Below are 111,645 nucleotides of genomic sequence, written 5' to 3'. Positions count from 1 at the left end.
ATCTTTTTTTTATTCAGGATTAAATAAAAGGTTTACAGACAGAGATGGATATCAGAAAATTAACATCTGCAGTGTTTCTCTTTTATAGCAATGTGCCACAAATCCGCCTAGAGATACAGCAGTTTAACTGACTTTTATTTAACAAAAATCAGAGCAGAACATCAAACATGTTTGCCCGAGAATGATGCTGCTCTTGTATCCACATTTGGCTAAGCCTGTTGCTGCATAGCTTCCTTTTCAAAATGATGACTTCAAATTTTTAATGCATGTACAGTACAGGATCAAGGGAAGCAAAGAGGTTGTCTCTGAATTATTTTTTTGAGCTTGTTCCCTGATTTTACCATTTAAGTCACAGCAGCAGGCCTTATTGTTTCCCTTGCAGAAGTCTTGGCAGTGGCCATGAGAGTAATGGAAAACCTCCTGTGCCTGAGGGGTTCTGAAATTATTCCAAAATTCTCATTCGCAGAGGAAAGATTTGTTTCTTTGCTGAGCATGCTGTATCTCCACTGCATTCCCAGCTCCTTTACTTGTAAGAAGATAATTTCTTTCCACACCCTGTGCAGAGTAGTAGTTGTTCTTCCAACTGTTGGTTATTCCTGATAGTTTCATTGGCTATTGGACCACTGAGTGTGTTGTGAGCTTCCAGTCACTTGGGGTGTGTGACTTGCCAAGTTGTACACCTGGAGTGGCTTTTTCTCCAGAGCTGAAACCTTTCCCTGTGCAGGACAGCAAGAAGCACTGTTGTTATTCCAGACACAACTGGTTGGTGGTGGTTAAAGACAACTCCTCCCTGAAGCCATGGGTTAGAGAAAATGGAAAAAAATTCAGAGCACATCAGCCTTGGGGAAGAGAAAACTATCCCTTATTCACCCCATAAACTCTATTTGATTCTATCCTTCTCAGGGGTGTCTCTCACTACCCTCTTTCCCATGTGAAGTGGCATGTATTATATGTACCAGAAAGCTTTTGCTTCCAGCTCTGCATTTAGATGTTCTCTTGGATGCTCTGGTCACAAGGAACCAATAAAGAAGTTTGTTCCTTCAATAATTCTGTTTTGCTGTAAATTTATTAAATAAGACATGTCTGTGACATAACTGGAACCTGGGGGAAGGCTCATCAGTTGTGTTGCATAATGCCTGTGTAACTTTAGGCAAGGCAGCTTTCTGGGTTTTACAGGTGACTGTATGTGGAGTTGAAGGTTCATTTAAGAAGCATAACCTCAAGACCTTGGTATTGAGTTAGTGTCTGTGTGTGCATGCTTGTGAGTGCCATCCTTATGTTTTCCAGGGAGCTTTTCTTTTTAATGAGTAACTAGGCATGATCATCTGATGGGCTGAGAGACATGACCAAGGACTGGCCTATTGGACGGACTCAGCATTCACAATACAAATATTAATGAATGTAACTGAACATGTAAAAGAGACTTGCAGGGCTAGGAATTCTCTTGATGTCCTAAGGGTTTCTGTGCCATGAAGAACACTCTGGTGAAGGCTTTTGCCTGAGGGAAGCTATGCCTTTATGCACATAGAACCGAAAGCATTGTGTTTCTGTCTGTTCAAGAGCTGTTTTGAGCACATTTCCTTTTCTGATGTTTCCTTAATCCAAACCTTTGTGTTTTAAAGACCAGCATGAGGTATACAGTGTTAACAGTTGTGGCAGCCATGTTATTTTCATCATCCTTACCTGAAGAGCAACACACATCCTGGAGCATGTGTCATTGCTGTTAACTTTGGTTCCTCTGCTCTCTTTCTGGACAACTATTTTTAATTACCTTTGGAATGTTCTTTCTGTTACCAACCTAGTGTCAGAAGACCACAGGAACTTGAGTTGGAGTAGGCTTTTACGTAATGTTGTCTCTTTCTTTGGGGCCGTTATATAATTCCTGACTGTAATGAGTGTTAGAGAGCAGATTGTCCAAGGCTGAGCTGCAAGATTTGGTGTCTGTGCATTTGCAAATTTCCTTCTCTTTGCTTTGTCAGTCTGGTAACACAACTGCTGAACCCATTTAGCTTGACAGCGAGGTGACCAGCAGGTGGCAGTTTCAACCAACTAATACAAATCTGCTAAAATGCAAAAAAATTTGTGTGTCAATACTAACAGCAAAAGTGGATTTCTTTTGCTTTTACCTAACTTTTAGCTTTTGCTTGTGCTTCATTGCCCCTTTGGATGCTATTGATGACAGAGTTTCAGGACAATGACAACTGCCAGTAAGTGATGGACATGGTTCTTGCTGGAGTCATTGGTGCAGTACTGGACTAAATCAGTACTGGTTTTTGCATTCAGGAAAGAATTGCTTTGAGTGTATAGGGACTGTTTATCTTAGACAAGCGAGTTAGATCATTCAAATGTTGATATACACCTCTGCATCCGAAGGCTGGCACATGTTTAAGTATCTTTTTGAATGTGGCTGCTGAAATCTTTCCACTGACTTGCAGAAACTGCAGATCACATCTTACTAAATCATGAAAGAGAGCTGTAACATTCTTCTCAAAGTAGTAACTTTTTTCAAACACAAAAATCCAGTTTTGTTTCATGACATGAAGCCCTTGTGTCACTAACTATACAAGGGCAAAGAAATTTGGCCCCCACACTTGCTGATGTGGCCCTTTTTTAGTGCCAACAGTTTGCTTTTCTTGGTCAAAATACAGTTTTCGTACTATCACAATAACTCCAAAAATGAAAGGGTATATACATGGAGAATAGTGAGTGTAGTATAAAGCATTGCAAGGAGAATACATGAGTGACAACGAGTGAGTCTTTGGGACATCATCATCATCATCACATTCCTCTTTGAGGCTTCCATTGTGATTTGCCTGCACAGTGACGTGCATAATAACATCCTGGACACTGAGATCCAAATTTCTGGAGTGAGTCATTAATAAATTTCAGCTCTCTCAGCTGACAGACAAATGTGCCTTCTCACCCCTATGAATACTTCCATCTTCAGAATTTCTCCACTTCCACATATGATGCATTTAAACTAATTAATTTAATCTCTTTGCTAGTGGGGAAATAAAATATTAGTGAAACAAGAGCAGACTTGAGGCAAATTCCCTCCAGCATCCTTTTCTCAGTGTGACTGGAAGCACTGTGTTTCAGAAGAAGCTTAAGAAACCTTGCAGAGGCAGCCTGCCTGTACCAGAGGCTTGAGCTATTGGTTAGACAACCTATGATAAGTTTCTGCAGACAAATTCAGCATGAAGATGCAGAAAGAATTCCAGCAATCACTCCTAGACTTTTATTTGACTTTAGAACAGACCCAGGTGGTTGTTGCTCCCATGGCAGTGACCAGAAATTGGCATTTTGTCTTCTGTTCCTGCTAACCACAGCCAACATTCATAATTTCCCTTCCAGTGTAGAGCTTTCGGCTATGCACACTTCTCTAGAGTGGGTAGTAATGCTTCCACTTCACCAAGCTTTTAATTCGGTGTTTTAGTCTAGATGGGTTTTTTCCATTCTTTCTAATCAGTTGTTAAATAGGTAAGGACCCTGGTGAAAGCTCTTCCTGGAAGCCCCCTGCTGCAAGTTTGCAGATGGAAAGTCAGGTTTTCTGAATGTAGCCTGGCCAGGAACCAGAGCTGATAAGGTAAAGGGGATGTTTTTAGTTCCTTTTTCTTCATCTGGACGTGAAATCAGTTTGAAAATCTTGTGCTCTCTCTTAAGCATGAGGGCCAAATGAAGATGTAACAGATCTTGTTTTCTAAATCGGGGTCAATGCCTTTAGGAGGGGGAATTGTCATTTCCACTGTCCTAAGGCTCTGTACATAGGGTCCACAAACCTGTATCCTTGCTGTTGGTGATGAAAAGGGAGGTCCTTCACAGGAAAATTCCCCCAAACTTTTCCTTTTCCCTGCCTCCCCCAACTTCCTAATGGAGTCCTGTTCCCTAGACTAGACAGAGAATTAATCTTCTGAATGGAGAGATGAGCTAAGATCTGCAGGTGGTCCTGCAGGCAGTACAGAGAACTGCCTAACCTCCCATGCTGCTTGTGTCCTGGGAAAAGCAAACGTCCTGAGTTTTCAGAAACAACTGCACCCTCAAGGGGGTTTCCCCGATATTTGAAGGAGACCACGGAAGAGCAAATGCTGAATGAAGCAATGGGAACTTTTGTGTAGATTCACAGATCAGTACAGTGCTATTGTTCTCTGTAGCTTTCTCCCACTCCTCTGCAGCTGTACATCACGGGTTTCAGGGTAAGGCAGGCATGAGGATGCTGCCAAAGCTGCTGAGTCCTGTTTCTCTATGAAACTCCGGGGGCAAATGTGCTCAGAGAGTGCTCTCAACATGAATATTTTCCAGAAGGGACCAGGCACTGGTAACTTGACTTTGCTTGTGACACAGTCAGGGCTCAAGCTTTTGCCTTGGCAACAGTGGCAAGGTTCATGTTCTAAATGAGCTAGCTAGAAACAGCCTTACAGTGTGGTTTCTGGCAGAAGGTCTGATCTGATAGTAGAATATCTAGCACCTGCTTAAAGCTCTTAGCTTGAAGAAATGCTGGTTGCTTAGGTTTTGGCAAGCCTGAGCCAACACCTGAATGTGAAAGGAGGTGTTGAAGTCCCTGGTTTACTCTGCTGAGTTGGGCATGTTGGTTGGCTGAATGTGGCTTTTTCAACCATTAATACTTCTGTTTGAGAAGGGTTACTTCCATTGTATGAATTGAGCACAGAGAGTACGAGCTCTAACTAAAATGCCTTTCTAGGACTTTCTTTAGTGTGCATCCAGTCAAAAGAGATATTCTCAGAAAGTGGTTTTAATCTGAAATTCATGTCAGCAGTAACATGAATTTTGAATCAAACCCACTTCTACAAATGGTGAATGCAGGTCGTGAGAAGTATCACTGAATTCATGTTACACAAAGTCTTCCTTGTTCTTTAGTTTTGCTTCTGTGAAGAAAAAGAGAGGCTATTAAAAATGTGATGGTAAGAACTCCTTTAAGTCTGCCTGCTTTGCTTTGGCAAACTCAACAAAGGGGGACTAAAATCTTTAGTGCAGCACGTTACTGTCTTCTATGCAGGACCACTGCAAAAGGAAGCCTGTTTGAGACTCCAGTGGGAACATGGAACAAACCTTTATGCTGCATCGCTTTCATAACTGATGAAACCCCAAGCTTTCTTGCTGTCTCATATTGCCAACTTCCAGAGCTAGTCACGCGATTTATGTGCATAACATTCAATGATATTCTTAATCCTCTTTTCTCTTCATGAATCATTTGAGATCTGCTTTTGATTTCTGCCAATTTCAGGTTTATTTTGGGGGTGGTTCTGTGTGTAGTTTCTCAACAGATATCTTGGACAGGTGGTTTTCACTGTGTTGGTGCGCACAAACTCTGGAAGCCAGCAATTCACCAGACTGGTGTTACTGTAGGCGGGGAAGTTACAAAGATGCCCTGCTCCTTTCACCCCTTAACACCATCTGCTTTAGCAGCCACTCTGTGACATGTGAAAGGGGAGAAGCTGTGCAGCTGCTCCCAGCGCTAGCTCACCCAAGATCATCTATCAGCATTGCAGTCAGAGGCAAGCTTGCAAGGTGCACAGGCATACACAAACTAGTTTGAACACCTAACTGCAGAGAGAAGCTGCAGTGACAAGCTTCAGTGTGCTACCACATGGTAGCATGCCTGTGGTCCCAGGCTGGCTTTGCAAGCAAGCACAGAAGCCTAGGCTTGTGGGATCATCGCTGTTCTTGGTCTTCTTTCTGGCTCGGTCAAGGTTAGTTCACATCTCACTTCCAGCTGCAGTATGGACACAGACTGTATTATGTGCTATTGTTTCTTTGCCTGACTCAGTACCGGAAACTTAAACTAAACGTGACTGCTACTCATTCACAGACAAACACCTGAGTGTTTGAGGAGAATGGGTAGGCTGCAAGCAGACAGTGCTGAACATGGCACGTGCGTGAGCAGCAGGAAGGGAGAAGCAAGGACAGGTAGATCTGAGAGTATGTGTGTGGGACCACTACAAACAGCTTGCCTATTTGGCTTTAAGAAGTGGTGGGGTGGTTTGGTTTGGGTTTTTATGGAGGGGGGTAAACCAATCACATCTTGGAGCTCAGGAACAGACCAGATGATCTCCTAAAGAGTATAAAGTACAAAGAAAACCTGCAAAGGTCTGTTCTAGAACTTATCGTGTGTTGGAAAACACAAGGGCTTGTTCATGGGAAACTCTCATCTCTCTAAGTGCAGACACAGTCTCAGTGTGAGAAATATGGTTGGCTTGGGTTTTTTTACTTTCATTTTACTCTAGAACTCAGAACTTTCTTGAGGATACCGGGAAATTACTTCACTTAGGCATCTGTGTGCAGGAGTTCTGAAGGATTTCATGCTCTCCTTTGTGCCTGATGTTACACCTGATCCGTATGGGACATTTATTTGTGTGAAAAAATATGTGCAGTAACCCTGGAGTGGATATGGAATGTCCCAGGTTCAGATCCTCTCTGTCTGAGAGGTCATGAGGGCTATGGTGATTTACACTGCCCAAGGACTTCATCTCTAGCGATGAGCATATATGACGGCTGCATCATTTGTTCCTTATCAAAGCTGAGGTATGAATCAGAACTTGTTTCAGAAGGTGAAGTGGGAGGTGTGAGGCTCACATAAAAATTAAAAAGAAAGAAAGAAAAAAAATAATCACTGAGTTTATTGTACCATGCTTGCTTCAATGTTACAGTATTAAAAAAAAAAAGAAAAAAGTTATACACTCCTGAGAAAATACATGATTAGTGAGCAGTCTTGTACACAAGGCTATCCCCAAAAGTTTGGCCTCTGTTCCCAGCCCCTACTACAGATTTCTTATATGGCCTTGAGCAAAGCACTGAAGCTCCTATCAGCTTCCTCAGTCTGTGTTGCGTGATGAGATGTGTATACCTCTTACTTTAGCTCTGTTCCTGGCCCTGCCTTGCAGTGTATGCCCTTCAGAGGGGTGGTATTCCCAAGAAAGAACAAAAACCAAAGAACCCCCAAACCCACAAAAAACCCACAGGACTATTTATTGATGAGGGGTTGCTGCAGAATTGGCACGTCTTTGCTTCTCTGAGTCTGTAACATACAAAGCTGATGGAACAGGCTGTCCCAGCAGGAGATGCCATCTTCTCTACCTGTATCAGACCCTTTCCTGAGCCCATGTGAAATCAGAAATGTGTCCTGCAATTTTTTAGAGCATGTTTAGTGGGGCATGTAGTAAATTCTGGCATTATCCAGAGAGTCTTTGAGATTTTTTACAGCTCTCATTAAAAGTCTCTTTTGCTCTGCCTAGTAAATCTATCTGATCACATTGTTATGACCTCCCTCCTACTCATGGAAGGACTGGTAACCTTCACACCAGCCACAGCTTCTGCTGAAAATGGGAAATTTTCTTCCTTTTTTATTTTTTTTATTTTATCCCCCCCCCCCCCCGACTGTTTGCTTCAAACATGCTTTAGAAGTGTTTGAGGACTTGTTTCTGGTAAATGATCTGTAGATAGAGCATGAAAATTCACTCCACATTGTGACACACTATGCAGCTCACTGCCATTGTCCTCTGCCCTTGTTCATAGTAGTTGTCATGTCCCTCATGCTTCTCAAGGAATCAGCTACCTTCTTGCTGTTTGTGGCAAGCCATGGCGCATCTCTGCATCCAGCAGAGACTTTGACTTTGGGGAAGGGCTTTGGCTTTGAGGTTTTTTAGGCCTTCATTCATTTTGATGCCCAATCAAGCTACCAGAATTAGAAGCCTCATTGTACTAGTCCTGCTCTGCAGTCTACTAAAAGAGATAAGCACCTCCAGAAGGGTATTTGGACTTGGGTGAGTCATACCTCTGGAGATGCCTTTTGTTCTTTTGGTTCTGTCAAGGGAGTTCAACAGGGTGTAGTGTGATGCTCCTAAGTTATGTGATGTGATTTACATAACCTTGCTGGAACAAATCCTGGCCTTGTACTCTGTGAGCTTTGGTTCTGGATTGTTTCTTGCTATGTTTTCACATATAATGTCATGCTACAAAATAAAGATATGGGTTATAGAATTTGCAATCTGAAACAGCAAAAATTTTCAGTCAGTTGTCAGATCTTGTTGCCTCAAATGAGGTTCAACTTTTCATTTCCTCTATTCTCTCTCTTGATTGATTAGGAAAGAAATATGAGAACCTTTCCTAAGCATGGTTGTCTTTTAAACACTCATTCAAACCTATGACATGGAGGTCCATTTATTAATTTAGTTATTGCATTTTCAAAGGTAAATGTTTGTGTTTGCAGACCACAAAGCTTTCTGAAATATCAAACTACTACTTATATATTCATACTTCTTACATTGTATGCCAGGATTAAAGTGCTAATATTGACATATTTAAGAAAAAAAACAAACCAAAAAAATCCCACACCCCACAACAACAGCAAAAACCAACACCAAGGACATCTGGCGTTAATCCACTTTTGGAAGAAAATTACTTATGAGCTCAACTCCTGTCCTGGGAATAAGACAACATCAAAGAGATGAGGGAGTGAGATAAAGCTCAGGTTCAGATTGTCAAATATAATATATCCCTATGATTTTGTATAATTTGTATACTCAAAATTCTTGCAGGGCCATGTTGCTACCAGCACTGAGTAGGCATAGTTGCTACCAGACAGAGTAGGCACAATTCTTGGTTTTAGTTCCCCCTTAACAGGAGTGTCAAGCTTATAGCATATATCTCTTGGTGTTTGCAGTGAGCTTAGCTGTAAGATTACCGAACAACTGCCTTCTCTCACTCACTTTATCCTGCTCGTTTGCATTTCTGTATTGAGGGGAACCAGTGACAAGAGGTTTCTTTAGAGGCTGTGTGGGCCTTTGCCACTTGCAGTGGATTTTGGTGAATCCACTGCTGCCCACACTTAAGATAGGAGAAGGAGGCAGACTTTGTCCTGTAAAAGAGGAAAGGATGGATTTGTCTGCAACTTCGTTGAGCGTTCAGATGAAAGTCTTGCCCACTGCTTGGTGGCGGGTGGTTTACTAGCAAGGGAGGTGCTGATTTCCGGATGCTGTGGCTGATGTATTGATTTTCCAGCTGGCATTGTCTGATGAGGTACATATCCTACATACCTTAATGAAGGAAAGACTGATGCTGGGCATCTCTCTTTCACACTTGGATCATCTTGGCTGGAAGAGGAGATAAAGCACATGCAGGCTGAGTCATGCTTGCACTCTGCTCTTACCGTCCTTGCTGAGATCAGCTGCGGGGATCCACTGGGATCTGCTGCAACCCTTGACTGGTTCTTGTGTGTGCAGAGCTACCAACCCTGCTTAGGAGAAATGCATCTCACTGTAGGTCTAAAGAGAAGGGGTTCTGTACTGTATAAAGTGCATGGGTGCTCTAATGTGCGTTGCAGCTAATTTCAGTTTATCCTTTGAACAGCTGTGTGTGGTGGTCAGACCAAATTATAACGCTGCCTGTGAATCTTTTTTCCTCTGGATATGGCTCAAAGTGTAGCCAGCAGGAAGATGAGAAATTGTACCCTGACTCAGGGCAGAGATATTCCTTGCCAAACCAAGGTTTGATTGACTCTAATATGTAGCCTGACATAGAGCTTGTTGCTTTGGCCTTTATGGTGAACAGGTCAAGGCATAGCTGGAGGCAGCTAGATTTGCATCTAGTCATCTAGTGGTAAAGGCTGCAGTTAGTTTTCTGAGTGTCTCTTAAAGGTACAGCTATCCACAAGCATCCTTCCTGCTGTCGGTGCTGTTTGATCATCTAACAATAGCCTGGGCTCTAGCCATATTTATAGACTATAAACGTGAATCATGATTTGCAAACAGTTGTCGGGGGAAGAGGCAAATATGATACTTGCTAAGTGATGTTTTTCATCTTTCCCTCTGCTTTTGTCTGTTCCTTTGGACCTCATTAGTAAAATGGTCCTTAACCAAATTGCGTTTTTCTGTAAGTGCATGAAATGAGAAGAGCCTCATATTTAACAGAGATTTTATTTTGCTTGGTATGTTGTGGGGTCACCAAGCTACACACACGCCCCTTTATATTTTACAGTATAACTGTGAAGTCACTTTTTGGAGAGTGATTCTTTGTTAATACATCAAAAGTTTATCTGGTAACTGTGTGTAAAATATGGAAATGGATGATTATCAGCCACCAAAATAGTGCTGGCTGTTTTATCTGTGGAAAACATGCCCTTTTTTGCAACTTCCTCATTTGAGATGTTTATTACAAGACTTTATCTGCCTGGTTTCATATTTTTAAAGTATTGATATAGAGACCTTAAAAACAGTTTAATCCTGAGTGATTTAGTGTTATCCACAGCTTTTCTAAGCACAATTAAAGTATAGTTAAAGGTGAGAGGATATGCATATATAGATTCTTTTAATATGAGACTGTATATTTACTTTTGTGTATTATGCAGTCTGCCTTCACATATACATAAGACCTGGTGTGTACAAATCTTACGCAGTACTTCTACTAGGCAGAGCACAAATGTACGGAGAGCATGTTCTCATACTTAAAAATAAGGTCTTCCTCCTAGCAGAAACCTGCCTAAATCTTGATTTACCATGCTGCCTTCCAGTATCTCTGTGATGTCAGAATCCAGGATTTTCCAGAAGAAAACTGCAACAGGGTACAGTTCTAAACACTCTCTGACATTGTCTTATGCACTGACTCAAGCCAAACTCCAGGAATTTCTCCCAGTATTTCCTGAGATTGCCTTTTGCTGTAAGCTTTTAAGTAAATCTAAATATATGATTGGGCTCTGGCTTTTAAAGAACATAATTTGTCAGGAAGAGATTTCCTGTTGCATTACAAACATTTATCTTAATTCTACATATTTAAGAGGTTTCTAAAATGAAGTTCCATTAGTTTAGGGAGAAATATGATACTGCTTTCATATCAGAGATATGAGAGTCCACAAATTCTTCCTGCTTTGGTGTAACTGAAATGCCACTGAAGCCTGTTTCAATATTCTTCCTCGCTTCATCTGGCTAAATTGGGCTATGAGTTAGACTCTAGCTTACCTGTCCATTTATGAAGTATTAGTTAACAGATTGCCTGCTATTACTAAGCTCTTCAACAGCAGAGAGGATACTATACTGTGTGGCTGGTAGTAAGCATTAATGCAGATATGCAAAGTGTGGCTAAACAATGCCCTCGTGCCTGAGAACTGAGGAGGTGGGTGCTATTTTGGAGGGCAGCAATGTGAAGGTACACATTCCTTATTTCTTTCCCCTCTGCTTGCTTTGGGGTTTACTGCTTTGTGTTTTTTAGACAAATCTTTCAAGTAGAGGGAATACAATTAAGAATTTATCTTCATTTGATTAATCTAGGTTTTTCTATTAAATGCAACACTAATGGTATGTTGCATAGTGGCTCACAAAATGGACTTACTCCCAAGAGGTGTTTGGCATCCCCAAAAGGATGAAATTCTTTTAACAGACTCCTGGCTAAAGAACTGAACAGATCCTGCCGCCTTCTTTTTATGGGAAGAGAAATTTGTGAGAGCAAACTTTGAGGCCATGACAATTCAGTGATCAAAAGCTGAACAAGAAGATAAGAATGCCAGAATCCTAAACTCACTGTGCAGTCTCCAACAAATATTTCTCTGGCAATGAAGCTCCTAAGTCAGTGTTACTTGTGAAAATTCATTACGATGGTCTGGTTTTTTTAGAGGCAAGAATGTTAAGAGGTTTAAAAAGTTATGTTCATGCAATGGTCTGAATAGGTAAAATATAATGTTGCTGTTATTAATGCTAATAACTTATTTGAACTCCTGTGGCAAGTCTCTCTCAGCCTTCCTTTGGCTTTGCAAGATATTTTGGAAGGGCCATCTTTTCTTTAGTAGGAAGTGTTTTATTTTGATAAAAACAAAACAGAAAAAGGGTTTCTTTTTTAAATGAAGGACGTCCTCATTTAATGAGGCTTGAAGTGTTTACAGGTGTTTCCTCATAAGTTCAAATTTAGTGGCCCCAGGGAGTTGAGATTCTCATAAGGCAGGAGCAAACATTCAAGTTTTGTATTTTAAAAGTGTTGCACATTTAAAGGGCCAGGCAGACATGGCTTGTGGGCTGGTTCAGTCTAGCTGAAGTGTATGAAGCCAATAGTTATGCCATCTGAAGCAGCAGAATGCTGTCTTAAGTGAAACAAGACCATCCTTAGTCCCAAAGAAGGTCAAAATCTTACACACTACTTGTGTTTTTTCTGATGTACAACCTTTTGACCTAATTTTGCAAATCTATGGTAAAAGTCCCATGAGCGGCATGTTCCAGGTTTGATTGTTTGTTCAAATACATTTCAGTGATATTGAGTGCCTTTTTGTGCATAATATCTTCCAGAGTTCACTGGTCTTGGAGGAACTGTTTAGCATCATGAAGAACAACATAGAGAAAGGGAAAATATAGAAGTGGTTGTGGTTGGAGGATGTGATGACATCACAGGGTTCAGCGGGAACATGGGTCTTTTAAAAAGCTGAAAGAAACATCCTGACAGTCAGTTGTCACATCCCCGTAAAGGAGTCAAACACACGTTAGCTATTAAAAAGCCAAATTATCTTCATCAAAGAGAAAAAAAGACTCCATCCTGACACAGAATATGCACTGGCAAAAATGTAAGTGAGCTCTGATTTGTTTTTCATAACTGCGATAAAAGCTGAAAATTGTAATGAATAAGTAAGCATTAGCATAGCATGGGAGACAGTACTCGCGAAGAGATGTATGGCTCAAGAGAGGTAAATGATAAGGCATGATGCTAATTTTCCAGGAGGGATATTAACACAGGGCGGCATTGCTGCTTTGTTGGCATTCACCACTATGAATCAAGTGGAAGACTATGATTCATAAAAACAATAACAGGATGCAGGTATTATATCAAAGGTTACAGTGGTTACATACCAGAAAATTTTCCTTTTTAAAAGTGAAACCTGTGAGAAATCTTATTTCTTTGCCTTTTTTGATATGTATTTTTTTCAACTAATAAAAAAGATAAGGAACAAAGCAGTTGAGGGCAATACAGTTATGACTTTACAGGAAATCAGTTTTCTCGTTTTCAAGATAATTTCACTCCTCTTGGCCCACCTTTGCTTGAATAGTTTACTGATCATAATACAGGTAGGTGTTTGCTTCTTACAAGTTTTTCATTCTCATTCTGGATCTGTAGATGCTGCTCATTTTTCAACTGTGCCACCATCCTTTGCATTTCACCATGCTGTTCTGTTCAGCTGGAATAATACGACACACCTGAATGGAAGAAGCTAATTTCTTAAACATCTGCCAGTCACTTATCTGATATGGAACTAACATTAATCTTCTGATTATATAATAGCTTTTAGGTTAGGTTGTTCAGAGGTTAGTTTACTATGCATATGCCTTTCTGAGCTTATTAGCAGTAAGTCTGTTTTCTCTGCTACACATTTCTCCTTTTTTTCAGTTGAACACTTTGGAAGCTCAAATATGTATTTGTGAAATTATATTGTAGACTGTAACATCCTGTAGCAAGAAGCTCTGACTGCTTATTCAATCATGTTTCAATTTGTCTGACAAGTATTAAGCAGCAAGCAGGAGCACTATGGCAACACACCTTGTTTCCCCTTTATTTTGTGCTGTTTTCAGAATCAGTAGGTATATGATGTGGAGCATACTGCAAGATGATTAGATTCACATCTTGAATCTAATCTTCCATCTCAGAAGCCCATTAATGGTTTGTTTGGGGGCGGGGGGGTCTGCAATGACAAAGCAATACTAACAACCTGGTGTTTTGGGTAGAACAAAATTGGTAACTGAATTGGTAATTTTTCTTTGACACGTGCAGTGCTTTTAAAGGTAAGCAGGAATTACAAGCCTGCATGAGAAGAGATCAAAACCTGTATCTTGATGTCAGCCATTCCCTGTTGATCATTTCTAGGCAAGATACTTCTGGCCAATACCTGCCTGTCCCTCCATGCCCCCTGAGCTTCTCAAGCCTTGAGTCTCCTGTTATAGCAATGTTTCCTGGCAGTTTTGAAAGCCTGCATGAGACATAGTAACTGCCGTAATTTGGCTTCTGTTGCTTTTCACAGCGGTCAGATGAAACAGCCAGTGGAGTGGCCAGACTCCTCTCTGACTCCTGGGCTGGTTGCTAGAGCAGCCTGGTGTTATGTTTACTAAGACACAGAAGGGGCTGAGGGGAAATTTCTGTAGGTGGCTGCTTGGCTGAGTCTGTGCTCACTGTTGGCACTTGCTGTCTTTGTCTGCTGTGTCATTTCATGGTAAGGGTTCCTTTTTCCAACACGGAACTGTTATCTTATTAACCCTGCTTCTTTTCTATACCATTACAGTAATGAAATATGTGCTTTGGCTTTGAAGGTAGACAAGAAGAGTATTCTGATGACTGAGATGCAGGCAGCTTGGGTGCAATTGCCTGCTCTAGTGGAGACCTCTGTGTGACTGTAGGTAGATTGCTCAGGTCAGTACAGGTATTCAGGTGCCAGGTCCCAAAGTCTTCAGCGGAAGTTAGACTTCTCAGTATCTCTGTGAGTCTCAATTTGGTGTCTCTGGTGCACCCGTATTTCCTGTTAGTGTGACCAGCTGTGGCCTGAAGTTTGCTGCACCATCTGGTTCAAACCACCTGTGACCATGTGGATGACCCAGTGTCCACATGCGAGCCATTGGCTTGCTCTAAAGTATAAATTGATGCAGAGGCAGTATGGGTGACCAGAAAACTTGGTGTGTGCTTGCATGAGCCTTAGGCTAATGTGAGAGCATAAAAGCCCTGCTCTGCTCCCTACCTAGGAAATGGGAGGAGCTTTCCTCTGCCATGCAGAGAGTTTCAGTACAATTAAAACCAAAATGAGTTACTCAGGTATTCTGGCAAAAAGGCATCCTGGATAGATGGGCAATAAGTCTGTGGGGAGCTTCTGAGGAGTGGGTGAAGCTTTTCCCCAAGTATGGGACAAATCATCCCATATTCGGTGTAGAAACAGATGGCTCTAATCCTGGCAAGAGCAACCGTTTTGTTTTGCACACCTGTTGTACTGCGCTGCCAGACACCCAGGTGAATGAGACCTAGGCTGACATCTAGCCATGCACTCCCAGGAATGGATGTCAGGGTTTGACATTTCTCACCCTGCAGGTAAACTACTTCCCTGTGGCTTAACCTGCTGTATTATGGAGTAACCAGACTAGTGAGGCATACAACCATGTACTGGGGCATATGTAAAAAAGAGTTTTATATGGCTTGGGATCTGTCAGAGAAAGCAGGGATGCTGCAATAACTGAGCCAGAAGGAAGACAAATGGAGGCACAAACTGAAGTACCAGTGAAAGTCAACTGGAGTCAGGCGTTTAATTTCCTAAGGCTTCTTTGCAAATTTTGTAGTATGGACCTGGTTTCTGGAGGAGACTGGATTGAAAAACAAGACAATTATTAAGTCCAACTTTACATGCTTAAGCAGCAGGATGACTAGGGTATATGGGGCTATGAGTAGGTTATGTATCATTGTGTTGCTAGAGGAAATGAAGGGCATGCTGGGTGCCAAGGCATTCCTGCCTGACTGGTACAGAGTTAGTTCCCCAGCCAGAGCTGCATTTGCAATTCCAGTCAAGCGCAGTGCCAGCTTGAAAGCAAAGGCAGAGGCAGAAATTTTTGTTCTATCTGTACCTGTGTGAAAGGAGACTACATAGAAGTCCTGGCAACCTCTTCCATCAGGATACGTTGACTTGGATTAAAATTGGTTTTTAGCTAAATAGGAGGTTTCAAAAGGAATGGTATCATTTCCATATGTTTTTCCCACCTATAAAAATAAAACACAACAACAACAACAAAACTCCACCAAAGAACAAAAAACTCTCCCAAACCCAAGCCCAAGAGTGACACAAGAACTCATTTAAATAGGTGTGACTTCATCAGAGGGCATGTCTCATGGGCACCTTCTAAAGGGCAATTTCCCGCTTCTTCAGGGGACCCTTCTGTAGAAAGGCCTGCAGGAACAGAAGGAAAACTAACAGACCTTGCCCTCAGCTGCTATGGTCAGAGACTCTTGTCCTCCAGGGAGTCTCGCATGGCTGGTCCTGCACACTGGAAATGGTTCCCTCAGGGTCACGGCCCAGTGCACTTCTTTGCAGGAGTGGGGCCCAGAGCTTCCGCTCAGCAAAACCCCAGAGAGTGTCTCAGCCTGAAAGCATCCCCTCCCACGGCAGAAGCGAAGTGACTGGTTGGGGCTTCCCAGCTTTTGGCAGGATTCTGCTGAATGGAAGCAGGCCTGCTCTGCAGCCCGGTAACCCTTCAGGGATGGGAAATTTCTAATGGGCAGCACCAGCTACTTTCCTTTTACATGTCTTTATGCAGATAGTTACCTCATGTTGTATTTTGAAAACAAAATTAACATACCTTTCATGCAAATGGTTTCTGCTATGAGAGGGTATGCAAGCAGGTTGAAATTCTGCAGGAGTTTCACATTTAGGTGATGCTTTTGGCTAGGTCAAAATGCTTTGGACACTCAACTCCTGTTGCAGTCCAATGGGACTTCTGCACATAAGGCAGACAATCAGCTATTTAGCTGTTCCACTGACTGCTTGGATTCCCATGCAACTAAGATATGTGTATCTGCACCCTTGAAAACCTCTTCCCAAATGCTTTTTAAGTGCGTAAAGCCTTTTCTGCCCACAACAGATGTGGGGCTCTATACAGCCTTTCTGAAAGTATCAGATAATGAGACTGAGAGGTGAAACTGCAATATGCTGCACCTTGTGAGTTTTAATTTTGATAAAACCCCACTGGGAAAGATGGATAATATGAAAGTTGAGCCCATCCATGCTTTACAAAGCAGGTGTCAGGCTCTATGAATGACCACATAAGCAATTAAATGGAAAGCTTGTATTACTAAAATGGAAAGAGTATTATGGGCTGGGAGGAATTAGGACATGCGGGTGAGACTTATGGTTAAGACACTTTCTGTCTATCTCAGCTTCCCCTTTGTAATAGGGTTCTCTTGTTCTGAAACAGATAAATTTTAGTAGCCCTCACTGCTACATGGCCAATGTATCCAACTCTTATTTGGCACTTGGAAGCTCCTTTTTTTGTTTTGTTTTGGTTTTTTGTTAGAATAATCAAAGCAGCAGGGGTTACTAACCAGCCTTTCCTGTTGTTCACTGAGTGTCTTCAGATCTCCCCTTGATTTTGTTTCTATCCTGGTGGAAAAATATGAAGTTAACATTTTGTTTGCCAATCTGTAATATCTTCCTTGTGTTGGAACAGAACGTAGGTTCTGTGCGGTTCTCTCCTGGCTTCCACTCATTTAGATCATCTGGAGGTGTGAAGGGGACCTTTTCTAAAAGGACAGTAGTCAAAAGCATACTGTGCTCCCAAGAATGGCACAGGCAGGGTACAAGGGCACATGGATCTGCTAGAATCCAAGCCTAATTTGATTCTTGACAATCTTCCAACTGTAGATAAACACATGAAAATAAAGATACTGGGCATAATTCTGAAATACACTACTGTCAAACTAACATGTTTCATTGACTTCGGTAGTTGAAGTGCTATGTAAGAGAGCCAAAAGAGACATAGTCAAATGCTGTACTGAGTTGTTGGTAAGCAAGTGAAATATTTAGTCTATTGATTTAATTATGCTCAGAACCCTCCTGAGTTCATTTCCTTATGCTGAGCAATGAACCATCACTCGGCTCTTTTGCTCATGCTCTGAGTTCTTCTGTTTATTGTAGAGCAGATTCTCTGCTCAGATGTTTGCTTAGCGCTTTGTGTTTAACTAAATCTTTATTGAAATACCCACCTGTAGTGTGATACACAGTATAGACAATAATCCACTCCAGTTTTCCTCATCAGGGTTGTATACAAAAAATAATGGTAACACCTGGAAGGAGATTTGGGACGTGTCAGATGCACAAAAAGAGCTGCAAGTTCAGTCCTTCAAATGGGCCTTGACGTGCAAACCTGGGGCCTCAAGACATACCATTTCAGATGGGAAGGCTATTGACATGATAATGCAGCAAGCAATAGCCAAATGGAATACCTATCAGATAAACATTTTCTGAGCTGTTTCGTTATTTATTTGGCAATGCTGTACACATGATTTTGTGTCTGAGCACAGTATGGCAGGTTATTCACTCTCAGAGCCAGCCAGAGAATGTATTAGTCAGGTCTGTATTAGTCAATTTAGGCAGGGACCTGGTATTTACTAGCCACCCAAGCCCGTTACCACCAACACAACTTGCTAAGATGGATCTTCGTAGAAATAATTGATTTTTGTTTCCAAGGGCATGAGTTGCTGATGGGTCACTTCAGAGTGTTTCACTTTTGACTGATCAGTCGGAGAGTTTAAAAAAGGGACACACTCTGCAGGGTGCTGAGGGCTAGGGATGAAGTTGAAATGAGGAATCTTTCTCCTGAGTGACTCCCTGTCATGTTACTATCTGGGATCTTGGACAGTTAAATGAATTTCAGTACTTTGTTTCCATGCCCTGGACTTACCACAAAGCAGAGACATAGAAAGATCACTCTGGTTTTTTCACTCTTAGTAACATATTGAGGGAAACAGTGTAACTACCCAGCAAATAAGGACAGGCTCATCATCTCTGGTCATGGCTAGGGAATCCTCATTCTGCAATCCACTTTAAGCCTCCTGGCTCAATGGCTTTGCTTGAGGGAGCACAGAGACCTGAACAAGCATTACACTATTTACTGCCTTGCATAAACGGGTAGTGGTGGTGTGATTAGAATCAAAGCATCCAAGCTCTGGCTGCGGCCATGAGAATGGCTGCAGTTGGATTACCTTTCCAGCACCACCTCAATACCCTTGTGGGATCTGGCAGGTTGTTGTCCTAGGAGCAGTATAAGCACAAGAAAACCAAAAGGAATAAGGACTGTTTTTCTCCTGGTTGTATAGATTTGTAAAGTTCCGAGTTTTCAAGGGGAATCTAACTTGCCTGAGGACTGCAGATCCTCCTTTGCAGGGGTTTCTAAAACTACTGAAAACTGCTTTTGTCAGTTCTATTAAAGCACGTATCCTTGGGCAGCTGAATAGCTTTGGAGATCTACCAGTTGGGTGATGCTTCCCTTAACTTTGTACAGGGATCCTGGCAGAGCTAAGAATTGGACTTATATTTCCTTCTCTTTCCTTGCTGATCCACTACTATGAATAGCTAGCGAGGCTGGATGTAAATACAAGGGAAACTGATTAAGTACTTCTCATACGAAGAATTGCCTGCCTAGGTGTTAAGAGCTACATTTTATCAAAGTGCTTTTTGCAGTGATCCATGAGGTACTGTGGAACATTATCAATATCACAAAAGCAGCTGTTTCAGTTCTGATGTCAGCTCTGATCACATGATTCATTTCCAAAGCAGCAACAGACCCAAAATAATATTACTGGCTTTAATACTTTTAAAAAAAATATCTTTGAAGGCTTCTGTATCTGAAGTTAATATAAAATGCAGACAGCTATGGTGAAATATTTAGTCCCTTGCTAAATGGGCATTGATATCTTACTGAAAAAAGGTTCTGATTAGAGTCTAAGCATCCAAGTAGTGTATACAAAGCTAAGCCACTTTTTCTTTTTATTAGCCAAAGTTCACTGTGTGTGATAAAAATGTCAGCAGCTGCCTATGTAATTTAGTCTTCAATATTCAAGCCAGAAACTCACTAGTTTGTTAATTGAAATCTAAATTTTTCTTGTTATTCAAGTTACTGTTTGCTTTTTGGTGTTACTGCAAATAAGAAAAAGTTTTCTGTTGTGTTTCTTTTAATTTTTTTATTATACTGGGGGTGAAAGAAGAAAAGAGAAAAATATTTACACTGTTAACACTGATCAATTGATAAGCTTATCACATGTCAGTGTGTGAGCAAAGAAACAGTAAATCTTCTGAAACAGTGACGAGTGTGTCATTTGCTGTTGCAGGCAGGTAGTCATGCAAACTCTTAAAGATTAGCAGTGTATTTCAAACAGAAAAGTGGCCTGATGGGAAATCATTCTGACTTGTTTGGAAGGATGAAGGTTTAAACTGATCTGTAGTTCATGTGTGTGTGAAGGCCAGTGGTGCTAATACGAAGTTTAGTGATCTGAAACTTGTCATGCTTCAATACTTGCAGTCTTCCAACAGCTGTTTTGCCATTATCTTCCCTCCAATTTCAGCAATGGTTAAATAAAAATTTAGAGGAAGATGATTTTGAAGTTGCTTGGTTTAATTGTTTGGCAATGTCTTGGTATGCTTTCCCTGTCTGATCTTTTACTCAGACACATTGGCTATGGCTGGTATGTTCAGCACAACTTGGACTCACACTCAACAGGTACAAACCAATTGGCAGAGGGATAACCAATGTAGAGAGATGAGTGTGTTGACCTTAACAACAACACTAATGGAGTTGTCAAATCTTCATCCAGAGTCCACTGAAACTGGCAACCTTCAACCTTATCTGTGCAGTCTGAACACTTTCAGGCTGAGTTGCAGAGTGGCCTGGAATCAAACATCATTATGGGCTTTCTTCTGTTGTCACTTGATAGAGCTAGTGGGACTGCTGCATTTGGTAGCTTTTCATTAGCTGTTGTGTTATCCAGCCACTTTGAAAGATTACTCAAAAGTCTTCAAGGTTTGTGCTAGGCTTTTGTTGACATTCAAACAATACAATAATTGATAACATTGATGAAAGGAGTCTGAGCGTATACACACACCATGGATTTGTAAGACAGCCTGACAAAAGCATTGCAATGAGCTAAATTATATTTACACATAGGAACTATTGCAAAGCTCCTACTGGTTGGATTAAATTCCTTCTCTTCTTTCTTGACTTCTGATACTTCATACTGCTCCAACTTCAGAGAGCAGTTGCAAATTAAGATCCAGTGCCTATTAAGGAACAGCATAAGGCTGTTCTGTGGTCCTTGAATAGTATGAGACAAGCTAGAACACAGTGGGCACTTGAACACTGGAGCACATGTGCTGCTATTCCTTTTTTTTTTTTTTTTTAATGGAATTTAGGCATGCAGACCTCAGTGCATTTGCAGCTTATGACTTAAATAAAAATATAATTGAAACTAGGTCCAAGGCAGCCTTTACAGTTTATTAAGACAACCCTGGTATAAGAAGTTGGAGACTACTAAATCCAAGTACTTTGTTTACAAGGATATTTTAGTTGTCATTGTTTCTCAAAATGCTTATATTTTTAAAAGATCATATTTCTTTTGTTTTATGGGGAATTGTACACTGAAGCCAAAAGTCATTTTGCTGTGGTTCATCTGTAATTCTCAGACTTGGTAAACACTTGAACAGTGGAAAAGCAGCTGTGCTACCATTATTTTTATTTCTGGAGGTCAGCTTGGGGGAACTGAAATATGTTCTGCAGACTTTGGTGTTGGGTTTTTTTTGGGTTTGGCTTTTTTTTTTTTTTTTTTTTTTTGGTTACTCTGCTTACACCGGAAACTCTGAATAGGTATATTTGTCAGCTTTTACAGTAAATTTCTTCTTTCCCATCCCCCAAACCTGGAGCCAGAAACTGCCATCCTTCCCCACCCTAATTCTGCAAGGACGCTCTTTGAAATTGGTGTGATGACTCAGGGATAAGATACTACCTAAGAGGTACAGTTCTGCCTCTCATGCAATCTATAGCAGAGCTCTTATCTGCTTTGGCGGAGTTGATGTTTTCATGCAGCATAAAGAACAGCAGCAATGTCTGACTCTGACGAGCTTTTCGGTAAAGTACAAATAAATAATTTCCAAATGTAAATAAATCACTTATAAGACTAAGAAAGCACCTTTGTGATGGTCTTTATTTCAGACCTCCTGCCTAGTATTCAGCTCCTTTTCAGAGTCCTCAGTACAGTTCATACTACAGCACTTTTTAGCACTGTCTATTGTTTGCACTCAGATAAATTAATTAAATTTAAAAAGCAAAATGTGAACTGTATTAAAAGCCCTTGTGGATGCTTGTATGCAGAATTAAAGCGACCTTAATTTCCTTCATTAACTGCATTTCCAAAGCCACAGGATTCATGAGAATGCAAGTAACCCACTTCAAAGTCCCACAAAGAATGTCCACAGAAAGCAAAGGTAGATCAGGCAAAGGCTGAAAAATCATCTTTTCTTCAGCTACTATTTTAAAGCAGAGCATTTTCCCAATATCCATAAAGGTAACAAAGACAACAGTTCAATGCATAAATGTAGTGCTGTCTGGTACTAGAAGTATTTATAATGGTCAATCAAGATTTCATGATTAAATGGTATGTAGTGATGCAGAAAGAGTTAATGGTAGAGCAAAGTTGAAGGGAAAGAAGTACTTCATTTTTTTAAAGAAGAAATTAAAGCAGAAATGTTTTATTCTGTTAAATATTTTTTGAGTTTGATTTGCAATGTCTGTATTTAGACTCAGTTTTTCTCCCCCCAGAAAGGTGTAACAGAAACATTTGAGGGCGCATGCATATAATTGCATGTAACTGGGAGAGAAGATCAGGAGTAAGATGATTCATCTTGTTCTGTGATGTGAAGCACAGAATGTAAATCAGAAAAAATGCTTCCTGGGTGGAATAATATTTTAAGTTTAAGATCTGAGCTGGATATCCACCTGTACTTCATAAAGCCAAAGGCCATATGTGATCTTTAGAAATGGAAACTTATCAATTAGCATATTTACAAATCAAAGTGCAGTAAAAAGGGGCAGGTAGCCACTACTGCTATCAGTGGGTTTACAAATATCAGGCCTCCCTGAGCTTTGATATCCTATGATTTCCTTCTGCTATCAATTGCCTTCAAATACTTAATGTGAAATATGGGTTGATAATATTGCCTTATGAAGAACTGTGCTTCCTCTACTTTCACTTGTCACAAGGCTTTGCGATAGGCTTTTTTAGCTGGCCGTAAGCTTTACTTTTCAAAATGGTTCAGAGTTTATGGGTATAAGCTCTGAGATGTGTTGTCAATATAATGCCCCAGCTCGCTAAGTTATAAACCTCCTGGCCAGGCTATGAGCAAAGCTCTGTTTGGAACAGAAACATGACTCTGGTCCAGGATGGCACTTAAGTATACCTGCTTGTTCTCAAAAGCTATGAGGTATGCATGTCAAACTAGTGGTGAGTTAAATGGCTTTCCAGATGAGGATGCTTTTCTAATTTGGATTGCATTTATAGCTTGCATCTAAGTCAGAATATAATGTATTTCTTTTGAATATCTAATCTCTACTTTTTAATGTATCTACTTGGCCAGCAATTATGTTATGTCATAGGCTAGATATCTACTAACCAATCTGTATTATATGCCTGTTGAATATATTCAGTCTGATTTGTCCTTCAGGTGGGTGTAAATAGCTGCACTGCAGATGAGTGGCACTGAAGCAACATAAAGCAGATATACACAAGTGAAGTCAGGAGGAATAAAATAAACATGCTATTTTTGTCAGAAGTCTAAACAAAACAGAATTTCAGGCTCAGGGATTAAGGAGGAAAAAAAAAGTAGAGCACCACAATTAACAGATTTAAACCTCATTGGAGGCAGTAGAATGAAAGGTTTAGTCTAGAGACAGTTTGAGGAAAACCAACTTTTGTATGTTGCCTCTCTATTTTTGTTTTTTGCCTACCTAGCTGGTAAGTTTTGAAGAAGGACACCCTTTTTCACCTCCCTTCAGAGTGTGTGGCTCACCGCTACTACTCTGATTTCACACATGTATAAAATATATCCCCATAGGGAGATGGAGATCTGTTGATAGCCATTGCTTTTAAGAATGGAGTATTATCCTCTGCGTAACAGCAGCAACCCCTTTTCCATGTACTACATCCTCCCTGGCTTTCATAGATGTCTACAGCAATATGCCTATTTATTCAGCAGAACATGTTTATTACACCCTGTGCCTGATAGGACTATAAAAACACCTGCCAGTGTGGCAGGGAAACTGCCAGCTCTGGCTTCCAGACCATCCTGCCTGTGAGACCTGCACAAGCTCTCGGGCTGTGAATTATGTATGAATGCTCTTTTGCAAATAAAGGGGGCTGAGTTTCTCAGTATTGCTGCAGCTATTTAACAGCTGGAGGGAGTTGCAAGTGTACACATTTCAGGTTAGGTTGTCCTCGTGATCCATCTGTGTGATCACAGCATCCAAGCAGCAAAGGTAGAGAGAAGACCTGTGCCGTCTGATGTCACGTATGGGCCAAAAGACATCATTAGCTAAGGAAGAAAATGTTTATGAGTCCAGATTCCAGCCACATTGACTAGCACAACCCACAGACAAGCAGGCTGCCATAGGGATTTTGGCTCTGTGCTAACGATGGGAAAGGAAATTAAATGTCGTGCACTTTTTTTTTTTCTCAGCTTCTGCTCCAGAACAGCAGCCGCAGCCTCGCCCCTATCAAGGTGTCCGTGTCAAAGAGCCAGTGAAGGAGCTATTGAAAAGGAAACGGGGAAATGTTCATAATGCCAGTGCAATGGCAGCTACAACGGTAGGAGAAAAAACAAACACAGGCAAAAAATTCTTCCTCCGTAGCTAAATGATTGACCAGCCCTGGCACCAGCTGTCAACACTTTGGCAATGAAAGAAATGTTTGCATCTCTAAAGCATTTTGAATGCAGTGCAGCCTCATGTTACCTGGAGATACCATTAAATATATCTTTTCTTTAGGTGGAGTGCCTTTAGGATGCTGTGACCACCTTCAGTCACCATTGACTTAATTGAAGGGTAAAAGTGCTTTGCACTTGGCACAGTCTAACTCCTAGGAAGAGAAAGTGGCTTGGAAATTAAGCAGCTTGTTCAAGAGCACAAAAAGAGATCAACCAGAGCCATCCTGGGCTATCTGCTGCTTAGTTTCAGGCCACCTCTATCTGTCCTCCCAGGAGGAAGCAGATTGGCTGGCTCCTCTCTGAAGAGGAATTCCCTCCGCAACACAAGGTTTAAATACTGTTTAAGGCCTCCTTGAGCTGAAGGGACATGTTGACTTTGGCTAGGCCCATGAACAGGGCTGGTGTTATGTGTACTGTCTGCCAGGCTCAGTTCTTCTGGTCCTTCTGTAGAGGCAGGTGGGAACATTCAGGCACTGCCATTAAAGTAGTAGCTGATAATTGGCTGATAATAGATAATATGCTCTGTCCCTCAGTGCTTCTCAGAGGGGATTGAAATTAATGCTTATGGTGTTAATCCCTGGATATTTTTTTCTCTGTTCTAGGTTGTTTTGCCCCATCAGCCACTTCCTTCCTATTCACCAATGGGTAATGTTTCCCTGACTTTCTAAGTGTTTGTCAGCCCTGCTGCAGGGAAGATTATGCTGAACTAGGCTTTAATCCTCTCCTGTTTTTTAGGCCAGCCTTGCATTGATATGGATGTTGCTGCCTCTGCATTGCCTGTCACAGATGAAGGAGCACTCTGTTCTGGCTGGATCTCCCAGCCCTCTCCCACATCCTTACAGCCTTTAACTCAGTGGACCACTTACCCTGATTATGTGTCCCATGAAGCAGTCAGCTGTCCATACACAGCAGATATGTATGTTCAGCCTATGTGTCCCAGTTACACACTGGTTGGACCTTCATCTGTTCTGACTTATACTTCTCAACCACTGATCACCAATTTTGCAGTAAGTCAAAAATACCTAGGTATAAATGACAGCAAATTCCCCACCTTCTAGCAAGAGCCGTGGGGAATGCCGGATGTAATTCTTATAATTTAATTATTATAAAGTTGTGTGTCTTTGTATCCATACCAAATAGTTGTTCTAGCACTGGCCCTGTCTGCACTGTGCTGGACATTAGTATGGTTTGAGCAAGACAAAAAGTTGTGGTTGCACTGAGATCAAGCATACTTTGCTGCCATTTCCCTACCTTTCTGCACTCCAAATTTTCTGTGTTATTAACACATACACTGTTCTTTGCTGGTGTCCTGGGAAATGAGTCATCTCTCATCAAGTCAGCAGCAGGGCTGCCATTGCCCTGAGTTTGTTCAAGCCTATGAACAGTTATTTACAGTAGGAGAATACTGTTTGCAGTTCAAGGATAATAATGATGAATCTTACATTTACTGTTGTCATCACTTTCAACTTTAGGAGCTCGTATTTGGAATACCTGAGGAAGAAGAATTAAAGTAGTTCACTGAGTGAATGCACATTATAGTCAATAAATGCTGTTGTCTGGACAAGTACTTAGGACACAGTCCCACCAGAGATCTAAGCAGTATCTAGGGGATCCTTCACTACTTAATTCCAAACTTAAAAAAAAAAAAAGTAAATGAGATTCCAGGAAACTCATCCACCAGGTGAAGCAGGAAGAATGACTTGGCAATGAATTTCTCAAAACTTGCTGTTTAAAGATGGAAGAGCAAGGCCAAAATGACACGTAAACATAGCCAAATATTTGGTTTCAGGCTGAACAAAATCTGTTTGGCTGACCCGAGATGATTTGTTCTTCCTTAGAGGAGAAGAGCAGAGAATTCTGTTTCATTTGAAATCAAGCAGCTTATTTTCCTTTTAATGTTTCAGTTTAGCTGCTGAAACTGACACACCAAATCAGCAAAGGCCTATGCCTGTGGCCTGTGGCCTTCACTGGGGAGGAAGGGCTGTTGTTTCAAATGTGACTCTGCCTTGATTGACAGGATCTGGTCAGGATGCACTGTTGCAGAGGCCAGAATAAGCTGCCTTCAGCCTTGTGGCAACAAAGTTGTGCCTATACATTCAACTCGCAAGAGAGGCTATCAAAGAAGGCAGTTTTCAGCACAGGATGTAACTGTCTCATGGGCTTACCATGAGGGTGGGAGTGGGAACAGAAAGCTAGAGGGAACTTGACATGAGTGTAAGCTACTGGCAGCAAGCACCTGGGACACCCACAGCCACCACTCTCATGGGAGCCAGCGTGGGAAAACTGTCACACTCAGTATAATGCTTTACCCAGAGAGACAGGAAAAGGGATGTTAAAAGTGAGACTGAGCATCCTTAGTCTGCTGTTTTGTGTCCTCCCTCTGCCTCACCTGGCCAATTGTTTTACTTTGTTTAATTTTTTTTCTGTTTTAACAGCCCCGAAGCACCACCCCTGCTGTAGTGCCTCAGCTTGAGGTGACGGATCAGCAGCCACCTCTCACATACTTCCCGTGGGCACAGCCCCTCTCTGCACTGCCAGCCTCCACTTTGCAGTACCAGCCAGCTTCGTCCACGCTTTCCGGGCCGCAGTTTGTGCCCTTGCCAATCTCCATTCCTGAACCAGCCCCCCAGGAGCTGGAGGATGCCAGACGAGTCATCGGCACACTGCCCATTGAGAAGCTGCTTCTAGAAGATGAAGACAATGATACGTATGTTTTAAACCATGCTCTCTCTGTTGAAGGGCTTTAAGTTGCACAGCTGGGGCCTGATCCTCACCTACTCAATACTCCACCGGGCACCACAGTGAGTTTTGAGTACAGAGGAAAAGTAGGCTGGGGGGTGGGAACTTTACTTATGATTTTGGTGTCCACCTCAAGCACACCATGACTTGTGTATTGTGTGAAACTTGCTTTGTCCTGGGGCCCAGCACAAGATTTCTCTGCTGTTAGAGTTCCTGCTACCTCTCCCAGGCAGGCTTTTGATACTGCATTGTTCTTGTGCTCAGCATCAGTACGAGGTGACTTTCATTCTCAGACCCAGGGCATGGTCTCAAATTGACATACTATAGTGTAGCCATGGCCAACTGTAGCATTTGGTGAGGGTACACTTGCCTCTAAACATTGACAAGACCTAGTTCAATAGGACTGCTTTCCAGAGCTCAGTGTAAATGCCTTGTGTGTGTGTCTTTGCCCTGTCCATGGAGGAACCTCTATCTGATCTAGGTCACTAGAAAACATTCGTGGGGCCTAAATTGACATTTTTCTTTCCTAAATTGAACTGCTCCTTTGGAAAGTAGGAAAATGTAAAGTGTAGTTTTGTTCTACTGGTACAGGTAGGTGCATTAGTCTGAAGACAAAATGTCAATACAGCTGAACTAAACGCCAGGGCAGTCAGACATCTCCATTTACAGAGCAACACAAAGTAGCCTAAATGAAATGTTTGAGTTCACACAAAGGTGTAACTTGAAGATCTCACCTTGTCTGCCATTGGAAGACAGCCATGTAGGTGTGGGACGGTGGGTTGGAATCATGGTCTTTCAGCTGCAGAATGTTTTTGGACTCTAAAATATCCATCTTTGAGATGGGGTGGCTGACTTTGTGGCTGGCTGGTAATGCTGCATGTTCTACCAATGGACAGATCCTGGTCCCACTGAAGTCACCAGGAGTTTTGCCTGAGTCAGGATTGCAAGACATGGCCCTATATCAGGAGATCATTGAGAAGACAGGGTCTTCCAAAATCTGGACTTCAGTCTAAGAAGGAATTCATGGCATTACTATTAGCCGGCAATACTTTCGTTTGTTCTTTAGCATTTGAGTGTGAAGTCGGTGATGTCGTGCTGAGCCAGGGAACCTTAGTGACTTCTCTTGTGCCTTACTGCTATGGAAAGTTTCTCTGTGCTGTAGTCTCCCAGGGCCAAGGTGCACACATTTTCTTTATAGCTTTCTGTTTTTCTTTCCTGCAGAATGAGTAGCTTTACTTTTTCCTCTGGTGCAACTATAAATGTTGTTGTTGATGTTCAGGAGTGCCACGCCACAGGCAAATATATTTGCAGGACATATATCCCCTTCTAACTCTGTTTATTGTTTTCTTAATCAACAAGGGACTCTTGGCTGGTGAACACAATTTCTCTGGGTTTTTCTGCTTTCTAAAGCCCAGGATCCTTAGGTGATTTTAGTATTTGTGAGGCTAACTGCAAAATAATTTATTGCACTGTTTATTACCTGGTGTCCAGCACTCCAGTTGCCACCCGGGCAATATTTCAAGTGACCTTACAGTTTATGCCTGAGTGAGGTTTGCAAGCTCAGGTTGAAAGTCTTGAGGACTTTCAAAGCATATTTCGTTATTTAATGTTGACAAATCTGGAAGACATAAGCAATAGATCATGTAAGTGATCATAAAGTTGTCTGAAAATAGCAGTAGTTCAGGTGCATTGAAATTAGTGGCTTACATTTGCAGAAAAACCCAGCAAAGAAATTAATTAGAAGGAGCTTAGTTCACCACTGCTTACTTCAGTTTTATAAGTACAAAGACAATCAGCAGGTAAAACTGGGATAATGCAGTTGTGAATCAAGCCTGTGGTTGCTAAGATTGCTTTTAAATTTATGTCACTCCAATGTATGTAAATTCTGTGTGTGAATATAAAACAATGGTGAACTGTTTCAGAATTTCTTTCTGGGTTGTTCTGGTTAGAAAAAGAAAAAAATCTTTTTCAATAAAGATCTACAGTAACTTTCATATGCCTAGAGTGTTTTATTTCCTATCCAAAAGGGTAACACAGCATTGGTGTAGCAAACAATTAGTTCAATAACATATGTACAGGCTAGAACCACAGATTAGCTGTTAGACTTTCTGCTAATTTTGCACATTAATGCAGACTAAGGAGAAAGTCCATGATCCAAATATGGCCAGGAGGCACTGTTTACTCAGCAGTCCTTACTCACAGAAGCACTCCCGCAGTTCAGATGTTAGTTCAATCACTGTTATCCTCTATTGGCATCCCTGGGGATGTGTGGGTGTGCAGCCACAGCTAATGCTGAGCTTGACTGAAAATCAGACTAGCCATAAAGTTGCATTTCTACTTCCTGAAATTGCAAGGTGTGGCTCTGGGGTACAAAATTACCTGAGGAAAGAAACCTGCCTACCACCTTCTGACTACAAAGTGTCAAATGTTTCTGTGTGGAGTGAAACAAACCCAGGGGCTGGTGACTGCCTGTTGGATGGTGGTCTCCTGTGCAAAGGGGAATTGCAAAGCTACCTGTGCATGACCGGCGCCCTTGCAAATAGGACCTGGGGGAATGCAAGCGATGAGTAGCTCTGTGTAATTCTCTCCAGCTCCAGCCATAAAGCCAGACAACCAAAGTGAAGTAGTGAAGTATTTTCCCTGTTGCTAAGGGCCATGTCACCAGCAAGTCCAAAACTGCTATGGGTTGTGACAAATCTCTGTCTTGTGCACAAGATAAAGGCTTGGTCCCGCTCACAAGTAGTTTTGATAAAGAAGTAGAGCTTAACAGGCTGTTTACAAATACACCATTTAGAAGAGGCTGTTTGTTACCCTGGATGGTGAGATATCACCAATGCATACAAGGCCGTATCACCTGAACAAGTGGTACATACATAACGATATGGTACGCAGGGCCCCAACACTAAGCTTTGTGGAGGACTTAGATACCTCCCAGAACAAGGGCGAAACTCATCTGAAAGAAAGTGCTGAAGTGGAAAGGAGACAGCATGTCAAAACTCAGGAGTGCTGAGGGCTCCTGAACACTGCAGTTATTTTGAGGTAGGAAGCCCTTTCCATGGGTGTGGGTGCGTTCGACATCAAGCCCTTGGGGGCTTATGGCATGGTTTTGTGGAACACTGGTACAAAACCCTCAAAGTGGCTATGCCACCCTGTAAAACTGTTTGCTCCCAGGGTGGTTCATGGCCAAGCAGTGATCAGTGTCTTTATTTACTGTCTTAGAATTCTACATATTTATGCAGCTAAAGGTATGAGAGCGTATACATTGGCAGCTGCAGAGCGCATGAAATTGCTGCGACGACTTGATGCCAAGGAACACAGAGGAAAGGTAATATGGACCACTTTCTTCTGCAAACAGCCGTGTTTGGGATGGGCATGGGCTTTGCATGACTGGGAGCAACTGATGCCCTGAAAAATCCAGCTGTCTCTCTGTTACTGCAAAGAAAGTCTCAGGCATTGATATGCCTTGCTTAGGTGCCTCTGGCAGGATCCTAAAATTAGGTGGGATGAAAATGAGCTTTTTCTCTTTTCAGCCCATGGCTCATAGAGTGAACTAAGATAACATTGGTCCAATAAAATATGCGTATGTTGGTAGCAGTCTCTGAGGCCAAAGGTTTTATGAACAGCAGATTTATGCTAGGAGTGCTGCACCTGATGTAAACAGCATTTCAAAAATGCTGGACTTGGGTTGTCGTCCAAATTAGGGCCAAAGAACACTACAGGTTGTTCAGCAGGAGCTGGGAAATGCCCCCATCTCATGATGCTGTGGGTCCTAATATGTGGGATTCAAAATCTGCCTGTGAGCTGGCTTTAGTTTGTGCACCACGATACTTGGGATTCTAGATACCATTCAGCCCAGACACCCTTTCCCTGTTGCTTGTTTTATGATAGCATCTGCTTCTAGACTCTCACATTTTATCTGCTGTGCTGCTATTTTCAGACTCCTCTGCTGGTGGCTGTCACTGCCAGGCAGCCAGCTATTGTCCATGATTTGATCCAGACAGGAGCAGATGTCAATGCTGTAGACAACAAAGGGCAGTCAGCTTTGCATCTTGCCGCAACATATGGGTATGCCCAAGTACTTCAGGTAGGAAAAGCTTTTATGGTTTTAATTGCTAGCAGTATAAACCTACAATAAAGTCTCAATATTAGTGTCTTTAAAGACCTGCCTCAGAAGGCAAGATGTCAGTAAGCAATGAAGACTGACCAAAGTCTCCTTTTCCATTGTGTTAGAAATTGACTTCCCAGATTATTCCTGTTTTAGGACTATACTTGCAGCTAACATCAGCTGCCTGTTACAGAGGAAATGGCTTTAGCGTATCTGTGGGGGAAAATAAATTCTTTCTGGAGATCATAGCTCTAAATCTGCTGATGGCAGGCTAGGCAGAGGGGGCTTGCTTGAGCCCCCAGTGTTGTAGTGATGCCTGCATTGGAAGGGGTTCCCCAGAGGCTGCAGACAGCTGTGGGGTGTGAGGAGAGGGAGCAATAATACCATTGTGAAACCCCTTCCCTGATGTCAGTGTCATCCAGATGGGAGCAACAAATTGTGTCCAGACTCAAGCCAGCTGAGGAGCAAGCAGGTGTGACCCTGCAGACAGAGCTAGCACAGGCACAGCCTTCAAAACGAGACACATTTTTCAGATTTTATGCAAAACCAAGATCCATCGAAAAGATTTTCCAGTGAGTGAGAGAAACTAGATGCTCCTGTATAGCCAGAATCTACTAGAGTTTTCATGACATATATGACCAGATCTTTGCTTCCCTATTGCTTCACACATCTTGCCGTAGACGGGGTCTACATCTAAATTGCGGGCCAGCCAGGCTCTGACAGCCCTGAAGAGCAAATTAGCAAGAGGCACTGTGGGAATTTTTGGATGGCATTGCATAGCAGAGATAAGCATACTGAAACATGTCTCTTAAATGCTTAGCTATTGGCCATAAAATGGAATTAAAAAAACACGCCTTCCTTGATTCATGTCACAACTGAATATAGGCAGCTTCAATGTAGAGTTTCATTGCAGCAGCATGGCTGCTGATGAGTTTACCTGAGGGCAGGGCACAGGGTCCTCTGAGACTGAGGGATGTGTCAGTCGAAGTGCCAGGTGGTACCTGGCATGCTGGTAGTCCATCTCCAGTGTTCATTAGCTCTGCCTTGCACACGCCCTGGGTTAAGTCACGAGCAGGCAGTTAATGTATAACTTTGCGAGTTCTTTGGAAAACAGGTGTTTCATTCAGTGGGGAAGAGTGTTTTACATCCAGATGATTCCAACAAAGCCTCCCAGAGTGCCTTGCGGTGGTTTGTGTTTTGTTTGTTTTGTTCTGTTTTGTGGGTTTTTTTCCCTTGACATAAAAAGGGAAAATGTACACAGGGTTGCTTCTTGGTACAGTCAAAGCCATGAAAAGCTTTAAGGTTTGTTTGTTTGTTTGTTTGTTTGTTTTAATTGTTTTTTTCTAATGGATTAAATATCTAATCTCTAATCATCAGGCAGCTCAGAGCTACTTGTCAATATTTGATCTGTATATATATTTGTTATGAAACGAGAGCACAAGCCCTAACCGTTCTGGGTAATCTTTCAGCAAGATTCTGTCCTGTGCCTTGTCTAACTTGACAAGGTTCTGGGTGAGTCACTGCACTGCAAAAATTCTCAGCCAAGATGCTGTAATGTGAACAACTTGGTTTATTCAATCAAGAGCAAAAGATGCATTATCTGTAATAATATAGACTAGGAACTACTTGGCTGCATCACATCAAATCTATAATTTTCTTAAGTTTAAGAGATTTAAAGTTTTTACTCTCTGCTAAATCCAAGCAATGCTCACCTCCAGACCATTATTTCATGCCATTTATAGGCTCTGCATCCTCATTGCTGCAGCCATTGCAACAAGCTGTGTTTTTAACCTGTCACGCTGCTGCACATCTGCTGCACATTAAAAAGTAAATAAATCCAGTCAAAGAATTTCCAGTGTCAGCAAACTTTTAGGTAATAAAGTTTGGCTGTATGTTTCAAGGAGAGATTTTCATTTATCTTTGCCAAGAATCTCAGAATAAATATGAATTGGTGTTATTGGTGCCTTTGGTTAAACCAGGGTGAAAGCAAGGGGGCTGGCAGTCTTGACCTGGGGGCAGTGACTTAGTTTTACTATTCTGAACTGAGAATCTAACAAGATACTATACTTAGGCAGGGTTTAGAAAGCTAGGGAACATGATCATCTTGTGTAACCCTGAATGTCCCTGGTCAGTACTGAAATCTAGTGCCAAATAAGGGCTTAGTTTGTAGTTAAATGATAATTATCCAATTGTTTGTTTGTTTTTAAATTTTGTTAGTTTTGACTGATTTTGGCTTGGACAGTATTCTGCTGAAATAAAATTTTCAATTTCTCTGTTGCTTCTAGGTTATACTGTCACTAGGTTTTCCTCTTGATTTAGAAATGAAGGATTTTGAAGGTAAAACCCTTTCTACAAGTTTTTTATAGTGGTATTAAAAAAATTGAAAAACTGTATTGGCTATTTCATTGACTGCTGCTCATTTGTTATTTGCTGCTATGCCAAGAGGCCAGAGCGGCCTCAGAAACTGCCTGGGGGAGAGTCGCTGTGAGCTCAAATGCCACAGAAGTCAATGGTGCTGATGATTCAGCAGTGATTCAATGCACAACTGGAACTGAGCACATGCTGGAGTGCCCCATAAAGTGTCTATACAGCCAATATGGTGCCTTTGAAACCAGAGGAGGGCTTGTGCCTTCACAACACACGTGCAGAGATGCATACGCTCTCCCTGCCAGCCCTCGCTTCCTCTCTGTACATCGATGTCTTCGTTGGGACTGTCATTATCTTCCTCCTGTACTTGGTTTTCCAGGCCATACCCCACTGCACTGTGCTGTTCTGGCCCACAACACCCTGCTCCGGGAGGGTTGCCAGACATTGACGGAGGAGCAGCAGAAAGATCTTCAGCACCAGAGTGAAGAGCTGGAGTCCTGTATCCACCTCCTGGTGCAGACAGGAGCCTCCATCTACAGCCGGGTAAGGGATCAGCTCAGTTATCTGTATGCTGTTTGTTTGTACGGACACCCCCCCCACCTCCCACCTGATGCTTGTGCTGTGCTCAAACTGTAGAATTGGAGAAGGAATGAACTGCTGACAGAAGGACCAAGCCTGTTCCCCTTTCAAGTGACTAGTTGCAGAGTTAGTTTCTGCCTTCTGGAGTTACTTTCTTGCAGCCTGAAGCAAACACTGGACAGCAAAAGGGCCACTGAAGGGAAAGAGGTGCTCCACATTAGCTGCAGAACTGGCCTGGACTTTTCTCTGATGGGTTTATATAATATCTGCAGGTTGTTCTGCAGAACATTTCTTATTTTGTTTTGTTTTTCTGTTTTTAAATAGGATGTGAAAAGCAACAAGACAGTTCTTCATTATACAGTCCAGGATGGGAACATCTCCCTGCTCAGATACTTCTTGGAGCTGAATGCTTTCAAGTCCAAGGACTTTGTCAACAACAAGGTGAGTCAGGCCACACATGGACAGGATTTGTGTGCACATCCACAGGCAGAGGAGATGCCGAGAGCAGTACTGTGCTGCGGTGGGAGGCTGCATGCAGACAGAGGTGTTAGGAGATCTGTGGGATCTGAACTTTTTTTTTTTCCTTAACCTGAAAGTGTATTTTCCAGTAAATAGACACTTCACCTGGAAAGCAGTGCCTGGCTTGAACTCTGACTTGTGTCATGAAACACAGACCCCTCTCCCAGCAGGTAGAAGCTGACAGAATGAGAGAGTGAGATAGCCAGGGAAGAGGAAGGACATGGGAAGTGGTTACTTGAGGAGGAACATGAACTTTATTACATTAGGCTGAAGATTGAGAAAACAGATCTGCAATGATGCAATGGTTTGCTGTTGGCAGCAACGTAATACTGAAAGACAGCAGTTCAGGACAGCCATGTATCAAGTAATCCTTCCTGTCAAACATGCCGTCCATAGGAAGGACAAAGCTCCTATTTCAGTTAAGGGAGATGGTGACCCTTTCTGCCTTAACTGTTATTTGCAAGTCTTCTGGCTCTGTTTGTGCCTGGGCACAAACTGGTTATTGTGATGACTGCCTGCAAGTTTGAGCCTGGAGAATCAAAATATTCACAGGGCCCTCCAAGTCCTAACAGCTGCCAGGAACAATAAGAGAAGACAAACGCATGCTACAGGCAGTGAACCAGTGGCTGACATTGCCAGGCACGTGAAGCATGCGGAAACCAGCTCTTTGAAGTGAGGCAGCATCCTTGCTGAGCATGCTGGAAACTAGGCACTGTGGCAAGTAGACCACCTCTGACTCCGGGGGCTCGAGACCCTGCTTTAGGCACTCTATGCAACCCTGCTTCCTGAGCTGAAGTTTTGCTAACGTTGGTTCCTCAGTGCAGGGTGTCTAGAGGCACAGCCATTCCTAGGTTGTATAAAGCAAGCTAGAAAACTTCCCAGGGCTGCTGTTGTGTCACCCATCCCCTTTCTGCCCCATACTTCACCTCTGAGCAGATACCAAGCAGTGACACTATCTTGCAGATGTATCAGCTTCACCCATCCTCCTAAGCAAAAATCCTGACATTCCTGTGCCTTAGCTGAGACATCACTCTGCACCATCAGCCAGAGCTTTGGCTCTTGACTAGCTGTGCCCTCTCAGCAGGACTAAGTGGGTGATTCTCGGTCCTTCTGCAGAAGGGTACCCTTGAGCAGTAAAGGACAGAGGGAGGGGAGGACAAGGTTAGGGCTCCCTGTTTTGAGAGGGTCAGTGCATTAGCTTTTCAGTCTTTTAGCCTTGCTTGTACTCCCTGGAGCATGCGTGTGTCCATCAGAAAGGAATTGAATGTTTTCTATCAACTCAGTTGCTCACTTGGGAAGCAGATACTGGACAGTTTCACGGGTTTTTTCCCCTACAGATTTCTGTTGTATTGGAGGAAATGTGTTTTGCTTTGTGTATGTGGGTAACAACACTGAGTTTCTGTCTTTCTGTATAGTGAAGGGCCTTACACTGCCTTTTCATTACATTCTTTCTGTATCTTTTAAGACCCATTAGGCAGGTGCTAGCTTGTCTGTGGGAGTCTGCCGTTGTCTCTTGATCACAATCCTGTGAGAGCTTCCTACTGTGATAGGATCACTTGGAGTCTTCAGTCTTGTTAGTGAGCTGTCTGGGACAGTGACAAATAAAATGGCAAGGTTGTCTGATACCCATCCCGGCTTTTTAGTTCTTCCAAGTGTGAAGAAGACAAAAAGATGGGTATGCTGGAGTTCGTGTTTTGGCTTCCCTGGTTCACCCACTGCTTACTGTGGTTGTTTTATTCCAAATCCATTTCCTTGTGGATTTCACAATGAGAAAAGCATTGAGGCCTTTGCGGTATTTTTCACCTGAAGGATTCCTAGACCCCACATTTCGGTGCTCTGGACCATTGTCTCCACAAGCCCTACTAAAGTCAATGGGAGGCTTCAAGATCAGGCATTGTCAGATTGCCTTGTTTTCTTAGCCCCATGCCTGGATTTGGAAGCTATCAAGTGCTCCTGCCACAAAGGTGCAGCAAACAAATGCAGATGTTTCCATTTTAACAAGAAGTCCTATAAAGAGCTTGTAACTATCCCTTGACTGTATGGGATGATAAAATTGACAAGGATCTGCATGTTCAGGGCTTGTAAAAAATGCCTTGTCTGAGAATAGCTGTTAAGATTCTGTTGTTTTGTTTTGTGCTTCAATGTCCCTTATGTCTCAGTGGGAAATAAGACCTGAAAATCATATATATTCCATTTAACAACTGGAGTAGTAACACACATTGCAATTTGTGTCCAACCATTCCAAATTCATGACAAATGTATGATCATTTCCAAGAGAAAAAATATACAGCTGCCTAAATGAGACTTCTTGCAGACTAAAAATGCCTTGCCTTATGCATCTGCTTATTAGGTTTTTCTCATTTAAAACCGTTACCAGTCATACCTGACTAGGCAGGGGCACAGATTTCTACACGGTCTGGTAATACCAGAGCTTTTCTGCGACAAATTGCAGCATGCTCCGTCCTGCGCCCCCCTGTGGCTTCACAACAAATTTTGTCTATTGTTTCTGTGCAAATCCTGTTACTGAAAAAGCTGGAGTCAATATATGCTTAAGTAGGCCCTTGACCTCAGGACTCTGCTTAATGTCAGCACCATGAAAACAAAGCCAAGCAGTACGTTCAGCACTCTGGGAAGGAACCAGGAGAAGGGTTGGAGCCCGGCATGATTTATTTTGTCTGCTGCAGAGACAAACCACCCGCAGCCCTGTTTGGTCCATGGTACACAAAGTCATTGAGGGACAGGGCCTCCTAGACCTCTGGCTTGGCTGGACCACCAGGATGGCTTGGTGTCTTTCAAAGCACCTCCTTTTAATGCCATGAGTTTGGTGACCTGGGAGGACTTGCACAGTCAAAGATCCTGGTATCCAAGAGATCAGTCTGAGCTTTGTGTATAGCCTACACACTATCGGGTCTGGCTTTCACTTGTGTCAAGGTCTCTTTGCAACCTTCTGGCGCTTCCAAGTGATTGTAAAAGTGAGAAGTGGAGATGTGTGGAGTACAAATGGGTTTGCTATTGTCGATCGTTGCATAGCCCATGTGTGATAGGTAACACGGTATAATGTGTTTTGTCCCCTAGACTGACTTAAATGTATCACAGTGAAGTAGTTCCTACTGTTTCTCCTGGATAAGTATGCATGTTCTATGGCCTCTATCCTTCTCTTTTTCAAATAACTCATCAGGTCTCTGCTTACATGAAGGTACAATTTATCAGGGGTTTGCAGAGTGATTAGGAATGTTGCTGATACAGGACTGTTTGTTAGCTGTACACAAAGCATCAAAGCCCCTCAATTTGTAGTGCTCTACCAGAGAGAAAAAAATCTAAATCCACAAATTTCCTGCATGAGTAACCATACGTGAGAGAAATAGAGCAGGGATACTCCCTTACCTCTTAGTAAGTAATTGTGTGAGCCTTCTTCAGCTCTTGTTTCACAAGTCTCCATTTCTAGGACAATTCTGAGTAGGTGGCACAGCTTATCAGGAGGTTTCTCTTTTTCTTTCTTTTTTTTTTTCATTTTCTTCTTTTTCTTTTTCTTAGGCACATGGCAACACAGCTTTGCATATGGCAGCTGCGTTGCCTTGTGACAAGAACCAGAAGGAAATCATCCAGTTGCTCCTTGACCATGGGGCAGACCCAAGCATCCGAAACTTAGACAACGATCAGCCAATCCACATGGCTCCTTCTGGAAAATCTGGGGATCAGGTACATGATCTGCATTGCTGCTGCTTCCTAACACATCTGTGCACACCACAGCTGTCTGTCCTTACCAGGGGAACAATGAGGACAAGTCATATGACATGGGTCTGACGTTGCAGTGGTGTAGGCTTGGGGGTTCCTCACTTCAGTAAATCTGTAACCGAGGAGCACAAAGCAGGCATTAGCTGGTACTCCAAATATATCTGGGGAGGTATCAATGTGTAGTTCTTTCATAATGACAGCAAATCTCAAGAAATGATCAAGTTTCATGCCTACAGGTACAAAAAGGCTCCTGGAGCTCATTGTAGTCTCTGGTATGTTTTTATGTGTATTTAGTTACACATATACATGTATACAAGTGTGTGTATGTATGTATTGGGGTGTCTGCATGCACAGTTTCAGGTGGTACGTTATGAACTTCTACATTTTTTGGCAGGTTAGGCATTTGCTGAAGAAAGGGAAAGTTGCATCTGCATTCATTTCCTGTCACCGAAATGCCAGATCCTAGGTTGCCCGCAATTTCTGGAATGGCTTCAACTTCAGCTTGCTGATTGCACAAGGCCTCTTAGAAAAACTGTGAGGATGGTTAAGTCACACATCCCTGCTCCTCGAGTCCTTAAACCAGGGTGGGATGCAGTGTTTCTCAACCTGTGGACCATGTGTAGCATGTAAGATATCAGAAGATGAGCTTTCAAATGGTTGAAAACTTTCTTTTGTTAACAAAGAATACTAATAAAACTCAAGCATTGCTTACAAGCAAGGAAGCCAGCAAAACAAATGGCTGTTGCATAAATAAGCAAATGTTTGAAGTATAGCCAACCTTTGATTTGGTGGCCACTGAAACCCATGGTGGTGACGGAACACAAGATGGTAGTTTGGTTATAAAAGGTTGAGAAATACTGCTCGAAGACTTGCTCGAACTGTGCCTCTTATTAGATCCTGTACAGAGGTGCTGGTTGAAATGCTGAAACCTTTGTGATGCGCAATTACCTCCATTGTTCCTGCTAGCCTGGGAATGCAGCAACCTGAGAGGAGGGAAAAGACTGGATGGAAGAGGTCAAGTCAGCCTGAGGAGTCATCCATGGCTGTATTTCATCAGAGTGAATGGACATCCGAACTCAAGAGGTCCAAGTGAGGGTTCCTGCAAGCTGCTGCTACCCCATTTCTTAGCACTTTGCGGAAGAAAGCTGAAGCAGCTGTCCATTGCCACAATCTCTCACCCCACCCCAAGAAAAGAAAACAGATGCTTGTAAGAGCAAGTACATGGGGCAGGTTCTCAGCAGCACAGGTTCATGTGGCTCCTGAGTGCTTCCCAGTGAAGGGATTCCTCTTCAAGACATCTGATCCAATCCAAGTCTCCGGCTCTGATGGCAAAGAATAGCTCTGGAAGCACCTCAGAGTGGGGAGCTGAACCCTCACCTGAGCTAATGCCTATGTAGGAGACAGAGCCTTCCTTTGGGCCTTCAACAGCTTTTACGCATAGACAAGGTAGAAAACCTTTGAGCTGCATAGGCCTGCACACAGCAGGGTCAGAGTGCAATGTGGTACATGCTCTCCTGTTCCCGTTCTTAATCTAAGGGGGCATTTTAATAGATTCTTCTTATTCTTTCTGTGAAATGATTTGTGAATTGCTGTGCAATCAGCTGGCAACAGTGTCTCTGCCAGGTCAATAGGATTGAAGGTAGATGCCTGAAGGGAGTGAAAGCCATGTTTTGACAACCCTTTCACAGAGGGTGTCTCATCTTAGTATACATTCTGAATTAGAGTTTGCTAATTTCTTAATGTTGCACAAGTTATTTTTTCTAACAGGACTGAACAATAAGATGAAGGGCAAATATCTTAAATTACCGCAGTAACTTCCTTGATCACTCACTGACTAACTCAAATGGGATGGGGTTTTCTAAAGCACTTGTCAGCCTTGCAGACCTGGACTGTTTAAACAACTGTTTAGCAGACTTGAACAAAAGCTCTTAAGAAATGCAGAGATCTTCTCGACTTTCTCAGCCTTCCTCTCTGCTGTTTTGCTATTGCTTCTCACTACACCATATCTACAAACCTGTCAACATCTGCTGACAAAAAAGCAGACATGTATTTGCATGTGTTTGCATAAATTTGCATATATCTGGGCATAGGCCAGCAAAAGCATGTGCTTTCTTACTTTGAAGGGATGTTATAACAAGCCCTGAATTGAGTGATAACTGCATTGGTGAGTTAGTACGGTGTGTAAAGACAAAATGATCAATAAAATATCTGTTTCTTGAACTTGTTAGCAACAAAACTGTAAAACTGTGACCAACATGCGATGCATTAGGGAGAATGTAAAAAGTTTTTTGCCATCTAGAAATGTGTATGAGACAACAGAAGTTCTTTTGCAGCAAGTGAAAAAAATATATGAGCTGTTTTCTGGAGTGGCTTATGTCTTTATTGTTTCATCTGCCTGCTGTTGGATGTTTAATACAGAGCAATGCCATCAGTGACTTGTCATCTGTAAGCATCACCATCTCCAGAATATCAGGGAAAATATCGGTTTGGGAAGGGACGGCTGTGGCTTCATTCAAAGCATCACCCTGGCAGCGTGTGTTACTCAGAGTTCATAGTTGAGATTTGGAGAGGGAAGAACCTGTGACCAATCCAGGAATGATTCGCTCTCTCTGGAGCCTCATCTGTGTTCAGCTTCCCAAAGCTCATACATTAGAGGCCTGCTCTGAAGCCAGCCACAATCAACAAGCTGTTCATATTGTCTTGGACTGGATCCATGAGAGAGTTGGAGGCTGCTGCTTCCCCACGCATGTAAAGCACCTTCCCTTTTCCCTGTCAAGGCAGACAGTTCCTGGCCTGTGTATCAAGAAAATCCCTTTTAAGGCTCAAAGGTGGCCTGAGTGTCGTCTTCTGTTCTGGGGTGAATTTCATTGATTTAAGCAGTATCTTAGTTCACAGTTAAGCCCTGAATTTTTTATGACTGTTTCAGGGGAAATGTACCTTTTATAACAGCAGTACTGGCAGTGTGTGATACCCCTTTATTTGCACAGTTTATCTCTTCCTACCTGTGGCTTTGGATAAGTTGCCAATAACAAAGGCTTGTTATCACCAAACAAATGTTCTGAAGTGGCACCATAGAAAAGTCGCCAGTCGGTTGGCAAGGAAAACTTTTTGATCAAATACTCTGTGCAACTGGTAAAGAACCTGAAAATAAGAACCTTTTATTTTCTCTATAACTGCAGGTTACTTCTGGAGTTATTCATGGCTTTTGTAAGAATGGGGTGATCCTCACTTTTGTGTAGACACATATTTATATAGGCTGGCAGAACTTCACCTGGCAGGGACTGATCAAATGCCAGCATTTCAGTAGTGCTATGCCAGGTCTGTTGGAGATATGACCCAAGCTACTTTTCTTTAAGTGCCCAGCCTTTTTTTTTTGGGGGGGGGGGGGGGGATAAAGGGGAAAGAATGAGTTCCTCACAGCCAGAAAATGCACAATCAACCTTTGAATAGTCCCCTCTGTTGTTTTTTTTCCCTTTCTTGTGTCAACAGTCAGCAACCTGTTACTTGCACTGCAGATGTCACCTGGAGTTGGAGACATGGAGATGGGGAAAGGTGTCTAAAACATGTTTCCTGTCCCTAGCATGGGGGATTGCAAAACAACTGGAGAAAGGGCAGCAGAGAAATGCGAAGAGGCTGCAAGGGATGGAGGACAGTGCTACTTACTTAATGGAAGCTGTTAGGGTCCAGAGACCCTGGTGCATAGAACCATTTTGCTGGAAATATCCTTGTCCCACCAGAGTAGCTGATAATTTCAGAGCAGCTGGTCCCATGCAGCATCAGACCAATAGCTGTTAAATATCTGCTATCTTTAAGAACACACTGCATGCTACCCTCTCAGGACCTCAGCCATCTGTGAGCCCTGGAAGTATGGAATCTTAGTGGTAAGACCAGGCCAGCCCTTAAGAGACAGCTTCCCCCACTAGAGGAGTGCTTTTTTTGCCTGGGTCAGGCAATATCCGAGCAGCAGGAATAAGAATGGGATGTAGGGTGGTTTGTAGTGCTCATACTCACACTGTCATTTCTAAGTGGTCATGCCTAAACAGCAGACATAGGTTCAATTATGGGCACAACCTCTCCACTGCACACCACAGTCTTTGGACAGAGCAGTCCTTTCTGGAGATGCATTGTAACCACTGATAGCTGTACACATCTCTGCCACAATATACCGATAAATGTGCACCCTGCTGATAACGTATTAGATTTAGATATCTGCCTGATGTGGAGGTGAGAGATATGTTGTTAGACTGTAATACTTGACTTCCTTGCTGGCACTGTTGTGTAGGCTGGGATACTATTAACCTTGCTGTAAGATGTGTTAATATGAGCACTCTCCTTGTTGAATGCTTAATTACCATTTTCGCATGCTCTTTCATTTTCTGTATGAGAACACCTCATATCAGCTCTGTTAAGCTCAGGCCAACGTTGCCAACCCATTGGGAGGACGTGGTCACCCCATTTCCACTAGAAGTCTCAAATATCTTGCCTCAACCTTACCTTCTTGTGGCTCTTTCATGTTGGTGATAAGGGGCTTTGACATGTGGCTAAAGGTGTACCCACTCCTTAAGCAGCAGGCAGGAGTAGCCAGTACTAAGCAAGCTGTGGAGCAGGCTGGGGCAGTAGAAGTGTAATCCTCCAGTGTCCTGAGACAACACTCAGGGGCCAAAGCACCTGCCAGCACTACTAAAATGACACCTAATAGAGTGTCTCTGCGCAGGGGTAATCATACCTTTAACGGCAGCAAAGATACAGCTGTTAACTCCTATTTATAAGCTTTCTGTGACCAAATGCATTTATCACTTAGGCCAACTCTGAGATTCATCAGGTAACAACAGGGGAGAGGGGAAGATATTATTTAAAGTTGTCAAAGGATTTTAAAGCAAGTTTTGGAAAAAAAGCTGCTACCTTATGTAAGGTAAAGGAACTGGATGTTGGAAAGGTACAATTATCTCTGTGTAATTTCCTTGTCTAGCATGGCAAAAATGAAATATCCTGTCCAGGGACCTGGACTGGACATGGAAAAAATGCCATTTTTAACTTGTATAGAACTTAAAGTGAAGAGAACACTGGAAGCTGCATGGGAGGTAAAAGCTCTGTTTTCTGATGAAGGCAGGGATAGGAGGTTGAAATAACTGGCATTATATAAATATTTTTTGAAGTCTCATTAAAAAAAAAATGTAACTCTTAGTTCTTCATAGATTTCACAGGGTGAGGAATATTGGTTTGTTTTTTTGGTAGAATGAAGGAAACCTCCTTATTTGCCAGCCAGATATGTGTGTCTGTTGCATCCTCAACCACATGGGTAATTTCAGCTCTGGGAGAGGAAAGCTTTTTGGTTAACTGTAGAAGTGTCTGGAGGAGAAGGTGAGCATACAGCTAGTATGTATTTGTCTTCACAGGTTTAGTTAGTGTTTTTCATTTATGTTGGATTTAATATGGAGAGGTGCTTCTTTCTTCCCAGTCTGGGTGCTCAGCTGAGAAACTGCTGGCTTGGCAGTCTGCCTCACCAAGTGCTATTAAAAGGAGGTAAGACACAGTCTTAGAAAGGTCTGGGTTTATTCAGGAAACAGGGAATCCTCACGTATGATAACTTTCCCATTATCTAATGAAAAAAAAAAATCATTTAGGTCCTGTTCAGTTGATTATGCTGAAAGGTGCAGAAAACCTGACATCAACAGACCAAACTATACAAAGGGCTGCCAAACTACATCAGCCTGTCACTGAAACACTGCCTTCACAGAGAAGCTGGTGTTGAGAAGTTTGGCACTGGATTCAACCTCTGTGCAGGCCTGAGGGGCATTCCTAGTACATGACCCATGGGCTAAGCCCTGAGCTTGTATGGAAAACAGCGGTTTTCCTTTGGTGCAAGAACCACTAGAGAGTATCATCACAGCAGCCTGAGCAGAAGCAGTGGCTAAGAAGTTTCAGATCCATCTCAGAGCAGGGTGCTGCACAGCTTTCTCTGTGGATACTGTGTTGAGTGCTGAGATTCTTATAGATTTTTTATCTGCTGGAAGGGTTAAGTGAGACCTTTCATACTGCTGGGTAATTGCTTCTTGTGTAGGTTGCTGAGAGTCAGTCTTCCTTACCTGTGTGAGAACAGGGCCAGGATCCTGGATCATTAGCAGAAGGGAAAAGCACTGACATTTAGCACATGAATAATAAACAGGCTTCAGCATGCATACCAAATTATTTATTTGTATCAAAAAGAACTGGCTTAATGACATGTGTTTGGTAAGGCAGCTTGGGATTTCTTTTAAAAACAACAACAACAAAAAACAAACAGGAAAAAAAACCCACACCAAAAATCAAAACACCACCATAACAACAAAACACCCTTGACCATACAAGACAAGAGGAATAATGTAGTGACAGCATCATGTAGAAAATGTGTGAGTAGCGAAGAATAAACTGGACTGTGTGAGGCAGCACAACTTTGCATAGTTCATGGGCAATTAATCTGATTTGTATACAGTGGATGTGTAAAACCACAGTCCCCATTAGCTATAGCAGATGTCACAGTTCCTATCCCTTCTGAAGAAGTCATCAGCCATGGCCATGGGTGGTAGGTAGTCCATGCAGTCCGTGCTGGGGCAGGGGAAGTACTGCGGGACCCTGTTGTCCTCATGCTGGGAGCCACAGGCTGTGCAGCAGCAGGCTGAGGTGGTGTATGGGGAGGGGGTATGGCAGGACCACTCCTCCGCAGGGTAGCCATAGGTCTTGGTGTCCAGAGCAGAGGGTGAGCTGTGGGTCAGCGGGGTGAAAGGAGATAGCTGAGGAGGAGAGCAGCTATAGTTTAATGGGCTGGGCAGATCAGCTGAACTGGGGGATCCGGCAGCCTAGAGTTTGAGAGAAAAAAAAAACAACAGGATTTTTCAGGGTGTCATTTGGGGAAATGTGGACAGAAGCCAGAATTTCCATGCCATTGCCTTTCTCAGGAGGGTCTGGCTACCCAGGGAGATAGTTTGGCCCTTGGGGGCCTAAACCCAAGAGACAGTTCCTGTGACATTAGTGTTAATAGGGAGCTTCTCTGCAAGTTAGACAACCAGTAGTGGGAACTGGGCTATTCTTTGCAGAAAATCTACAGGATCTGTAGAAGGGACATTCCCTACTCTGCAACCTCTTTCTAGGTTTGGCTGGGCCTCCCTGTCCTCTGCTCCCAATGGGAAACCATGCAGAAGTCCACACAAGCAGCCTGCGTTGCTGCAGCTGTACCCCATACCCCTAAAAGCAGCCACAATTCCAAATCAGTTTGCTGCCATTCTGCCCCAGGATGTGACTCCCTTCCCCATCTTCCCTCTGAGTGCACCTGTGGCTGGTGCCCTGGGACACAAAGCTTACCAGGCCCTGGTTAAAGCAGAAGGGGACTGGCTGGAAGGTGTCTGAATTGTAGAGTGAGGATGGCTGGAAAGCGCTGAAGGCTGGGTCTAATGGAACATCTGTCTGAAGACAGGAATCTACCAGCTGCTCCAAATAGCTAGGGCTTTCTTCACAGGAGAGGCAATTTGAGAACTGCCATGATGGGCAATAGTTGGGAACAGAAGAGATGGGATCTAGGAGAAAAGGTAAACCAGACAGTAGCAGATTATTCAGTATCTGTCTTCACAAAGCGCAGATGTTGACCCAGGTCAGGTTTCAGTACTCTCATATGTTCAGTAGCCCTATGGATTTAGACAAGGAAAAAAGTCCTTCAAGTTCAGGGTGAATTTTCTAGGGAAGCAGACACCAGGAGGAAGATGCTCAAAAGCATGCAAATAACTTGGGGAACTTTAATCGCCTTGGAAAGCTCCAAAGCTCTTTAAATATGGCTGGAAACTCTCCTGGCTCCAGCCATTTTGGACAGGGTTCTAGCTGGAAACCCCCTCAGAATCTTGACCCTCTGGCCTCCCTTCAAATGTCAACTGTTTACTTGATTTATGCTTCACAGCTTGGCAGGTGGCTTGCGCCTTTGCCTCACCTAGTCTCCAGATGCAGGGTAGCTATATCTGCAGGAAGAAGGGGATAACAGAAGAATAATTTGCTCTTTAATCCTCCAAAAAGTCAGACAGGAGACAAACTTCTGAACAGACAAAATAGAGCAAGTCAGCGATAGCATGGCATTGCGCCCACTTAGTGTTACTGGCAAAAGTGTGAGTTCCTAGGAAGCTGTAGGGCCAGACTCTCACTGTACTGCAACATGCTTTCTGGGGGTATGAAAGCTCACAGCAGATCTGACTTTTCAGAATTATTATCTTTTCATGCTGTGTTCAAATTTGGTTAAAAGCAAAGCCCTGGCCACATGGAGGAGCACAGGTCTGAAGACAGTGGAACTGCATGTGGGTCATGCAGTCACTCAGAGTCATAACTGTATAACTGTTTGCAGGTTCAAGGTGGCAGTGTTTAGCTGGATGTGGGGAGGAAGAGAAAAGCACCCAAATTACATAAACAGATGGAGACTTCCCAGCCTGAAAAAGCTCTGGTATGTCTCACGTTTCTGTATTAACATAAGCAAATTGATTCCCAAATATTGACAGTTTAATAATTTCCTTGTCCATACAATGTATATATTCACACCTGCCCAACCTTTTAGGTCTCTCTGCTTTGGCTGCAGAATAATTGAAGGATCTGTGAGCCCAAAGTGCTATTACCCCAACCCCTTCCCCCTTTCCTTGGATATTCACATACAGGAGGAAGAAACTCTTTGTGTTGCTGAAAACCTGACACTCCTCTCACTCCTGTGGATGCTGCCAGGAGAGTGAGAACACAACAAAGTGCTTCAGGGCAATCTGACCCTCCAGCTCCAATTGGACCCACAGACTGTAGCCTGGAGAAGGTGCTGCCAGCAGTGTTATCCCCTAGGGGATGAACATCCCTTCCTGAAGGGGATCTTGCTCCTTGCTGTGGAAAAAATAAACTGCACAAATAAGAGCATGTGAGCGTGCTCCTGAAAGGGGTAATATGTAACCTGCTGGCCTCACAGCATCCTCATCCACATTTTGTGGACTCCTTTCAAGTGCTGATTAGCTGCATTGCCCGTTATCTGGTAGTGCCTGCCTCAACCAAGGGCTGGAAAGACTCTGGGCTGTGGGAAAAATTGGGAAAGGGGTGGGAAGGGACATGCGGATGGGCTTTGTACCAACCTGGCTGAGGAGGAGACACAGACTCTGAAAACTGGATGCTGCTGCTGCCCCAAGAAACCTGACCAAAGAGGAGAGAAAAGGAATTGTAGATACTGTAACACAGGGGAGTGTTTTTCTACATGCTGAGGTAAGCCAGGATTTCGCTTCAATCTATTTATGTAAATCTTATTTACCTCATGGCTGTGACGTGAAAAGTTCCCTAGCATTGACAGAATGAGATTAACATGCAAAACATGATTTTTCCCTGAGCCTATAACGGCACTGGAGGAGCACAACACCAACCTGGTGTAAAGCCCTTGATACAGCACCTTGCTAGTGTGCTCTTCCTACTGCATTATTACTGTTAATTCAGCAGAGTTGTGACTGCTTTTGAAACTAATGTTTTGATTTCTAGGACCATGAATTCCACAGTGGAGGGATCCCAAAGAATTTGTAGGGATAATTATGATTGAGCATGAGTAATTAACAAATTGTAGCGATAACTCTTGAAACAGGACTAAAGACAATTGCAGGTATCCCAGTGGCTGGGCATCAGATTGGGTCGCTGTGCTTGGTGTTGATGTCACTTGAGAACCAGCTCTGACATTGCTCCCTGCTCTAACACAGCTACGTGCATCTATGAAAATAGACAGTCTCATTTTCTAAGGGATGTTGGAAGCTGAAGTGGACAGATCTTTCTGTTCTAGGAACCTGACCTGCTGGAGGCAAGAAATCCAGCCCAAAATCAATGGAAGTTTTGATGCTTGTTGTTTGGGACCAGGATTTTGCTCTGCAAATACAAACACTGATTTTTTTTCCTCAGTTTTAATTCATACAGACTTCCACTTCCTTTATTCAAACTCCTCTCGGGCTGAAAGTGCCTGTAGGACTACCCCTCTTCTCTTTGGCTGCAGATATGTAACAAGGCAGACAGGGCCATACTACTCGCAGCAGCAGTTTTCAGGTTCAGCTTTTTTCAGTGCACGGAGGCAGCTTATCCTGCCAGCCTAAACCTCTGGGGGCTCCCCAGGACAACATGTAACTTTTGCAGATCACAAAGGTAACCTCCTGCACTGCCACTTTTAACTTTTTCCTGTGTGGGCAAAACAAGCGCTGTGTAAACTCACTGTGGGAAGCGAAAACCAGTTCCACGCAGCCCTGTGATGCCTGGCTGTGATGAAGAGGCTGCTACCGTTAGGGCTGGAGGGAAGGAATGACCCAGCATTTCCAAAGCCCAGCAGTTTTGTGCACTCTTCACCCAGGCCTCTCTGCCTGTGGCTTGCAGGCTGATCAGCTTTTTGTGCAATCAGCTGCAACGAGGTACAGGAGGTGGGAGATGAAATCTGAAAACCATCCAAAGCTGTAATGTCGTGAACCAGGAAGAAGTAATGATTTACCAACCTCTTTATGCAAATCCCTAGAGTGGCTGGAGCTAGAGCACTCCTACAAAGACTGGAAGAGCGAGTGAGAGAGAGGGTGTACACGTGTGTGAGCACACACACAGATCTCCATCCCCTCCTTTAGAAGGGATGGGGCTAGGAGTACTGAAAAGCATTGGAGACCTGAATTCAGTCAGGCACACTTGAATATTATGCTAAGGAGCCCTAACGGAGCAGGAGGGAGCCCTGCTTAAGAGGTCTTTGCCCATGCCTTGTTTTCTACCTTTCTGCTAACCAAAATCTGGGGCTGTTGCTAAGTCCCAAATTCCCAAACTCTCTCCACTGCCTGGGAGCTGCTGGAGGCACTGTACCTCTCTGGTGCCTTCATTTCCTGCCTGGACAAGAGAAAGCCTCCAGGGGTAAGGGGTAGTTGAACGCAGCTTCCTGGTGGGCTGAGACTTGTGGAAAAGGAGGGGGTTAGGGGAGCTTTAGTGTGGCAGAGCTTTGCACTGGTTGATCCTCAAAGCTGCACGGGTCAGGTTGAAGTCATGCCCTGGGCATACGCTTCACCTGATGCTGCAGAACAGTTTGGTCTGTGCTTCAGCCGGCCAGGCCACATTTTAAATGGGGGGCAGGGACCATGGCCTGCCTTGCTCATCCAGCATAATGATACTGGAGTGATAACTGTAAGCAGAACTGAAATTTGTCCATGTGGACCTTCTATCCCAGAGTGAGTTGCATTTCTGAAGCACCAGCTCTGTTTCCTCCCTGCACTAAAGGCTCAGATCCATCACCTGTGTAGATCACTGCTGCAGTTACCCTGACTGAAGGTTCTTCTCCCCCATCCTGACCAGCCTGCTACACTCAGACTTCGGCAGTCTCCTTGGCCCAGAGATTACAGTCTTGGCGAAAAAGATTAAGAGAGAAGAGACGAAGCAGACACCAAAAGATTTTAACTTACCGCTGCACCGGTTGCTGCTTGTTGTGCTCTTCTCTGCTGCAGTAACTCCTTAACTGTAATCTTTACTCTAACACCTTGATACACCTTGGGCTTTCCTGAAAGAATTTGTGGAAAAACACTTTACAAGATGGGAGACTTTCAGAGCATACGGCAAATCCAGCGTGTTTTCAGGCATGCTCTATGAGGAGTCAACTTAGAGTTAACGTGATTAACTGGTCACCTTTAAGTCACTTGTAATCACAGTTTATAGCCCTCTTTAATACCTGCTGTTCAAGCTGTGACAAGCAGACATTTATGAAAAAGTTGGTGTTGATTATATTTAGCAGTCATACATGTTTTATTCTTTTCTATCTCCTTCTTCCTGCCCCACTCCCCCCGCCCCCCAGGTGTCCTAATACCAAGCTCCATCTGGTGCTACTGTTGAATTTATTTAAATTCCTATCATATTTGCCACTCTTAGGACCTGAAAATAAATGTGGGAAGCGCTTCATCTGGCAGATGAAGACCAGGAATAAAGCAATGAAAATATGTGGGCAGTTATTCAGAGCGCTAAACAAAACACAAATAAAATGACTGCTTTCATGAATCACTTCTTGCAAAGCCTAGATGATCTCTTTATTTTGCTCATTTTGTACAACTCCCATTTATTTCAAAGAAGCATTTAGAATGTCTTTAATCTAGCCAAAACCAATCAGCAATCATCAGTCACTACCTGATGAGGGATTTTTAGTACAGGAAATGGTAAAGAATTTACCTAGCCTGAAAAACCACTTTTACTTGCTGTACTCATGGTAAAATACTTAAAGCCTCTGGCAGTTCTGTTTCTGTCCTAGCTTTGTGCTGTTATTTTCATCTAGTAGCAGATCCTATGAACACTATTGTCATCTCATCCCGCAGTGGAGGCAGCTGGTTGCAGGTTCCCTGCCCGCATACCCAAGAAATCCTACACTGTAGGCGCTGTCCTCTTCTGCTGTAACCTCTTCCCCGTTGCTGATGGCTGTACAGCATCTTCACCCTCCTGCCTGCCCACCTGCCATCCTGCTGCCCCCTTGGTGCTCTGGTTGAGGACATGCTGTAACAGGCATACAGGTCCCTCCACAAAGGTGGCAGGCTGAGCCGGGTCTGCCTCGAGGGGAATTTGCTGAGCTGTGCTCTCAGCAGCTGGGGATTATTCACCTCATATTTTTATGTTTTGTTTCTGTTCAACAAATTGAAGGTGGGGAAAATGAGGGGAGGAAAGGGTTGAATTTAATGAGAACACCCTGTTACCTGGCCTCCCTATAGACAGGAAGGGCCCTGAGCTAGCAGCCCCTTCTGCGGGTTTGGGTTCGTGCTGCGTACAACCTCTTAGCTCTGATCTGCGCAGGTAGCTGGACAGGGCTAGGGGCTACACTAGAAGCAACTTCCTTAAACTAGCAGGTGAGGTACGGACACATCTATAACCCAGGGGCTGGCTGTCAGGCAGCCCCCACCCCCAGCTCCCGTGGCAGAGCATTGTGCCCCAAGGATCCTGCTTTTCTAGCACCCCGAGGCCCCGGCGTGGTCTGCGTGCAGCTGAAGCGTTGAGAGCAGGTCTACCACGGCCAGCTCTCCCGAACGGGCGTGGCTGTGGATGGAAGGGGCAGGGTGATGAAGCTGGGGCTGGGGGTCAAGGAGCAGGGTGGTGAGGGCGGGCTGGGGGTCAGGCAACGGGGCGGGCAGGGCAGGCTGGCGATCGGGAGCAGGGTGGTGACAAGGGCAGGCTGGGGGTCAGGGCGGACTCGGGGTCGGGGAGCAGGGCGCTCCGGGCGGGCGGGGGGTCAAGAGCGGTGCGGCGAGGGCAGACCGTGCGGGGAGGGCACAGAGAGGAGGGGGGCGAGGGTGCGGGGGCCGCGTCTCCCACCCCGCCGCAGGGGCTCGGGAAGGCAGCGCTTCCCCGCCGGGAGCCACGGCGACGGTCGCCGGAGGGCGAGCGGCTCCGGGCCGGCCCGGGACCGGTGCTGCGGCGGCCCGGCTCCCCCCGCCGGCCGCTGCCGCCCGGCCGGGCCGGCCCTGCCCGCTGCGCTCCGCTGCGCTCCGCTGCGCCCCGGCCCCGCGGCGGCCCCGCGCCCGGCCGGGGCTGGCACTTGGCGGGCAGGATCCCTTCCCTGCCTCCTCCTTCCCTCCTCCCCGCCCTCCCCGGTTCCTCCTCGCTTGGGAGGCGAGATTGCCTCACTCGCGAAATGACCCCGGCGAACCCCGAAACAGACCCAAAATGGTGGGGCGGGGGGGCTGGGGGGGGGTGGGGGTCGCGGCAGGGCTTACCGGACATCCTGAGCAGGAGCGGGCAGCACTTTGCCGGGCGCCCGGTGCGGCGGGAGCGGTGGCCCTGGCCCCGGCCCCAGAGCGGGTGAAGGGGGCAAGAGGAAACAGGCTTGAAATTTGGGGGCCAAGGGACCTGCTTGCCCGGTGGCAATGCCAGGTGGATCCCGATAATATTATTGTTTTATCCCTACGGGTATAAGTTTGAGTTTTTCTCTCCTAATGCCAAGTATTTAAAACCTCTAGAAACCAATGATTTGACAATCAATGATTGCGCGATACTTTCAATTTGAATATTCAAAGGCTCCACAAAATGGGCTATCTTTTTGTGAAACTGAGCACATCCCCATCTAGCAGAGGGTCTGGGGGAACAAGATTTGGTGGGGCCACCCTCCCCACCCTTTGCTTTTGGGACATTTGCAGGGTTTTATCCATCTTTCCCTGAACGAAGCAGATGCCTTGAAATCGGCTCAGTATTTTCCCCTCAGACACACAGGCTGTGCTCCAGCCCTCTCATATTTCATCTGCTACCTGCAGAGAGGACTCTGCAAGGGACTGAGCTGCTTTTTGCACATTTTTTCATGTTTTAAGGCTAAATACTAAGGTTTTGGGGCCTAAATGGCAGTGGGCGGGCGTGGCATAACAAAGAGGCTGCCCTGGGCACCCAGGTAGCTGAAGCTACCCAAACCCCACTTCCTTCCACAGCACTCCCTTCCCTCCGTCCAGATGCTGGGCTTATATTGGAGTTTATCTGCGTTTTCCCCTAATTCAGACTATTTGCTCTTGCTCCACAAATCGGCCCCTCTCTTCTTACGTGCTTCAGTGCTGGCCTGCCCTGTGTGCTGCAAGTGGTGGGGTTGCAGTGTGTGGTAGGATGCCACACTTTTTGGATGGCCCTTCATCACTATACAATACTGAAGTAGTCGGGTCTTTTAGGTTGCGTTTAAACTTTTCGTCGGGCAATGCGGTCTCTGCCATGCCCTGGGAATAGCTGGCTGAAGGAGAAAGCAGGCCAGGCTGTTAATAATCTACTAGCAGTTCAGTTTGGCTATTGTTGCAGCTGAATCTTTTCTTTTCCTTTAAGTTGAACAAATACACTTGATTTCTGTGGGGAGTGGTCGCAGTGGCGATGCCATCTCTGGTGCAGAGGGAGTGCCTCTGCAGCTCCTGGTAGGCCAAGCCTTGCTCGGGGTGGCTCTGCAAGGATGCTTCCCACAGGCTCCTCTGGAGAGGAGCCCTCTCCCCCTCCCCGCGATGCAGCAAAAAGGAGCATGCTGTGGTGGGAAAGTTGCAGGGCGGGGGGCGTTGCAGGGGAGTACACAGACCTGCCCATGCTAAGCGGTTTGGGACCTGAAGCCCTTGCGTTGCTGGGGCTGCTTCCTGCTGAAGCATCGGTGGTGGGTGGGTAGAGCCCGGTGAGGCTGTGGGTGCTGTGCAGGGGAGCTGGCACTCCCGGGAGCCGGGGTAATGTTTACCTCTGTAATCAGAGACCACAGAGCAGAGCACGCAGGCTGCTCGGCTCCAGTCGTGACTGAGCTGTATGCCTTCAGGAAACATGAAGCACCCGTGTTTGGGGCGTTCCTGCATTTCCTGGGTTCCAGAGCATTTCCAGGCTCACAGAGACCCTGCCTTGGTTAAGAGCCAAATGCCAGAGTGGGTCAAACACTTCCAAGACAGCTCAAAAACTTTCTGTCCCTGCTTCCCCCTCAGAGCCTGACAGAAATACAGCGAGACTGACCCTGGTGTCCCCATCCCTGCAAGTCCCTTGAAGAAGGTACAGCTGAGAGAGCTGATGGTGACTGCTTCGCCACTTTGTCAAATAGCAGCTACGGACAGCAATTCAGCCTGGCGATGTTGTCTGCGGTGGTGTGGAACAAGGCTGCGGGCTCGTGCGGGCCTCCGGTTTGGGGGTGCAGGGGCTGGGTGTGGGGCAAGGAGACCGGCACACACCCCAAGATGCTCTGGGGCTCCTGGCCTTGTCCTGGCTCACGGTCAGGGGAGCAGCTCTGGTTGAGCAGGCGTCACCCCAGGATGCTCCACACCTGCCGCTCGCAGGAGCCTGTGGTGCCCACGGACCAAACAGGGAGGCAGCCTAGCTCAGCTTAGCACATGTGCGGAGGAGCCCTGGCCACTGGCTCTTTCCTCGGGCTGAGCTTTCCCTGTCTCTCCAGGGCCCGACTAGCAAAAAGAAGGGCGCAGCCCATGGAGTGGGCAGAGGCGAGATTTGAGGCACAGAGAGCCACCGGAGTTTGCTTTTCCGAGCAGGTCTGAACAAGTCTGGGGAATCAGGAAGCATTGGGAGGGAATCCAGCCCAGCCAGGACCAGAGCCGGGCACTCCTGGCCGGCTGTGGGCCTCTGCCCGAGCCGGGGCTCCAGGGGGCTTGGTCCCTGGGGAAGCCTGGGCGCAGGCCAGTGGCTGGGCAGGGCTGCAGGGACGAGCTTCACCCAGTGGCTGGGGCTGACCCATGGTTGTGACCCCAGGACGGCACTGAGCCGCTGCCCCAGGAGCACATCAACACTGGTGGGGTAGAAGCAGGGGCTGTGCTGAGCCCCTGAAGACATAAATGGGCTCCTCTGGGCACGTTGCACCAGGGCTGCTGGTGCTCCGGCTCTCGCAGCTGCTTCTCAGCCATGCTGTGAGGGGTCAGGGTGAGAGGTCTGTTCCGGGGCAGCCTGCACAGAGCCTTCCCTTTTGGGGCAGGTGCTGAGATCCCTGGGAGCGCTCAGTCCATCCTTTGATGCCAGAACATACTCTGGATGGTCTGCGGGTGCCTGAACAGCCAGGGAGGTGTTGTCTGCCAGGTGTGGGCTGAGCAAGGGGCTTGTACAGTTGCTGCGTGTGCACCGAGGTGCAGGGACATTCCTGGGCTACAGGATGAGGGGTGCCAGGGATGGTGCTAGGTGGTATGCCTGTAAAAGAAAGGCCTTTGTGTAGAGGACTGGCCTGGCCCGCTTGGCAGCTCTCTGCAGTGTTGCTTACAGGGGCCTGCTATTGCTGCCCATTTCTAGGTGCAGTGCTGCATCTCCCAGTCCACGTTCCCCCATAGTGAGGTGCCTGCAGGCAGCATGGTGTGAACCGATGCTCTGGGCCCGATCCTGTGGCCCCGGTGCCATTTATGATCCCTGGGAGGGTGCTGAGGAGGCTCCAAAGGCCCCATCAGCCCCAGGATTTGAGGAGAAAAGGCAAGGAGGGCCTTAAAGCATCTCATCACTACACACTCTCAGGCCCGGGAGAGCTCCCATTCTTCCTCAGCGAGGCTTTTGTTGCTGCTTCTGTGGATGCCAGGCTGGGGGAGGAGGTGAGGCAAAGCGGGTAGCCTCCATCGGGTACGGAGGCAGCAGGCGGGATTGGCTGCATCTGTGAGGGTTGCACAGGTCTCCTCTGTGTGTTTGTGTGTGCAGAGCTACCTCTAGTGGCCGTGGGTCCCGGTCTGGCACTGGGACTTCAGATCAGCCTTGAAGCCAGTGACAGCCCCAGGTGGGTGTCTCTTGGCAAGGGGCTGGGAGCAGTCTGCCTCCTGCCCACTGACACAAGGATTCGACTCACATCACTTCTATTGATCTGGCGTAGGCAAGAGGGGGAACAGCTCGGTGTTTTCTTCAGGGCAAGAGGGAAACGGGGGAGGATGTATTTTGTGCGTTGCAGGTGGGAAGGACGGAGAGGGTTCCTTGCATGCAGATCAGCAGGCAGGACGGTGCCCCAACAGTCCCTGCCAACACCCTAAGCTGTCTGCCAGGCCCTGGTGTAGAATGGTGAGCTTTAGTGGGTTGTAGCCTTCTGTGCTGTAGGCTCAAATGCGCCATGTCTTTGCTACTCTGGCCGTAACTATTGCCCAAGACAATGCCATGTTCGTTTGCAGCGTGTTAGCGTTAGGGACATATATTTAGGCTAACCAGATACCATTACACAGACTCTGTGCTATTAAGGAGGGCTTCCCCCACCCCCTGCCTTGCTCCCCAGCCTTCCCAAATCTCTTCTGGTAACATTGCTCTGTAGATGTAGTTTAAGGTTCAGAGCAACCTGTTCTCTCAGCATCTGAAAAGAAGTACCTGAGATCCTTGTTTGTAGGAAAGGCCCATAGAGTGCAGATATTTTTCAGGGTGTGTATTTTACTTGTGGCACAGCAGGATTGTGAGCAATGACTTTCATAAGGTGCTAGAAGGCACTACTATAAGCTAAATGTGGTAGATCCAAGTGATTGTATTTCTAAACAGAGCATAAAGCATTGCATGTTGTTAGCATCCTCTGTTTGAAGGACCAGCTCTAGGAAAAAGCATACAAATAATTAATTTGCTTCAATAATGGTCCATTTTTCTTTTCCTCCAGATCTTATCTCTCATCAATAAGTTCTCCGGCCTTCATAAGTCCCCCAGATGGGACTTCCATCCTCTTTTGCCCAGGCAGAGTTATCGTGAAGGGGCGGCATCTCCAAGGACTGCTCTGGTGAGAGGTGGCTCATCCTGGAGGTAAGCTCGTTTGCCACAGTCAGGAATGGTGAGAAAGAGTAGGATGAGGTGGCAGCATAGCTGGGGGAGTAGTGGACATCTTCAAGAGGATGCAGAGGGTAGGGCTGGGCTCCGGGGATGGCTGGGGTCCAACTTGAGCTTCGGTATGGGGAAACGCCTCCGGACTCTTGTGAGGAGAGGCAGCTGGTGCCGGCAGGCAGTGCTTGCAGAGGGTCTGAGCATGCATTATCTGACTGGCTGAGACTGTCAGGTGAGGTCTGCTCCCAGGGCTCTCTCTGCATGGAAGTGGGGAGAGAAGGCAAGAAAGACCCTTAAGAATAAAAACTTATCCTGGAGGTAATGGTATATCTAGCTTGGCTTCACCAAGCCAAGCTATCCCCAATGCCTAGCTGGGAACGCTCACAAGGATTTCTGTTGCTCTGGGGCAGTATTTGGTGTTAAAACTGTTGAAAGGAAACATCCATGCTGTCAATAGTGGGTGAGGCCTGGAAAAGGCTCCCAGTGGGACTGACCAGCCCTGACCCTGCAGGGCCCAGGAGCTCTGCCCTGGATGTGTGGATGGAGCTGGCTCCTGGGAAGTGGCAGGGATGGGGTTAGGCAACAGCCTGGAGCCAACCAAGGATGTTTCTAGAAACTTAAGGAGCTTAACAGAGTAGTTATTTTGGGGAGCAGGGAAGGTTGTTAATTTAGAAGCTGGTCTCCAACAGGAAGAGGGGACAATTAGATGGAGGACCGCAACAAAGAGAAAAAACATTCCCCCTCAGCCCTGACCCATCTGCTGTGCACTCTGCTGTAGCTGCCTCCTGTAACAGCCACATCCTTCCCACATGAGTCCCCCTGACTTAACCCCCAGCTTTAAATCAGGTAATCCTTCATTGGGTGACTGAGAACCACAGACTCACTCACTAGTAGGAAGTGCGCTGTGTCATTAGGGAAGGATGGCAGGAGAGGGGGCACAGAAGAAGGGCTGAAGAAGGAGCTGGTACCAGTTGTGAGGGGAGTAGCACGGTAATCCCCATATTGGTCGGTGAGATATGGGTCCAGGAGTGCTGAGTAGCCCTGAGTGGCAGAGGAATTGCACGAGAAGGGCTTGGACCCTAGAGGGGATGAGTAGACATCACTGACAAACTGCTTTGTGTTGTGGAAATCCAACTCGGTTGTGAAGGATCTCCTGACGCCGTAGTAAGCAGCCGTAGAAGGTGAGCCTGTGGTGGTCAGAAAAAAGGGTTGGCTAAAGAGAAACCGTAACAGCAGCACCTGGGGAACCACAGAGCTAATGGAACCTCTGCAGGTGCAAATTAAAACCTTTTTCTCTCCAGCATCACCCAGGGCAGGAGTCAAACCTGTCTTGAAACAGGTGTGTCAGGCCAATTACTTTTAGCACCTCAGACTGCCCTGGTCCAGCTGATGACCTCCATCTGCAGCAAACCAAATATATTCTGGGAAGCCTCACGTATGAGGTTGGGGGATTGAGGTTAGCTTTACCAGCCTTTGCTTTTTTCCTTGCTCTGCTACAGCCCTTGGGAGGAGGATGGGGTTACAGCTGCAAAGCCACCTGCCTCTGTTCCAGCCTCACACCCATTTCCCTGCCCAAGAGCTCAAGGGACAAACAGGTCAGCTCCTGGTTTTGTGCTTTCTCTCTTTAGCTCCATGGAAAACTGGGAGATACAGAGGGAAAAGAAGGGGATCTGCATGGCACCTCTTTCAAAAGAGGTGGGAACTGCTTTAATTACCTCTCTTTCCCCTCTTTGGGAATTTCATACAAGATTACAGGGGCCTTTCTTTTATTATTGCTGTTCCTGTTTTGACTCTTTCAATTGCTTTCCTCCTGGGCTCCCTCTGAGGGGTGGCCCTGCTCCAGTGCTCCTTTGCTCACTTTGTGTCCTTTGGAGGAGAAGAGACAGAGGCAGTGTCAACTGTCCAACCTGCATAGAAGGTATTTATTGGTGGAGGAAAACTTCACCTGGCATTTGGACAAATGGTAACTGCGGTGTGCTGGTGTTGCCCTGCAAAAGATAAAGATATGTTAAAAAGTGTCCTATCAAAGCTAGGCAGCTCTCTAAGCATGTAGTTTGGGAAGGTGGTGGCATAATTCGGATGCACTATTTGAGCCTTGGTGGTATAAGTATGAAGAGCTTAACTACAAGATTTCAAGCCTGTGGCCTCTGAGGTATTAGCAGATGTAGGCCAAGAAGAGATTTTGAAGGTCTTGTGTAGAGTTGATAACAGTAGAAATATCAAGATAACTGGCTTTTCTCATGTACTGCAGGGTCCCTAAATGCAGGCATAATTCTGAGCAGTCATTTTGGTGTTGGCACAAACCAGGTCTCAATAAGCTGGTATCTAAGCTCTTGGCTGATCAAAATAGGCCGATTCTGCATGGCCCGTGTTCTAGCCCAGCTCTCCTGTGCTGCATCTACCTGCCGCAGAGCTGCTTTAGCTGGCCCGTCCTAGCAGAACAAGCAGGCTGTGTGCAGAAGGCAGTTGTTTCTAGCTCCTGTTTGGGTGCTACAGCAATACTGATAATAATACTCTCCTCTTGGTCCCTAGGCATGGAAGAATTAGCCCTGAGTGACCCCGGTGCTCACGGTGGCTAATTCCTTACAAAGCACTGTGGCAAAAGCATCTGCTCATCTGGAGCAGAGCTCGTACATGGATTTTCACTGAGTTCTGTCTCCAGACCTCCAAACCCTTAGAGCAGAAATACAGTGCCCACATCTGCATTTACTTTAGCTGTGCTGTCGCCCTGGCCGGTGATGGTGGCATGTTATTTTCAGTTTGCATAGTGCAAACAGGAGGTTCCTGCCACAGCAAGCAACCAAATTTAGAGGTTTAAATTTGAATTAAATTTGCCAGTGCTAGGACTTCCTTTTACTGCTGAGGGAGGCTTGCAGCTGCTCCCTGCTCCGTCATGAAAATGAGGTCTGAGACCACACAAGTCACAAGGGCTGTGGGAGTGATAGGAGGTGTCAGGAAGGAGCCCTTTGGCCTGCAGGCAGATGAGAGTGTTCACATTGCAGGGTCAGGGCTGGGGCTTGCACCTGTCTCCAGCTGGACCATTTTCAGCCACAGACCCCAGTGCGGATTATAGCTGGTAATGCACGCTGCCCTGCAAAGCTAAAGCCTCCCCATGCAAATCTGCTCTCACCAGACACCTCTCTCGGCATCCATGTCACTTCAGTAACACTTTCTCCTGCTTCAGGGTTTTCCCCACCACCTCCTCTGCCTGCCCATGGCTGTTGTATCCTGCAGCCAGCTTGTGTCTGCATTCACTGAGGAGGAATCTCTTTTGAAAGTAATGGTGCAGGCCTCTGCACTAGTATTTAGATCGCAGTCTTAACACCCCACTGGGAAGTAATCTAGGACTGTCGTCTGGCACCCATAATACTGTGTTTGAGGAAAAAGTTGAGTTAGGAGGTGCAGGTAGCACAGATGCTGCCTACAGGTCAAAGGGCTGCAGTGATGAGGGCTGGGATGCTTTGCTGGAGGGACAGGAAGGTCCCTGGGCATAGCTGTCAGCCTCTGCTATGGAGCATTTCAAATTACCAGTGCATCTAAGTTCATCTTTGATTCTGTCTGTTCAACAGCCACTGAAACTATCTGACTGTGTCACAGGTAGCAGGTCCTCTTGCATGCATCTATGATGGATAGCCACAGAGCTGACATTAGCTGCAAGGGCTTTACCTGCCGTAATTCAATTGCAAGAACCTCTGCAGCAGCCCATCTTTGGCCTTCATCTTAGCAGGTACCCACATACTTGCAGAGACCTACATTTCACTTGCCTCCTGGCTCCTTATCCAGTGATGAATGGCTCAGCTTAATTGAAGCCCATTAGTTCATTTCCTCTCTGCGTTACTTACTTTCAGTGCCCTGGGACTGAGGTAGCTGGATCTTCTGCAACACAGTGTGTCTGTTTAGCATCACTTGAGCCCACAGCATGTTCAGCTGTTGATAAGCTTGGTCTCAGCCTCCCTTGCACATGACAGGGCAGAGATACTGGCTGGGGGTACGTACTCTAGAGAGCCGTGTTGGTTCGCTGCCTTGGTAACCCAGGAGCGTTGTTCAGCTACAAGGCTGCCTTGGGGGACTAAATGCAAGGATCCAGGTCATAATAATGACGTGTTCCTGCAACAGGGTCCTATGGTGCCCTTTGACCATATTTTGGCTTCAGTATATCTTCTCTCTGGGCCCAATCTGTAGAACAGCAGATGAAGTAATAAAAATTAAGAAAAGCAAAGCTTAGTCTGAGCAGGGCACCTCACTGGCTTGCTGACGGCAAGTTTGCTGAATGATCTGACCCTGGCCTCTGAGTGCTGCTGGGCATAGTACTTCATCTGTGTACCTACCAGTTTTCCCACCTGAGAAAAGAAGGTAATCCTTTTATGCAGTGGGTAACTGCTGGTTCATGCCTACACAGTAGATCAGATAAAGGAAAAAAGTCAGACCCTCCCTAAAGCCCTTCTGCCCTGCAGTTGGTGGGAACTCAGAAGCCCAGATTGTGTGGTTTTCATCACAGTACACACTGGTTTCCTATCATTTGATGTGTGCAGGGCCTGGCTGTCATGAAATTGTTGCTGTTCTACTGCCTCAGTAAACAGCCCAGCAGCTCACCTCTGATGAGCAATGACCTTTCCTCAGCAGCAGATCTCCCCTTGCATAACAAAGGCTTACTGATTTCGGAGCAAAGATCATGTTCAAACAAAAGATGCAGCTAAATTACACTGCATCATAAATATACAAAGGGGTGTTCAGTTATCTGCCGTTTGCTTTGATTCTGGATTATATTATGTCAGATAAACAGAGCTGCACTTACAGCTGTTCTTTTCATGATATATTCGAGCAAATACGGATGTTTGCCCTGCACAATAATTTTTCGTGTCTCATAGGGAATTAGCAACAGAGCTGATTTTGCATTAGATAGACACACAACTGCTAAGCTTTTGAATACAAAGCAAAGGGCAATAAGGCAAGCAGCAAGTGTTTTACAGTTCCTAGGGCTTTTGATTGCAGCCGTTGAAGCTGCTGCCTCTAGAAAGAGAGCAGGTAAAGCATGATAGTCGTCAAGCAGGATCTGTTTTCTCAAGGAGAGCAAACACAGCAGTTGCTTCCTGCTGTTCCCCAAAGCAGTATTCCTAAATGCCTGCCTGGTGGGAGCATGTGTTTCCCAGTGACTGTCTGTGGCTCAGGGGCTCTTCCGCCTTTCTGCATTAGCTAAAGGCTGTGAAGATATCTATGGCTAGTTCTTGCTTTGGTTGGTAATGCCCATGCTGGTTTTCTGCCTGTTTTGGTACACAGAGTTAACATGCATGAAAGTAACAGTGAGAAAAATACTTGCAAGTCCCTTTGAGGTCTCTTTGTTTTGCCAAAGGCAAAAAGCCTGAGGGGAAAGGAGCATCAAAGCTCCTAACATGTGTGCTCTGCTGCCAGTAATTTGGGTCTCTGCTCCCACCCTTTCCTTCCAGGACACAGTTTCAGCAGCTTGACTGCATCTCCTTATCTGTCAGTGACCCCATTGCTGCCAATCAGCCTGGAAGTGAAGTGCTGCTGCTTGGTAAAGGTGAACCTTGACAACGCACAGGGAATGGCTTACTGTGCCACTGGATTCCACATGCTGGCACCTGCAATATTGTGTCTTCTTCTGGGGACAGCATCACTTTTCTTGCTAGTAATTGAGAAAAACAATGTAGCATACTATAATTTGACTTAGGTTTCCTGTTGCCATAGAACCACTATAAGACGAAATCATCTTTCACAAACTGATGCTTGGCCTCTTTCCAGACCATAACATCACTGCATCTCCCCTGGCACTCTAGTATGCCAGAGAGGAGCTGGAAGGAGCACAACATTCAGGGAAGAACATCTATTTTTGTGGCACTGAGCTGTTCAATTGTAGCTAGTAAAAAAGGAAGTTGACTTGGAAAGGTGTCATATGCAGGATGTGAAAGGAATGGGGGGGGGAAGGACTTTAATCCCTCAAAGGTTCACTGATGTAAAAAATCAAGGAGCCATCTGTGATCTTTGGGGGCAAACACTAGTGTTGCAAATGTTTTTGCTATTCCCTGCCAATATTGGCAGTGCCCTGAACTCAACATAAATGCTCTTTAAACCAGAGGATTACATGACATGACTTTTCTGGTTTAAAAAAAAAAGGGGGAGGGGGGGAAGAAGTGACTTACACTGAAGCAGGAGCCACTGCTCTGCCTGGATCGTTTTTCAGCAAGAAGATCTTTGACTGTGTGCTTCACTCGCACTCCCTGATACACCCGTTTTCCAAAATCTGTAGGGACTGAGGGAATGAAACGAGCATTAGAGGAGTTCAATGAAAGCATACAGCAGCTGGAAGAGGTTGTTACAGAAGAAGCAAATTCATCACCTCTGTACACCAAGTTGGGAAGGAAGAATATAAGACTGCTATTATTAATACATATATCATCCCTTAGGAGCCCAACAGTGAGGGCTGCTCATTTGCAGAAAACAAAGTCTGAGGTGCCCTACCCTGTATTTCAGCACTGGGTGCCATGTGGTTTCCATGCAGCTCCCTCTGTGCCAGATATGGCTGGCTGATGGTTTTAGGCTTTTATTTTCCAAAGAGAGCTCTGGGGGATCCTACATATCCCCTTTGGGTCAGCAACATTTGATTTAACTCTACAGCCCTTATTGCGTTCAGCAGAGATGCTATGGTTTAGCCCCTCCTTGCCCTTCTGGAGTTCCTGGCTTTCAGCACGTTGCTCTGCGAGCTTTGACCTCAGTGCAGCAAAGGTGGAAATACCCTGGACAGTTGAAGTCGCTGCTCTGAACAGTGGTGTGAATCACAGTGCAGATCTCAGGAATGGAAAAGGAGCTGACTGCTGCGTCTGCTTTGTATCCACAGCAAATACAGACAGGGACTTGGGGACTCCGTTGTTTTATCAAGGTTATTGAGGAAGGCACAAAGAGGGGTTCAGTGTCTCAGGATGTCACCCAAGAGACTGACGGCAGGCCTGGCTCTGTTTTCTTGACCTGCCTGGAATACAGCACAACCTGTCCCTAGGGTCTGTGTGACTTTTGGTGTGAGGCATCTGTCCTCTTCCTCTGCCTGGATAGAGCTTTGCAAGATCTGCCTTGTGTACAGGTGTTTTGGCACGAGTGAGGAGAGAGAGGTATGAGGTACCATACCAGGGACAGCTCTTTTATCCTGGCTAGCGGGCTGTGCCTGGACAGAGAGCTCACACCTGTGCAACCAGGGAGGAGTGTCCATATGGGCTTTCATTGAAATCTTCCAGAGAAGAACTTAACTTTGAAGCTAATCTATTGGAAAACATGCAGCCATGTTCTCCTGAGGGAACAAAACCAGCCATTCCACAGCTGATGTGTTTGATCTCTAAAATTGTGATATATAATTTTGCCCTTCTGCTTTTCAAGTTGTGTCATTTGGCTCCATTTATCACTTTCATTCATGTTGCATTGTGTCCCCAGGTGCACATGCACGTGGAGAGCTTAGAAAGGGAAGAGTAGAGGGTTTAAACAACACAGAATCTCAGTGCTGGCTTGAGGTTACCCCAAATGTTTTCTGTTGGGGCATAGAAATTGCAATTTTGGGCAACTGGGTGTTTGAGTACTAACCAGAGAGACTTCAGCCAAGACCAGGCACAAGGCAAACACATTGCAAGAGACAGTGCCCCAGAAAGCTTATGATCAAAACAGTCAAAATAGAGGTAAACACTGACTCTGCATATCAACCAGTGAGTATCTGTGGACGAGCCAGGACACAGCCAGAAATGGATATCAACTCTTGCAGCTGAGACTGGGGCCAGCTGTTTTCCATGGCCCAAGGAAGAAAAGTCCCTCCTGTAGCCCCTTTTCAGGGCTGTTTTTACTGAGAGCAGTTGGAAGCATGGGTACCTGGTGCGCACAGGTAGCTGGACCTGAAAAGCTGTGGCAGAGCAGGTATAACTGGCAGAAACAGCTATACTTTCTGCATTGGAAACTTTGCATCTTTTCATGAGAGTTCCTTTAAAGATACAGCATTGCAATTTGATAGAAAAGTCTGAAATGTATAGCACAGTTCATTCAGCTCCATCATGGTCTGATACTTGCAATAACTCATGCAGACTTTGCTAGCCGCATCCAGTTGAAGATTCAGCACAGAACTTTTGGAGGAGGACCAAAGCCAAGGAGACAGTCTTATATTTAATTTTCGGAATGGGGATATTTCTGAAATAGCATCACTGGAAAAGCTGTGAGCAGCTTTTATTTTATTCTGAAGTCTGATATTGCCAAACCCTACAACCTCTTTGTGTTAACTGACCTTGCTTGTCTGTGACCACTTCTAGCAAGTGTCTGATGATCTGCACTTCTGCAGTCCTGTTTGCCTAAGATCTTTACTATGGTCTAAAGACATTAGAAAAATGCTTCCACACCTCCTTACTTTTACACACAGATGCTGTGCTATTGAAGTTACTTCACTCATATAATCACAGTTTTTCCTCTGATCAAATTCTTATAAGTAAGCAATGTAATGGCTCTGTCCTTTAACACTGTTTTTAACTTAGCAGTCCAGCCTCACATAAATAAACCTGTTGTTTTCAGTGAGTTATTCAGCAGGATCTGATGCCAGCTATTAACACTCCAGATAACTCTGTTATTGGCAGCACTGGGGAAAGGAATGCTAATTTAGGCCTGAGTTTATATAATTTTCAAGCAAATTGAATTGGATTTCACATCTCTTTGATCTAACTGCCTTTTGGAAAAATATTGCATTGTGAGAGAATATAAATTCAGCCTAGAGAAGGCAGAACATGCTAATAGGTACTATTGAATTCTTGGGACATTAAAGATGCCACATGTGGATTTTAGACAATTATTCCTCCTGTTTGTTTTGGTTTGGTTTGTTTTTTTTTTAAAATATGAGCCCAAGGATGGCAAGGTATGTTCTTTCCCTGATATTTCTATGAAGAGGTATCTTTACGCTTGTGAAAAGTCAAGGTGCTGAAACTCACCTGTTTCCATTGTCGTCACTGCTGACAAGTCCCAGCTCTCAGATTCTGCAGGACTTTGGAGAAAGGCTGACTGTCATGAGCTTCCCAGAGCAGACTGAAGCCAGTGCTCATACTCCACTGGTAAAGTTCCAGCTGATCCTGACAGAAATATGCTTTCCACAATTCAGTGATGTCTCCGTGATACCTTGTTTGGGATTTGCTTAAATGCAAATCTCTTGATGTGTGTTTCACTCCAATTTGCATGGCCAGTGGTGGATCATTCCCAAAGAGTCTCTTTCCTGTCTGAGCCAACATTTCATGGATGAAAACTGAGGTGAGGCTTACTGATGGAAAAAATCTTGGGTTAGAGTGAAAGGCTGGTAAGTCTTGCAGTGATGAGCCATCTCCTTACAGGTGAGGAACGTGGCTGGAAAAACAAGGCTTGGGACAAGAGCATCTTCTCATGAGTAAGTGTGAGATGCCCGTGTGCTGTTGAAGATGCACACAGCAGGCCTTGCTTGGGGAGTAGTACTGTTTCGCTGGGACCCCACAGGCTAGCTTGTGCATTACACAGTTAAAACTGGATCTTTGGACACTGTGAACCCAGGAGGCTTTGCATGGCATCTGCTAGCACCTGCGGGGAGAGGGGTAGCACTCAGCCAGGGACAACATGCTCATGGGACGGGAAGGAACATCCTTTAGCAAACTCACATGCTCCTGGCGGGGAAGCCAGGGTTTGGCTTTCCGTTATCAAGCGAGGGGTCCACTTTCTGAAGGCCTGAGGTTAGTCCCCAGTGAGGTGCCAGGAGGGGGAACAGCAGCCAGGAAAGGACCTGTTCTTACACTGCTGCTGGACTCAGGTTAAAGGGACCTTTGGCCAGGCCTGCTATAGACATTCCTCTGTTCCCAGCCTCCAAATGGTAGCAAGTCTGCTTCTGAACCAAAAAATATCTGAACCCAAAAAAACAGAGTTAAGCCTTTAAATTCTTCTTTAAACATCATAGCTTATATCCTAGTTCTGAAACATATCTGCATTTGCTGCAAGAGAGCTGTTTTCCCTCCAACATGGCTAGCACAACCTATCAATACAGTGAGGGCAGGCTGTGGTGAGGCAGATGATCTCTGGAGTGCTTTGTGTACAAGCAGCATGGGCTGGTGCACAGCATTGCTGTGCTCATCTTACATGACCAGGACAAGACTGGCGCCAATATGTTCCTTATAATTAAATATTTCTTCTCTTGTGGAGTCTGCTGCCAGCTTGCGGGTCTATTAGGTAAGATCCGTCCCTGCTTGTAATTCCATGCGCTTTCCCCAGCATTGGGCTGGAAATGAATTTGGCCTGTCATGTGAACTGCCTTCCTGGGGAAGGTTATTGGTTTTTTAAGTGTAATTATTCTTTTCCTTCAGAAGAAAAATAAAATACAAAGAGCAGCAGCTGGCAAAGGCTGCATCTGCTCATGCCATAGAGGCAAGTGGGGAATGCAGAGCTGAAATAACACCCTGAATAATTCCCAATATTCTTAACTTGCAGAACGAGTCAGGTATTCTGCCTGCTCAGACATGGAGCTCAGGACCAAGAGGACATCACACGATCAAGCCAATGGAAGACTCAAGCTCCTGTGTACAGAGCCTTTCACTGGGTATATATGCCCTCTTATATAAGACAAGTCTTATTTTGGCCTGTCCATTCTTGGCCACCCCCTCCTGCTACCCACAGGTGTCTTAGATTTGGTTGACAGGTAATAGAATGGGCAGAAAGCACCAGGTGGGTTGGGGAAGCGTGGGCAGATGTAAAGTCACAGCAGAAGAGGGCTGTCTTTGCTTTGTCAGCAATAGGCTTAGTTTGCCACCTGCCTCCTGGCAGGCTTCCCAGATAGTTTTGTCTCCTGTGCCCGATATTTATATACTTTGGTTCAGATATACAAGTTAAATCCCAGCCCCATTCAAGCTAATAGCTTTGCACTGCCTAGCCCGTCCAGGTGTTTTCTGTACTGGTTACAAAATAACTACATTGAAAACAAGAGGTCCTGCAGAAAACAAATAAACAGAGATAAAATAGAAACTCAGCCAGCCTTCTTTTAGATGAGATCCATCTCTTACCTTACATTTTCATTTGAAAAAGCATCATACTCAGATTTTCTATATAATTTAGTGAATTTGGGCGTGTACTTTCCATTCACATCGGAGGAGAGACCCGGTGTGTGTATGACAGGAGTTATAGAAGCAATTGTGTATTGGCAAGGCACGCTTTGTAGCACATTTTATACAATCCCATTTGGGTTTAGCATGGCATTTACCTGCACCAAAGCAAACTTTCTGAGAATTGTGTCTCCATTTTGTGTTACAAAAGCCTGGAACAGCAGATGTCATAGTCAATGTATATTTGTTTAATCCAAGCTGTCATTTCAATCTGTCCTCTCGTTACCGAGTAAAGAGAATATGTTGCATTATCTCGCAGCAGGAACTGCAGTACTGAGGGGTTTTGTATGCAGCACTTGGCCGGGGTGCCCAGCTGCGTGGATTTTGACTGCAGTCTTTGCGCTGTGAGGACTCTCTTGTTTAGGCACGGAATGTTTCTGGAAGCACCTGAAATTAAGGTGCGTGGCCTGTGCCGCTCTTCGCGCTCCACCACCGCAAAGCCAGGTCCCGTGCCAAATCTTAAAACAACGAAAGCGGTCCCGGCTTCCCAAAACCAAACGCCAGTCGGTCCCGCGGCTGCGTGCAAGGATTTCGGCTCGGGGCTCAGCCCCAAAACGCCCAGGAACCTTTGTGAGCCGGCGCCGTTTCCTGGCGGGCCCGCTCGGCCGCTGCACGCCCGCCGCCGGCTCCTCCGCGGGGATTGGTCGGCGGTTCGGCGGGGGGCGGCTGCTATTGGGCGGGCGCGGTCCGTTGGGCTCCGGCGCCCCCCGGCGGGGCAGGGGCGGACGGAGGGAGGGTGAGCGGGGAGGTCTCCCGAGCCCCCCTCTGCCCCCTCGCCCCGGGGCTCCCCGGTTCCCCCTCCGCCGCCTGTTCGGTGCCTCTGGGCGTCTGCCCGCCGCGGTGGCTTAGCCCCGACTCCGGCCGCCGCTGCTGCGGGAGCGCGGGGCCGCCCCCTGCCCTCGCCGGGGCCTGCCGGACGCAGCGCCCGGGCCGGTTTCGGGCAGCGGGGTGACGGCGACGGTGAGGGGGAACCCTCGGCGTCTCCGCTCTGCCCTTCGGGGCCGGCGGCCCCGGCCATGCCGCCCCCCAAGGCCGGCGGTAAGGGGGCCTTGGTGCTGCAGTGTGAGTGGGAGGCGTGCACCTACGTGGCCTCGAAGATGGAGGAGTTTTGCGAGCATGTGGCCCAGCACCTGCAGCAGCACCTTCCCGGGGAACACCGGGACGAGATGGACCCTCTCGGTAAGGAGCTGGCAGCTTCGACCTGCTGCGGCTCGCGAGCCCGCCCTCTCTGAGATATTTCATTGTGCGAGAATCTTCCTCTCCTGGAGGAGAGCAGCGCTGCCTGTTGCAGGACTGGAATCTCGTGAAAAAAGCCGTGGTGTTTCTCTGTTTGTGGGAACCTGAGCTTTACTTGGAGAGTTTCCATCAGACAATTATGGCCTGTATATCTCCTGTTTGTGTTGCAGAGGAATACACATGTTTGTGGCAGGAATGCGGTTTCTGTTCCCCAGAGAGCTCAGCTGACCTCATTCGCCACGTCTATTTCCACTGTTACCACACCAAGCTGAAGCAGTGGGGGCTGCAGGCCCTGCAGAGCCAGACAGATGTGAGCCATTGCCAGCTGGACTTCCAGAGCCGCAATATCATCCCTGAGATCCAGGAGAACTTTCTGTGTCTGTGGGAGTACTGTGAGGTGAGAACAGGGGATGCAATTTCACTTTCCTATGGGTTATCTGTGATGTGGCAGCCAAGGGAAGGAGAGCTGCTTTTGTTCTGCAGTTCACCTGCATGCTTGCCTGTTGACTGTGTTTGTACCTGTGTGAAAGTGCCTGTTGTGCTCTGGCTGAGGCCAGCTCGTGCTGATCTCTTCACCCTGTTCTGCCTGTCCTTGCTCCCCAATAGAGATCATTTGATAATCCCGAGTGGTTCTATCGGCATGTGGAGGATCACAGCTTCTGTTCGGAGTACAAGGCATCAGGAAAGGAGAACCACGTGGTCCTCTGTGGTTGGAAAGGTTAGTGGGTGCATCCAAGGCCTCTCTTGAGTGCTTTGCACAGGGCTGAATTGCAAACGTTGTACGGGAGAACTCTGCACTCCTTGGCAGGGTTTCAGAGAGCCTCTTGAACTTCAAAAATACGTGTGCATGGTCACAACAGTGAAATGTTTCTGTAGAATCTCCTTCAGGGGATCCAGTTGAGTGCTTAATATTGAACTTTTCATTTATATTTAATTAGTACCTAGAAGAAAAGACTCCAGTTCATTTTTTTTTTCCAATAATTTCTCTCTCCTGTGTTTGCGCAGTTGCCATAGCTGCTTGCGGTGGAGGGGTGGGGGGCCACACCAGTTGTACATTAGCGATCTCATCCTGCTGTGACCTTGCTTTGTGGGCTTTTTGGAGCAGGGAGTTGATCCTTGTTAGCCAAAACACAAGCAAGAAGCCTGCCATTCAGTCAGTTTGTGTATCGTGGCCCATGTGCGAAGGATCTTAATGGCATTCTGTTGTTTCTGTTTAGACTGTGATTGCACCTTCAAGGGGCGCTGCAAACTGCGGGAGCACTTGCGTAGCCACACGCAGGAGAAGGTGGTGGCCTGTCCTACCTGTGGGGGGATGTTTGCCAACAACACCAAGTTCTTTGACCACATCCGCCGTCAGACTGCACTGGACCGTAAGCTCCTGCGAGTGGGGAAGGAGTGGTTTGTGAGCAGTCTTCTGACTGGGCCATTTGGTTTGCTAGAGCTGCCTGTTCTCTGCAAGCAAAGGTCATGGGTGTGCTTGGAAACAGTCTGGCTTCTTTGACGACTGGGAGCTCAGACACTGATGAATCTCTGAGAAGTGTCTTCTTGCAGAGGCAGGAGGTTTGGAGGCTGACAAGGCTGCACAGGTCTCACACTGCTGCAGCCAGAGCTTTCCTCTTGCAGGGACCCAGGACTGAAGTCAAAGGCAGCAGCTGGGCACTTGCAGCAGCACTGCGATTTGCTTGCTGAGTTCCCTTGTGCTGTGCTGGTGATGTGTGTGTGATGATTGCTCCCCAGTTCCTGCACTGGCAGCCCAAGGAGGCTGCGCGAAGGGGAGGCAGATTGGTCTTTGCAAGTGGGGTTTTTTTTTGTTTGCTTCGTTTGGCTTTGTAGTCAGTGTCTGCTGTGTCTGCCTGGAGAGAAGAGTTCTCAGCTCTACTGTAACTACTTCTTTTTCCCTCTTTTTGTGCTGTTGTCTCTGCTTTGATCTCTTTTCTCACTGCCCCCTCCCCTTTCTCCCTGGCCTTCATGCTGCAGAGCAGAGGTTTCAGTGTTCTCACTGCTCCAAGAGGTTTGCCACAGAGAGGCTGCTCCGTGACCATATGAGGAACCATGGTGAGTAAAGGCCCCTTCTCCCAACCGAGGCTCTGAAGAGTGTGTGCTTTCCCCTGCTTTGTGGTAATGTTTTCCACCCATTGTTTTGCACAGTGAACCATTACAAGTGCCCTCTGTGTGACATGACCTGCCCGCTGCCCTCCTCCCTGCGAAATCACATTCGTTTTCGGCACAGCGAGGAGCGGCCATTCAAGTGTGACTACTGTGACTACAGGTGAGGACCAGGGCTTTCCGTCTTCCCAGACTGCTGACGGAGAAGCACCCAGAGGCATGCGTGTGTGTGCATGCTACACAGTGTTCAGCCTTGTTCCCTTATAATTTCCTTTTAGCTGCAAGAATCTCATTGACTTGAGGAAACATCTGGACACGCACAGCAAAGAGCCAGCCTATCGCTGCGAGTTTGAGGCTTGCAGCTTCACTGCACGTTCCCTCTGCTCCATCAAACTGCACTACCGGAAAGTCCATGAGGTGGGAAGGGAGCAGAGGGCTGTTCTGCTGTGTACTCTCTCCCAATGAGGCTGAGAACTGCTAAGTGCAACATGCTGTACAGAAGCATGAGGAAAAAAGTTAAAGTCATGTCAAGTGCCCCAGGCTGACCAGGGCTGTAGGAATGTGAGGTCAGGTTGCATTCCTCTCTTACTGCTGCAATGATATGTCATGTCAGTCTTCTCAGAGAACCTGATTCCTCCTTCCATGCACATGCATGGGTACCAGGCCTTCTGATCAGGCTCGTGGGGTATTCACATCCCTCTCTCTGCCCTTCAGGGTGACTCAGAGCCCCGGTACAAGTGCCATGTCTGTGACAAGTGCTTCACACGTGGAAACAACCTCACTGTCCACCTCAGGAAGAAACACCAGTTCAAATGGCCCTCGGGACATCCTCGCTTCAGGTACTGCCCATCCTTAGCTCCTCCCTATCTCCTCTCTAGCACAAGAGAGTGCTGGAGCTGCATCCTGTGTCTTCCTGGAGCAGGGACCTGGCAGCGCTTGGGTTCTGATGTTTGCCTGTAATGTGCTCAAGACCCATTTCCCAGTGGCTGGGAGACACTGGGCAGCAAGCATTCGATGGGATCTGGCACAGCGACAGAGCAGTGCTGGGTGGAAGCTCCAGCAGTGGGTCTGAGATTAGGGGCAAGATTAGCAACGGTGCCATCACAGCTGCATCTGGTGGGATGTTTCTGAGCTTGGCAGGGGCCAGGTCCAGGTGTCCCACTCCAGGAAAAGCTGCTGTAGATCAATCTCTTGACAGATGCCTCTGCTGCATTTTCTCTAGGAAACTCCATAGGGTTTCCAGAGCCTAAAAGCTGGGAGGGGAAGAGGATGGACTTCAAATGCTCCCAGTGAAACAGAGTGGTGGAAGGAGATGGGCTTGGGAGGCGATAGAAGCCTGGCAGAAGGCTGAGAAGCTGCCACATGGATGTGCTTTTAGGGATAGGGGTTGAAGGGTTTTTATCTTACTTGCCTGGTATCATCTGTGTAGCACTGGGCATTGAAACCTAGAATATAGTGCCCCTTCCTTGGCTGCTGCTTCAGGCTACTACCTGTTTCTTGGGAAGGAGCTGTAGTGTGACTGGCTCCATCACCCACGCCTATCTCTGCTCAGGTACAAGGAACATGAGGATGGCTACATGAGGCTGCAGCTGGTGCGTTACGAGAGCGTGGAGCTGACAGAGCAGCTACTGAAGGACAGAGAGAAGCAGGGGGAGGCACTGGATGGCTCAACTGAGTGTGTGGTGCTGTCTGAGGGTGAGGGCAACCTGCAGGGCATCATTTTGGAGGCCCCGGCAGAGGCTCCCCTGGTGGAGAACAGTATTGCTGAGCTGCAAGTGGCCCCGCTGCGCCCGGCCCCTTGCTCTGCTGACAACCCTGAGCCAGCACGGCCGAGTGCCTTCCTGGGAGCAACGCTGTCATCCGAGCAAGAACCTGGCACCCTGGCCAACCCCATCATCCGTGTGGTGAACCGGACCAATGAGCACGGAGAGAGTGAGACTGTGTATTATGTCATGGCCAGCACATCCTCAGAGGAGCAGGTGTCAGCACCCAGTGGGCTGGCTGTGGAGCTGGAGGAGAATGTCATGGACCGTCTGCAGAAGACGGCTGAGGAGCTGGGCATCCAGATTGTGTGAGGTGCTCACCTGCCTCTCTGTACGAGGAAAACTTGGGCATCCATGGGATATGCCGGTGGGGGAGGTTGGGAAGTGCTTGCGGGAGAGGGCTGAGCTTGTCTTCACCTATCTGCAGCTGGCTAAATTCCCCTTCTGCTGCCCCAGCCTTTCTGGCTGCTGGTTCTGGTCAGCATGGGGAGAGGGGAAGGACAGGTCTCTCTCAGTTGTGGGTCAAGTGATCTGAGCTGGAAAGAGCTGTCTGTCCCCTCCTTTTGGGGATTAGGGACTAGCAAGCCTCTCCCACCCTTCCAGGAGGGTTGGCCTTTGCCTAACACAGGCCTTCCCCTCTGGGTCGCTCACTGGTGGTATGGTCCCTGCTGCTGTGCAGCTAAGTTGTCAGCCTTTGCTGAGCCTGGTCCTCAGCTAGGATCTCCCCAGGCAGGATGATGTGCTGAGCAGACACTGCGGCTGAAGCCTCTTCCCTGGAGAGATGTGTAGCCCTTAGCAGGCCTGTTCTCCTCCATCCATCTCTCTCCATCCATACTTTTTTCTCCAAGGGATGGCTCTGCTTCTGCCTTCATCAGCAGTTCCCTGCACATCATCTTTCCTAGGTCATTCAGCTGGTGCTGTTGGTGGTCTTTGCACCACTGATCCCCTTACACTGCACTGATCTCTGGTGGGAGAGGGCGGAGGTGCTGTCGCTTGCAGGCTACTGCTCCCTGCAGCGCTGGGGTATTGGGAGCTTCTTACTGCTTTTGTCCCTCCCTGGGTTTCCTCCCCACATTGGGGTTTGGACTTCTGGTTGGGCAAAGTGTACTTTGGCAAGACAAATAAAAGTCAGACTGCCAGGCCAACCAGTGTCTGATGTCTGTTTCAGCCCCGTCCCTGCCAGCTGTGGCATGTTGTCGTGATAGAAAGAGACCAAGTTGCCTAGAGCCTGGAGTGTGGGAGGTGGGCACTGAAGAGCTGCCAGGATCTCTGGACGCGTCCTGTGTGTTGCCACTTGGTGCAGCTGGCGACTGCCTTGAAAAGCGTGTTGTTCCACGTCCCCAGAGGTGGCACTGGAAGGCCAGGTTTAACTCTGGCACTCTTGTTCCCTGCTGTCCTGATGCGGGCTTGATTTTTGCTGCCTCCTTCAGGGTGTGAATGTCAGCTGCCTGCAATGTCATTGTTTGAATATAGAGAGTAGCTTGGGCTTGTAAGCAGAGCCAACTTGCCCTTTGTGGAGTGATTTGGATGAGAACAATGTGAGGCTGGTGTCACTGTGGTGACACTCGGGCCCTCACTGCCCTGTGTGTGGAGGTGGTGTGCTCAGATGGAGTCAGGGAGGCACCCTGCTGATCTCCTCGGCTGGACGCTGACTTCTTCCCATCTCCTTTTTCAAGCAGTTCAGCAAAAGCTGTTGGAATTCCAGGTTAATGGAGGAAATCACTTTATACTAAACCCTTGGCCATCTGCTCACTTTCTAATTACACCGTGGGTGTGATTCGTGGCTGTGCCCTTGGAATGGGGCGATGAGAGCAGCCCCTTAGGCCTGCACCCTGGGTGAGGGGCAGCATGCTCTGCAGTTGCCATACTCAGGGGCAGGGTAAGGAGCAGGGATGAAGTGGGCAGAGGTGCCCACTGCAGGCTGTGTGGGAAGGTTTCCTGGGGTTGGATCTATGCGTGAAGGGCAGTGCACACCTCTGCACCCCGATACTGCTCTCTCCAGGGGCATGCAGGCAGAGTGCCTCCCATGGGCCAGTGAAATGGAGCTAGGGCCGTGTGATGGGCACCTTGTGCTCGGGGTGAGGCAGGGTGGGAGGCAGCTGGCTGTCCCAGCAGCCCTGAAGCTTGCAGTGCAGGAGGATGCTGCTAGCTCTGGGGAGAGCATCCCTGGGCTGCCAGCATGCGATGCGGCCAGGCCTTGTCCAGCCTTCCCTACCCTTGCTCCCTGGTACTTGGCAGAGCTGGGCCAAGGATGCCTTCGAGAGAAGGGCCTCCTGCCAGGTTTGCATTCGCAGCGCTTCCAGCTTGGCCCCCATTCCAACACATGGGCCTTGGGGCTCTGCTGCCAAAGGCACGGCTGTGCCTGCATTATCTTGGACTATGGTGCTCCCGCACAATGTAAGTGCTAGGTGTTGGGAGCAGAGGTGAGGCTGTGGTGACTGGGAGGAGTTGTCCCTTTAAACACTGGGTCCAGGGAGGGTAATCTGCCAGAGATTATCTGCTGGGGAGAGGATTGGCATTAAAGGGAATGTCTCCTCCCTTCCCCCATGTCCTACAGCATCCCCTGTCCTGTGTGTATGGAAACCAAGTTCACTTTCTCCAGGGCAAGCAGAGAGGGGCCTTTGATTCGAGGGGCAAGGGGAGGAGGGCAGAGTGTGCACTATGGGACTGGGCCTCCTCTTCCTCACCGTGCTGGCCATGCTGGTCTCCTGCGAGGACCCAGAAGGTAACAGGGTGTTTGGGGGAAGAGGGGCTTAAAGGGTGCCCCCAGAGCTGATGGCACCAGGAGGAAGAGGGGCTTACAGGGTGCCCCAGAGCACCTGGCTGGACTGGTCTTCCCCAGCAGGGAGCAAGACCTTTGTCACACCCCTGTGCTGAGGCTTGGCACAGGGGAAGCGGGAGCTGGTTTGCAGGAGAGCTGGGGGCCGCTAGCAGATGCATGCCTCACCACAGCAGGGGTCCGGGGGTAGGCCAAGATGAGCCTTCGCTGGGCTGGTACCACCTCCCAGTGGGTTTCTGCGGGCTGGGCAGCTGGCAGGAAAGATGGTCCTTGACTCCCTGCCCCAGCCCAGCTCTGCCTTGCTCCCTGTGGTCCCAGGAGACCTGGATACTTACTGGTCTGGCACAGCACCCATCTGCGTGGGGGGCTGCAAGGGGAAGCACAAGGAGCTGAAGAGGAGCCAGTGTGGGAATGGCAGCTGCTGCTGGCTGGGCTACAAGTCCTTCTGCCGAGGTACAGCCAGAGGACAGAGACCTGGGGAGGGGGGTGGCCCTGGGGAAGGCTGCAGGGCTTGGCACAGCCAGCCTGGGGAGGGCAGGTTTTGTGCCATGCACACACATGTGGAGTTTCTCCAGCAGCCCAGTCCTCGGGACGCAGCTTGGGGCACCCACAGATCCCACCCAGCACCCTGGTCCTCGCCCAGGACCTGCAACCTTCTCTGGGTGCATCCCCTTGGGCTGCCTTTCTGCCAAGCAGGCAGCACAGGCTGCTAGTCCTGCAATGCCCATGGGAACCTCCCTGTCCCCAGTGAACTGTGGGCGACCCGAAGCGGACTTCAACTCGGTGGTGTATGGCAACGACTGGTGGGTCGGCTCGGTGGTGCGGTACAGCTGCCGGCCCGGATTCCTGCTGCTGGGGGACCCGGCCAGCGCCTGCCAGTCCAATGGGCGCTGGACCCCCAAGCCCACCTGCCTCCGTGAGTACCACTGGGTGTCACACTGAGCCTGACAGCGCACACTGTCTGCATGGGGAGCAGGTGGGAGGGCTACAGGCATGTCTCCAATCCCTCTTTTACCCCAGCCCTCTGTGAGAGGGCCGTAGGGCTGGTGGGCACGCTTTGACATGCTCTGGCCCTGCTCTTGCAGGGATCTGCCTGCGAGGTCGGATCGAGATCAGTGAGCGGGACATTACCGGGAGGTGCTCTTCGTCTTGCAGCACCCAGGCCCACCTGGGGGCCTTCCTCAACCGTGGCTGCATCAAGATCTCAGCCTGTGTCACCAAGTACTCAGGCTGGGCCCGCTGGTTCCTGCGCTGCGACATCTGTGAGTGCGACTGCCACGTCCCATGCGGTAAGTCCTGGTAGCGGCTGCCCACCTTTGGTAAGCACCTGTCTCGCTGTTTTGTGGGAAGAGTTGGCAGTGAGAGCTGGGGACTGCCAAACAGCTCAAAATCTGCTGCTCTTGCTCTCCTTACAGCTTCCTCCGTGTAGAGCTGGGCTGTCTGGGGCTGTGGCCGCTGGCCCCACGCCAAGGGAGGCTTCCACCCTGGATGTTTGCTTCCCTTCGCCATGTGTCTCCATTGCTGCGCTCCTTCCATAAGCTCCGTCTGTCCCAAGGCTTTCATCTGAGAGGAGATGTTTTGGACTCACTGTCTTTCAGGGCTGCTTTCCTGCCTGGCCCCATCCCTTGAGTCTCCAGCGGCAGGAGATGCTCTTTGAGCAGCAGGCACTGGAGGGCTGCATGTGTTTCCTGCAGCTGGGCTTGGGAACATTGGTATCTTGGCCTCCATTTGCCTGGCTGCTTCCTAGGGGAGGCTCATATCCCCTTTTAGGGGGGAGGTAGCATGTATGCCTGTGCCTGTTGCAGGAGTATCTATCCCATCTGTGCTGCAGGTTGTGATTTCTCCCTGCCAGGTATTTCCTGCAACACGGGCCAGGCCCTGGGCTGAGAGGTAGGTCTGCCCTCTGTGCTTGCTGCAGCTGTCAGGCAGAGTGTAACCCTGTGCTATGCCACCTCTCTTCTCAGGAGTGGGTTTCTGACCACACTCCTTTCCCTAAACTATTTGTTCTCCCCACTGGCCCTTCACTTCTCACTGGGGCAATGCTCAGTGGGTTGTACTCATGCTGATGGTGGTACCTGCTTCCAGCCAGGAACAGCCCTGTGCTCCCTGGGGACCGCCCTGGCTCCCTCTGAAGCAGCAATAGAAAAGCTAAAATTTTTATTTGCCCAGGGAAGGAGAAGATGGTCTGGAGCACATGTGATGGGATTGCCAGGGGAGCTGGAGGACCAGCAGCACCACCATGGGTAATTAAAAATTTATTTACAGGAAATCACACAGGTTTTTCAGTCATGCAAAGAAATTCTGCTGGCTCTGCCCTGGAGCCTTGGACTTAGGTGACAGAGCCAGGACAGGCTCCCTCTGCCACTGATAACTGCCCTGAACATGTGAACCACCATGGGGACACAGCTGTGGTCAAGGCCACTGTAGGAAGGTCCTAGCTGGGGACCAGATGGATGCTGAATGTGCCCATGACACTGACCACCAAGCCTTTCTGGGCACTGGACTCCCATCCCTGCTGGCCTTCCACCTTGAAATGACTAGGGCGGGATGCTGCAGCAGCTGCTGGTTTCTGTATTGCCACCAGCTTGGTCTCAGGAGCTCCTGACCCAGCCTCGAGCAGTTGAGAAGGAAGGGGCTTTAGCATCAAGGGGGTTCACTCCCAGGCCCTGCTTGTGCCCACCTGCAGGGAAGCAGGGCTGTTTTGCACTGCGCAGAGGGGGCCTGGGCTGAGACCTGCTAACAGTGAGTACCCTGGGAATGGGAGCCAGTGTGTTGAATGCAGAACAAACTGGATATGCCTAGCGTGCCTTTTGCTCCATGAGGAGATGACTTAGGGCCTCCAGGTGGAGCTTGGCTCGATGGCTACCTCCTTGTGCCCTCTCCCTGCCCAGCCTGTGGGCTGCCCTGCCCCACAGTCTCTCCTCTGGCTAGATCCTGCTCCACCAAGGAGCCAAATCACTGCCCAAGGCTGGCTGTGGGAGGGGAAAGCTTTCCTTGGCTCAACAGATGGTTTTTTAATTAATACTCTTGTTAGTGCCACTCATTTCCATATGTCTTTCACGTTTAAGTGCTGTGGTGGGTGAGAGGTGTGAGTAACAGCGAGGATGGAGCCAGGCGCGGTGCTGCGGAGAGTGGAGGTGCAGGGGGATGGCAGGTCCTGCATGATGAGCCGCAGAGGGGAGTGTGTGCTGGGGGTAAAGCCCTGCGGGGGGCACGCTCCTATCAAGGCCCTTTGCAGGCAGGCGTAACCCCACCAGCCCTGGTTCTCGGTGCCTGGTGTGGGCTTCCCAGGCAGTGCTCTGCGTTGCAGCCCCGGTTTCACCCAGCTTGTGCCCCCATTGGGGTGACTACACGGTGGTGCGGCCCCTGTCCCAGGTCAGTGCAGGGCTGAGCTGGGGCAGAAGCATCCTGGGCCAGGAGCGTTGGGCTCACGGGGTTTTGGGCTGAAGTGGCAACGGAAGGAGCTGCGGTGGGTTCTGCCTCATATGTGATCAGGAGCAGGCAGCTGGGAGGGTGCTGGGGCGGGGAGGGGGGAAGCTGTGTGGACACAGGGCTGGCAAAACCCAGACTTGTGCGCTGGGGATGCTCAGGGCCTTCTGGCTTACGGGGAGAGGAAATAGGGCCGGTCCCTTTAAGAAGATTTTTCGCTGCCTTGCAGTGCTGCCTGCCTGGGCAGCCCATCCTGTCGCCCCGACAGGCAGCAGCAGCTGCAGCAGCAGCAGCAGCAGCAGCGGGGACAAAGCTGGCGGAGAGGGGCACGGCCGAGCAGCCGGGCCCCCCGGGGGGCTGCTAGTCACCGCTGGGCTGGGGACAGAGACCCCCCCCCCCCCCAGCCCTGCCCGCCCACCGCCCAGCCCAGCCCAGCGCAGCCCTGCCCTGCGGAGGGATGGCGAGGAGACCCCGGCCGGGGACCCGAGGGGACAGCGCCCAGCCCGGGTCCCGGCGCTGAGCACCGGCGGGCTGCCGCCCAGCCGCTCCCTGCCCGGCCGGGGCGCCCGGTGCCGTCCTTCCCCCCCCGCCACCTCCAGCCCCCGCCGCGGGCATCGCCCCTTTGTCTGCGGAGGAGGGAGAGGCGGAGGGCGCTGCGGCGGAGGGACGGCCGGGCGCTGGGCGCGGAGCGGCGGCGGGGGACGCAGCCGCTGCCGGCGGGGAGAGGAGCCGCCGCGCCCGTAGCCTGCCAGGTGAGCCTGCCGGGAGAGCCTGCGGGCACCCCTTCCCCGGAGGAGCCCCCCTGCCCGCTCCCCTGGCCGGGTGGGGGGGGGCTGGGGGCGCTCGGCGGCGGCCGGGGGTGGAGGGGGGCCGGCGGGGAGCCGGGATGAAGGAAGAGCGAGCATCCTCGGCAAAGCCGCCTTCCCCACCCCTCGCCTCGGGGACGGGCTAAGCCGCGGAGAGCGGCTTGCGGGATTTAGCGCTCCTCGTGAGGCCCAGCCGAAGGAGTCAAGGTGAGCCCGAGGGCGGTCTCTGCCCGGTGCCCCCCTGAGCCCCCCGTTGCCGCCGGCCCGCACCCCGGGGCGGCGTGTGGCGGCGGAGCCGCTGCGCCGAGCGCGTCCCAGCGCTCCCGGCTGCTGAGGGGGGAACCTGAGCGCCGGGATCCCGCAGCCCTCCTTCCCACCTCTTCTTCCCTGGGGCTGGGGCTGCGGCTGGCTTTCTTCCAGCCCTGAAAGGCATCTGTCTGCAACGGGGAGAGGGCTGGGAAGATCTCGGCGCAGCTCCTCGCGAGGCCGGCTTCCCCTTCCAAGGGATCGTGTGTGTTCATTGCAGCTGTAGCGAGGAGCTGCCTGCAGCCTGCGCCTCAGCAAAATGTAGGTTAGCGAAGCGTTAGGACCCCAGCCTTGGAGACGAGATGGGTGTTGGGCCCAGCCTGCTCAGGCACAGCTCAGGCACAGCTCAGGCTCCTTTTGCCAGTGCTGTGGGGATCCCCAACCCCCTCCCAGTCTCTGGTGATGCAGTGGGACCTGTGCTCCCCACCCTGCTTGGCTTAACATCACCCCCAGCACCGCAGAGAGTCCTCAAGCCAAGCAGAGATGTGAGGAGTGCTGCAGCCGGCTGTGGGGAGGACTGCAGGCAGAAGATGCTCCTGCCCAGCAGGAGAGCATTTGGGCAGGTGTGTGTATTAGCATCATGCAATGGCCCCAGTTAAGCACTGGCCTAGTCTCTGAGGCTGTGCTGGTACGAGCTGGAAAGGTGTAATGGGCCAAGGGAGGCAGAGAAGGACTGGCACCAGCAGGGCGCCCTCCCTGTTCTATACAGTCTGTCCCAGCAAGCCCATGGGGACCCTGAGTGCTAGCTGGGCGTCTAATCCAGCCAGGACTCCTCTGCCCCAGGAGCCTGGGTAAGGCATGGCATGCTTTGTCCAAGCAACTGGCTGGAACAGTCTGCTTGCTTGGGACCTCATACCTGTGTCCCCAGAGCCCCAGCCAGGCCAGGCAGGGGTAGTTCCTGCTGAGCCCTTAGGGACACCCAGGCACAGCTGGGTGTCCCCTGTTGAGGGCAGAACATCAGCTCTCCCACCTCCCATCCTGCACCCACCATGGCAGACAGGAGCAAGGCAGGGAGCCCAGCAGCAGTGGGGCTGGGGGAGCTCAACAGCGGACCAGCTCTGCTGTCAGAGCTGGACCCAGCTCAGGAGGTGCATGAATTATTGACTGTGGAGCTGATCAGCACCTCCTTGCTGTGAGCCCCTCCATGCAGGCTTGGCTGCCCTGGCCAGGTCCATCCTTCCATCCAGCTGTGGGTGCCAGACCACAGCTGGGCAGCATATCACAGGATGGAGGGGGGGCAGTGGGGCCTGGAGCCAGCAGGAAAGCGTGTGAGAGGACTTGCTATGGGCTGGTCCCTGGCCCCTGCGTTTTCTGGCCCTGAGAGAAGGGCCCACTGTGAGTTGATCCCCATGTGTTTCCCACAGAGCAGCAGGATGGCAGAGAAGGGAATGGATCCTGCATGTGTCTCCATTGCCCTGGAGGACACGGTGTGCCACGCCAGCCCCCCAGATGCCCCGCTCCTCACCACCCACTTGAAGAAGGTGGAGAACCACATCACAGAGGCCCAGAGGTTTTCCCACCTCCCGAAGCGTTCGGCTGTCAACATCGAGTTCATTGACCTGTCCTACTCTGTTCGTGAAGGCTCCTGGTGGAGGAAGAGAGGTAGGAGCTGCTGGCTGCAGAAGGGCATAGGAAGGGACGTGCGGAGCTATCACACCCCTCTCCCATTCTGTATGCCTTGATCTCACCCAGGTCCTCAGCATCTGCCTCTGTGCTGGATTCATCGCTTCTCTGCCAATTCCTGCTCCAGGCAGCCCCAGCCTCTGCAAGCACAGAGTGCCTCGGCTCTCTGCCTGCCAGCAGGAGCTTGCCTCAGTGCATGGCAGCAGGGCTGCACACAGGGAGCCACAGTGGGAGATGTTGGAGCTGCTCGCCCTGCTGTCCCCTGCAGCAGTAGGCCTGGCTGGGTGGTCGGGCTGGCTGGCCCCATGGCTGGCCCCATGGTCTGTCTGTGTGCCGGGTGCTGTTTGCAACCATGCTGTGGCTGGCTGTCCTTGCTGGGCACCCATGGATGGAAGGCAGGCTCGTGTCCCACAGCAGTTGCTGCATGCCTCTGCTGTGTAACGGCAGAGGAAAGCAGATCACATCCTAGGGAAGCCTTTGGCCCGGGCTGTGTGGGGGATGTGGGGCAGATTTCCTGGTTCAGGGGCAGCCAGGATGGATGAGTTTACCCAGCACTGTTGTTTGGGGTATGATGGCTGTGTGTGATGTGCTGACAGCAGGAGACCCCAAGGGGTGCCCCAGCCCAGAGCCTGGCAAGGAGAATATGCGTGGTTTGCAGGGGATTTCCTCTCCAGTGGCTCCCTGTGCAGCTGAGGCCACGGTCCCCTTTCCTGTGTGCAACTCTGGCCAAGAGCTCAGGGAGGGGAGAGGGGAGGCAGATGGCAGATGGTGGGTGGTAGTCTGCTTTAATTAGCTCTCTCGGTTAATGGGATGCCAATCAGGCAGCCCCATGAGATGGAGGGGGAGCTGATCTGCAGAAGCTGAAGGCAGGCAGAGATGAGTGGGGGCCTGGGGTGAGCAGACCAAGGGCACAGGGCTGCTCAGAGGGGTGCCCTGCCAGCCAGGAGTGCCAGATGAGGCCTCTGACCCTGTCCCCAGCCAGGCTCTGCAGCTAGGGAAACTGAGGCACTGAAAGGCAGCGGACCCAGCCCTGACATCCCCCAGGATGAGGTCTGCCTGTTTGCCTGGGATGCTGAGGAAGCATCCCAGGAGGAGCCATGGCACAACTGTGGGTTCCCCAGGGCACAGTGTGCTGTAGCACCCAGGAGTTTTGGGGACCGGATGCTTGCCAGCGGGCCAGTGCCCCGCAGGGAGGGAGGGGGAAAGGCTCGGACAGCTGGACTGGGATAGGAGCACGCCAAGGGGTGCTGGGATCGCGGGGTGGCGGTGGGAGGAACTCTCCTCTCCCCGAGGCCAGGCACAGGTGGATGAGCTGGCTGGGAGCTCCTGGTGCCTTTGGCCACAGCCCGCAGGATCCGGCTGGGCTGCCCCGCTCTGCTGAAGCAGGAGGTTACTGGCAGTCAATGAACGCGAGTAACCGCTGCGCAAGCTGCAGTGGCGCCGACGTGAGCAGCATGCACGGTGCCGGAGCCGAGTGCACGGTGCCGGCATGCGCCACGGGGGCTGCCGGGCATGCTTGCTCTGCTGTCATCATGCACAGCCCTCTGCCCTCCCCTCCCGGCCCTCGCTGCCCCTCTGCCAGCGGGGCCCGCTCCTGGATGCAGGGCTCCTGACTCTGAGGGGTACAGAGGGAGCTTGTGGTGCTGGACGCTGGACCCCCTGTCCTGGGGATGGACAAACCAGAGCGGCTGCCCCTCTAGTGTGGTACTAGGACCGTGAGCTGGTCTGGCCCTGAGTCTCACCCCAGCCTGTGGGCAGGCAATGGATGCGTTGCTCTCGCCCGACATCAGCTGCCACCATGGGGTGCAGGGGGGGTGCCTATTTCCAGTAGGCAGATGCTCAGACTTGGTCCGTGGTTCAGCATGGTCCTAGCACCCTGGATACCATTGCTGTCTTGCCAGGGCTGGGTTTTGGGGGCAGCTCCTGAGAGCCCGAGGCTGTGCCTGTTCCCTACTCCCGACACATCATGTTCCTTCTGCCAGAAAATGCTAATCGGCTGCGTTTAAAGCAGAGATAATTCCAGGTCTGATTAGCAGTGGCTGCTGCCGGGTGTCACAGCATGAATGTCAATGAAGGCAACAGCTGGGCATCCAGCAGTCTTGGGGACTCTGCCTGCCCCATGCTACCCTGCTTCTTGCTGCCCCTCTCCATCGGCCGTAGGGACTAGGATCTGACAACATGACCAGGACCAATGTCACAGCCTGGTAATATTCCTCAGCAGCTATGTGCCCCGACCCAGGACTTCTCTGATCTTTGCCGTGATCCAGGGCATGTGCCTCTTTGGCACTGGAAACCGGTGGGGTCAGCCAAGGACCAGGGTCAGGGATCATGCTGGAAAGGACAGGTGCTGTGGCTATAGCCCTGGGGATGCTGATGGAGACAGGCTCCAGGCACACACAGCCTCTGGCACAACACATGGAGGTCCTGATGTTCCCCCAGGTGCTAGGATGGCATCACAGTCCCTGTAGCGCTGCTCTGGAAAGCCGAACCTGTGCTGCTCTCTCCCTCCAGGGTACAAGACTCTCCTCAAATGCCTGTCTGGGAAGTTCTGCCAGCGGGAGCTCATTGGGATCATGGGGCCCTCGGGTGCCGGGAAGTCCACACTCATGAACATCCTGGCTGGCTACAGGTGAGGCTGGGGAGAAGCCAGGGGATCTGGGGGTGCAGGGCTGGGGGTCCTGTGCTACATTCCCCCATGCCGCTTTCCTACAGGGAGACCGGCATGAAGGGCCAGATCCTGGTGAATGGCCGGCCACGGGACCTGCGTACCTTCCGCAAGATGTCCTGCTACATAATGCAGGATGACATGCTCCTGCCACACCTCACCGTGCTGGAGGCTATGATGGTGAGCGACTCGGGAGCCAGGCAGCCTGCTGGGCTCTGTGGGGCATCCTGTGGACTGTGTCCTTGGGCACCGAGCCCACACTGACATCAGGCATTTCCAAGGGCTCTAGGACATGGGAACAAAATCCTGCTGTTCTTGCTCCCTTCATCCTGAGCCACTGCTCCCCGCCCTCGGCCGGGCAGGGATGGGGCCCATGGTGCAGCTGATTCTGTTCCCTACACCTAACAGTCGTGTCTCCCTGCCCATCCTCTCCCTTGCAGGTGTCTGCTAACCTGAAGCTGAGTGAGAAGCAGGAGGTGAAGAAGGAGCTAGTAAGTGCAGAGGAAGGTGGGCCCAGGCCCCCTCATCTCTCCCCAAGACAGGGCCAATAGGGAAGGGAGGGCCCTGAGGGGACCAGAGGATGCTGAGGGGCTCCCAGCAATGGAGGTCTGAAGGGGAGGTGGCAGGGATGGGGTGAGGGTCCATGGGAGCCCCATGGTGAATGAGGCTGTCTCACAGGTGAACGAGATCCTGACGGCTCTGGGGCTGCTGGAGTGCTCCTACACCCGCACCATCTCGCTGTCAGGGGGCCAGCGCAAGCGCCTGGCCATCGCCCTGGAGCTGGTGAACAATCCTCCGGTCATGTTCTTCGATGAGCCCACGAGGTGAGGCCACAGGGTCCAGGGCTCCCCAGCACTGCCTGCACTGCTGGGGCACACCGGGGTACCCGGCACCCTCTAGAGCACAGCAGGGCTGCAAGGCCTGAGGGTGGGATGTGACTGTGCCCACCAGGGCTCCAAGAAGGCTGGGGCATGGCAGGTCTGGGGCTGCAAAGGGGTGCTCTTCTCCATCGATCTGAGAGGAGGGTGCCCACAAGGGGAGGCAAGTGGGGGCATCTTTAGGATGTACTTCTCCCCCTCTCAACTCTTGCCTTCTCTCTCTGCTGTCTCTTTCTCCTCCACCCCATCCTGCGTGGCTACAGCGGTCTGGACAGTGCCTCCTGCTTCCAGGTGGTTTCCCTGATGCGGTCCCTGGCTCAGGGCGGGCGCACCATCATCTGCACTATCCATCAGCCCAGCGCCAAGCTCTTTGAGATGTTCGACAAGGTTTGGGTTGGGCTAGGGCACAGGATTCTTCAGGGGTGCGGGGTCCCTCTGGCCTCAAGGCCCAGCAAAGAGGCCATGGGAGGGATGGGCTGCAGGCATTAGACCTGGGGCTTGTGTGGTGCACAGCCCTGATGGCTGGGGTCTGGAAAGGGTGCCCTGTGTCACCCTAGGACAGGGAGGTGGGTAGGAGCAGGTGACAGTGCTGCTGGCTGCTCTGCACCTGCCATATCCTAGCTTTTTCTTGCAGCTGTACATCCTGAGCCAGGGCCAGTGCATCTTCAAAGGCATCGTGACCAACCTCATCCCCTACCTGAAGGGTCTTGGTCTCCACTGCCCCACGTACCACAACCCTGCTGACTTCAGTGAGTGCCCCTGCCCCAGCTGGGGCTGTGGTGGGGAGCTGAGGGTGGCAAGGTCCAAACCCAGTGCCTGAGCCCTAAGGGCTACCTGGTGTTCCCCTGGATTGCCCAGGGAGAGGGGCTGCCATATGGTACATCATCATAGGGTGGGAGTTGTGCTCGGTTCCCATGAGGTCATGGGCTGGGCAGGCCAAGCAAAGTGATGGCAAGGGAGGGCTCAGCACCTCTCAGGGGTCCTGTCCTCCTCCACAGTTATCGAGGTGGCCTCAGGAGAGTATGGGGACCTCAACCCTGTCCTGTTCCGTGCCGTCCAGAATGGCATGTGCACCATGGCTGAGAAGAAGAGCAGCCCCGACAAGGCAGATCCGTCATGCCCAGCACACTGTGTGACGGTGAGTGGGGATGAGAAGAGCTTCCTGCGGTGGCAGGGAGCGGCAGGGAGCAGCAGGTAACAGGGTGCCCACACAGTGACACATCAGTCCTCCCTGCCCCACAGTGCATGGATATCTTGTGATGCCTAGAGCCCCTTGGACACGGTGGGGAGCATGGAGGTGTTCAGCCAGCCTCCGCTTGTCTTGAGCAACAACTCTGTGCTTGCAGCTGGCAGTGCCTGTTCTCACCAGGGGTGCTCGCAAGGGGCACCCTGGGAGCATTTGGGTGCCTTCCTAGTAGGGAGACATGTTGTGAACTTGACCCATGTCCCCTGACTTGCCCGTGGTCTTGCAGGACGTGGACCACATCGAGAGCCACACGTTTGCCACCAGCACTTCAACTCAGTTCTGCATCCTCTTCAAGAGAACCTTTATCTGCATCCTAAGGGACACGGTGAGGGCAGGGGAGGCTGGGCCAGGGCTGAGGGGATGGGGCCTGTCGGTCACTGGAGGCAGACAGAGACAGGAGTTGAATGGGGGCTGGAGTGGAGCTCACCCTTGAGGAGCAGGCAGTCTGTCTTCTGCTCTCCAAGGATGTTCGTGGGATGAGGCCCTGCCTCACTGAGCTACTGTACCCTCTCTGCCTGCAGGTGCTGACCCACCTGCGGTTCATGTCCCACATCTGCATCGGGGTGCTGATTGGGCTGCTCTACCTGCACATTGGCAACGACGCAGGCAAAGTCTTCAACAACACTGGCTTTCTCTTCTTCTCCATGCTATTCCTCATGTTTGCTGCGCTGATGCCCACCATCCTCACCTGTAAGGAGCTCCTTCCCCCAACACCCATTCGCTGCTCCCAACCCTTGGGGCAGAGGTGTGCTCCATCTGTGTGGGAGTACGTCTGCTGGGCGGTGTACGGTGGAGCCAGACAGATTGGACAAAAGGGGGGAAATAAAAGAGGAAAGGAAAAAAGTTGAAACAAAGAAGAGGGGGAAAACTTCTGTTTGGGTGTATTGCAGTTTTACCCTTTATTTAATGTTTGGCTATAATGTACTTGCTGGCTCAAAGCAGAATACTGGAATTTTTTATTGCTGAGAAAATGTCTGTAAAGCTGCATTTTCAGCTGCTTCACCTCTTTCACTTCCTCAAAAAGTTTGCCTAAAAGCCCCCAGCCAAGCTGACTTTTTCTATGCAGAAAGTTCCCTCATTGGTCACTGACTCTTTTCCCCGGTGAAGATTGGAGAACCCGCTCATGGAACAGGCAGGAGGCTGCCTGGTGCTCTGTGCCAGGGCCGTATCACATCTGCCTGTGCCAGGGCAGGTGGGAGTGGGGGCTGGAGCAGCCCAGGCCAGGGCACTGCTGGCTGCTAACTCCTTGTTTCCATGCAGTCCCCCAGGAGATGTCTGTATTCCTGCGAGAGCACTTGAACTACTGGTACAGCCTGAAAGCCTATTATCTGGCAAAGACCATGGCGGATGTGCCCTTCCAGGTGAGCTTTTGGCTGGACTAAAGTGTGGCCCTGATGCTGATGTGCCTTCCTTGGCACAGCCAACTGCCTGGCTGCCCCAATAGCCCAGGCTGGACTTGGAGGCGTCCCTGCGGCCCTCCATCCCCCAGGGAGTGTCTGAGGGGTGAGGATGGCCATGGGTCCAGCAGAGTGGTCTCTTTGCTTGGCCCTCTCCAGGTGATCTGCCCCATCGCATACTGCAGCATCGTGTACTGGATGACGGGCCAGCCACCTGAAGCCACGCGCTTCCTCCTCTTCTCTGCCTTGGCCACCGCCACGGCTCTGGTGGCCCAGTCCCTCGGGCTTCTCATCGGAGCTGCTTCCACTTCCCTGCAGGTCAGATGGGGCCCCAGCTTTGCCTGTTATGTGGAGATGGGAGTAGAGTCGCAAGAGTTGCCATGACAAGGAGGGGTGGAAGGAAGTGTTGCCCATAGGCAGGCATGAGTGTCACAGGCGGTGCGCCTGTGGACAGGGACATGACACCCAGTTGCCTCTGCTCCCCAGGTGGCCACCTTCGTGGGACCCGTCACTGCCATCCCCGTCCTGCTCTTCTCGGGCTTCTTCGTCAGCTTCAAGACCATCCCCACCTACCTGCAGTGGAGCTCCTACGTTTCCTATGTCAGGTGGGACCCCACGCTCTGGTCAAAACCTCCCTGCCCTGGGCTGCCATGGGCTGGGGAGAGAATGGGGCTGCCTGGGGCATGCGGTGACTCTCATGGTGTGCTCTGCCTTAGGTATGGCTTTGAGGGCGTCATTCTTACCATCTATGCCATGGAGCGCGAGGACCTGGAGTGCCTCGAGGACTTCTGCCCTTTCCAAAAACCCATCAAGATCCTGCAGGAGCTGGATGTGGAAGAGGCCAAGCTCTACCTGGACTTCCTCATCCTGGGCATCTTCTTCGTCATCCTGCGGCTCCTGGCTTACCTGGTCCTCAGGTACAAAGTCAAATCAGAGAGATAAAGGGGCCATGGGGCCCCAGTGGTGTTCCCGGGCCTGGCCTGCTGTGAGAGACATTCTGTAGATGGACACAGTGCTCCTAGCAGGTCACGGACCGCGGCAGAGGTGTTCGTAGGTGCCAGCCAGGTCTGGCTCAGTCGAGAAGGGTTTTGAGACATCTCGGAACTGTTTTAACCTTTCCACACACTCTTCATTGCAAAAGTTTTGTACAGCCCTGGCATGTGCCACCCTCTCCCCCAGGACTACCAAACCCCACGGCGCTTGGGTCCCCTCTTGCCCCTGCACGGCACTGCCCTTCTCCGCCAAATGCATTGGGACACCAGGGACAGTCCCGCGGAGGCGGCTGCCTGCCAAGCAAGGCCGAGAGGAGCTGGCTGCTCCAGGCAGGAGGGATTCGGTGCCCTGGTGCTGCCTGAGCCTGGGGCTGAAGCCGGGAGGAGACACCCGCAGAGCATGGATCAGTAGTGCAACACAGAGCCCCGTTGCTCCCCCCGGCCAGTAGCATGTGTGTCAGTGCTAAGAAGAGCCCAAAGATGCAATAGGCCAAGTTGCACAAGGCTTTAGTGTTTCCTGTTGCCATAGCCACAGAAATCGCTGCATCCCCTTTTTCTTTCTGCACAAATCCTCCCTCTTTTTGTTTTTTTCCTTTTTTCTTTTCTTCCTTTTTTTATAAACCCCACTGCTTCCCAGTCTGCATGGAGGGGAAAGGGAGCCAGCAGGCAGAGAAAGACTTGGGGCTCTGTCTCAGACTTCTGTTCGGATGCCATCCTCAGAGATGGGATCTTCAAACCTGGGGATGTAACAGGTTCTGTGGGAATCGGACAGTATTCTCAGACTTTGGGGAGTCTCACGTTCAGTCCCTGTTGTCTTTGGGGTCTGAGCCAAGAGGATAAAATCAACCAACATGGAGGGAAGTGACTGGTTCCTTCACGTGCTGCATGGAGCAGGGAGGATTTAGGTTCCTACAACCTGCCAGTACCAGGCGGCTGAAAGCTGGAGCCTCTACTGCAGGAGAAAAGCTGGCCCTGAGCCCTTCCCTTGCACCATCTCACTTCTCACCCCTCTTGCTCCGGCACAACTGTGGCTGTCTCAGCAGAACAGGGAGGATGAGCCCTTGCTCAGCACCGGCTGTGCAAGGAGGGGCTGCCGGCCCCAGGGACGCCTGGCCTCATCACAGTGCAAACCTCCCAGGGTAACACTGTGCAAAAGGGGGTCCCAGCAGTGCCAGAACTGGAAAGCAGGTGAGATCTCGGAGCGGTTTGTTTGCATTGGGTGACCCTGACACTGGGAAGGGCTTTGCACTTTGAGACTGGTATCAGAAAAAGGTCCCTTTTGGCAAGTGTCTCTGGTGGCTCCTCCAAAGTCACCTGCCTTCACACCCCTTGCAGAGGGAAGGCATTTTGACACCTCGCTGGCTCTCCAAAGGAACAGAGCTGAGACCAGAGCTGGCGGGGCATCTGCACATGCTGCTGTGCTGGGAACACAGCATGCTGCTTAGCTACATAGCACAGGCCTGTCTCTGCGGGTGTGCTGGCATTGGTGTCACAGGGCTGCACTGGTCACCCACGCACATGGGAACCCACTGCTTTTTAGTGAGCACAGACATGGGGAAGGCAGCTCTGTCCCATCCTGGCATGCCGGGCCCTGGTTCAAGTGCATTCTGTGAGATGATGCTGCTGGCGCTCTGAGCAGCAGGGGATTGCAGGGCAAATGCCAGATATCAGCAAAATCCTTGAGACTGTTCTGTGCTTTTACTGGCTCATGTTCGGACCCCTCTGCACAGCAGGGTCTGGCTGGCCTGCAGGTGGATGGCAGGCGTGTGGCAGCACTGATGCTGGGAACTCAGCAAGGTCGGGTTTCCCCTGCCTGGACAGCATTGCTGCGAAGAGCTTGTAGCCATGGGGCTCTCCTGCACAGAGAGTCTGGAAACAGGACATGCCCTGATGCCCTTTCCATGCTGAGCATTGGGGTTTTCCCCAGGGGCTCTTGTCTGATGTACCACTGTCCATCACAAAATTCCCCTCTGCTCTTGGATCTTACTTCACTGCCAGCCCCGTGCCATACTCTGCAATAGAGACGTGCCAGTTTGGGGGGCTGCAGTATCCTGGGCAAAACGCTGCCAACTGCAGCTGCAGGAGCACGGTCAAGTGGGGAATCGTCCCCACATCTGCTCTGTCACAAGGTGGATGAATGGGCAGGGAGCCAGGGGGATGGTGGAGCTGCGGGCTGTCACCCTTCTCCATCTCGCTGTCTGTGGGACTGATGGGACCAATGCCCCACTTCAGTCCTGCTCTTGGGCTGTGGCTAGTTAAGCTTTGCCCAGCAGAGAGTGTGCACTGCGGGGCTGAGGGCTTTCCCCTGGGTGGATACCAAGATGGCGGGAGGTGCCAGTGGTGCAGCATTGCACAGGTCCTGCCTCCTGCCTGCTCACTGGCAGTGGCGGCTCTCATGGTGGGTCCTGCTTCCCTCACACCAGAGGCACTGTCATCCCCAGCGCTACGTCCTGCTGCTGTCTGCACTCAGCACACGGTGCCTCCTGGGACACCCCTGTGACACGGCAGCCAGCGCCACCGCCACTCCCAGCAGGACCAGGACAAGATGCACTAGTGATGGTCCATGTGTGAAGCAGAGGGCCCTACCACAAGGTACCCGTGACTGCCACTGCCCACGTCCCCCATGTGCAGGGATGCTGCAACCGAAGCCTTTGTTGGTCAGCCACTGCTCCTTGCAGAGGAACCCCATGGGACAGGCTGCCTGAGTGCAGTGTGGCTGGAGGGACACTGCTGGGGCAGGTAGTCCCACAGGTGGCTGCTCGGACCAGCCTCTCCGGGATGGGGCAGTTGGCAGCACCCCCAGGATCTCCAGGAAGCTCAGCAGAGCCTGGGCCTCCTGCACCAGTGAGCGTGCAGTTTGCAGAGTCCCAGCTGACCAGGTACGCAGCCACTGCAGGGCGGAAGGCCAGGGCAAGCCCTGGAGATGGAGGATGGCTGTGTCCCCAAGCTGGGCAAGGGCGCTTGGGAGTGAGATTTATAGGGCAGGTGCCCCTCGTCCTCATGGCCAGGGTAGCAGGAGGCCTGAGGCACCCTGGAGAAGGGCACCAGCACTCCCGGCAGAGCTGGCAAGTGAATGTGTTGGTATGAAGGGACCGTGATGAGTGAGGGATCTGGGCAGCCCATGGCACAGAGGGCCTGGGTCTGGCAGACCCTGCCCCAGGCAAAGTCACCCTTGGTGGTGCCCAAGGGCAAATGGTGCCTGAGGAGTGAACTGAGCCAAGGTGCCAGAACGGGGCCGTCTGTTGCCCCTTCCCTCTCAGCAAGGACAATCCCAGAGATGGTGGAAGGCACAGAGAAATTCAAAGGGACCGAGCGCATTTGCACTGAGCCCTGCAGACTGGCATGGCTGGGTTGAGCACTCGGGGTTTATTGCCCCTCCGCTGCCCAGGTGGCCACCTGCCCTGCAGGAGCAGGGCAAGAGGGGTTGTCTCTGCCCTTGCACAGCAGAGGGATGGGGTGCAGCCGCCTTGCTCCAGGGGGCCCTTAGTGGAGCAAGGCTCAGCTGCTCCAACCCACTGGCTAGCGGGCATCTCTCCGGGACAGTCCCTTCAGGGCAAGATAGGCACTGAGCCGGGCTGTGGTGGCACCCCTTGGCAATAACACTGGTCATTTTGTGGTGTGGAGCCACGGGTGCCCAGGCTGGGTCTTGCCTTGTCCTGAGTGGGTGGAGAGCACCCGCATGCTGGGCTGGCACGCAGCAGCGAGGATGCACTTTATCAGAGCAGGGGAGTGGGGCCGTGGGTCCTTCTGGCTGCAGGAATCCCACCAGGGAATGCGTCTGGATAATCATGAGGAGTGTGATGGAGGAGAGCAGGCTTCTTCCCCCACACCTCCTCTCCCCTCCTGCCCCCTGCCTTCCCTTGCAATGCACTTTGAATGGATGAGGATGTGATTCAAGCTTTGGCTCCAGATCCCTGGGAGCACCTCAACCCACCTAAAACTGCTTCAGACCCTTAGCCTGGCTCCTTCAGACCACAGGCTTGGTTGTATGAGGTACTGCCTCTCCCTCATGCGTGCTGTGAATGCAGGCAGGCAGGCAGGGATGTGGCCTCTCACTTCCACGCACGTCCAGGCCACCTTTGTCACACGCACAAGAAAAGCAAATGCATCATCACCCAGCTGGTGCTAGGGTTTGCTGGAGGGGAGACTGGGCTAGAACAAGGAGGGAATGCGGCTTCTCCTAGGGTTTCACCCCTCTCTCAAATCAGGCAATAAAACAGTGTTTCCTTCTCACTGTGTGTGGACACCGTTTGTCCTGTCCCTCTGCCACAGGAGCTCCTGGTCCCACAGGCAGCCTACAGCTGCCTGGGATCTCTGCATGTGTCCCTGCCATGCTGGACCCTGTGGTTTTCCAGCCTTCGCCGTGTCCACATGTGCAGAGGAGGCTGTACAATGGGGTGCATGTGTGATAGAGGGTGGGGGTGGACCATGCAGAGAGGTGCAGCTGTTGAAACCCACGCTTCAACGTGACCACAGGTGAGCTGCTTTTTTCCTGGGACCGTTTGCCAAAATAAGATGCAGATAACAGCTCAAAGGAGTCTGCTCACACAGCCGGAGCTCTGCTGTGGTAGCTGTGTGCGGGTGGCATTTGCCCAGGTCCTTCTGCCTTGCTGGGAGGAGGCTGTGAAGCAGGGCCAGGGCACCGCTGCCCACATCTGCAGCCTGGCAGGAACCAGGCAGGGTGGAGGTGAGCCCCTGGGCTCTGGGGGGAGGACGGGGCTGCTGGAAGGGCTCTGCTAGCTCTCCACGCTGTGCCACACACTCAGGTAAGTTCCCCGCAGGGACAGGGTGCCTGGGTCCCAGCTTGCTGCTGGTGCTCACCAGTGTCCGGAGGGCCCCAGGAGCTGTTGAGCAGGCGGAGATGTTGCAGCTTATTTCAGCCTTTCTGAGATGCCAGCTGTACTTGTTGGATTTCACACATCAATAAAACTTATATTTATAGCGTACTGCCTGGATGCTTCCCCTCCTTGAGCGGCCAGAGGGCATGCGTGTGAGGGGAGATGGGCATGCCGGGTACGTCCATGGGTGTCCCTGTGTCAGGCTGTGGAGGTGGGTGCTGGGGGGGCAGCCGGTGGGCAGGTGGCTGCACACATTGCTGGGGACAGGCACTGAGTGTGTACAAAGGCATGCAGGGACATGTGTGTCCGTGTGGGCTATGTGCAGGCCTTTGGGGTGTGAGCATGGCCTCCGGGGTTGTAGGGGTGTGGACCCTCGGCCGCAGCACCCCTGGCTAAGCACTGCCTGTGGCTGGCTGGGGTGGGCTGGTGCTTCCCGGGACAGCACCCAGGGACTGAAGAGGGTGCACAGGGCCCCACAGACACCGCTGACTCTGATCTCAGCACCGCCTTACTGGGTTGCCAGAGCAGATCTGCAAGCAGCAAGAGGGTAGGTATATATGTCTGTGTGTGTGTGTGCATGTCCATGCATGTGTGTTACACAGCCAGGCAAAACCAGGTGGTGCTGGGCTGCCCTGCCAGCACAGCTTTCTCTGGGCTTTTCTCCCTGTGGGGCTGCTGATGTCCCACTCCCTGCACTGCGCTCTGTGTGAGATGGCAGCAGCTAAGCATGGCAGGATTTCACTCTGGAGCAGGACTTGTCCTTGCAGGCTCTGGTTGCACAGCCAGGCACCAGCTGGGGATGCAGAGCCACCAGATGTGTCCGGAGGACCACCCCCCCCCTTGCAGGACTGCTTGTAAGACCCCAAGAGCTTCCCCCCTCCCGTACTCTGTGTGTCCCTGTATTTGGTGGTACAGGTGGTTTTCCTTGCTGTCGTGCCTGCCGGCCCCTCTGCTGCATCCCTGAAGCGGAGCCATGGCCTCTCTCCCCACCCTGCTTGGCGGAGCTGGCGGCCGCTGTGCGCGGGGCAAGATGGGACAGGACGGCGTTGCAGGAAGTTACAGCTGCAAAACAGCCGCCTCCGGAGAGGAGCCTCTTCCTGGGACAGGGATGGAAAGAGGCAGCTGAGCAGCACCAGGCTCTCCTCCACGGGCCCTACGGGCTCAGCGTCTGGCAGCACGAGCACAGGGAACCGTAGGCTCAGCCTCCCTGGCAAGGAGTCCTGTTGGAGGTAACCCCATGGCTTTAGGCGCGGCCGTCGCTCTCGCCTTGCTCGGCACCAGCCTTGCCATTGCCCTGCACTCCAGGGTCCCTGCACTGCCAGGACCTCGGCCGCTGTGTCCCTCCAGACAGGGAAGCAGGGAGGCGGGAGGCCCCGGTGACCAGAGAGCAAGGGCATGCACGCACCGGGGGTCCCTGAAGGGGGACTGTAGCAGGTGGGTGGCGCCGGGCCCTCCGCTCGGTGGCGTGCCCTGGGTGGCAGAGGGTGCCAGGAAAGGGCCGGGAGACGGGCACGGGACGCATCGGGGTTCGCTTGTTGCAAAGGCCTTGAGGCCAGCACACCCAGCTTCAAGGTCAGCTCCGCTGCCCCCACCCCCATGCCTCAGTTTCTCCATCTGGGTAACGTGACAAGGGACTGCAAAAAGCCTGGGCTGTGGGAGGTGTGAGCAAGCCGTCACCCTGCTCGTCCTGCCCTGGGGGAGGTCAAACGCGCGCGAGATTTGCACGCTGCCCCTTCATATCCGCTGGGGTTTGCTTACACCCTCCCCCCCCGCACCCCGTGCCTCAGTTTCTCAGGACGTTGCGGGCTGTGAGCGCAACCCGTGCTGCTGAAGGATCACCAGCACCAGCACAGCCGGTTCTGCCAGACAGGACTATATCGGGGCAGGTAAGGCTGGGCATGGCTCTGCTCCGCCACATCCCTGGCAGCAGAGCTGCCAGCCCTGCCCTGCTCTGCCCCACAGAGCTGAGCCCATGCAGGACAGCTGCCTGAGCACCCCGGAGCTGCTGAGCCCCTCGTCCACCCCTGGAGACGGGCGCTTTGCCTGGGAAAAAAATCACCCCGTGCCGGGCTGGACCCAGTGCAGCCATGAGGGACCAGCTGAGCCCCCACAGCCCCCTGCCAGCCTGTGCCCCGGCTACTGCTGGTTGCAGCCTCCCCCGACTGCTTTAAATGAGAGGAGACTGTGCTCAGCATCCCTGCGTGCTGCAGCCGCCTCGGCGGGGCAGGCCCGGGGAGAGGGCTCGGCGGCTGCCAAGGACACGGCAAGGGCTGCGCGCCGGGGCACAGCACCTCTCCAGCAGGGCCAGCCACCACAGGGCAGCTCCGGGACACTGCTGGAGTGGGGGAAGCCACCATGTATGTGGATATGGGATCACCTTTATTTTCTGCCCTTCCTAAGCCCCTCCCTGCTGTCTCCTCTCTCCCAGCCCCAGCCCCTGGTTTTACAGGATTTCATGGCAGTTTGGGGAGGGCGGTTGGTTTCTTCTAATGTAAAGTCCTAAAAAAAAGGCCTCAAGTCTGGGAGGAGGAAGCCTGCCCTCTCCCCAGCACTTTTGTTCTCTCGGTTATGACATTTGTTATAGCTGTACTGTTACAGCCAAGTCTAGGCTAGTGACTTGGCTGCTGACAGGGAGGAGATCATCCCCTGCCCCTGGTGCCCCCAGTGAATTAGGTCGTTGGTCCCAACTGAGGCCCTGGGGGCTGGGATTAGGGGGCAGGCAGGTTTGCCTGGCAGGGTGAGTACCTCCTCCTCCGGGCTCTGCTTTGCTGCCCTCTTGGCTGCAACCCAGCCGAGGTGATGCCCAGGTTGGTCTGTGAAGGGTGCTGGGTGGGGAGTCTGGGGCAGGATGTGCTTCTGCCAGCTCAGCTTTGGTACAGACGACCTGCCACCCAGCCCACTGCTGCTCCCCATGGCTGGTGGGTTTGCGGAGTCAGATGTGGGAGTGGGTCATTCCTGATCCAGGCATCCCTGAGCTGGGGTCAGGGTAGGTACAGCTTCAGGCTGCAAAGCTGGGCTGGGGCAGGGAACTGGCAGGCTAAGGTACCCAGCCTGCCCATGAGCTGTGCCCTCTCTTTCAGGCAGAGGATGTCGTGGGCCATGCAATGCCAGAGCTACCTGCCCTGGGGCAGCTGGACGCAGCTGCGTCGATCCCTGTCAGGGAGCAGGGGGACCCGGAGTGTGTATCTGTGTGCTGCTTCAGTGCCAGGTGAGCTGGGCTCTGTGCCTGTGGGACTGCGACCCTGAATCTGTCCTGCCCCAGGGAACCCCTGTTCCTGGTAGACATCTCTCCCCAGCTGCACAGTGGAGCCTGTGCAGTCTGTGGGTCACCCCAGCAAGACGTGAAGCCAGTAAGCTTTGTGGTGTTAGCTCTGCTGGGCTGGAGAAGGCTATCCCTGACCCTGTGTGTTCTTTCCCCCCCCCAGGTGCTGCAGGCAGCTACTTCCTCAGGAAGGTCCCTCGCACAAGTGACATCTCTCTCCCCAGGTACAGTGCCACACAGCTGGGGCCTGGCACGTTCTGCCCTGTGGCTGTTCGCCACGGGACCTGGGTGGCTGAGCTGGCTGCCTTGGGACCATCAGTGCTCTGTGGGCAGAGACACTGCTTTGCCTCCACCTAGAAAACAACCCAGACCCAACTCCCTGCCTGCTCTGAATTCAGCCCAAATTCTCTGCCTCGCCACGGGTTTGCTGGGGATGTATAGTGCATGGCTTGCTGACCTGCCTTCAAGTTCTCAGCTGGGCCCTTGCACTGGCCCTGTGCTCTCCCTTAGTGCAGGGGAAGGAAGGGGTGAGCTGGCTCTACTCAGCACTTCCCATGGCACTCACTTGTGATCTGCCTACCCTGCCCCAGGCAGGGCTTAGAGTTGCTGGCCCCTGCCCTCCTCATGACACTCTCCTTCTTCTTGCAGGGGCTGTGTTCGCTACCAGGGAGGGTCCCAGGAGCACTCTGTCCAGCCCAGCTCCTCTCGCCACAGCCAGTCCCAGCTGAGGAACGTGGCCTCTTCTGGTAAGCTTGCAGTCCTGCACTGAACAGGGTGGAGGGTCCTACACAGGGGGCTGGGGACAGCTGCTGTCCTGGGGAGTGTGTGGGTTAGCAAGAACGGGGTTCTGTCCTCCTCTCTGCAGCCAGCTCACTGCAGTAGCTTGGAGCAGGCAACTTCCCCAGCCCCCGGCCAGTGAGAAGCCCTTGTATTATCAAGCACCTTCCTCTTCTCAGATGCCATCAAGAAACACAAGAAGAGCCTGTCTGCATGGTTCAGCCACCAGCCAAATGAAGAGAGGCAGTTCGGCCCTTCCTTCTCACTGGATGCAGTCCACGTGGACCCAGTGATCCGGGAGAGCTCCCTGGAAGAGATCCTGAAGCCCTCGCCTGACCTAACCATCCAGAACCAGCTCCAGCAGCCCTGCAGCCAAGTTATCAGCCTCCAGAACCTTTTCGATGTGGATGCCTGTGGGCGGCAGGTGAAGAATGTGGTGCTGTATGGCACCGTGGGCACAGGGAAGAGCACCCTCATCAAGAAGATGGTGGTGGACTGGTGCCACGGTCGCCTACCCCGCTTTGAGTTGGTCATCCCCTTCTCCTGCGAGGACCTGTCCCATAGTCATGCCCCCATCTCCCTGCGGCGCCTCATAACCAAGAAGTACCAGCACCTCCGGGATGTGGTGCCGATGCTAGGCGCTTCCAACCTCAAGGTTCTTTTCATCCTCAATGGCCTGGAGCGCCTCAACTTGGACTTCCGGCTGGCTGGCACAGAGCTGTGCTGTGACCCCAATGAGCCTGTGCCTCCCTCTGCCATCGTGGTCAACCTGCTGCGAAAATACCTCCTGCCAGAGGTCAGTGTCTCCCTCCAGATCCTTTATGCTGGAGAAAGGCTGGGGGTGAGCCCTGGGGCCTTGCAGGCATGGCCACTGTGCTAATTGCTTGTAGTTCAGCTTGACTGTAAGCGAACAGGCAGCCTCCATTCCTGGAGGGACTCGCCAAGGTGGCCTCATGTCACTGTTACTGGTTTGTCTCTGTGGGATCTTTGGGGAGGCCTGGTAAGGCAAAGAAGGCAGTCTGCTGGACTGTGGTCTTCCAGACTTGATATACGTCTAGCAGGGGATGGGGAAAGCTCTTCTGTCCCCTCTGCCTGAGCCAGATTCGAACCAACACCCTTTGGGCAGCAGCTTCTTGAACCCCAGCCGCTGGGTGGTGTGATCCTTGTGCACCTATATGTGGGTTATGCACTTGGGACCCTGCTGAGCTTAAATTAAAGCCACAAAGGGAGGACCTCCAAACTCACCCAGCCCTCTGCTTCCAGGCCAGCATCATCGTCACCACACGCCCATCAGCGGTGCGCCGGATCCCTGGCAAGTATGTGGGCCGCTATGCCGAGATCTGTGGCTTCTCCGACACTAACCTGCAGAAGCTGTACTTCCAGATGCGTCTCAGCCAGCCTGGCTGCAGTGGAGAGAACAGTGCAGGTAGCAGCTCAGGTGAGCAGGAAAACCTGGTGGAGATGTTGTCAAGGAACTTGGAGCGCCACAACCAAATAGCTGCTGCCTGCTTCTTGCCCTCTTACTGCTGGCTGGTGTGCACCACGCTGCACTTCCTCTACTTCACCAGGACAGTGCCTCCCAGCCAGACCCTGACTGGCATCTACACCAGCTTCCTGAGGCTCAACTTCAGTGGGGAGGTGCTGGACAGCACCGACCCCACCAACATCTCCATGATGAAGTACGTGGCCAAGACGGTGGGCAAGCTGGCCTACGAAGGGGTGATGTCCCGCAAGACCTGCTTCGCAGAGGATGACCTGCAGCAGTGCTTTGAGGTGGAGATGAAGACTGAAAGTGAGCTCAACCTCCTGGACGTCTTCCGCAGTGACGTCTTCCGCTTCTTCCTCACTCCGTGTGTGCAGCCAGGAAAAGAGCACACCTTTGTCTTCACCATCCCTGCTATGCAGGAGTACCTGGCAGCCCTGTATGTGGTGCTGGGTGAGAAGAAGACCCTGGCACAGAGAGTGGGGAAGGAGCTGTCAGAGGTCATTGGGAAGGTGAGTGAAGATGTTGCTGTCGTTCTGAATATCATCTCCAAGGTGCTGCCCTTGCGCTTCCTGCCAGTGCTCTTCAATCTGCTCAAAATCTTCCCTCGCTACTTCTCCCGGCTGAGTGGTAAGGACCGGGATGCTATTGCCCACACCATGGCAGAGGAGCTGTTCAAAGAGGAGGACTACTACAATGATGATGTCTTGGACCAGATCAATTCCAGCATCCTGGGTGTGGAGGGCCCCATGCGCCACCCTGATGAAGCCCCTGATGATGAGGTCTTTGAGCTCTTCCCCATCTTCATGGGTGGGATACTGTCCCGCCGTAACCGCGCCATCCTTGAGCAGCTGGGCTGCTCCATCAAGAACCTGGCAGCCTTTGAGATCGCCAAGGCCATGAAGAAGACGGTCATCAGGAACAGCCGCAAGGGCCTGCCCCCCTCCGAGCTGATGGACTACCTCTTCTTCCTGCATGAGTTCCAGAACGAGCGCTTCACAGCTGAGGCCATCCGCTCCCTCCGGACTGTCAACCTCTCATCCGTCAAGATGACCCCTCTCAAGTGCTCTGTCCTGGCGTCTGTCATGGGCACCACGTGCCACGAGGTGGAGGAGCTGAACCTGACCTCCTGCAACCTTGACACCAGCAGCTTGAGGATCCTCTTCCCTGTCCTGCTGCGATGCAAAGCTCTCCAGTGAGTACCACCTTCTTCTGCCCTTGGGCAGTGCTCAAAAATCGGGCTCTCCCTCACCTCTGCCCATCACAGGGATACACTAGGAGCCCAAGCATGGCAAAAGTAGGGGAGGATATGCGTGCCCTTGTTTATCCTCAGTGCCGACCTAGGGGACTACAGCTTCCAACATGCAACACTCCTTGAGCAGCCTTGCTAGGGCACTGCATGCTGGGATTTGCAGTCCCAACACACCCTCCTGTAGGACTCTTTGGGCAGCTTTCTGCATCTGGTACCGCAGGCTGGGCTGCCAGCTCCCCTGGCAGACCCAGGTCCTTCCCATTGCTTGGTCCCTCGGAGCCACCCAGCATCCCTCTGCTATTCCTAACCCTGGGCAGGAGATACACAACCAAAGGTGGGAGTCTGGTCTGCACAAAGGGATGGGTTCCGCTCCCTCCATTTGTGGAACTGCAGTCTTCCTGTCGCCCAGGGGGTGGCGAGCCGTGCTCAGCAGAGATGGACTCGGCTGTGCAGCGGGGCTGTGCAGCACTTCCTTCCTCCAGATGCTCAGGAGGGCTTGGTGGGGTCCTAATCCCTCCTCAGACCTTCACGCACCCCCTGCGGACCCTGCACCCCCTTCCCCTCCCTCGCTCCTGCTGGCACTGCCTCTTCTGGCTGATGCCACCCAAGCTCTGGTGTGGTTTCACCGTGCTCCCTTTTGGAGAGGAAGCCTTGCACGGCCTTGTCTGGGGAGCCCAGGTAGGATCTTGATGGGGAGGGCCAGGGAAATGGAGAGAGCAGGGTTGCCAGCCCCACAGGTAACAGCGGTTTCAGTCCTGCCACCCCCATGTCTTGCTCTGCATCAGTCTGCAGCTCAACAGCCTGGGCTCTGATGCCTGCAAGGAAATCCGCGACCTGCTCCTGCATGACAAGTGCGTGGTGAGCAACCTGCGGTGAGTACTGTCTCTGTCCTTGCATGAAACTGTCTCTGCTGCCCACCGGGTGCCCTGGCCCTGGGCTCCCTGCCCAGCCTTGGCATTGCCCTGAGCTCCTGTGTCCACAGGCTGGCAAATAACCCCCTGGGCAAGCAGGGGGCACAATACCTGGCCGAGGCACTGGCAGGCAACCGCTCGCTGACCCATTTGTCCCTGCTGCACACCGCGCTGGGGGACCAAGGTGTCGAGGTCATTGCTCAGCACCTGGCCGCAAACCAGCACCTCCAGGAGCTCAACCTGGGCTACAACTCCTTGACGGACACAGCAGCCCTGCGTGTGGTGGAGGTGGCCAAAAAGCACGCAACACTGGACAAAGTGCAGTGAGTTCTCTCTGCCCCCTCTCTTCTCTCTTGCAGGCAATGCCTCCAACCCAGTGTCCCTCCCCGTGGCAGTGAGCGGGGAGCCTCCCTCTGCCTCTGCGCCCTGCCTCCCAGCCCTCACAGTGTCTTCCGCTCCTTTTCTTTCACCCTGCAGTCTGTACTTCAACGACATCAGTGAGGACGGCAAGCAGGTACTTCACAGCCTGCGCATGGACCGGGACGGCGTCAGAGCGCTGGTCTTCCTAACAGCAGGCACCGATGTCTCCGACTACTGGTCCAACATCCTGAATGTGGTGCAGAGGAACCTGCCTTTCTGGGACCGCGAGCGGGTTCAGCAGCACCTTGCCCTCATCCTGCAGGATCTGGAGAGCAGCCGGAGACAGACTGCCAACCCCTGGAGGAAAGCCAAGTTCCTACGAGTCGAGAGTGAGGTCAAGAAGATGCTGGGGAAACTGCAGCATGGGACCCTCTAACCCGCTGTCCATCCACCCGGCCAGGAAGGGAGCAGTGCTGCTGGGGAGGAAACACTGGAGTGTGGCCCAGCAGCACATCCCCTGCAGCCTTATCCACGTGGAGATGCCTAGTGGTTGGGTGCTACCAAGGCTATCAAAGGTGCTGGGTATGTGGGGCTCAGCCCTCATCTGCGGGCAAGGCTGAATTGTGGGAGAACGGTACAGAAACCAGGCCAGGAGCAAATGGAACTTGTTCTTCTGGGCTTGTAGAGACCCAGCCCCTGCACCCCGGCCACTGCTGACCTGGCCACGAGCCACAGCAGTGGCAGAGGGGCAGGACTCAGGCTTGCTTGTGAAACCTTTGGTAGCATTAAAGTGCACCGTTTTGTTTCCACTGAAGCACACTAGTGCCAAGACTCGGTCTCTTCTCCAGGCCTTTCCTGGGGGAGGAATGCGGAGGTACTGGTGCAACCATTCTTCCAGCAGTTGGAGTGGAGGGCTCTGGCCCTTCCCCATCTCATGGGGCTAGGATGGGGCAGCCCACTTCTGCTCCAGCCCATGCTGAACCAGTTGGTCTTCCCCACCGTGGGCGACCCTTGGGGGCAGCTGGAAGCTGGGACACCAGGATCTGTTCCCAAGCTGGGTGTCCCAAGGTGCTGGTCCCTGCTCCCAGCTCTGCTGGGTGAGGGCTAGCAGTGCCCCAGGGCTGGGAGGGCAGGGGAGACATCAGGCCTGTTTAACCATTAAACCTGGGGCGTCTTGGAAGAGGCGGGGACGCTGGCTTCCCTGCCACTTCACCCTGTACCTTGCTCCCTCTCACATTCCCTACAGCCATGAAGCAAACAAAAGGTATGTGCCGGGATAGTGGGGCTTTGTCCTGCAGAGACCCTTCCCCACAAGACACGCGTGTCTCCAGGTCCTGCTTCCACACAGAGCAAGGCAACATCAGAGCCCAGGCAGGCCGTGGAAAGGAGCTAGAGGCATCCAGGAAAATGCAGATGGACATTGTGGGAGCGCTTGGCAGGAATCTCCCCTCCTTGGGTTTGGGGGTCCTTCTGCTGGAAAAAGTGGGGAGGGGTTTTATGGGGAGGTACGCAGGGAAAGGCCTCTGTCTCCATCTCCTGGCTCCAGCCAGCTCTCTGGGGCCCTGATGACCCTTCCCATCCCGCACTCAAAAGCCCTGTAAACCCTCAGGACTGACCTCCATCTGCATACTGCCGCCTGGCCCTACTTTGCCGCCGGTGCTGCAGGACCCCGCTGGGCTGGGCAGTGGGTGTGCATTGGACAAAAGCAGCAGGTGTCCTGCTGCTTTGAAATGCAAAAGGACACTAGAGGTGGGGCCAAGGGCCAAGCTCTGCCTGGGCACAGGCTGTAGCCGGGGGGCTGCGTGGACTTGGCAAACCTACCTCACCTGGCGTGGCATGCTCAGCCTGCGAATGGACAAGCCCTGAGTGCTCGAGAGCATGGGGTCTGCTCCCGGCCAGCCACCTCCTGCACTGACCTCTCCTCTCCCTCTGCAGGGCTCGAGGGTGACAAGAAGTCCATCATGTAAGTGCTGAGCTCTCCCTGGCTGGGGGCTTCCTGGGGCTCATGGCCCCACAAGAGGGCTGTGCCGGGGCACAGCCTCAGCTGAAGTGGTATGGGCCACGGCTGCCAATCCCAGCTGCCTGCCCCAGGAGGGTCTTCCCTGAGTTGTTAACTCAGGAGAGATGTGGGGGACAGTCCAATAGGGAGATCCTCTTGTGGCTTTCCCCAAGGAAGAGGGAGGCACTGGAGCTGTGGCTCCGGCTGGCCCTTTCTGGGAGGAATGGGGCTCCCCATGGCAGGGCCAGGGAGGGCGGGGGGAAGGCCATGCTGCTGCACTAACGTGGCCTCTCCTGCCCTTTATCATTTCAGAAAATTTGAATTTAACCCCAAAGATGGGATCGACAACCCTGCCTTGTCGCTGACTGAGGATACGGGTAAATACCCTTATCTCCCCAGGGCATCCCTATGTCAGCACGGGGTTCTGGCAGCTGGGCATCATTGGGGTCCTGGACTCTCTCAGCTGTGGGGAGGTGAACACGTAAGGCAGCGGGGATGGGGAGACCCTAGCCCAGGGTGGGGTAGAGAAATTGTGTTAGGATCCCTGCAGGACCCTGCTCACGGGCTGTGCCCCCACACAGATGGCAAGGGCGTGGGGGAGCCCCGCTTCTACCTCCTGAGCAAGGGCAGCACAGAGACTTTCGGCTTCTGCCTCCACGAGGAGCTGGGCTGCCAGGGCCACGTCATCCGGCAGGTCGAGCTGGGGGGTCTGGCCCAGCGCAGGGGGCTGCAGGATGGGGACCGGCTCCTCCAGGTTAACGGCCACTTTGTGGATCACATGGACCACCGCAGGGTAAGCTGGAAGCACTCTGGGGCTGTGGGAATACCCAGGTCCTCCCTGGCCAGGGGCACAGAGGGTGCCGGACCCCACTGCCCCCCCGGGCCCTGATCCTGCAGGCTGTGGTTGGAGGGGCACCCTGCACAGGGTTCACAGCCTGGGTCCTTCCAGGTGGTGCAGAAGATCAAGGCCAGTGGCAACCAGGTCCTACTGGCGGTGCTGGACAGCAACTCCTACGAAGCAGCCAAAGCCCTGGGCAGGGACCTGTCACAGATGCTGCCAGCTGACATCCGCCCACGCCTCTGCCACATCACGCGGGACAAAAGCGGTTTTGGCTTCAGTGTGTCGGGTCCAGAAGGTAAGGCAGCCAACATGCCTGTGCCGTGAGCCTCCCCGATGCAGCGTCCCTCTCGCCCCGGACTGCCTCTTCTCCTCCCTGCAGGCATAAAGGGCACCTTCCAGCTGTCAGTGAGGCAGGGTGGGCCAGCGGAGAAAGCAGGGGTGCCACCAGGCTCCTGGCTCCTGGAGGTGAATGGGGCCAGCGTGAGGAGCTACTCACACGCGCAGCTCACCAGAAAGGTACGTGCTCCCGGCATGGCTGGGTGGGGGATCAGGGGTGGCAACATCGCTGAGCACCCTGCATTTCCCATCCAGCTTAAGCAGAGCAGCAGCAAGGTGACGCTGCTGGTGGCGTCCAGTGCTGTGGAGGAGTTTTACCGCCTGCGAGGTCTGCGGATCACAGCTGCATTGGCAGATACCTCCTGGCTCCCCTTCAAGGTCCGGGAGCTGCACATGGTGAAGGGTCCAGCTGGTTATGGATTTCTGCTCAAGGAGGATGACTGCAGCTCAGGGGCCACAGGTGAGGGGGCTGAGGGAAGCAATCTCTACCTGAGCAAGGCATGTCTGAGGGTCAGGAATAACTGCAAGCCCTGTGCCCGCAGCAGAACCCTGTCCCCATCTGCACTTGGGGGTCAGCAGTGCCAGTTCTCCTCTGGCTGAATGCCTCTGTGAGCATCTCCCCACCCTCCCTCTGTCCCGCTGTGGCAGGCCAGTTCCTGTGGGACGTGGATGCAGGGCTGCCGGCTGAGCAGGCAGGGATGAAGGAAGGGGACCGTCTCCTGGCTGTGAATGGTGAGAGCATTGAGGGTCTGGACCACCAGCAGACGGTGCTCAGGATCCGCGCCCATGATGACCAGGTGACGCTGCTGGTCATCGACCCTGCTGGCGATGAGTTCTATCAGTCAGTAAGTTTTGGGGACCCAGTGTGGTCCCGCCCTGGCTGGGGAGCCCAGGGGTGCTGTGAAGCTGGATGGTGGGATGGGTGTCTTGCCCCCAGGCCTGCACAATGAGGTCCTCCCCAGGGGACCTGGCTTGCCATGGAGTGCTAGAAGCCGTACGGCTATCCCTCTTCTGCTCTTTCAGATCGGGCTGTCCCCTCTGCTGTTCTTTGAGGACAGTGACCCTGCCTCAGGCTCCTGCATGCCCTCCTTGCCCTCTCCCAGTGGCTCCCCTGGACTCTGTCACATTGAGGTGGGACCAAAGGGACCTGGCTCCTGGCTGGTGGCTACTAGCAGCAGTATAGGGTTCACACAGGTAACCCCTCTTGCCAGGCCTTTGTGGCAGTGCTGCTCACAGCCTGGCACTTCTCTGAGTCCTGGCACCCTCCTGCCCTGCCTGTCCTAATATTTCCCTGGCACCTGTGAGGCTGGCAGGAGGGGGCTGCCTGGTCCCCTGGCCACAGGGGCCAGGCAGAAAGACCTCTTCAACCTGCCCATGGGGCAAGGGTGGAATGTGGTGGGGTGGGTGGATGTGTGCTGCCCACAATGCCCCCACTGTGTCCCCGCAGAGCCCATGCCAGGAGGAGCAGAGGAGGCTGCACCAGGCGTTCTAGCAGCCCAGGAGCACTCTGCCACCAGCCAGGCTCTGCCCCCACAGCACCTTGACCCAGGCCATGTCCAGCCCATCGGTGCCCCCCGCCTGGCTCCCCGGAGAGGGCACGGCCATCGCACACACACCCCACAGCATCACACCTCCCAGAGACATCTTCACTGACCGAGGCTGACTCCAAGCTTTTATTAACTGAGGTGGTGACTTCTTGTAACCTGAAGACAGACCTGTGTCTTTGCCTGTGCAGCTGCCTCCAGGGTTATCCAGGGACATTGCGCTGAAGCCCTTGCCCACCTCCAGGCTCCGGGAGCTCCCAGGAGAGCTGAGGCATTGCCCTCCACACCATGACCCAGGGGACTGGGGAGCCTGAGGCTTGGCTCAGCCCAGGGCTGGTCTTCGGGCCACTGTGTGAAGGGGAAAGGAGCAGTGGAGGCCAATGGGGCACTGGAGGAACCCCCCACCTTTCAGCCTGTTGGCTGAGGTCTGCCCCTGCATGGACATCTCTCTTGTGCTCCTCCTCTCACCCTCCCTGTGAACCTGTGGGCAGTGAGTGTCTGCCACCCATCACAGCACTGTTCCTGCGTCATCCATTTGGGGTGTGATTAAAGGACAAATCCACACTGCTGTTCGTGTGAGTAATGTTATGGAGAGGACTGTGACTCAGCACTGCGTCTCAGGGCCAGACAGGACTCATCTTCTCTTACCTAGCCCGGGGCAGCTGAGGTGTTGGGCAGTGGATGTGGGAAGCTCCCCAAATGTGCAGATAGGGAGGTAGGGCCTGAGATCCTGTCTGGTCCCGGAAGCCCCAGGGTGCTATAACTCCAGGGGGTTGAGGCCAAACTCCTGTATGCACTCCTTGTGCTCCATGGCAATGGTCATTCCTACCTCTTCCCAGTGCTGGCTGGCCTCTGCCATCTTGGCCAGCACAAGGTCCAGACTACCCTGGTGGGAAAGAGGATGGTGAGGAGGGGGTACCATGCTACCGGGGGAGCCACCCACAGCCACATCTATGGAGGCCACTCACGTGGAGGTTCTTCTCGTACTCCCTTTCCATGGCATCAAGCCTGCTCTGCAGCTGGGCGATGGTCCTGTACCTCTCTGCTGGTGCCTGGATGGCAGTCTCCTGGGTCTGCGGGCTCTCCCTGAGCCCAGTGGCTGTAGGGTGTGGGGACAGAGGCAGGGGACACTGAGCACGTGGGCACAGGAGCCTGGCACTGCACGACCAGTGTACAGGAGGGTGCAGGCAGTGTGTGGCACAGCCCCTGCCCAATCCCCTTCATCCCCAGGGTGGTAGAAGGCTCTGGGACAGGGGTGGGATCACAGCATCCCCTTTGCAGTCAGCATCTCCCAAGGTCAGGGATGCGGTGGGAACAGGGTTAGGCTTTGCCTTCGGCTGCTGCCATCCTGACGGCACAGGGTGAATGACTCCCATCTCCCCTGACTTCCCCCAACTGCACTTTGCTGCCCTGGAGTGAACCCCATCCCCATGCACCAGCAAGGGGCAGGCATGTCAGGGGGCCATGCTGAGCTGCTCCTGCAGGCTCTTCACCTTCTCCTCCAAGTGCTGGCTGTGGGCTGCTGGCTGCTTCTGCAGCTCTTGGTATTGCCGGGTTGTTTGTGGGAGCCAGAGAAGGGAGAAGGGGACAAATGTGGTCACTATAGGAGAGACAAGCAGGTGGTCCCTGTGCTGGGATCACAGCAGGGGCTCCAGCAAGGGCTGACAGGAGAGTTCCCCTTGCAGGGTGACGCATCAGAAGCAGCTGTGCGTGCACTCTCTCCCCGCCTGGCAGGGCTGTGATAAAGCTGGAGGGGGGGCAGGAGGGAGCCCTGGAGGGAAAGTTTTACCTCTCTGTTGAGCGTGGGAGAGTGAAAATGAGCACGGAGTTTTGCATGTGGCAAAGACCGCAAACCTCTGGCTGAGGTTTTACCTCTGCTAAAATCAGTCTGTTCTTAAGCACTAACGGAAATGGCAAGGCAATGACTTTTGCAGGCAGGGAAGCCTCTGCCTCTGTGGTCTCTTCTGCCTGTGCTAAGTACAGGTATCTGGGGTGCAACGAGTCCATGTCCAGAGCCTTTGCATGGGAGGGAGCTGGGCTAGCCAACAACAGGGTGATTTGGGGCTGAGCAAGAGGAAGGCCAAAGGGAGAGGTGGGGTAAGCTTGTCTGGCTTCCCCCAGCAGCACCAAGGTGTGGGGTCCCTGCATCTGTTCCACTGCCCCCTCCCACCTCTGCCCTCACCTTCATGAATGTCTCGCTTGTCTTCCCGTGCTTGCTCCAGCACCTTCTCCAGGTCCTACAGCCTCCACTTGAGCCTTTCATTGACAGCTTTTGCCTGCCAGGTCATGTCCCTCCAGGGAACTGTGAGCCAGAGACGCAGAGGACTGCCATGGGGACAACGTGCTTCCTGACAGGTGACCCACACCATGACCCTGGCCAGAGCACAGGCAGTCAAAGGGCACCATCCAACCCATACTGGGTGGCTATTCCCTGCCCAGTACCTCCTCAGTACCTTGGCCCAGCAGTGACTTATTCCTAGCCTTTCTCTGCTCCCAAAGCCAGGGGGATGTGGACACCTCCTCAGCCCATGCCTGGCCCCAAGCCCTGCCTGAACCAGAGTGAATCTCATAGCAAGAAACCTTCCCTTTGCTTTAGCCCAGCACCATGCTAGGGAAGCATTTCCAGGGGGATGCCCCACTGCAGCATCCCTACCACCTCCCATCTGCTTTCATCATTGCTCCTCTCTTTCTCTGCCACCTCTGCAGCATTGCTGGCCTCTGTAAGCAGCTGCTGCATTGCACACCAGGGACTCTTGGGACAGCACAGGCAGCCCCTGGGGCTGGAGCCCACACGCAAGGGAGGCCATGTGCCATCCTCTGGCATGACTTGCTGCTGGGAAGGGCTAGTTCCTAGGAAGTACATGCAGGGTAGCGGGCATCCCTTGCTTGACCCAGCCCCTGGCTCCTCCTGACCTTACCCAGGTGCTCTTTTTGCATGCCAACCTCCAGCGCTGTTTTCCCGTGCTTCTCTTCAGCTTGGCTTTCCGCAGCCAGAGGGAAGAAGGAAGAGAGAGTCAAGAGCAGCTCTTTAAAGGGGCTTGGCCAAGGGACACCAAGGGCTGTAAATGGCCCAGGGGAAGCGTGCCTTGGGATGTTTGCCCTAGGAAAATTTGGCTGGGTCACACCTCCAGCTCAAACACCGGCACCAGGGCAGTGTTTGTGCAGACACCTGTCAGACACAGAGTCAAGGTGTAGCCGGTTTTACCTGAAGGAGCTGCCCTGGAGAGATGCGCACTCATTTGGTACTGAGGGCTGGGATTTTGCAGTGAAGATGGGGCAGTAGCCATGGTGCATAAAGGCTTGGAGACCCCTTCCAAAACCCCACCCCAGATGCTTTTCCAGCCCAGTACATGCTCGCGCTTTCAGACACATGTAAGAGAGGCTGGGGCCTGACAGAGCCACTCTCTTTGACCTCCACCCGGATCCTGCTGGGCTGGAGGGTGCAGTGGGGTGCACGGTGCTTTGGGCAGGGCACTGGACCCCTCTGTCTCCTGTATCTCATCAGGCATAACTGTGCTGCTGCCCTGGCACAGGGTGAGCCAGGCTGGGGGATATGCAAGAGCCGCAGCCAGCTGTCCTATGGGGCCGCAATGCAAGTCTTCATCCCAGTGCTCCCAGCTCCTGCTTCCAGGAGTCCCCACTGGCGCTGGGAAGCAGCAAGGGAGAGACATGAGAGGCACATTCCTGCTGTCTGGAGGGACACGAGGCCCCAGACTTACCTCCTATGTGTCTCTTCTGCTGTTGCCTCACTCCTTTTCTCCCTTTCCCTTTGCTCTTTGGAGGCATCCTCCTGCAAAATGATACCAGTGCACTCTCAGCAACTGGTGATCATGCACTGGACTTTTGGGGGAGAAAGGGGATGCAGTGGGCCCACCAGCACATGGAGGAAGAGGCCTCTCCTTTCCCAGGAAGCAAGACTCAGAGACATGCAGCTGCCATGTCTCCGCCAGGATAGCTCTCCTGCCAGTACCTGTCCCGGATGCTAGCACAGACCTCAGTGCCTCAAGATACAGCAGCTGCCTTTGAGGTAATCCCTGCTGTTGTAGCAACTATCTACAATGAAGGCAGGTTGTTATCTGGCCCAAAACCTGCCTCTGCCTTGCAGCAGCTGAGCATCTCATTCCCATGACAGAAGTGTGGATAGAACGCACCCTGCGCCCAGCAGAGCACCAGTATGGTCTGAAGCTGGCCCCGCTCCCCAGCACCAAACTGGTCATGTTTGGCTGCAGGATTGTGGAACACACCTCCGATCAGGTATGCTGGACCTCATCCCACTCAAATCCCAGAGTGGCAGTCCCAGAGCAGCCCCAGCACGGGTCCAGCTGAGCTGTAGGGCAATGGGGACATGGTGGGGAGGATGACTTTCCCAGGTCACAGCCTGAAACAAGCCTGGCGTCTTCCTCCCTCCCTGCCCTGGCTCTCCCCTCCGGCACACCCTACTGCTCAGTGCTGCAAGTTTTGCCCTGGGGACTGTGGTTGGATTTGGATCTTCTTTATACACTAACAGAAGAAGGAAAGGAGAGGATTTCAAACTGCTGTTTCTGCTCAGGATGCAATTAACTCCAAATACCTGGGAGCGAGCAGGTGATTCCTGGGTGCACTGCAGTTCTTCAGCACGATGCAGACATTGTTGCGTGGTCGGGGCAGCAGGAGCCAGGCAGGCAGCAGGAGCAGGGAGCTAGTGCGTGAAGAGGCTGCAGGGCTATCCACTGCCAGGGCAACATGGGGACGCCCGGCAGGGACACACGGTCCTGCAGAGGAGCTGGCAGGGTGGCAGGCTGGGTGTGGAGAGCCAGGGGAGCTGGGCCTGGGCCAGGGACGATGCTGGGGGCCCTGTGCACATGTGCAGGCACAGAAGCTGCCATGCACTTTGTGTACACCCATGCACACGCATCTGAAACCACTGCCCAGCCACGCAGAGCTGAGCAATTAGAGGGGCATCAGTGTGTGCACAGGCCTGG

The 111,645-nt window shown here is 50.6% G+C and overlaps 9 protein-coding genes across 12 annotated transcripts; 6 read left to right on the top strand and 3 right to left on the bottom strand.

The window, feature by feature from the left end:
• Nucleotides 1–5,525: 5,525 nt before the first annotated feature.
• POU2AF1 (POU class 2 homeobox associating factor 1) lies at nt 5,526–29,194 on the top strand. Of its 2 annotated transcripts, XM_075035079.1 has the most exons (6): nt 5,526–5,708; nt 24,227–24,354; nt 25,075–25,117; nt 25,208–25,479; nt 26,908–27,179; nt 28,108–29,194. In XM_075035079.1, exons 1-6 carry the CDS (start codon nt 5,606–5,608, stop codon nt 28,121–28,123), a joined length of 834 nt encoding a protein of 277 aa, XP_074891180.1. In that variant the 5' UTR covers nt 5,526–5,605; the 3' UTR covers nt 28,124–29,194. The 2 variants fall into 2 exon arrangements, with proteins under 2 accessions (XP_074891180.1, XP_074891178.1); XM_075035077.1 differs by having other exon boundaries at nt 26,908–29,194.
• A 4,305-nt stretch (nt 29,195–33,499) lies between these two features.
• LOC142034857 (NF-kappa-B inhibitor delta-like) lies at nt 33,500–38,585 on the top strand. The gene is made up of 4 exons (XM_075036681.1): nt 33,500–33,653; nt 34,063–34,226; nt 34,587–34,703; nt 38,316–38,585. Exons 1-4 carry the CDS (start codon nt 33,638–33,640, stop codon nt 38,583–38,585), a joined length of 567 nt encoding a protein of 188 aa, XP_074892782.1. The 5' UTR covers nt 33,500–33,637.
• A 6,428-nt stretch (nt 38,586–45,013) lies between these two features.
• On the bottom strand, nt 45,014–51,022 carry POU2AF3 (POU class 2 homeobox associating factor 3). Its single transcript, XM_075036680.1, has 5 exons — nt 50,982–51,022; nt 49,952–50,069; nt 47,633–47,690; nt 45,855–46,081; nt 45,014–45,352 (listed from the first exon to the last, which is right to left on the bottom strand). Exons 1-5 carry the CDS (start codon nt 51,020–51,022, stop codon nt 45,014–45,016), a joined length of 783 nt encoding a protein of 260 aa, XP_074892781.1.
• A 5,550-nt stretch (nt 51,023–56,572) lies between these two features.
• On the bottom strand, nt 56,573–65,687 carry POU2AF2 (POU class 2 homeobox associating factor 2). Its single transcript, XM_075036679.1, has 6 exons — nt 65,678–65,687; nt 63,850–63,910; nt 62,876–63,035; nt 58,663–58,705; nt 57,606–57,904; nt 56,573–56,974 (listed from the first exon to the last, which is right to left on the bottom strand). Exons 1-6 carry the CDS (start codon nt 65,685–65,687, stop codon nt 56,573–56,575), a joined length of 975 nt encoding a protein of 324 aa, XP_074892780.1.
• A 2,908-nt stretch (nt 65,688–68,595) lies between these two features.
• HINFP (histone H4 transcription factor) lies at nt 68,596–74,105 on the top strand. Its single transcript, XM_075035076.1, has 9 exons — nt 68,596–69,034; nt 69,262–69,488; nt 69,698–69,809; nt 70,309–70,461; nt 71,069–71,146; nt 71,240–71,360; nt 71,476–71,614; nt 71,912–72,036; nt 72,750–74,105. The coding sequence occupies exons 1-9, from the start codon at nt 68,872–68,874 to the stop codon at nt 73,270–73,272; spliced, it is 1,641 nt and encodes a 546-aa protein (XP_074891177.1). The 5' UTR covers nt 68,596–68,871; the 3' UTR covers nt 73,273–74,105.
• A 5,503-nt stretch (nt 74,106–79,608) lies between these two features.
• On the top strand, nt 79,609–94,021 carry ABCG4 (ATP binding cassette subfamily G member 4). The gene is made up of 15 exons (XM_075035075.1): nt 79,609–79,920; nt 81,645–81,882; nt 84,415–84,532; nt 84,616–84,748; nt 85,009–85,059; nt 85,247–85,392; nt 85,710–85,833; nt 86,081–86,195; nt 86,445–86,584; nt 86,919–87,017; nt 87,214–87,382; nt 87,953–88,053; nt 88,249–88,407; nt 88,576–88,694; nt 88,806–94,021. Exons 2-15 carry the CDS (start codon nt 81,654–81,656, stop codon nt 89,029–89,031), a joined length of 1,929 nt encoding a protein of 642 aa, XP_074891176.1. The 5' UTR covers nt 79,609–79,920; nt 81,645–81,653; the 3' UTR covers nt 89,032–94,021.
• Nucleotides 94,022–94,448: 427 nt separating this feature from the next.
• Nucleotides 94,449–102,778, top strand: NLRX1 (NLR family member X1). 3 transcript variants are annotated; one of them, XM_075035073.1, is made up of 11 exons: nt 94,449–94,466; nt 94,672–94,773; nt 94,886–95,148; nt 97,000–97,127; nt 97,345–97,405; nt 97,830–97,927; nt 98,138–98,754; nt 99,222–100,636; nt 101,479–101,565; nt 101,676–101,927; nt 102,082–102,778. In XM_075035073.1, the coding sequence occupies exons 4-11, from the start codon at nt 97,007–97,009 to the stop codon at nt 102,398–102,400; spliced, it is 2,970 nt and encodes a 989-aa protein (XP_074891174.1). In that variant the 5' UTR covers nt 94,449–94,466; nt 94,672–94,773; nt 94,886–95,148; nt 97,000–97,006; the 3' UTR covers nt 102,401–102,778. The 3 variants fall into 3 exon arrangements, with proteins under 3 accessions (XP_074891174.1, XP_074891172.1, XP_074891173.1); XM_075035071.1 differs by lacking the exons at nt 94,449–94,466; nt 94,672–94,773 and adding an exon at nt 95,707–95,805 and having other exon boundaries at nt 95,006–95,148; XM_075035072.1 differs by lacking the exons at nt 94,449–94,466; nt 94,672–94,773 and having other exon boundaries at nt 95,018–95,148.
• On the top strand, nt 102,443–107,242 carry NHERF4 (NHERF family PDZ scaffold protein 4). The gene is made up of 10 exons (XM_075035074.1): nt 102,443–102,546; nt 103,900–103,927; nt 104,276–104,340; nt 104,545–104,756; nt 104,913–105,099; nt 105,184–105,320; nt 105,396–105,600; nt 105,789–105,985; nt 106,164–106,334; nt 106,588–107,242. Exons 1-10 carry the CDS (start codon nt 102,504–102,506, stop codon nt 106,630–106,632), a joined length of 1,290 nt encoding a protein of 429 aa, XP_074891175.1. The 5' UTR covers nt 102,443–102,503; the 3' UTR covers nt 106,633–107,242.
• Nucleotides 107,243–107,441: 199 nt separating this feature from the next.
• Nucleotides 107,442–110,470, bottom strand: DRC12 (dynein regulatory complex subunit 12 homolog). Its single transcript, XM_075036678.1, is given in 5 exon segments — nt 107,442–107,570; nt 107,653–107,783; nt 108,153–108,245; nt 108,867–108,986; nt 110,404–110,470. Coding segments are annotated over 5 exon segments (540 nt in total).
• Nucleotides 110,471–111,645: the final 1,175 nt, after the last annotated feature.

This window comes from Buteo buteo, chromosome 9 (genome assembly GCF_964188355.1).
Source record: "Buteo buteo chromosome 9, bButBut1.hap1.1, whole genome shotgun sequence".
In the NCBI taxonomy this organism is placed as follows: domain Eukaryota; kingdom Metazoa; phylum Chordata; class Aves; order Accipitriformes; family Accipitridae; genus Buteo; species Buteo buteo.
The sequence above is the reverse complement of the archived record's forward strand: the minus strand, read 5'-3'. Positions and strand labels throughout refer to the sequence as shown.

Bases quoted from the DNA above. Each gene is read 5' to 3' on its own strand.
- POU2AF1 (XM_075035077.1), top strand. From the start codon at position 5,606: ATGGTAGCATGCCTGTGGTCCCAGGCTGGCTTTGCAAGCAAGCACAGA. The intron at 24,355-25,074 runs GTAGGAGAAAAA...TCTCTGTTCTAG, and splicing joins GTGCAATGGCAGCTACAACG to GTTGTTTTGCCCCATCAGCC. The intron at 25,480-26,907 runs GTAAGTCAAAAA...CTGTTTTAACAG, and splicing joins CACTGATCACCAATTTTGCA to CCCCGAAGCACCACCCCTGC.
- LOC142034857 (XM_075036681.1), top strand. The intron at 34,227-34,586 runs GTAAGGGATCAG...GTTTTTAAATAG, and splicing joins GAGCCTCCATCTACAGCCGG to GATGTGAAAAGCAACAAGAC. The intron at 34,704-38,315 runs GTGAGTCAGGCC...TCTTTTTCTTAG, and splicing joins AGGACTTTGTCAACAACAAG to GCACATGGCAACACAGCTTT.
- POU2AF3 (XM_075036680.1), bottom strand. From the start codon at position 51,022: ATGTCCTCAACCAGAGCACCAAGGGGGCAGCAGGATGGCAG. The intron at 47,691-49,951 runs GTAAGTTAAAAT...CTCTTTGGTCAG, and splicing joins AAGCAGCAACCGGTGCAGCG to GTTTCTTGGGGCAGCAGCAG. The intron at 46,082-47,632 runs GTTGGTACAAAG...TACTGTCTGGTT, and splicing joins TGTGTCTCCTCCTCAGCCAG to TACCTTTTCTCCTAGATCCC.
- POU2AF2 (XM_075036679.1), bottom strand. The intron at 63,036-63,849 runs GTACCTCATACC...AACCTCTTCCAG, and splicing joins AAAGAGCTGTCCCTGGTATG to CTGCTGTATGCTTTCATTGA. The intron at 56,975-57,605 runs GTGAGTGAGTCT...ACTTCCATGCAG, and splicing joins ACACAGCGCACTTCCTACTA to AGAGAGCCCTGGGAGCAGAC.
- HINFP (XM_075035076.1), top strand. From the start codon at position 68,872: ATGCCGCCCCCCAAGGCCGGCGGTAAGGGGGCCTTGGTGCTGCAGTGT. The intron at 69,810-70,308 runs GTTAGTGGGTGC...GTTTCTGTTTAG, and splicing joins GGTCCTCTGTGGTTGGAAAG to ACTGTGATTGCACCTTCAAG. The intron at 71,615-71,911 runs GTGGGAAGGGAG...TCTGCCCTTCAG, and splicing joins ACTACCGGAAAGTCCATGAG to GGTGACTCAGAGCCCCGGTA.
- ABCG4 (XM_075035075.1), top strand. From the start codon at position 81,654: ATGGCAGAGAAGGGAATGGATCCTGCATGTGTCTCCATTGCCCTGGAG. The intron at 86,196-86,444 runs GTGAGTGCCCCT...CCTCCTCCACAG, and splicing joins CCACAACCCTGCTGACTTCA to TTATCGAGGTGGCCTCAGGA. The intron at 88,695-88,805 runs GTGGGACCCCAC...GCTCTGCCTTAG, and splicing joins TCCTACGTTTCCTATGTCAG to GTATGGCTTTGAGGGCGTCA.
- NLRX1 (XM_075035073.1), top strand. From the start codon at position 97,007: ATGTCGTGGGCCATGCAATGCCAGAGCTACCTGCCCTGGGGCAGCTGG. The intron at 97,406-97,829 runs GTACAGTGCCAC...TTCTTCTTGCAG, and splicing joins AGTGACATCTCTCTCCCCAG to GGGCTGTGTTCGCTACCAGG. The intron at 101,928-102,081 runs GTGAGTTCTCTC...TTCACCCTGCAG, and splicing joins GCAACACTGGACAAAGTGCA to TCTGTACTTCAACGACATCA.
- NHERF4 (XM_075035074.1), top strand. From the start codon at position 102,504: ATGCCTAGTGGTTGGGTGCTACCAAGGCTATCAAAGGTGCTGG. The intron at 105,100-105,183 runs GTAAGGCAGCCA...TCCTCCCTGCAG, and splicing joins CAGTGTGTCGGGTCCAGAAG to GCATAAAGGGCACCTTCCAG. The intron at 105,601-105,788 runs GTGAGGGGGCTG...CCGCTGTGGCAG, and splicing joins CTGCAGCTCAGGGGCCACAG to GCCAGTTCCTGTGGGACGTG.